The 108,794-nt window shown below is 34.7% G+C and overlaps 9 protein-coding genes, 1 long non-coding RNA gene and 6 pseudogenes across 17 annotated transcripts; 6 read left to right on the plus strand and 10 right to left on the minus strand.

Moving 5' to 3' along the window:
* Nucleotides 1–4,075: 4,075 nt before the first annotated feature.
* LOC120172529 (transcription factor MYB83-like) lies at nucleotides 4,076–8,860 on the plus strand. The gene is made up of 5 exons (XM_039179972.1): nucleotides 4,076–4,347; nucleotides 5,463–5,877; nucleotides 8,121–8,178; nucleotides 8,239–8,315; nucleotides 8,705–8,860. The coding sequence occupies exons 1-5, from the start codon at nucleotides 4,076–4,078 to the stop codon at nucleotides 8,858–8,860; spliced, it is 978 nt and encodes a 325-aa protein (XP_039035903.1).
* A 1,115-nt stretch (nucleotides 8,861–9,975) lies between these two features.
* Nucleotides 9,976–13,300, minus strand: LOC120172495 (zinc finger CCCH domain-containing protein 30-like). 4 transcript variants are annotated; one of them, XR_005520973.1, is made up of 4 exons: nucleotides 12,897–13,000; nucleotides 10,379–12,645; nucleotides 10,236–10,316; nucleotides 9,976–10,103 (listed from the first exon to the last, which is right to left on the minus strand). XR_005520973.1 is itself a non-coding variant. In XM_039179947.1 (2 exons), the coding sequence occupies exon 2, from the start codon at nucleotides 12,632–12,634 to the stop codon at nucleotides 10,445–10,447; it is 2,190 nt and encodes a 729-aa protein (XP_039035878.1). In that variant the 5' UTR covers nucleotides 12,635–12,645; nucleotides 13,171–13,300; the 3' UTR covers nucleotides 10,323–10,444. The 4 variants fall into 4 exon arrangements, 2 of the variants coding, with proteins under 2 accessions (XP_039035878.1, XP_039035877.1); XR_005520972.1 differs by having other exon boundaries at nucleotides 9,976–10,316; XM_039179947.1 differs by lacking the exons at nucleotides 9,976–10,103; nucleotides 10,236–10,316; nucleotides 12,897–13,000 and adding an exon at nucleotides 13,171–13,300 and having other exon boundaries at nucleotides 10,323–12,645.
* Nucleotides 13,301–15,707: 2,407 nt separating this feature from the next.
* Nucleotides 15,708–18,720, minus strand: LOC120172530 (cation/H(+) antiporter 28-like). Its single transcript, XM_039179973.1, has 4 exons — nucleotides 18,517–18,720; nucleotides 17,435–18,433; nucleotides 16,718–17,308; nucleotides 15,708–16,316 (listed from the first exon to the last, which is right to left on the minus strand). The coding sequence occupies exons 1-4, from the start codon at nucleotides 18,718–18,720 to the stop codon at nucleotides 15,708–15,710; spliced, it is 2,403 nt and encodes an 800-aa protein (XP_039035904.1).
* Nucleotides 18,721–22,495: 3,775 nt separating this feature from the next.
* LOC120172422 (ras-related protein RABH1b-like) lies at nucleotides 22,496–25,355 on the minus strand. The gene is made up of 6 exons (XM_039179878.1): nucleotides 25,089–25,355; nucleotides 24,826–24,896; nucleotides 23,951–24,039; nucleotides 23,665–23,776; nucleotides 23,416–23,506; nucleotides 22,496–22,947 (listed from the first exon to the last, which is right to left on the minus strand). The coding sequence occupies exons 1-6, from the start codon at nucleotides 25,203–25,205 to the stop codon at nucleotides 22,801–22,803; spliced, it is 627 nt and encodes a 208-aa protein (XP_039035809.1). The 5' UTR covers nucleotides 25,206–25,355; the 3' UTR covers nucleotides 22,496–22,800.
* Nucleotides 25,356–26,364: 1,009 nt separating this feature from the next.
* Nucleotides 26,365–29,713, minus strand: LOC120172427 (annotated as a pseudogene).
* Nucleotides 29,714–37,804: 8,091 nt separating this feature from the next.
* On the plus strand, nucleotides 37,805–45,332 carry LOC120172467 (annotated as a pseudogene).
* A 3,550-nt stretch (nucleotides 45,333–48,882) lies between these two features.
* Nucleotides 48,883–50,958, minus strand: LOC120172531 (annotated as a pseudogene).
* A 1,183-nt stretch (nucleotides 50,959–52,141) lies between these two features.
* LOC120172406 (COP9 signalosome complex subunit 7-like) lies at nucleotides 52,142–56,835 on the plus strand. 3 transcript variants are annotated; one of them, XR_005520968.1, is made up of 10 exons: nucleotides 52,142–52,504; nucleotides 52,948–53,023; nucleotides 53,657–53,745; nucleotides 54,098–54,187; nucleotides 54,925–54,969; nucleotides 55,065–55,135; nucleotides 55,345–55,483; nucleotides 55,872–55,976; nucleotides 56,136–56,269; nucleotides 56,586–56,834. XR_005520968.1 is itself a non-coding variant. In XM_039179862.1 (8 exons), the coding sequence occupies exons 1-8, from the start codon at nucleotides 52,346–52,348 to the stop codon at nucleotides 55,691–55,693; spliced, it is 678 nt and encodes a 225-aa protein (XP_039035793.1). In that variant the 5' UTR covers nucleotides 52,143–52,345; the 3' UTR covers nucleotides 55,694–55,955. The 3 variants fall into 3 exon arrangements, 1 of the variants encoding a protein (XP_039035793.1); XR_005520967.1 differs by having other exon boundaries at nucleotides 56,136–56,835; XM_039179862.1 differs by lacking the exons at nucleotides 56,136–56,269; nucleotides 56,586–56,834 and having other exon boundaries at nucleotides 52,143–52,504; nucleotides 55,685–55,955.
* Nucleotides 56,836–58,046: 1,211 nt separating this feature from the next.
* Nucleotides 58,047–66,317, minus strand: LOC120172532 (annotated as a pseudogene).
* Nucleotides 66,318–66,380: 63 nt separating this feature from the next.
* On the minus strand, nucleotides 66,381–66,755 carry LOC120172533 (uncharacterized mitochondrial protein AtMg00820-like). Its single transcript, XM_039179974.1, has one exon. It carries the CDS (start codon nucleotides 66,753–66,755, stop codon nucleotides 66,381–66,383), a length of 375 nt encoding a protein of 124 aa, XP_039035905.1.
* A 68-nt stretch (nucleotides 66,756–66,823) lies between these two features.
* On the plus strand, nucleotides 66,824–68,191 carry LOC120172535 (annotated as a pseudogene).
* Nucleotides 68,192–69,307: 1,116 nt separating this feature from the next.
* On the plus strand, nucleotides 69,308–70,799 carry LOC120172466. 2 transcript variants are annotated; one of them, XM_039179920.1, is made up of 3 exons: nucleotides 69,308–69,605; nucleotides 69,694–69,764; nucleotides 70,657–70,799. In XM_039179920.1, the coding sequence occupies exons 1-3, from the start codon at nucleotides 69,363–69,365 to the stop codon at nucleotides 70,727–70,729; spliced, it is 387 nt and encodes a 128-aa protein (XP_039035851.1). In that variant the 5' UTR covers nucleotides 69,308–69,362; the 3' UTR covers nucleotides 70,730–70,799. The 2 variants fall into 2 exon arrangements, with proteins under 2 accessions (XP_039035851.1, XP_039035852.1); XM_039179921.1 differs by having other exon boundaries at nucleotides 69,308–69,590.
* Nucleotides 70,800–71,630: 831 nt separating this feature from the next.
* Nucleotides 71,631–79,429, minus strand: LOC120172492 (E3 ubiquitin-protein ligase BRE1-like 1). Its single transcript, XM_039179943.1, has 19 exons — nucleotides 78,978–79,429; nucleotides 77,952–78,113; nucleotides 77,727–77,808; nucleotides 77,253–77,483; nucleotides 77,008–77,163; nucleotides 76,426–76,619; nucleotides 76,261–76,344; nucleotides 76,040–76,159; nucleotides 75,752–75,938; nucleotides 75,514–75,674; nucleotides 75,323–75,394; nucleotides 75,142–75,218; nucleotides 74,627–74,821; nucleotides 74,000–74,072; nucleotides 73,838–73,924; nucleotides 72,976–73,113; nucleotides 72,697–72,899; nucleotides 72,438–72,603; nucleotides 71,631–72,102 (listed from the first exon to the last, which is right to left on the minus strand). Exons 1-19 carry the CDS (start codon nucleotides 79,086–79,088, stop codon nucleotides 71,971–71,973), a joined length of 2,631 nt encoding a protein of 876 aa, XP_039035874.1. The 5' UTR covers nucleotides 79,089–79,429; the 3' UTR covers nucleotides 71,631–71,970.
* A 12,470-nt stretch (nucleotides 79,430–91,899) lies between these two features.
* LOC120172443 lies at nucleotides 91,900–99,318 on the minus strand. 2 transcript variants are annotated; one of them, XM_039179895.1, is made up of 6 exons: nucleotides 99,234–99,318; nucleotides 98,819–98,945; nucleotides 98,694–98,741; nucleotides 98,099–98,195; nucleotides 92,855–93,142; nucleotides 91,900–92,442 (listed from the first exon to the last, which is right to left on the minus strand). In XM_039179895.1, exons 4-6 carry the CDS (start codon nucleotides 98,135–98,137, stop codon nucleotides 91,966–91,968), a joined length of 804 nt encoding a protein of 267 aa, XP_039035826.1. In that variant the 5' UTR covers nucleotides 98,138–98,195; nucleotides 98,694–98,741; nucleotides 98,819–98,945; nucleotides 99,234–99,318; the 3' UTR covers nucleotides 91,900–91,965. The 2 variants fall into 2 exon arrangements, with proteins under 2 accessions (XP_039035826.1, XP_039035827.1); XM_039179896.1 differs by lacking the exon at nucleotides 98,694–98,741.
* Nucleotides 99,319–99,888: 570 nt separating this feature from the next.
* On the minus strand, nucleotides 99,889–101,141 carry LOC120172444. Its single transcript, XR_005520969.1, has 3 exons — nucleotides 101,044–101,141; nucleotides 100,674–100,731; nucleotides 99,889–100,125 (listed from the first exon to the last, which is right to left on the minus strand). It is a non-coding gene; the product is annotated as an uncharacterized LOC120172444 (long non-coding RNA).
* A 1,749-nt stretch (nucleotides 101,142–102,890) lies between these two features.
* LOC120172497 lies at nucleotides 102,891–107,042 on the plus strand (annotated as a pseudogene).
* Nucleotides 107,043–108,794: the final 1,752 nt, after the last annotated feature.

Below are 108,794 nucleotides of genomic sequence, written 5' to 3' on the forward strand. Positions count from 1 at the left end.
ATCATAAGTTAGCAAAATTTTTCTTTATGCTTGAAATTGGTCTATGTTACTTTTCTTTTCTTTCATTTTTAACCCTTAAGGATACGTCTTATAGTGTAAATAGGAACCAAAGTCATTGACAACTAAACAACATACACATATGCAATATCTTTGTTCATTTTAAAAATAGAATGGACTAAAATGAAATTTGCGCTATGATGCAGGGGCCTATACAGTAATTTTACCGTGGAGGGAATAATGTATTGATTGTCTTTCGATTAATATTAGTTCGACGATAATAGTTGTTAGAGAAACAGAAAACAATGAATGAGCAATGTAGTTTGTCTCTAGCAGAATGATGGCTTTAAGGAAAAGAATGCTTTTTTTTTTTGGGGGGGGGGGGGGGTACTGTAATGTACTTTCACTCTGCTTGAATTAGCAATAATTTCTTAAACTGAAAAATCTTTTAATTTAAGTATTGGGACGTTTTTTTTAAAGATATGTTGAGTCTGATGAAAAATATTCAATCGAAAAAAATATAATTTTACTTTATATATTTAGGGATAATTATAATAATATCATTATATATATTATTTTCCTTTAATTAAATTTCTATTTTTATTGGATAAAAATAATATTTTTTAATAAATATATTATTTTGGGTACGGTCTGGTTTGGATTTTATCTCAAAAATTAGGTAGGGTTTTGGTTGGGTGAAAAGCGTGTATTTTTCAGGTGAGTTTGAGTCGGGTGGACAGTTTAAAATTTTTGAGTTGGATAGGATGAACTGAAAATTCGACCCGACTCATACTTATCCCTATCGTATGCAGTAATGGAATTGACATATATTATTTTATTATTTTTAATTTATTTGAGATATATAAAATGTTAAAATTACATTATTTATGTTCGAGTTCAAAGGTTAAAATTACATTATTTATGTTGTGAAATTAAAGATTAGTTTTATCATTTAATCCGAGGGTTGAAGTTATTTTGTATCTTTGAATTTATAATTACTGAGGGGTGAGTATTCGATCAATGGATCGAGTTGAGTCAAAATATTTTAAGTTATTTGAGTTAACGAGTCATATTCTATAACTCAAAATTTATTTTGATTTTTTACGAGTTGATTTGTTCGAGTTTTTATTTAAATTTAATTGTAAATATTTATAATGTTATGGTATTATTTTATTTCAAATTAAGCAATTTTCTATAATTATATATATGTGTGATATACATATGGTGTTCAACCAGTTAGTTCGATCGGTTAACCGATCGAACCGAACTGACCAAAAATTATTAATTGATTTTTTTACCTTTAATCATCAATCGAATCAAAAATTTTTGAATTTTTTTTAACCGAACGGAACAAAGTTTGGTTAATTTGGTTGGTTAATCGAATTAACCAAAATTTTAAATGATATATATTATATATTAAATATTTTTAGTTAATTTGATTAATTCAATCTATTAATTTAGTTAAAACTTAAGTTTTAACACTCCTAAAGCTACATAAAAAATAAACAATATAAATAACATATTAAATATTTAAAAAAATGTTAGTTCGGTTAATTAAAGATTTCAAACCGAATAAATCAATAATCTAACTTTAAAAAAATCATTAACTGTTAACAGATCAAACTTTAAATTAAACGATCGATTAACCAAATTTTTTTTGGTTCAATTGGTTTAATCGGTTTCAACCGATTAATGAACACCCTTTTACATAAATCATGCAGAGTTGTATGACTCAACTCAAACTTGAAAATAATCCACTAACTATTAAAACTTTTAAGTTATTTGAGTTTCATTTTATAACTCAAATCAAATTTCAAATTTTTTGAATAGAATCAAATTTATAAAATTATAAAACAATTTATAAAATCACGAGTCGAATCAAATTAAATTAAATCATGATTTTTATCACAAAATCATAAGAATTTTTTTGAATTAATTCGAGTTTTATTTATCCGTTATCCAAATTCGGAAAATTTCGAATAAAAAAATTATAACTTAATTAATTATTTAATTTTTTTTGCGAATTAATTAAACCATGCAAAGCATGCATGGGGCCGCATGCCGCATATGCATATGCTGCCGCCTACAATTACTAAATATTATTCACGTTTCTCCTCTACGTTTTGTCTAATTCTGTTTTAGTCCCTCTACCCTATTAAAATTTAATTTTTATTTTTTATAATTTAGTTTCACATAATTTATTTTATATTTTTATAATATTATTAGAATCCAAGTTTATAACTATTATTCACTAACAAATTCGAGAGATTATTGAAAAAAAGGAAGGGACTAATCCAAAATTTAAAACAGTGGAGGGACTAGAATCATGATTATACCTTTATTTCTTGACTGATTCTTATCTCAAGGCCTTGTTGGGGACATATATTATATAATATAGTGTAAGGCTTATACTTGAACTACACGTGTGGAGTTACGTGAAGCGGAAGCAAACAAGTTAATCTGTGTCCCCGACACATAGGATTATTACCTTGTGAGTGAAGAAAAATGTGCCAAAAAAAGAAGACATTATTAATTGAGTCAAACTCAAGAGACCACCCCATTGGTTGTGTCCATGGCCTACAGGTCCCCTCCAATCCCTTCCAACAAACACCCCCATAATATGTACACATATAAAATTATGTTACAAGTTTATTATTTAGGATTTTAGATGTTTGTACAACTATAAATATGTCTATATTATTTCTAGGTTTAAGTGAGTGTGTTTTGTATTTGATGGCAGATGAGTACAATTTCGTGGATTTCGTACCGTATCTATTCTAATTGGGACATAGATGGATATAAGTTTAGTGGGTAATGGACGGGTGTGGATGTAAAAAGTTATACTCGTCGTGGGTAGTGGGTAGGTGATAGATTTGAAACCTTACTCACCTCGCTTCCACCCGCCCACTAACTATCCACCATATAAAATTTGGACCATTATGAATTTAGATATAATTTTAGAGATTATTCTATAAATATTAAGATTTTATAGGACATAACATTTAATTTAACAAAATGTTATGGTATAAACATTTTTAGAACTGAAGATCGTCGGTTCTTCTATTTCAAATTTGCGTGACGGGTACAAACGAGTACGGGATAAGTAGTAGGTATCTAGTTAGGTAGTGAGTGTGGGGATGGATTTGAGAAAACACTCGCGTGGGTAGGCGTGGATTTAAAAATGTTACCCGTTATGGGTGGTGGATAGAAAAATATTAGGTATGTATAGGGATGTGGGAAGAGATATCCGCACCGGACTTACCCGTTTAACATCCTTAGTTTTGTACCTATAAATATGTAACAAGATATTCAAAACACATGGGTCAAACTGTAAATATATGTGTGCCTATTTCATGATCAATTTTGACCCAACATGTTAAAAAAGAAAAAGGAAAAGAAATAATACTCTTGAATTCTATTGACATGCAATAGGTGAGATGGACATAGGTCTGAATTTTGATTAATTCAACTTTATCCGGGGAAAAAATCCCCTTTAATCAAAATTTGATTCGGTTCAAGTATAGAAAGACTCTATACGATCTACTTTTTCGAATAAAACTCACACCGGAACTAACATACATATATTTTTTAATTATAATTATCTCTAAATTTATATGGGTAATCACACTATTATATCGAGTCGTATAACTTTCATCATAAACTCGACCTAATCTTATCCTCTAAAAATCCCTAATCCAACTCTATTCAAACCTGAATTTTCATAAATAAAAAAAAATCAATTCTATAAGATCAGATTGAGTTAGAACTCATCGGGTCCGAGTCCAATGTTCATCCCTACACGTGTCTAACGATTTGATCACGCATTTTAATATGATTTATACAATATTGATGCCGTGAGGACCTAATCAGAAATACCAATATAAAATTAACCCATCTATATGTAAACACATAGAGATTGCATTATATTATACAAATTCAATGTTTAAAGCAAACTCCAAAGCATCACTATCATCATCACCATTACCACACCATGAAGCCTTCTCTCCTTCTAAAACCATCATTCCATTGCCCTCATATCATATATATCTCAACCTCCCCACTCAGATCATCATCAGAAATGAGGAAACCAGAAGACAAATTCAATAACAACAAGGTGAAGCTGAGGAAAGGGTTGTGGCCGCGGGAAGAAGACGAGAAGCTGATCAAGTACATGCTGAGCGACGGCCAAGGGTGTAGGACTGACATTGCTCGGAATGCCGGTCTGCAGCGGTGCGGCAAGAGTTGTCGTCTTCGTTGGATTAACTACCTCAGGCCTGACCTCCGGCGGGGTGCCTTTTGTCCTCAGGAAGAACTCCTCATCCTTCACTTGCATTCCATCCTTGGCAACAGGTAAACGTATGTCTGCATGTAAATGATCTTGTTTATTGCTCTTAGTGTTGTGTACATGTTTGCGGATTCATGCATTTCCCTGGCATTCGAATTTTCTTTTGGTTATTTATCTATTTTACTAATCGTATTCATTTTCAAAATTTAATGCTATTTACTCCATACAAAAATTTTATGTTATTAATATATATGTGCGTGCTCTAAAAAATATTTATAGATCTATCACTAAGAAACAAATAATAACTTAATTTTCGAACATGAATGGTAAAACAAACATGAAAGATGCCAAAAAAGGAATTATGACTATCATATTGAAACGTTAAATATGAATAAACTTTTGTTGGATCGAGCGATAAAAAACTTAATGTTCTTTAAATAATTTTAAGTTCGAATTTTATAAATGGAATAATTTATATATGTTTAGGGTTCTGAACTCGTAGAGTAGATAATAAATATTGAGAAGTCAAGTGATACTAAATTCGACGTCGTTTGCGTAAGATTTTTAAGTCCAAATTTTGTTAACGGGGAGAACGAAGGTGATGTAACTTTGTCTCCATTTAGGGTTTCAAATGTGTAATGTAGTCGTTGAAATGTGATCTCTAATATATTTAAATTTATAAATATTAAGAGATGTAACCATCTATTAAATATTTAAATTTATAAATTTTAAAAATACAAATTTTATTTAACTAATATATAAATTAACAAGAATCTATAATATTATTCTACCATAATATTTTGGGGTCAATCTTCTGTCCACTCAACAAATAGATATATATATATATATATATATATATATATATAATTTTAAGATCGTTCGATGAGTGAAATAAATGGCTGAGATTAACAAGTTCATATATATATAATTTTAAGATCGTTCGATGAGTGAAATAAATGGCTGAGATTAACTACTTGTTTTTTTAGTGAATATCTTATCATTTCCTACTGTTAATCTCAGCCATTTATTTTCACTCATTTAACGGTCTTAAATCTTTATAAAATTAAAAGAGTTTTAAATTGTGTAAGATGATTCTATCCCGTATATATATATATATATTTATGTATGTATATGATGATTGTATAGTGTTGTTTTCATTGATTTTTCAAGATATTTACAGGTGGTCTCAAATAGGAGCTAGTCTTACAGGAAGAACAAATAACGAAATAAAGAATTTTTGGAACTCAACACTGAAGAAAAGATTGAAAAACACCACGACCATCACCACCTCCACATCTTCATCACTGAACAACACTGATTCAACATCAAATCCGATCAGAGGAGGAACCATTTTCCCTGTACTGCATGAACAACATGTCGACATTGCTACCACCTACTTATGCGCCGACATATCGTCGTCGTCTTCACCACCATCGACATCCATGTTGTGCCCGTCGACGCTCGCCGTAAACCGATTCGACCAGTCTCCTCGCCAACACATCAACGACCCTTATGACATGAGTGGTGGTGCACAGTTTCCATTCAATGGTGGTATAGGTGAGGGACTTTATGGTGAGGATCAAAGTGACATATGGGTTAGAGGATAATAATATTCATTATTGGAATGGAGATAGCATAAGAATTGGAGACTGGGATTTTGAGGGTTTGATGTATTCCTTCCCTAATTTCCTTGATTTCCAAGTCCAATAGCTTCCTTCTGCCTTTGTTCTTTTGGTCAAATGATGGTAGAAGTCCCTCCATTATGCAAATTTGGGGTTCACTTTCCTATATTTTAATTTAACATACTCTGGTCCTCTATTTTTATAATATTATTAGTTAGTTCAGATAGTTGACACTGTTTACTATTTCAGCTATAATGTTAACGTGAATTTTTCTTAAAAACACCCTTTCTAATTTGTGTTTTAAGAAAAAATCAAGTAAGCATTTTAAGTGAAATAGTTAGTCGTGTTAATATTTTGACTAACTAATAGTATTATAAAATTATAGGTACCAAATTATGCAAAATTAAAGTATAGTGATTCGATTTTGAATTTGAATATAGTAGAAGGATCAAAACCATAATTTGACCGTCCTAGCTTCCATAATTTTGAGCGTCTGGAAATTACACGTATAAATCGATCTTGTACGTATGTATTTCGGTATATTTGTACTTATAGACAAAAAAAAGGTCTATAGTTTTAAAATTTATGTACAAATTAGGGAATAATTTGAACAATATTTGCATGTAAACAAAAGGTAATTAAAAGGTAATAAACCATATTAAAAACGTATTTTTTGATTAATGATCATATTAGGTATGGTAGTTGTCGTCGCATTCTTTACGATATCATCAACATCAACCGCTCGGCTCGGTTCATCGCCGATGGCTGCATTTAAGATCTGCTTGCTTACAGGTCTTCGCTGATGGTTTAGCAGTTGCTGGACGTATATGTTGTTTTTATTCTTAATTTTTCTTTCAATACAAGTGTGAAACTCTCTTAAAGCCAAGTTGATACAAGTGTGAAACTCTCTTAAACCCAAATTGAGCTGGGTCAGGGTGGAGGAGTTTAATTTTCAGATCAGGTTAAGATGAAACAAAAACTCGACCTGAACCATGACCATGCCTGTAAGCACCTAAGAGTGACAACATCAAGGGAGACTTGTACGGATACTCAGATTAACCACCATAATAATTTCAGACCTCAAAGCCCCAAGGTCTTCAATTTTCTTTGTCCCCTTTGTTATTTAATTTGGTCGGGGAATTAGTAAACTTGATGCTGTCCAAGGCGGTAAGTTTGGAGTTATTTTATGGTTTTGAAATCGGGAAGACAGAGAATTCTTTCATGCTATCACATCTACAGTTCGCGGATTATTTGTTAATTTCATGTAATGCTTCTTTGGGTCAGCTGAAGAACGCAAGTAGAGTGTTACGTACTTTTAAGTTGATGTCGGGCCTGCAGTTGAATTTGGTGAAAAGCAAAATTGTTGGAATTAATATGGACGGGAGCATTACTAAGGAATGAGCGGACGAACTTGGTTGTTCAGTGGGGGAGTTTTCGACTGAGTATCTTGGACTTCTCCTTGGTGCGAAAAAGAATTCAACAATGCTTCAGGAGCCGATTATCCAAAGATTCTGCAAAAAATTAGTCTGGTGGAAAGCATCATCTCTATCTTTAGCTAGGAGAGTGGTTTTAATCAAATCAGTGCTCAATTCCTTACCCATTTATTTCCTGTCCATTTTCAGACTACAAGCCCATGTTTTTGAAGAAACTTAATTCTATTATGGCTAAGTTTCTTTGGGGAGGTTCAGAAGATAAAAAGAAGATCCATTGGATGAATTGGTTAACCGCGTGCCAACCTAAACATTTGGGAGGTCTAGGTATTTTAGATTTAATTCTTATTAATCGAGCACTCCTTGGGAAATGGTCTTGGAAATTTGCGACAGAAAAAACACTTGGTGGAAAAGATTGGTGTATAACAAGTATAATGTAGATCCGAGAGCTTTACGGATTGAATTTACAGCATCTCATAGAGCATCCTAAAAACAATACTGAAAAATAGTGAGAAGAATGATGAGTTTGGGCAGTGGTTCCAAAATCACATAAAATTTCAGGTTGGCATGGATGAATCTCTAAGGTTCTGGCATGATACTTGGCTAGGTGGTTATCCTTTAAAGGTGTAATTTCCAAGAATGTTTGTTTTATCAGTCAAAAAAGAGAGGACAATTGCTCAATTCAGCTGTCGGAATCAATCGGGTTGGTGTTAGAACATTCCATTGAGAATGAACCTCGCTGATTGGGAGGTAAAGCAATGGTTAAATCTAATTTCTTTGTTGCAGAATATTCCTTGTGAAGAGGAGAAGAATGATGGTTGCATATGGTTAGGGAATGAGGAAGGTACTTATTCAGTAAGGTCATGTGTTAGGTTAATATATGAGCGGTAGCCTATAAATTCAGTTTGGATGAAGCAATGTGTGGCTCGGAGTGGCACCCTTGAGAGTGGAAACCTTTGTATGGCAAGTAATCCATCTGAAGTTGGTGAAATCGAAGCTTTCTAAACGAGGTGTTGATGGCTTGGAAGATGTTTTGTGCCCTCTTTGTCGACACGAACCCAAAATTGTTTCACAGATTATGGTATCTTGTAAGTTTGTGTGGGATGTTTGGTGTATTTTTTCTGCATTTTTGGAAAGTTACAACGGTGCTGCCATGAAATCCTGCTGATTTAGTAGTGGCTTGGATGGACTTGGTTCAAAACTCTCACATTTGGACGTTCATACCAGGTATGATTATGTGGCCTGTGTGGAAGTGTAGGAATGAAATCGTTTTTAAGAAGGGTTCATTTGATTCAATTCAACTATCATTCATCATCAGATTTAGATTGGTTTGATGGTTTGTTGCAAAATTTCCTAGTACTAATTTGCAGTTTGATTGCTTGCTGAGTGATCCATCGCTAGCATATATTCATTGGAATGCCAAGAAGGTGATACCCTCTTCACCTGGTTGGTCCCCTCCTCCCTTAGGTTTTTTGAAGATAAATCTTGATGGGCAGTGGAGAATGAGTGGCATAAAGGTGGAATAGGTTGTCTTGTTCATGACTCAAATGGTAAGTTGTTGGGATCTTTCTCAGAAAAGGTGGGGTTTCACCTCCCTATTTTGGTAGAATTGCTTGCAATTAAAACATGATTACATTTCTTCTTTGAGAAGGAGTGGGAACATAAAGGGAGTTTGATATTGAAATCGGATTGTTTGAAGGCTTTGAAGTGGATCAAAAATCCTGGTTCATGTCCAACTTTGTTCGAATCTTTGGTCAAGAAAATTTGTGCTATGGTGGTGAATAAAAGTGTAATTGTATGGTATGTTTAGAGAGGTTGTAATTGGAAGGCTGATGAGCTTGCAAGTTGGTAATTGGGTATTAGTTTGTAGTGCAGCCTATTGTTCTGATGTGTATAGGATGTCTAGGTTATTTTGTAAGGAGGGGCAAGTATTGTAAAGTTAGGGATAGGTTTTTGTTGTGTTGTCTATAGATTGTTATAGTCGTTTTGTAGATATATTCTGGTTGTTTTTGGTTGTAATGTACTCTTGATGTACTTGGTATTTAAGTAATAAAATTTTGATGCACTCTTTTCCTCCTTCCAATGTTTGTTAAGTTATTTTCGTAACTTTGACGATTATGAAGGGGTTTTTAACGAGTCCTCCCATTGTCATAAAAAAAATATTGGGATCCTGGGTCATGCATGAACATGATAAAGATACATTTGATGATTCTTTGAACCAAAGCATTGAACCTTAATTCCCAACCGACCAATAAAGGCCCTGGCCCTACAAATCACTGTCAATGCCATTTCATTTATGGGGTGAGTGGTTGCCATCATACATCAAATAGGTACACCATCCCACTTCCCCTAAAAAAGAGACCACCACCACCACCACCATCATCAACATCTTTAGGGTGTTGGATCCACATTACTTCCTTTTCCATCAAGGACTATACCCTAAATTCAGTCTATTCATGCAATTTCTTCCAATGCATATGAAATACAAATTTAACATATGCAGACATGGACCGAGGCGGTATTGGGGTGCGGTGGCACAAATCATGAATGAGAAATCAAATGAATCAAAATCATCATACATCAAGGAGAACAAGGGAAAAAAGACAACAAAAATTGAAGAGAAGGACATCAACCATGCATATAGGACAAAAAATAAAGATATTGAAATAATAACTTAAACTTGGTTTTTACATCATCAGAAGGAAATGCATTATTACTAGTATTATCCCATAAAATGCATAACATCTAAATCATATGAAAAACAAATACCTTAAACAGCAGGCGCTTGAGTGCTTAGTATTTGCCCCGTCTGAGGCTTCCTACACCATTTTTGCAGGAAATCTGCTGCAACTGTAACAAATAAATATGGAAGTATTATGAGAACTCAAAATGGTACAAAACCTTAAACAGCAGGCGCTTGAGTGCTTAGTATTTGCCCCGTCTGAGGCTTCCTACACCATTTTTGCAGGAAATCTGCTGCAACTGTAACAAATAAATGGTTAAAAAGAATTTCGAAATAAAGTACACGGAAAATTTCCACCTACTCTTTAAGCCACGCTTAGTTTATCCTCACAACATCTCGACTTCCTGGTGTTATCATTTTTTTTTCTCTACACTACAAGCTGATCAAGCTGCATTTGCTCAATCCATGCTCCTATAATAGAATCAATCTGGGAATTAGAATCATTTGAAACCTCGCCAGATGATGCGCCGTGTGGGACAGGAACTACCAGCTTTTCTTTCATCACCTCGGGTTGGGGTTCCTTTACAAGAGACTGGACCCATGATAAGTCAGGCTCCTCAGAAACTTTACCAAGCTCAAGCGATGATGATCTTCTTAATTGACCCATTTCATCTGCACTAACTGACCAGTTCAACTTTCCATTAAGTGAACCCCACTTGGACAAAGAAGAATTCACAGGGGATCCAACAATAGTAGCAGGATTGTTAGAACCAAGTTCTCTGGAGCTAAGGCAACCTAGCTGCTGTCGATGCTTCTCGTACTGAGCATGTGCAGAAAGGCGAGCAGCTATGGGGGAAATTGGCTCAGTACATCTTGGTGACATTCTTCCAGGAGACCCAACACCGAAAGAAGCCTGTAACAGTGGATGCTCGACGTTTTTGTGTGCAAAAATACCAGTATTGATAGGAGAGAGCTTGCTCTGTTGCTGTTGAAATTGATTAAGGAGAGCCGAATTATGAGTTGGAGAAAATATAGCAGAAGCAACTTGCCGATCAGCATATCTAGGAGATGATGAGATTTCTGCAGAAAATAGCTCTTTAAGGTCTGAAGGAGTTAATGTTCTAGACCGACCAGAACGACTCAGAGACATTGGACTGTTAAGAGACTGGGAAAAGCAGGGTAAATCATTGAGATTCTGTTCTTGAGCATCAAAATCTGACCACATATCAAAGTCCTCAAGTGGGATGTCTCGGGCACTAAGGGAGGATCTCAGGCGACTTGATTGAAAGTTGCTTCCAGGGAGATGAAGTGTTGGAACATTTGGTTGAGGCCACGCTGGAGATGAGTGCGAAAGGCCATTTGCAGATGGAGACATGTATTGATTAAATGGTGAAGGGGATACGACAGATACTGATGAGGGTGAACCAGGTAAAAGGCTCATAACAGCAGCCATGTCCATGGCACTAGCTGCAGATGCAGCTGCACGCGGAGAGGCAACAGCCGAGCCAGTTGACACATACAGTGGGCGGAGTTCTTCAGCTGTGTGGGCAAAAAAGCACACCCGCCTATCGCAACTTGTGCCATCCTTGCAGATCCGAGTGCGGTATTGTGTTGGATGTAGCCAACATTCAAAAACTCCATGGGCATATTCACACATATCCCCACGTCTACAAGACCCTTTTCTGAAATCAGAGCAAGGGACACAGCTGTAGTGGTACTTACGAGGGTCCCTTCTCCGTGCATTCTCTCCTGGATGAACAAATGGACACTCTGTCCAGTCATGGGAGTATGCTCTCGAGCAAGGACGGATCTTGAATGAAAACATGCGGAACTCATCAGTTGCATAAATGCTGTTCTTAATATCAGGGAGAGAGGGGTCTACAGGGTACTCTTTCCTCTCTGTTGCAGAGTTAACAGGTATATCAATGAACTTTGAAGCCATTGGTGAAGATGCCAGATTCGAAGCAGAGGGTGATGATCCATTTTCCAGTGATGAAGAAAGGGTCAGTGAGCCAGAAGCAGAGTTATCAATGGATATCCATAAATTGTGCTTGCCAAAGGGGTCATCAGAAACACATCCTGAAAGAAGTTCTTCCAGAACACCTCTCATGCCTTGGAGCTTTGGATGTACTACAAGAACATCAGCAGGTCGACGTCTGAAGGCATCTGAGCAATTTGGATCAGCACCAGCCGAAAAAAGTAGATTAACAACATCAATTGCATGAAGAGATCCGCCAGAGGCAGCACAGTGAAGGGCAGTACTTTTGTCTGCACCACACGATTGGTTGACAGCCGCAGAGTGAGTCACTATAAGCTTAACAACATCAACGCTACCATAGGTAGCAGCAACCATTAATGGGGTTCTATGCTTTGCTACTATTTGTTTTGAACCCTTTTCACGACAATACCAAAGTCCGACCTCCTCTATCGAAGAAGCATCTTGATCTATAAATCCTTTAATAACCTCAACATCATTGTTAGAAGCAAGCTCAAGTAAGCTAGAAAAGCAGTACTCAGTTTTCACAGTTAAGTGATCCATATTGATGATGTTGGTCGCCGCTTCTCCGGTGGACGTAGAACTCGGTTCAGATTTTGAATGCTCCCGACGGCCGCACATGCTTCGATTACCTGGAAATTTGTAAACAAAGATCAAAGACTGAAACTTTTTGCTCACACTCACATCAGTAGCTACAACAATCTTAAATCTTCTGTGTCAGATGACAGAACTGGTGATAACTTGGAATAATCTAGAAAAATACTCGACAGAAAATCAAGAAAGCCAACGATTCTTATTCTCAAGATAAAAAAGAACACTTCTTATCATGAATAAAATGCAGACAAATAAAAAATAAGATCTTTTCTAGTGATTACAAACTCACCCACAATTTAAATCATAATCCTTAAGCTTTTACGGTAGTGATGAACTTGTATCAACGGTACTTATCCAAGATTTAAGCCACCAACGTTTTTTTCTCATAAAGTATCAAAAAAGAAATTTGTCAAACAGAAAACCCATTTCTCAGGAGCTTTTTTGTTGTTGTTGCGGTTTTTAGCAGAAAAAAGCAGCGAAAACAAAGCGGCAGCAACAACAAAAAAGGAACCAATCGAAATTTAAATCAGATTATAAAAAAATTAATCTAAAAACAAGCTTACCCAGCAAGAAAATCCAAGCTGAAACTCAAAACCTGTGAGCTGAAGCAGATCTAAGGGGATAAGAGAGAGATGGGTGAGGAAATAAGATGTAGAAAGCAATGGGGAGTCGTATTTTTAAGGATCCAAAGAGATTAAATAAATTGATGTGAAAAATCATCTACCATCCATCGATGATACCAAGAAAAAGAGCTATTTGAAAGGTTTGTTTTTCCTTTATTGGAGAGAGTGAGTAATGAGAGGGAAAGAAAATTCTGAGAGGAAGTAACGTCTACAAGTAGAAATTATTAATTAATATGAAAATGAGAAGAAAATGGGAATTTAGTTATGGGTAAACTATGCAAATAGTCCCCTCTGTTTTTGGTATGACCAACATTGGTCACCAATTTAAAAATTAAAAGATAAATGGTCCCTAACGTTATCGGTTCATCCAGTTTAAATCCCTATCATTATCGATCTGTCTAGTTTAAATCCCTATCATTATTGATCTGTCTAGTTTAAATCCCTATGCCGTTAACTTCCATTAACCTCTTAACGAAAGTACAAAGTGGTAATTAAAAAATATAAAAAAAAATACAAAATCCACGTGTATTCTTCTTCTTCTTCTTCTTCTTCTTCTTACTTTCGTAATACTTCTGTTAAAGCGTAAACATGACTTAACGGCTGAGGACTAAAATCGAACGGATCGTTAATATTAGGGACCATTTACCCTTAATTTTGAAATTAATGACCAAAATCAATCATACCGAAAACAAAGGGGACTGTTCACATAGTTTACCCTTTAATTATTTATATGAAAATTATAAATTTATTGATAAAAAGAAATGAGTTTGCACATAGTTGCAATCAAATGACCAGGTTGAATAAAATATAAACTTAAGGAATTAAATTATGAAAAGAAAATTTTTATTGTCTAAAATATAAATTGAAGTTGCATAAATATTTTACATTGGGGTGTATGTACTTTAAATTTGGTGAAAATGATAGACTTAAAACGAACGAGGAATTGAAGAAACAAGAAAATTATATAAAATTAATGGACTAAAACATAAAAAAGGAAAAATATTATCAAAAATAATAATTAAATTTAGATAGGTATTTTAAAGTATTTGAAAAACGTTTGCTTTAAATTTGGTCAAAAATGACTTGAAAAGAATGAGAGATTAAGAAATAAGAAAACAGGGGCTAAATCATTAAATACTTGAATCACTTAGCTAAATACTAAATGAAGTCTTTTTAATTTTCAGTTTTTTTACTTACAAAATTCGGATTAGACTCGAACTTAAAATCCGAGCTAAAAATTCAAATTAACTTGATTAACTCGATTAAAAAATGATTTTTCGAGTCAAATTGAGTTTTGTTCGCCGCCATATCTTTAAGAATTAATTTTTAAGGGTGTGTTTGGAAAACCATCTCGTAATTGGGAGTTGAAAGTAATTATGCAATTATATCATGATGAATTATGATTCAATTCTAAATATATCCAACATAATTCAATCAAGTTTGACGATCAATTTTAATGTTTGAATTAATTTAAGATGATGACCGATTAATTCATATCAAATTTTATAAAAATATATTATAGAGATTGTTCTTTCTGTCCAATTTGCTTTAAGCTTAAAAATGTAGTCTTGATAAGTGCTTTTCAACAACCTTGGACTTGTGCAGTCAGTGATGAAGATCAGCAAACAAAAACCAAAAAGGGGTGTGGGGTTTGGTCTCGTAGTTATACCGTACGGTAGTCTAATTTAAGATTAAGAAACGACAAAAAATATGTGCGACCGAAAATATTATAAAAATCATAATATTTTATGTTTGACGTAACCTAAAATGTCAAATTTTTAACATTTTCGGTTCAACTAAAAATATTATAAAGAAGATTTTCTATCGAAAAATATTAAAACAAAATTAACATTTTAAGTTGCATCTAATCGAGAATATTGCATTTTACAGCATTTTCAGTCACATCTTTCCTCAACCTTAAATTAAATTATCTTTCCTTAAATTCTCCATATTTAATCCTCAATCCGTAGTAAAAAACTTCGCTTTTTGCTTGAAAAAATCTCACCCACATGCATTAATTCCAATGTCATTTCTATGAATTATTTTCTTAGTGGTGGGTGTGATATATATACATGATCGAACTTAATCTAATTTGATTGGATTAAACGAGTCGGATTAATGTCAACTTTTATTATAATAGTGTCGGATCATGTTCGAGTTGATCGAAAACTTATCCTAACCTATCTTGTTATAATCTTTAGTTTTAATTTCATTTTATTCCTACTTAAGGGAATGTATTGATATTAAATTGGTTTTTAACCGAAACTCTTAGATCGGACCCATTCGAACTCACACTCTTCAAAATATATCGATGGAACTAAAATTGAATTACAAACATTTTATAATTGCATTGTTTAAACTATGTATCATACACATGAGTTGAATATCCTACAAATCAATAAGCTACATTTTTTACAAGAAATCTGCCTTGTTTTTCATCATCCTAAAGTTTTTAAATCTATGGATTTTAGGCCATTTTACATAATGGAGAAGTCATCATTTAAGCCATCTATTTGCCCTTTCAATCTATGTTGTTGGATGATCAAGACCGAGGACTCGCACTCGAAACCCGACCCCGAAAGTACATCCCCAATCGAACCTAATTCTGGACATTCCTGCCAATCATTAAGTCCGAGTGTTAATATCGAATTCACCCGTCCACCTTGTCCCACGATGATGAGCATATACTGCCCTTTCAACGACCTAAGGGTTGTGTATGTTTCGGAAGAGTTCGCTAGATGTTTCTCCATGTAAGCCACTGTCCCACCCGCTACGTATTTCTCGTAGAACTCCGTGAAGCTCTCATCGTCGAGCTTCATCTCCGCTTCTTCCTCCGCTATGTTTGTGAGATTGATCAATCTCCTCGGCATGTTTTCCGAGTTCTTGTCGAGGAGGAATCGTATGACCGTGAGCTCTACTCCCGGATGCCATGCGACTTGGCCCGCGAACGATAGTGCTTCTCGATCGTCTTTGCCTCCGATGAAAATGATTGCCACCTTACATTGGGATGATTTTGTTATTTTTTCTGCAAATCCGGATCCTTTTTCTACCAAAATTCCAATAGAACATGGAGCTCGTCTAAGCAACTGTAAAAAAACCATGAAACAATAGTTAACTGAATTGCTATGTTGGATATGTTCATAGAGGTATATGTCCAACTTCCATCTTTTTTTTAGTGTTTTAATCTTGTATTCGAACTTGAAACGACCGGAACTTGAAATGACTCGAACTCGATTATCAAATCCAAATTAAAATATTTTGAAATGATAAAACACAAATTTAATCGGCAAGTTTCGAATAACCCTAATCAGAACTAATGTAAACTTAGAATGACATCGATCTTAATCAACTTTTACTTTAAATTACCCGAGCCCAAAACGATTTAAACCTAAACCTTAAATTAATTCAACTCGACTTCTACTTGACTCGTATTCGAATGAACACAGACATGATAAAAGCTAGGAAAGGAAGGTGTTTAATTAGTTACCTTACTATTAACGTATCTAAAACCAGGACTGCCTGAATCATGGGAACCATCCTCACTCAACCTCTTATGATACGGCAGCAAGATGATGGAGACCATCAAGTCCTCCGCCAAAGAAGACAGATCCTTGGCCATGCCGTTGAATGTCGAGAGCACATGCGACCGGCTAAGCGTGATCCCGGCGCCGTTCTCGTCGACGTAAGATTGAAAAGCTCGAGTGATGTGCTCCCTCATGCTGATCACCGACTCGTCAGTCACGACCATGTTGTCGGTCCCTTGGTCTTGCTTCAGCGTCGCCGCCAGTTTCTCGGTGAGCTCGACCATGTCGGTGACGAAAACGTGGAGTCCGGGGTTAGGTTTGCCCCTGGAGATGTCCATTAGGTTTATGGTGGAAGGCAGATTGTGAGGTTCATGAACGCAGAGCATGATTCTGAGTTCGGTTGTCGGGTCCAGGCACTGGAGAGTCATCCTTTGAACCGGGACAAGCTGCCTCGCTCGTTCAATTATATGATTCACAACGAAGGGAGCGTGCACAATAGACAGGAAGCTCACAAGCACCATTGAAATGCAAGTTGTCATCTCTATATCACCATGCTGCAAATATATTTAGACATGAATATTTATGAATTATATATGGTATTTCTTGTTTTAAATGCAACTCCTATGTATAGAGTTAATTCACCATTAGCCATTGGATTAATAAGAAGCAATGCAACTAACCCTGAGGGCGTGAACGGCGAAGTATACGTTAAAATGACCCTTAACCATCAAAAGCAATCCTATGGCTGCCAATTCGGGCCACCGGAAACCCACCATGATCCCACCGATGACAGTTCCGGTGATTTTCCCGACCGATAGTATGATTAAAAGCGCAAAAAACCTTTCCCATGTTTCCGGCTGGCCTCCTTCAAACTCCGTGAAATCAATCTTAAGCCCCACCCAGAAGAAGAGAAGAGGGTAAAAAAGCAGGTTCAAGAAGTAGTTGAGCTTGCTGATCGCCCATTTCGATATCCGCCCCTCCGTCGGCAAGAAAAGCCCCGCCATGAACGAGCTCAGATAAGGGTTGTAGCCGAACCAAGCGCCGCAGCTGCATATGACCGCCATGAAAGCCATGGATAGCACCAGGTGTGGCCCCTTGAGCGCTTTCCCCTCGGGGTTCTCGTTGTTAACCCAGTCCAAGAAGAGTGGCGAGATCTTCGCCGCCACCGACGTCTGTATCACCAGCGCCGACACCATCTTGACGACGTGCTTGACCATTTCCCTCGCGGTCGAAATCCTCATCAAGGGGAAGAATATGAAGCTGACGCAAAGGAAGACCATGGCTATCATGTCGGAGTGAACGCCCGCGACGATGGCTATCTTACCGATGTCGGACTTGCCGATCTTGAGATTCGTTATGAGTCGGGTCAATATGTGAGAGCCGGTGCCGGCGAGAGTGACGGAAAGGGTGATAGTTATGACGACCATGTTGGTCTCCTTGGTACCATAATGCAGCCATGGGGTCAGGACGGAGGTCAATAGAAACGTGGATAACAAGCTAGCGTACGCGACCACCGTATGGCGTGCCGGTGACTTGAAGATCACGTAAGGGTCCATTTCTAAACCTAGAACGAACGTGTACAGAATCATCCCGAAATCAACAATGTTGTCCATGTTTACAGCAGATTGATCCCCAAATGAATCACGTATGGCCTGTATCGAAGCAAGAAATATCCCTACCTGCATGTACATGAAGATTACGCGCGTCACAAGGATTAAATGTAATTATAATGCATACAGATAGAGCAAAATGAGAGACATACAAGAATATCAGAAATGATTTGGGGTTGAGATAAAGGCTTCAAGAGTTGGTGAAGAATCTTGCTCAGAATAAAAGTGGCGACGATAGCTACTAACTTCCACGATCCGCTCATCATGCTGTTGGCTACATATTTTAGGCATTGCCGTTGCCCGGTGCTGTTTGTTGGCGGCGGCGGTGGTGCTATCGGCCGAGATTTCGACGACATTGTATATTCGTATCTTGTTTGTCTGTTTATTCGTTTGTTCCTCGTAATATAATATATTTTTTCTCCTTTTTTTTGTTTGTGTGTGTTTTTAAATCTAAATGGATAGTTAACTAGAAATTAACTATCGGGAATTTTCTGATTTGAATGACAATGTCGTCTCCTCGTGATTTTTTAAAAATATTTTATGAAAGTAAAAATATATGTAAATCGAGAACATTTGATTTCATGAGTGGATGTAAATTGTTGCCTTGTATACAGGAGTAAATTGAGGAACTTCAGACATTTGAGTGATCTAGGACAACGTTAATCCAATGTTATCCAAGACAGAAGACTAGGGTCTCATCAACAGATTAAGGCTTGTGTCCAAATATTTTACAAACTCGTGAAGGCATGCATGTACATGGCAAATGATATTTTACACTGGACTTGATCTTACACGTTGATCCCTAAATTTAAATTTTTTAAACTTAATACTCGAGTTTTTATTGGAATGTTTTGATATTTAAATTTGAGGACAATTTTCAAATTGATGTTGATGTGATATTTTTTAAAAAAGTAAAAGTGTATCTGAGACTCCTATACATGTCCAAAAAAATCAATGAGGCCCTCGATATTTTTTTCATTCATTGTGGCTTTTGAACTTATAAAAAGAATCCATTGTGGCCCTTTGATTAACGGTTTTCGTTGTTGACCATTATGATGCTGACATGGCACTTCACGATGTTGATGTGGCGATTCACAGTGCTGATGTGGCAGTCCACAATGGCTGGTGACGTGGTAGATGGGTTGAATTGGTTTTTTTCAAGTTCAAGGACCAAATTGATTTTTTTAAGTTTAAGGGCTTATTTGATTTTTTTTAAATAAAATATTTTAAATTCAAAATATAAAATTATTCGAAAACTTAAATATAATAATACCAAAAATAAAAATTAAATTATTCAAAAATTAAAATATATATATTTTTACTTTTTTACCTCAAATTTAACTCGACTTTTATTTATATAAATCTAAATTCGTTAACAAACAATTAAAATTCATAAAATCAAACTAAATCAGATTTTAAAAAACAATTTTTATGTTATTTGATTTTATTTAAAAAACATGTAATACAATTCAATTAATATTTTATAAAAGACGAAATTGACTAGGGGTGTAAATGAGCTGATTCGAGTTGGAGTATTGTTGAGTTCTACTCGAACTCAAAAAGTCAAAATTGGCCTCAACTCGAGTCGAAAGCTCGTGAGTTAAAAAATATCAAACTCAACTCGAACTCGAAATTAAAATTTAAAGCTCGACTCAAAATTGAAAAAACTCAAACTCTAAACAATTTTAGGAGCTCTATTGAAGCTCGAGATCGATTTAAGCTCAAACACGGACTCGTGTACTTAAAAATACAGAAAAATAAACACGTGTACTTAAATGAAATTACGGATGCTTGAATTCTGCTTTAATTCACCTGCAGACAAAGTTGTTTAAGCCTTTACTCTCCTGATGACATATAGATTATGGCTCTTGACGTTTTAAACTATCAATGGCTACCAGAAATTCGTTTAAACATTATATTGATTCGAAATACACCCGGTCGGTTGGAATGGAGTAGGTTCCGGTCTGAGTCAGATTTGAAAGACCAGAAGTTGAAACGGCCACAACTACTTCACAAACGTTACCTCTTACTTCCCTCGCTACTCACCATTTTTGATTCCCCAACTTACTCTCCTGTGTGGTTCACCATGAACTCAGCTATCCTCGAGCGACTCGAACTCGCCGAACTCTATCGCTCTCACGACTAGTTCAATGCAATACGAATTCTAGACTTGCTCCTCTCTAAGTCTCGCACAATCCAAGACATTTAGTACTTTAAAACTCTTTCTCCATTTTTTTTTATTGTTGGTCTTCGAATTTTTTCCGCTTCTTTACACTCTTTAATTCGCTGATCGATTCTTGTTATTACAGCAATGGAACCTTTTGTCATAGTCAATTGCAACTTCACGAACACATGGTTAAAGATTGTGATCAGGCTCTTTAGCTTGACTATACACTTCTTCAAACTTATATTCTTAAAGGCATCTTTTTATTTTCCTCCGTCCTCCTATATCTAAGTGTTCTATTTTATTTGGCTTGTTAATTACATTTCTTGGAACTCAATTTTATGTATTTATATTAATAGTGGATTCAGAAATATTTTTTAAGGTAGACACATACATATATTAATCACATAAAATTTTGATACAAAATGGGCACCACTAAAATTTCAGTGGACAAAGCTATTAAAATATACTAGTGAACTAATAACTTAAAACAAATTAAGGTTTAAACAAGAACCTGATAATTACAATAGAATATCACACTTTTATTAATATGCAATACAATTGCAATATAACACACTTCTTTATTTATTTTTATCTATCTATAAGTTCTCTTACTCTAACACACTTTTTACGCTATTCACTACTCTAGTAATAATGATAAATCTCATTTCATATTTATAGATTTTAGAGTTTATTGGATTGTTGATACATGTTAACATTTTAACCATTAATCTTATAAATATTGAGAATCTTTTATAGATAATTTTTTGATGTAATATCAAATATTACAAATATCTTGATTATTTTATGAATATTTTTATATACATATTATTTTAGAATATTCTTAAGATATATCTCGTAAATGATAATTATATATTTATATAGTGAGTTTCTAACATTGGAATTTTTTTAATGATTAAAAAGGAAATTCATTAATTTTAAAATAATTAAATAATTAATTAATTTGGACAAATTACTTTTAATTTGATACTATTAATTCTTCTCCATTGTTGCATACAATTGGATGCTGCTTTTGTTTTTGTATTTGTTAGATATTGGATGTGACTTGATAGTATATCCTGATATAATCCCTCTATCTTAACTTGAGTTTATTCTCATGCTTTCCCAACTAGGCAACAATGTCGACCATGTATTACATTCAGAAATGGCTTGAGATGCCCCGTACAAAACAAATTGCCTATAATGGAAAGTTACTGTGAGGTGCCTAAAATAAAGCTAATAAACCGCGTGATAGGCAAAATAATGTAATAGGTTAAAAGCAGAGCACAGAGTTATAAATCAGAACCGAAAATGAGATTAATATATATTAATTTGGGAACTTTTTTTAATTCAAATATCAAACCGAGGGCCTATAAACAAGATTGAACTATATCGAGCCGTAATCGTTAACATATTATTAATATTTATATATATTCTATCCATTTGATCATATTTTTAAATAAATTAATGAATTTAAACTATTCGTATTTACAACATCTATCAATTTTATCCTACACCTGAAAACTTTAAAAATTATAATTATATTAGAAATTAACCAATCCATGGATGACCCTCTCGGGACAAAAGTGAAATAATTGATTTGTGCTGAATCATAATCAATCCAAGCTACCAACAGATTACCAACAAATAGGTTAATACCAACACCGTTATTAGTAATATCACCAAACTCCAAATCTTTCAGTATCGAACAATATTGCACATGTAAAAACGAACGCATAAGTTTATGTTAGAAAAGTTCGAAAAGTGAGTAACAATCGCACACCCAAATACGCCTTCGATTCATACCTGTATATGATAGCTTGAGTTCCCTTTGAAAGCAAGGCCAAGTTATTAAGCATGTATCGAATAAAATTTTCGCAAATAATGTTCAGATAATGCTACTTAAAACACTACTGCTGAAATTAATTTTTTTCTACCAACAGTATCGAATAATAAGCCTACAAGCAAAAACAAAAACCCACAACACTTGATATATGAGTAAACAGCAAAGTTGGTATAATTGAATGAGATAACAAGAACCGTACACATATAGGATAGGTTAGGACAAGCCCTAAATACCATGATGAAATTGAAGATCTCCTCTCTCATTAACACTCCATCAAACCCAAATGTCAATGGCTACAAAAAGGAGGGGAGAAGATTTTTTTTCTTCCTTTTGTACAGACACTTTTGGAAGCACGAAATAAATGTCTAGAGCATACATACCTCGGATCAATGACATGTGTTTTGTGTGTATGGTATGTATGTATCATCAGCAGGCACATCCTCCAGCCGGTTGCTGCGACTGGGATGAATTTGGGTTTGAAGACTTAAGATTGACGTCGACCATGTCTTCTTGTTTTGTTGAAGAAAGTGTTTCCATTCCAGGTAAAGCAGCCGCAATCTTCCTAAATAGAGCCTGTCAAGAGATCAAACAGGGAGTGTGAGAAGACATGGTTCATAAAGCTGGGGGAGGGGGAGGACTTGCTAGCAACTATAGACATGGTCCATGTTTAAGCAATACATAGAAACGATAGGTATGACCCTCCAAATACACGGACAAACTTTGAAAATTGCCCGACTTTCACACCCATGTCCAAATAACTTGAGCAATGCTTGCAATAATTGTCATGCAATTGAAGAACAAATGTTGCTTCCAGCCTTCCACTAAATATAGTGAAGATGATGCAGAAGTGAGAAACAAAAAAGACTGAGCAAACCTTCAGTGAATAGAAGATTGGTCTCACATCATAATATCATGGAAAAATGAAAAGGCAGCCAACGCCATATGACATTGACCTAAGCCTAACCACAATAATTGCCGATCCACATCGAGAATGCAGTCAAATTATAGGAATAATCATATGATAGGTTAAACATGGTTTACCTTGATATTGAAGCCAGCCTTGGCACTAGTTTCGATGAACATAACATTGAGTTCACGAGCCTTGGCTTCAGCTTCCTCAACTGAGACCTGCCTGTCAAATCAACCACAAAATGCACAATGATCCAACACAAATCAGGCAGTCACATTCAGGATCTGGGGAAATTGTTTATGCATAAATTAAAGTAATGAAAATTAATTGTCTACCTAGTTTCACTAGAAAGTACAACCATAATAACAAATTAATATTACCTTTTGTCCACAAGATCGGTTTTGTTCCCAACAAGCACAATTATAACGTCACTACCACGTTCAGTCCTCACCTCTTCAATCCACTTTGAAGTATTTTGGAAGGATTGCCTATCTACACCATCAAAATTAAGTTAGCAACTTCAAGCACTTAATTGAGCAGATGAACATCAATCTGTGAGAGTGTATCCCACAAGATGGACACATGCGTAAACATAACAACTGGACAAGCAAATACATGATACAAGAAGATTCCAAATCAGGACAACAAAGTGAAATGACAACATACTTGCAACATCATAGACAATGACTGCCACGGAGGAATCCCTAATATAACTTGGAATAAGACTCCTGAATCTTTCCTGTCCTGCAGTATCCCTGTAAAAAGATTTAACTAGATACAGATTAAGATATCAATCTTAACAAACAGCAGAGAGAAAGTATCCTGTATACAATCCTTGGTAACAATGTTACTAAATACTTCATATTACGGCTTCAACATCAAGCATTCCAACTAATAAATTAAACCAAAATGGAAAATCAGCACCTAAATAAGAATCCACCCTTTGGCTTTGCTTGGTAAGGTGGAAAGAAAATAAAAAATATGAAAAATTGAAGGCAGTGATGTATAGAAAGATGATATATATATATACACATATTTGTTATTTCCATTAGTGTGCTTGGCAAGAAAAAAATGGAAAGAAAATTTCTTTCTGTTATATGCTTAGAATTGGAAAAAAAGAAAGAAAGGAAATGATTTGTTTTCATGCAGACCATCTTTGCTATTTTCTTTCCTCTTACATTTCCTTCTAACCATGCATACTCAATTTATTTTCTTTCAATTTTTTCCAGTCTCCGCTGTTCGCCTTCCTCTTTTCCACTCAACCACGAGACAAACAAATATCCAAGGAATACAGCAATATAGTTTCACACTGAATATGATAAAGGAATACAGCAAAACGCATTCTCGAGTAAAGCGTCCCACCAACAATAAACATATGAATGTATATATATTAAAGGGAGCAAGAGTTTGGAGAGAAATGTAAACATACGCCGAAAGAGAAGAATCTAAATTGTGTGCAACATCGTAACCACAGTTTAGATATAAACCAATAAAAATCCATAATACAGTATATAAATTTAAAAATAAAATCGATGTCTTACCAGAGCTGCAGTCGAACTGTCCGATCTTCGAGGTACATTGTTTTTGACAGAAAGTCAATACCGATGGTAGCCTGGTTAACAAATTCGAGACACGGACAACCTTAGAATCTAAAAGAACAAAAGGAACTCAGGAAAAACTATAAGAAATCTGAACCTAATCAATACCCAAAAAAATCAAAGGAATGATCAGATTCAAGCTAATAAGAAAGCTCGCAATCAAAACCCAAAGAAACGCGGAGAGTCGTAAAAATTGAGAGAAATACCTGGTAAGTGTTATCGAATTTATCGTACATGAAGCGAGTGATGATACTGGTCTTGCCGACGGACTGATCCCCCAAGAAAACAAGCTTGTATTTGGCCAGAGCCGAAACTGGAGCCATGGTGATTCGGATCTAGGTTAAACAGACACTACATCCCAAACTCGAGATCTCACGGAAACAATTGCAAAGGTATCACCGGAGAGAACGAGATCGGTGATCGAGATCCCTAGCGTCTTTTATTATTATTATTTTTATAATATTTTTGGTGGTTCTTTTATTGTTCGCAGTCGGTATTTATATTCGGGGAGTGAGGCAGGCGAAAATGATGGTGAATAGGTTTCATTCAAAGAAAAATGTTGTGAGCCGGGCCGACTCAAATTGGACCTTTTCTAGTTGAGTTTATACATAAAAATAATTAAACTTTTTAGAGTTAATTTTTTAGATTTAACTGTCACATTTGTTAGTAGATTCAATTTATATTTTCGTCCTTATCATATTTTTGTATTAATTTATTCTTAAAATTATTTAATTGTATCATTCTATATCTTACTCTGACTTAAAACTCCAATTTATAAACCTTAAGTCAAGGGTAGAGTATAGAATAACATAATTGAGTAACTTCGAGGGCTAAAAATTGATGCAAAAATACGATAAGGACTAAAGTGATAAATCAGGTCTACTAAAGAGCAAAAGTTACCCTTTTATCTTTTTTTACTAATTACGAATATCCAATCTATTAATTAATTTAAATGAGATATTATATAAATTTATTATACGAATTATTTTTTAAAATTTAACTTTTTTAAATATTAGTATTCAAATATTTGGTCTTATTTAAGGGGTATAATATTTTATCCACTAAATCAATTAATTGTTAATAAAACTAAAAATATTTTGTGTTATAGGTAATGTTAGACGAAAAATGATTTAATACAGTTATTTATTTTGATGTAGAATTAAGAATTAAAGCATATTTTCAAAAATATATTAATTTCTTTTAGAAGAATATAGGTTCAATTTTTACGATCTTCAAAGAGTCATAGTATTAACGACAACGACAAGTTAACAATATGATCAAAATAGAATGATACTTCTAAATTGAGGAGTGATATAAAATGTTTTAAACTTTAAGGATCAATTTAGATTGGGAGATTGATAAAATATTTAAAAATTCAAAAAATAATTTAAAATAACAATAGTTTAGGGACTTCTTGCGGAATTAACTCAATAAATGTTTATATACAATATTCATTACATCTTCGTCGCAGGTGTGATCAAATTTTATTTTACTCCCTATTTATTTGTTTTTCATATACGGTTGACGGCTATAGTTAACATTAGACTAGTCTGCTATCAGAAAACGAAGTTGAGGCACTTTGGCCTTCTGCAACATCATCAATCTCCTTCTGTTTGCGCCTTCTCCATGTTCACCGAGTTTCGCAAGGTGCGCCATTCGCCTTTTCCATGATTCGGAAACGCCCAATTGATACGAATTATGTTCCGATTCAGTTTCAGATGCCTCAGGGCTCTCAATCTCCTCGTCGTTCGCTCTGTTTGAAACCTGGATTATGTGCTTCAATCTTTCCACCACCTGGCTCATCTTCGGCCGGTCCTTGGGACTTTTCGATAAACAATTGTCTGCTAACTTGGCAATGTCTCTAGCGGCACCGATTGAAAACGGTTTTCGAGTCGCGGATCTATTATAGACCTGAACTTCTTACCATCTGCTGGGAAGAGTTTCACCCAGTCCAACAGTATCTGCTCTGGTTTTGCACGGCCTCGTTCCAAAGACCGCCTGCCCGTAAGAATCTCGTATAGTACCACGCCAAAGCTCCATACATCGCTCTTATCCGTAAGGTGTCCGGTGTCGATTTAATCAGGAGCAGCATAGCCAAAAGTCCCGACAGCCTGACAAGAAATAGAAACAAGTACAGCTTCATCGTCTTACTGAATAGCCCCAAAAGGGAATGAACATTTAATACTAACGGCTGTCGAAACATGCGTATGCCCAGCCATTGGCCCCTCCCTTGCGAGCCCGAAATCCGAGAGCTTCGGATTAAGCTTCTCATCCAGTAACACATTGGAGGCTTTGAAATCTCTATATATCACCTAGCATCATCGTGAAACAAAGGATCGAGAACAACAATCAGAGAAAGGTGACCGGCAAAACAAAGAGCACGGTTTACATATGTTCCGAGCATTACGGTTTTAGTACATGTAAGGAAACGAAATGCATAGTTGGTGGTTTAGATAGGAACCTGAACTTCTAAACCCTCATGCAGATAAGCTAATCCTTCGGCTGCTCCGAGTATTATATGCAATCTTGTTTCCCAAGAAAGAGGCGGGAACGCCGGACCAAAAAGATGATCTTCTAAGCTCTTGTTTTGCATAAACTCGTATACCAGAAGACGCTGAATCACTCTTTCACCATTGACAGCACAGTATCCTATGAGTTTGACAAGGTTCGGATGCTCGACGATTCCGAGAAATTGAACTTCCGTCACCCATTGTTTATGCCCCTATATGGATTAACAGCACCATGAAACATCAGTCACAGCAAATGATTCTCTCTAGTACCAAATAAGAAGGTTGACATAAAGAAGTCTTGCAATGAACAATCTGTTTTCTGTTTTTCTCTTTTCGACATCTCACGCCATAATCGACTTCCGAGAACAATCGATGAATTTTCAATCCATTGCATTCCGAAATCGGTGTTGGAATTATGAAAGATGGAAGAGCAAGTGAAAGAGAAAGAAATCAACAGTCATGAAATTGAGTCATCTGATTTGTATGGAAGCTTTATGCATTCATGGTTCCAGGAAGGTAAATCAGATCAAACACAAATAAAGTCTGAAGGAAAGCAATTTTCTCTTCCTTTTTTTCCTCTTAACCAAACAGAACCTTGAGGGTTCAAAATGCTTGACAACTCAGAAGCTTGGCAAATTGCATCACATGATCATTGCGGTTGAATCAGAGTTCAATAAATTGTTGTAACATGAAAGTCAACCCCTTTAATTGCTTCCCAAGTAATATTTAGACTGATTCTGATTGAATCTTTTGCAACTCTCTGCAAACATGAACTTCATATTTAAACTGATTCTGGAGATTTAGTAATGAACAGCAAAGGCAACTGTTACAAAGTAGTAATTGTTCTAAATACTCTCGATCATTTGACAACAAACCTTTAATCACTCTTGTTGCAACTGTGGGTACTCAAATCTGAGACGGAATAACAATTATTCCTTTAAACACTGAATTAGTTTGGTTCATGCTGTGTAAACACATTTAAATACACAAAAAAGACTTAAAAATATTCAAATCCCATAACATAGTAATTATAACATAAGATGTCGTACCCGGAGACAAGGACAAATGTAGAATTTCATGTAGAATTGGAAACTTAATAAATTATATTAAAAACTTAGAGTACAAAATTACAACATTCAAGATATAGGAAATCAAATCATCGACAAAAAAAATACATAAACTATATAAAAATTTAAAATTTCTAAAGGTCACCCATTACTCCTCGGTTCATGCCTAATTAGAGGGACAAAGTTATTAATTGGAATCATAGACCAAATTTCTAAAGAACACATACGTCGGGCCGGATTCGGGCCGGTATTGTCCCTGTTCCCGTTTAAAAAATTTGTATCCGTCCCCGTTTAAAAAATTACGGGAATTTAAACGGGAATCTCCATCGGATAATCGGGAAAAATCGCGGGAAAACAGATATTCCGTTTAGCATAAACGGTTATTTAAACGAATATCGGTTATCGCCGATATATATATTAAATTAAATAATATATATATATATATATATATATATTCAATTTAAATTAAATTTATTAATATTATATATATATATATATAATAATTATTTATAATATTTATCGGGTCGAATATCGGGCCGGTAATCGGATAATCGAAGCGAGGATTATTAAACCCGTCCCCGTTTAACATAAACGGATTTTTTTCGTCTCCGTTCCCGTTTAGCATAAACGGTTTTTTCCCGTAACCGTTTAATTCGATTTTCAATTTTCCTCGTGTTTGGGATTTTGACATGTTAAGCAAACACAAGAGGAAACTAAAATCATATTTTCTAGCCTTCCAAACAGAGAAAGGAAAAAAGAAAAGAGAAAATTACTACCTGCAAGCCATTCTCGTTAAGCTTTTTAATAGCAACCACGGCAGGCTCGCCTTTTCCACCAACAGGCTTGATTGAGCCTTTATAAACACTCCCGAACCCGCCTTCACCGATCTTAAGCAACAAATTGAAATCATGAGTGGCTTGTCTAAGCTCCGAGAAAGAAAAGACCCTCATATTATGAGCTCTCTCTCTCTTCGTACAACTCCGGTAAGTTGCGCGGAGAAGCAGCCGAGCAAGAGGATTTTGTGATCATCGATCAGCACCGGAGTGCCCTTTCAACTCGGGGGCTGATCTTTGTCGTCCCTTGCTCCGAGACTTGTCCTTGAAGTAGAGAAAACACTTCATTGCATGGAATTTCATAAGCAAAAAAACGTGGATTCTTGCTGAATCACACCAGGAAGATGGAAAAAGAAGAAGAAAAAAGAAATTAAGAAAAACCCAGTTGGGGAAACGAGTTGCCAGTGGTGAAAACCGAAAGGAAAAAATCGAACTGCGTATAGAAATCAAAGTGAATTTAGTAATGGAAGTTGGGGGGAAGAGAAGAAGTATAAAAGGTAACAATGGTTTTATTACCAAGTTGATCATTTGTCCTTTTTTAAGTATCTATATTACATTTTCGTCCTATTTTATCCAAAAATAATCGTTCGATGACCGATAAAAATATGTCATGTCACATTCTTATTGGTAGTTTTATTGTGGGAAAACTTGGATGGAAATAATAGTTTATGTGCTAAAGTAAAATAAAAAAAATAGGTATTAAAGTAGAAAAAAATAGATAATTTAAGAAATCAAAATGTGAATGTATATTGTTTTCCATTAAGCTTAATACTTGATTTAATTCTTGAATTATATTTGTATTTCACTTTGGTATCTATTTTTCTGTCTATCTCAATACTTAAACTATCATTTTTCCAAAGAAAATGATATCTAAGTACTAAAATGAAAAATATGTATCCAGGGACTATGCTGAATATTAAGCCGTTTTTAATATTTGACTGATGATTTGGTTTGGGAAGCATCAATGAAATTGAAGATATTCAGTTGTTTTTTTTTCTATTGGTCCTTTGAAAATAAGGAAAATAATTATATAAAATGTAAAGATTTTTTTTACTAACAAATAGAAACTGTTTATATTAGTTTAATATTAGGGTAAATTACACTAATTATCACTGAACTTTACTCTCTCTACTCACTGAATTTAAATTCGTTCAATTTCTCACTTAACTTAATACATTTGATTTTTTTGTCACTCCGTCGATAATTAATTAACGGCGTTAAAACGATTTCGTTTTAGAAAAACTAAATTTTCACCCAAATGACGTCGTTTTGCATCTATATAACCAATTTATAACATCGTTAGTGAAAAGACGACAAAGTGACCAAAAAATTGAATCTATTAAGTTTAGTGAATAAATTGAACGGATTTAAAGTACAGTGAGTGAAAATAAGAGAGAGTAGGGGTGAGCATTCGATCGAGTCGAGTTGAGTCAAAATTTTGAGTTATTGAGATGACGAATCCTATTTTATAATCGAGTTGACTTGAAAATTTTTTGAGTCGAGTCGAGCCGAGTCAAATTTTTTATTTTCAATTTAAATTTGATTGTAAATATTTACAATATTATGACATCATTTAATTTAATTTAAATGGTATTTTATAGCCATATACAATAAGTATATTTTTATATGTGATTTACATATACGATACAAAGTCGAGGGACTCGCTCAAACTTGAAAAATCAATCTACTGATTATTAAAAATTTCAAGTTATTCAAGTTGTATTTTATAACTCAATTTGAACTTAAATTTTTCGAGTCGGAGTTTATGAAATTACAATTAAAAGTCAATTCGTGTCGAGTCTTTCCAAATCGAGAAAATCAATTTTTGAGTCGAGTTATGCTCACTCTTAAAACATAAGTAAAGTTCAGTGACGATTGGTATAATTTACCGTAATATTATTTTTCTCTTAGAGAATAATTCAAAATTTGAAATTCAAATGAGTCAATTTTCTGAGCTCACAAGAAAGCTACGTGCTTTTCTTACCAGACAAATGAAATTAAAATTATTCAACATTGAATTATCTGTCAGTTTCAACAATAAAAATCGTGTTTTAAAGTCAATCATTTATATTTTAAATTTAGAGGTAATATTATTACAGATAATTTTTTAAAGAAAAAATAATGTGGACTATAAAAAATAAAACTCTTGTAGGGATGCCATTATTATCGAATATATATAGAAAAATACTATATATCTTAAATCGCAAAAGGACAGTTTTTGTCATGTAGTATATTCAATTTATAATTTTCGTATTATCGTATTTTTACATCAATTTAGTCATCGAAATTATTAATTGCATCATTTATACTTATATCTAACTTAAAATCTTAAATTAAAAACCTTAAACCATAATCCGTAACCTATAAACCATAAACCATAAACTTTAACTTAAAGTTTATTTAAGATTTAAGTTAGTAAATATATAATGGTGTAATTAGATAACATTGAATATTAAATTGAATAAAAATACGATAAGGACAAAAATAATAAATTGAGTCTACAAAGGCAAATGTAACATTTAAGTCAAATAAATTAATTGCTGAAGATGATATATTTTATTGAACATACGTACAATATACAATAAAAACGTACATTTTTTATTTTATGGTTGATATTTAGTCTTTACTTCAACACTTGTTCATAATACTTATTTTTTTTAACAGAATAAATTAATTTTATTTTAAAAATAAAATATCTCAAACTACAATAAAAATTTACGATTAGAATTATAAATTAAACACATAATTAAAACAATTTCTATAATCATTCAAACAAAACTAACAACTTAAAATCATAAGGACCATACGAGGAAAGATTAAAAATCAAACCAAGAGACTCGAACAAATATATACAAATATATCTGATCCTATCGGTAAACGGAACCACAAAAGATGATTAAGCTATTGAAAGACCACCGATAAAATTACAAATCAGACTCGAGTAACGGGAAAAACTATCCACGAATGTAAAACAGTATCCAAATCCACTATAAGGGTCCAAAGCAGAAAAAACAACAAGATATTATATAAGCAACATCTTGATCAATATTTGTGATATTAAATCAATATAAAAAAAATAAATGAAAAAAAAGCCAAATCACCTAAAAATATGAAAAAAGACAAAAGAAAACGTGACACAAATTCAGATGAAAACATGTTATACATATATTTTATTGTAAAAAAAAATAAGAAAATAGAGATAAGATATAAAGGCATATACAATAAAGAAATATCGACAGTCAGGCATCAACTTTAAAATTTGTGTACTTGTCGATCAAAAAATACGAAAAAATAAATGAACGATACACCAATGAGATAAAATTAATACTGATTTTAAAAAAATATATTTAGATAAATAAACCTAAAGATTAACATAAATAACACTAAAAATGATAACAAAACAAGTGGAACTCTTCATTGGTGTATTAATGAAGATTAATGATATATATATATAAATATCAATGAATTGAATTGCGCTTGCCAACTGTTAGTTAGGTCTACGTATAGAGTCTCTAGAGTTGACTTTTATGTGATTTATCGACAGCGTTTATAACCACAAAACAAAAAAGGGGGTCCCTTGTTATCTGCCCTTTCCTTTTCCCCATCATTTTCACTCTCTGCTCTTTCTCCAAATTTGTCAAATTCTTTCACCTCCCTAAATATTCCAAAGTTGTAAATTTAATCTACGATCTTTTCACATTTCAAATTAACAAATCATTTTACACACTAAATTAAAATTCTTATATAAACACATGTAATTAATCATTTGTGGAGATAATCATGGACCAATTTTTCTGTTAACTTAAATTTGGTTCGAATATTATATTTTTCTATCCGACACTCGATCCAATTCAGGTTTAGAAAAATTTAACCTTTTCCCCCATCATTTTCACTCTCTGCTCTTTCTCCAAATTTGTCAAATTCTTTCACTACTCCCTAAATATTCCAAAGTTGTAAATTTAATCTATGATCTTTTCACATTTTAAGTTAACAAATCATTTTACACACTAAATTAAAATTCTTATATAAATACCTGTAATTAATCATTTCTGGAGATAATCATGGACCGATTTTTCTGTTAACTCAAATTTGGTTCGATTATTATATTTTTCTATATGACACTCGATCCAATTCAGGTTTAGAAAAATTTAACCTTTTCCCGAACTTGATCTATTTTTTTAGATGAAAATTTATTTTTAATTCGACCCAATATAAATAAAGGTTTTTATTCGACAAAATAGAGACATGGTTAAAAAAAGAGAACAAAACTTTAATAATTATATCAAAATATATAGAAGTGAATTTTTCAACTTAAATCAGAACTTATTTTTATATGTCATAGAATATTATCTAATTTAAATTTAAAAGTCAAAATTAATATTAAAAAATTAAATTAAATTCCATTAAACTCATATAGTTTGATATCTTGAATCATTTATGAGTGCCTTAATTAAAAAAAAGTAAGTAAACCTGCATATCCTTCGAAATTATATCATTTTTTTGTAACAAAAGAGGAGCTATGCTATCAGTGGTTAACACTATTCCATAAAAAATAGCTTAAAACGGACGAGCCTCCGAATTTGACCATTTCAAAGATCTATCTAAAAATACTTATTTTAATTATTTTTTATAATTTTATTTACAATTTTTAATAAAACTTGTTAATTTTATTAAAAGATAGAATATTTAAAATTATAAATGTAAAGTAAATATATAATTAAGATTTTTTTATAATTATTAAAACAAATATATAATTAAGATTTTTTTATAATTATTAAAACAAACATTAGTCACTTCATATCGCATAAGGATATAGGAAAAGGTTGTGATATAGGAAAAGGTTAAAAATAAAAAAATTGAATAAAAAAATATACGGAAAGATCTGACTGCATCCTCAAATGAATTATAAAGAGGATAAAGTTACTGAAAGACCATTGATAAATCGTAAATCAAAGTCGAGTGACATTAAAAAAATACGCTAACATAGATTACATATCTAAATTCAATCTGATAGCCTAAAACATTGGAATAACAATAAGATAACAAATATACGTCATCTTAATTAGTCGTGACGATTTTAAATTCAACAATGAGAAAAAATATATTAAAACAACGATCAAACATATTTTTAAATGTTTTTTAATATTTAATAATGATTACAATATATTTTCTAAATAATCGATAATAAACAAATATCTATTGGCGCAACTGCTTAAAACTATGACCTTCAAATAAAATAATGTTCCTTTAATCAGTGAGATCATTTGATGGGTTTAATATATTTTATATATTATTAAATGCATAAGTTCAATTATTATTTTATATATATTATAATTAACATATAATATAATGTTATATTATTGTGTTATTAAAATTTAATATAGTTAATACAAAATATATGTAGTAAATTAAAAAATGATGCATGACTTATGAAAATGTACCTAATCCAAGTATTTTTTCACTTTTCTTTATTTGACCCACAGATAATTCAATTACCTACAATTTTATTTTATTTATTTATAATTTTTTTTGTTTAAATATATCTTTTTTATTTCTTACTAAAATAATAAGTTTTCAATTTATTTTCGTACAAAATTTGATATTATTTTGATAAGTTAAAAAATAGATTTCTTATATAGAGTTGTTTTAGTTCGAATTTTAATTACGTGAATTCACGAGTCATAAAATAAAAATGATTGTTCAGCTGGATTTAGATTTTTTATTTTAAGTAACCAAGGTGACACGTGTTGAAAACAGGTACAAGACGTTGACGGGAGTGATTTCGATTGGAGCCCACTTTTGTTCAAGGATGTTGCGATTGACACGCTTTTTTCAAATGAAATATATAATTATTTACTGAATTAAACTCATTCTATAATAACTAAAGCATCCGTGAGAGTCTACGGAAAGAAAGTTTAATTTAAGGCAAAAAAAAATGCCATTGAAAATATTATAAAATTTATAATATTTTTGATTTGGTGTAATTTAAAATATTAATTTATTTTAACATTCTTTAGTTGAAAACTTTTTTTATAATATTTTTGATTTGGTGTAATTTAAAATATTAATTTATTTTTAACATTCTTTAGTTGATTTTTTTATAATATTTTTTGGTTGATAATAAAAAATATTGCAGTTTGTATAATATTTTTGGTTCAATAAAAAATATTAAAAAATTAATATTTTAAATTACGTCTAACAGAAAATATTGTGATTTTTATAACATGTTCGATCGTGTCTATTTTCTATCGTTCCTTAACTTTAAATCAAAATGTCGTACGACAAAACTACTCATAATATTATTTTTGATAGATGTGTGATATTCATAATGTGTTTTTCTAGAGAAAACATTTATATTTATGTAATATAAAATTGATTAAAATATTTAAAATTTAGATTAAAATAAAAAATAAAATTATGGATATATATATATATATATATATATATATATATATATTATCTAAAAATACGTGTCACATAAGTTAATCACATACATTGTTTTGAAAACCGAACCGGACGGTTCAATCGGTTCAACCGGGAACTGTTGCCTAGTCTGGTTTAATCTAGAAGGTTGAACAACTATTAGTGAACCGGTCAGAATCGCTGAACCGTTCAAACCGGACCGGCTGAAAACCGGGAAAAACCGGAAAAACCGTCAATTTTATTTTATTTTTTTAAAAATTAAACCAAACGACGTCGTTTGTTAAACGAGCCAAGTCGAACTCGAGTATTGCTGAGCTCGACTCGAACTTGAAAAATTTAAAAGCAAGCTCAACTCGATTCAAACTCACGAGCTAAAAATTATGAAGTTTAAATCGAACTCGAAATATAATATTGAAACTTGAATTCGAAAAGGCTTGAACTCAAAAAAAAAATTAGAAGCTCGATTGAAGCCTAAAATTCGAGCTTGATTGAAGTGAAAGAATAGTTTCACTCAATGCTTACCAGAAGGCTACATGATTTTGAATGTCAAATTACCTCTATTATTTATGGAAGTTAGTTGGGATGATTTTCCATGTTTCTTAGTCATGTGGGATTGCTTAAAAAAATTAAACCAAACAATATCATTTTGTTATGATTTTTTTAGCCCCAAATTTATTTTTTAATTATAGTTATATAATTATATTTATTATTTAATATGTTTTACCTTAAATATTATGTTGTAGTTAATTTGAATCATTTTGTTTCACTTGTTTTTATAGTTTTTAACTTATATATGTTATGACCTGCTTTGAATATAAATTGTGATATAAAAAATTATTTTTTATTAAATATTTTTTGTATTTTTATTTAATTTTTTAAATAATTATGACGTCGTCCGATTGAACCAGTAAACCGATAGCATGACCGGTTCGCTAACCGGTCCGATTCTAAAAACCATGATCACATATAATTGTATGAGCCCAAATAAAATAATACCTACGACATGTATATGTATTGTCTTCATTTTTTAAAACAAGTGTATATTTAATAAATTGACCTATAATTAATCAAAAGTATTTTAAGTTTCTCTTAAATTTTAAATTTAATTAGCTAGTCCTTTAAAAATGAGTAATTTAATTATACCAGTTTTGGAAATCAGTAACTAAGGACAGTTGATCACATCATTATTGTTTTCCTTCGATGTTATATAGTTTTGACCGTAAAAGAATCTCTTATATACCTCTCAATTTTGAATTTTAGTGAACCGACCCCTTTAGAAAGTGAACAATTTACTCCTATCAATTTTGAAAATCATCAACTAAGGACAATTGATCGTAATGTTAATGTTTTCTTCAATGTTACATAGCTTTGATTGGTAAAAGGACCTTTTAGACCCTTCCAATTTTGAATTTGGCTAAATTGATCCTTTTGAAAAGAAAACAACTCAAGTCCTATCAATTTTGAAAATCATCAATCAAGGACAATTGATCATAGTGCTAACGTTTTCTTCAGTGTTACATAACTTTGATTGGTAAAAGGACCTTTTAGACCCTTCCAGTTTTGAATTTGGCTAAAATTGGTCCTTTTAAAAAGAAAACAACTTAGTCCTATCGATTTATAAGATCAGCAATTAAGGACAATCAATAACAACGTCAATGTTTTACTTTTATGTTACATAATTTTGATTGGTTTAGTAATAATTTTATCTCTAAATATGTACTTATTATTTAAATTCGGCAATGATTATAAAAAATATATACTTAAGTCATAATATTTAAATATTTTATTGATTTTAAAAATTCAAAAAAAATTATTTATTTGTTTTTAAAATAAATAAAAATAATTTATATAATTTCCAAACGATGAACCAATACCTAATTTGATGGGATTTAAGTGTATCCTACTTATATCATAGCTCAAACTAGTCGTCCGATGGTTTAGTCTCCTAAAAAACCGGCCTTTGATCACCTTGCTCCGCGACAGTTTGTTACCAATTATTTATTCTCCCATTAAAAATAAATAAATGAAAATTCAATATATATATTATAGAAAAAGAATTAATTATTATTTTTGTTGTTGCCTTCCTGCTGCTGTGTGTATCGGCGAATCCTCACTTTCTTTCTCTACCAAAAAAAATCAAGAAAGCCTAAGCTTTGTTCTTACTTTCTCTGCACATTCATTTGAGTTCACAGGTACACGCACTCGTCTGCTGATCGAACCCTAATTCTTCATTCCTCATTGTCTTCTTACTATAATGTCGTGATTGTATGATTGTTTTTTCGTTGAATTTGTTGTTTGGATGCAGAGGTTTCAAAAAAGAAAAGGAAAGAGGGAAATAGGAGGAATCAAGAGTGGGATATATGTCCTTCATTCAATCAAAATCGGATAAAAGTGAGCAGCAGTACCGAAAATCAGGACGATCCGCCAGCTCTAATCAGAAGCGGAACTCCTCAGGCGGTTACGGTAAGGGCGCCGGCGGTGGATCCGCCCCTTCACCGTATATTTCTTCGTCTTCCGCTTCCAGTCGGAGGTAACGAGAACTCATCATCATGTTTTAGGCTTCAGGGGTTGGTTCATTGTTTATTTTATTTTTTTAATTTTCCGTTTCATTGTCAGTTTAGGGTTTTGTGATTTCGTGGATTAATCATTCGCTTTCTGTTGGTTGATCCTGATTTGGTAGTTTTAAGAAGTCTAACAATGCACAAGGAGGTCAATCTAGGGTGGATTCTCTGGCTGTAAATCCTACCGAGTCTAGCAATGCTTCTGCCACCCGTAACATACAAAATGGCGCACATGTACAGCCTCAGTTGCAAGGTATTATTCAAAATTATTAAGTCCTTTTTTAGATTCGTAACCGAATAAAATAGAATTATGTTGATGTTATTCACATTCATGTTTATTTTTTCTGATAAAGGCACCTGATACTCTGGTTACAGGCAGTTCTGCCAAACCCGTTGAATCACCTGCTAAGACAAGCACCCGAGCTGTTCCGAAGGCTCCTACTTCTCAATCTGCCATATTGAGTTCTGACAATAGTAGTCCTGCAACTCCCACAAAGGGTATGTTTCTATTGTGCTTGGTGTTCTAATTATATAGAATTGAGTTCCATTATGTGAAAACTTGGGATTCTTGAATTTATTTCTGGAGTAGCATTTTGTATTTTGGCCGTTCATTTATCATGGCATCATTTCTAGCTTTAAGCTGATGTTACTAATTATATGCTTTCAACTGTTTTTATGGATTAATTCCAGGAGATGCATCCCAAGCATTCTCTTTACAGTTTGGGTCCATAACTCCTGGTTTCATGAATGGAATGCAGGTAGCTTACTGTTCATGTTGGTGTTCCATCTTTCTGGAAATTCAAAACCTTGTTTCTAACATCAGGTCTTATATTCTAATTTGTATCAGGTTCCGGCTCGAACTAGCTCAGCACCCCCAAATTTGGATGAGCAGAAACATGATCGGGTTTGTCTCTTTACATAAAAAATGCAGTTTAGTCTTCAAGAATGATGAAATGTTACACTGCAGGATACTAAAAAATGCATCGTCACCCACTCGGGTTACTTCTTATAATATTATCGGATAGAATACCCTGTAGAAACTTAAGTATCACATGAATACAAGATGTTTGGGGCTTTGGGCCCATCATAATTGTTGGTCTTTCATGTCCATAATCTCGATGCTTTTTAACTTATTGTTTTGGAGTCTTACGAGTTCAATTATATATTTAAATCAACGTATTTTACCAGCAGGCAGGTCATGACTCTTCTTTTAAACCCGTGTCAAATTCGCCCGCCCCTGTTCCTAAACAGAGGCTACCAAGAAAGGATTCAGTTGCCACTGACCAATCTAATTCTGGGGAGGCTCACCCAGTGCCCAAGGTCAAAAAAGATGTACAACCCTCTTCTGGAGCCCCTGTGAAACAGACACAGAAGCTGGCACTTCTTAGTATGCCCATGGCTTCAATGCAAATGCCATTTCATCACCCACCCCAGGTTTCCATGCAATTTGGTGGGTCTAATCCACATATTCGGTCTCAGAGTGCAAGTGCTACTTCAGTGCGGATGCCCATGCATATGCCATTACCAATGGGAAATGGCCCTCAGGTGGTGCAGCAGCCAGTTTTTGTTCCAGGTCTTCAGCCTCATCCATTGCCACCTCAGGGAATGATGCATCAAGTTCAGGGCTTGAGTTTCACACAACCTTTGGGTGGCCAGATTGCAACCCAATTGGGCAACTTGGGAATGGGTATTGCCCCTCAGTATTCTCAACAGCAAGGAGGGAAGTTTGGTGTTCCTCATAAAACTACTCCTGTCAAGATTACACACCCTGAGACTCATGAAGAATTAAGGCTGAATAAACGAACTGATACATTTTTAGATGGTGGGTCATCAGGTCCAAGGTCTCATCCTAATGTGCCTCAATCCCAGCCAGTTCCATCATTTACACCTCATTCAGTCAATTATTATTCTAATTCTTACAATACAAATTCCATGTTTTATCCGCCACCAATTTCTTTGACGCTTACTAGTAGCCAAATAGCAGTAGCAACCAATAGCCAAGGGCCGAGATTTAATTTTCCTGCTGGCCAGAGTCATCAAAACATTTCTTATGTGAACTCAGCAACAGCCCATGGTTCACTTCATGTTAATAAATCTGTAAATCTTAGATTTGGTACTTCAGAACCACCAAGTGTGGAATTGGCACGTGATTGTCCAAATGTAGCATCTTCTGCTTCCTCAGGCGTAACAAAAGCTTCAGTCAAGCCAGTAACTGTTTCTGTTGGAGAAAAGTTGGCTGATTCATCGTTATCAATTAGCTTGCCTCCTGTTGAAAAGGTTGGATCACTGAAACCTTCGGTGACATCTAGCGAGGGTAGCTCTAAGCCTCAAAGAGACTTGGAAACTTGTCAAGAGATCTCTATACAGCTGCCAAAACCTGAAAGGGAATCTTTAGCATACAAGGCCTTACCAGCTGCTGCAGGGTTGGAGCAGCTAACATGGATGAATCAGTATCTTCTGCTCCTGATACTACGTCTGAGGAGTCTGTTCGGACTGTTGCCAGTACTGAAGGAAAGGGAGACAGTTTGGCCTACTCTAACTCTATGAAAGATGATCAGAAGAAATCAGCTAAAAAAGGACATATTCAGCCACCAAATCAGGTATTTTCCTTGTTTTATTTTTGTTGCATGTGTGGTTTTGATTTACATGTATTTATTTGTTTTTCCACACATCGTTGGGCATTCTATGTCAACATCCAACTTCGTTTCCCAGACTGCAGAACATGGTATTTCTTCAGACAGGGCCAGAAAAGCTTTAGCATCATCATCAACTGCTGATGATTTGTCACATCCTACCCAGGAGTTATCATCAATAAATGATGCTTCAACTTCTCCTGTAGAACAGAGAACGGACATCAAGAGGGAAGGCTTAACCTCTGTTTCATCTGAAGTTTCTGGTACTGGCATTAATGTTGAATGCTTGGACATGGTTCAGCATGCTAAGATGCATTGTTCTTCAAATCTGGATGAGCAACTGAAACCTGAAATTAATGGAAGCAAAGATCCCCTGAAATCTGTGGAACTTGTATCTGATCAGGAATCTGCTTTGAAGGAAACAACTACAAGCGATGTCGTTCCAACCTCGGTAACTGCATTTTCGGTTCTTGATGAAGATGTGTGGGCTAGCATTGAAAATGAGGGAGTCGCTAATACGAATATCTTTACCACTAAAATATCTGATTCGGCATTTCATGAAAGTTCACATGTCGATATCACCTTTGGTTCCAATGCACCTTCAAGTGCCATTCATAGCAATGAAATCACTGTTACGAATTCTGGTGCATCTGACCAGCATTCTGCTTCGGTCACAACTCCTGACCTCTCTGACTCAATAACAAAATATGAAGGAGAATGTGTTCATGTACCCAGTACAAAGGAAAAATCTGCACCAGAATTCAATAGACGAAGAATACATCAACTAGAGGAAGGAATAAAAGAAAAGAAATTCTCCAGAGGGCAGATGCTTCTGGGACAACTTCTGATCTCTATATGGCATTTAAAGGTCCTGAGGAAAAGAAAGGGACAATCATACCTTCAGCTAGTGCAGGCAGAAATTGCAATGGTGTTAATTTGAAGCTGGTATCTCATGAGTCTCCTCAAGGGTGTTCCACAAAAAGTGAGAAAATTGCAAAAGATAAAGTTGAATTGGATGATTGGGAAGATGCTGCTGATGCACCAAAATTAGACCCTTCTGACAATTTCAAAAAGGATCATGAATGGTTAAAGGAAGATGGAAGTGGGAATATATCAAAGAAATATTCCAGAGATTTTCTTCTTAAGTTCACCGAGCAGTGTACTGGTCTTCCACAAGATTTTGAGATTGCTTCCGATATTGTCGAGGTCTTGATGGTTGCCAATGTCAATACCTCTCACCTTGTTGATCGTGAATCATATCCTATTCCTGGAAGGAGAATAGATCGGCAATCTAGTGGATCGCGATTAGATCGCCGAGCTAGTGGAATGGTTGATGATGACAGATGGATGAAACTTCATGGTTCTTTTGTGCCTGGAAGGGATGCGCGCATTGATCTTGCTTATGGTGCAGCTGCCGCCGGTTTTCAGCCTGTCCAGGGAGGTAACTTTGGTGTTCTAAGGCACCCTCGAGTTTCAACATCTGTGCCACTTGTTGTAGGGGTCTTTCCTGGACAAATGCACCCTATGGGTCCGCAAGGATGGGTGCCACGTAGTCCTGTTACTGACAGGTGGCAACGTGTTCCTAACTATCAGCAAAAGGGGTTGATTTCTTCGCCGCAAACACCATTACCAATGATGCATAGAGCTGAAAGGAAGTATGAAGTGGGTAAAGAAACTGATGAGGAAGCCTTAAAGCAAAGGCAACTGAAGGCCATTTTGAACAAGCTAACTCCCCAAAACTTCGAGAAGCTATTTGAGCAAGTTAAAGCGGTAAACATTGACAATGCAGTTACACTCACTGGTGTCATCTCACAAATCTTTGACAAAGCTTTGATGGAGCCAACTTTCTGTGAAATGTATGCAAACTTCTGTTATGATCTAGCAGGAGAGTTGCCTGATTTTAGTGAAAACAACGAAAAGATAACTTTCAAGAGATTACTGCTGAACAAGTGCCAGGAGGAATTTGAAAGAGGGGAGAGAGAACAAGAAGAAGCAAATAAAGTTGAGGAAGAGGGTGAGGCTAAACAGTCAGAGGAGGGAAGAGAGGAGAAGAGAATCAAGGCACGGAGACGAATGTTGGGTAACATTAGACTTATTGGGGAGTTGTACAAGAAGAAAATGTTAACTGAGAGAATTATGCATGAATGCATCAAGGAATTGCTCGGTGAGTATGAGAATCCTGATGAGGAAGATGTTGAGGCTTTATGCAAATTAATGAGTACGATTGGAGAAATGATTGACCATCCCAGAGCAAAGGTGTATATGGATGCTTATTTTGAGAGGATGACTAAGCTGTCAAACAATATGAAATTATCATCTAGGGTTAGGTTCATGTTGAAAGATGCTATTGATCTGAGAAAGAACAAGTGGCAGCAGAGGAGAAAAGTTGACGGGCCGAAAAAGATCGAGGAAGTGCACAGAGATGCTGCTCAAGAGCGACAAGCACAAACCAGTAGGCTTGCTCGTGGTCCGGGCATCAATCCTGGTGCAAGAAGAGCACCCATAGATTTTGGTCCACGAGCGTCTATGTTATCTTCTCCTGGGGCTCAAGTGGGTAGTTCTCGTGGGTCTCCCATCCAGCACCGTGGTCTTGTGGCTCAGGATGTTCGCATGGATGACCGACAGTGTTTTGAAAGCAGGAATTTCTCAGTTCCCTTGCCTCAAAGAACAGTCGGTGATGATTCTATTACTTTGGTCCCCCAAGGTGGTCTAGCTAGAGGGATGGCTTTTAGAGGACCACCAGCAATGTCAGGTACTCCCTTGACTGATATTTCTCCAATTTCAGGAGATGTAAGAAAAACGGCTGCTGGTTGGAATGGTTTTAGTTCTCCTGCTGCTTCTCCTGCACAAGGCCAACCATCAGGTTTCACTCAAAATATTCCTCCAGAAAAGGGCTTGCCTGAGGAACGCCTGATGGAAATGTCTATGGCTGCTATTAAAGAATTTTACAGGTAACCTTTGGCTCTACTCCGATTTTTTTGTCCCTATACTAGTCTTTCTGTTTCCTTTTAACATTATATGTAAATGCCAACACATTCATCTGTACATATGCACTGTACCTTTTAGTCATTGGTAGAAATTTAAAATGTAACACTGCACCTGAAACATCTCTCTTTAGGATCTCAAATATCAAATTTACAGTTAGGCGGTCGAATAATATCGACTGCAATTAAATTCCTCAAATGAGGTCTTTTCACTTAATCAGATTTAGAAGATTTTTTTTGAGAGTTTTAGTTGTATCTAAAACTTGAAAGGATATTGAGATTTGGATGCTTTACTCGGTATGTGGTTAACATGCTTCTTACATGATTTTGATAGTATTACTGATGTCTTGATTCAAATTGAAAAGAGCTGCTGGTGATTATAGCAAGTTTTTAAATTTCTGATTATATGATATTGATATTTAAAGGGTTTTTTTTATCAAAGTATATTGTTTAAGCATACATATATTATATAATTTTGATATTGATACGAATGGCTTGATTTAAGGTAAGTAGTGCAGTAGTTGACGATAAACTTAAGAATTCTATTACATGTACTGTTGTCCTTATTTTATATACAACCTTTGATGATAACATACGGTTACTTCTATCAAGTAATGAGCATTTTTTGCTTCTACTTCTTTCAGTGCTAGAGATGAGAAAGAAGTTGCTTTATGCATCAAAGATTTGCACTCTCAAAGCTTCCATCCGACAATGATTGCCCTTTGGGTAAACGACTCTTTTGAGAGAAAAGACATGGAACGAGATCTTTTGGTGAACCTACTTGTCAATCTGACAAGGTCCCATGATGGTGTGTTGAGTCATGTTCAACTCGTTAAAGGGTACGATAATCATTTAACAATATCTTCTTGTGTTTTCTGGACTTCAGAGTACCCAAATATATGTTGGACACATGTGCATTTAACTTGGATATTTATCAGTTGATTGCAACCTTCCGTAGTCATTATTTCATGAGTTTTCTTTCTTCTTTTAGGTTTGAGTCTGTTCTCAGAACATTGGAGGATGCAGTAAATGATGCTCCAAGAGCTGCGGAATTTCTCGGTCGCATCTTTGCCAAAACCATAGTAGAAAATGTGATTACCCTGACTGAGATTGGGCGTCTAATACATGATGGCGGAGAGGAGCCGGGTTGTCTACTAGAAACAGGGCTTGCTGCCGATGCTCTTGGAAGCACGTTGGAGGCGATTAACACGGATAAAGGAGAAGCTTTCTTAAATGGAATTCTAGCGAGTTCGAGTTTGCGATTGGACGACTTTCGACCTCGACATCCTAACAAATCAAGTGTTTTAGACAAGTTCATTTATTAGCATAGATTAGTGAGTGATGCTCCCTATATTTTGTTAAAAGAAATTCATGTATAGCGCTCTAGTCTAGTCGCTAAAACTCTTTTTACCACAGGTGGGGTTATAAATATGTCTTTCTTCTTCTCCAAGTTCTGACGCTAATTATGTTTCTGGTAAATATTATTTGTAAATACGAAATCTCAGAATTTAGCATCAAGAGTTGCTAGTCTCTCTCTCCGGCAACATACTTTCTAGGTCATCAGTTTTGATCTTTTCTCACAAGAAATTGTGAAATATAATATTATTCTCTTAGATATTCTGAGTTTGAGCAGGTGTGTTTGTAGGACGTGTATTTTATTAATAGATTAAAAAAGTTATAAACGAATATTATCTTATAATCACTCGATATCGTTTATAATTTTTTTAACTAAATGTAAAAAATCAAAATAAATTAATAAAATATAAATGTTAATATCAAATATCCTTAATATATTTCTTTTTAGATAAAGTTAGTGTAAAGTTTATTTTTTTTATTAAGCTAAGGTGATTATAAAGTAATATCTGTTTTACTAATACTTTCAATCATTTGATAATAAACGCTAAATCATCTTACTGTAATTACTGATGCTCGAACTTATGACCTCTAGAAACAATATCAATTTCTTTAACCACTGAGGTAAGTTGATTCATACAAGTTAGTGTAAAGTTAACAAATATATTTTAATTTTTTTCATGGTACAAAGTGATCGACAGTTATACACATTGATTGTAAAAAAGTTTTATTTATGAAGTATAACTCTTAAATACAAAGATAATATCTGATTAAAGACAACTCTTAATCATTAACATTGAATGCTCACAATCTTGATACTTCTAATGTTCGAATCCAAGACATGAAAGAATAATAATAATTCATTTGTCATTGAGGTCACTTGATTTATGTGATACTAAATGAAGTTGATATTACTTTATTATACCATAACTTATTTTTCTAAATATTTTTTAATATTCCTATTTTCTAATTTTATTTATTTTAAAAAATAGAAACAATAACAATCTACTTATACGTTTTAAAATTAAACTCACATAATTTATATTTTTAAAACTACCCACAGACTTGATGAAATAAATAATTTAAATAAAATTAGAAATTTAATGTTATAAAATAAAATAAATTAAAAATAATTATATAATAATATTTCACAATTATCGGCATGATCAACAATTCATATACGATGATTAATCCAAAAACCGTCGCATTTCCCGCTACAAACATTTCTCCCCGGTTAGATGCAATTACAATATTCTCCTTACAAAACGGGGAAGAAATCAATATCGATAATTAAGTATTTTAGAGGGACACGTTACGTAATTAACCCCTCCCAACTTTTTCGTAATTCTGATTTCTTCTCTCAAAAAATTCGAGAACGCACAGTGAGAGAAAAACGAGGGAGAGAGAGACCACCGTGCCTTGGAATGGATTCTTTTATCTTTGTTTTCTTTCCAAGAATATATAGTCAGCTACTGATCGAAGAAGCTCCACTTACTAATCTTCATCGGCGTGATTTGTTTTTGTGTGGCTTAAATTTTGATTTGTTCCGACGACGGAATCAAATTTTCTGTCCTATTTGGTTCCATTATGGCATGTTTCCATTCTGATTTTGCTTGGCTTTGACTTTCCAGTTCATCGCGAGGCTTTGCTATTTTATTTCGGTACTGTTCGGCTTTGATTCTCTCGCTTTCTCTTTCATTTTTTTTGAATGATTGGAGTTTGATTCGGTTTCTTTCTCTTTAGCTTATTCATTACAGTCGTTAATTATTGGAGAATATATTTGCTACGGATTTCGGGATAAAAAAATATAGAGAGAGATCGGAACTGATGAAGTTCATGTGAAAGGAGAGAAGAGAGAGGTGATGATGGACAATAGAGGAGGTTCCTTTGTAGCCGTTAGGAGGATTTCTCAAGGTCTCGAGCAAGGCAATACATAATGGAACTCAAATTCTAGCCTAAATCCGTTTTTTGAATTTATTTTCCGTGTTTCACTCAAAGACAAAAAATATAAAAGAAATAGTATTTTAATGACTTTTCTTTAGTCTCTGAACTTACTCTCTCTGTGCCTCTGAAGCTAGAAAACGTCTTTTACTTTACCTTTTCTTTTCCGGCGAGTAAATTCAATCTGCAATTTAAACTGCGAGGTATAGTGAGCTTTGAGTGTTTCCAAAAACGATCCCTGACATAACGTGTGATGATGCTCAAATTTGTTTTGGTTTTTCCCCATTTTGGTGTTCTGTTTGTTGTTTAACTTTTCCTGAGCTTTTCTCTTCTTTGCTCTTTTGAAAAAATTAATTGTATTAATGAATAGGATGGCAACGGGTCGGATTCGGGTCGGGTATTGGTTTTCTCATTTCCGTTTTCGTTTAAAAAATCGGTATCCGTCCCCGTTTAAAAAATTACGGGGATTTAAACGGGGATCCTCATCGGGTAATCGGGGAAAACCGCGGGGAAACGAGTATCCCGTTTAGCATAAACGTTTATTTAAACGGGTATCGGTAGGGTTGTTCATTCGATTAATTCGGTGACCGAACCGACCGAACTACCATTAACCGAACTAATTTTTTTTTCGAAAATATTAATCGAACCGAATAAATTTCGATTATTTCGGTTAATTTTTTAATTAACCGAAATTTTTTAGAATTTTTGAATTTAATACTAGAGAGCAGTTATTGTTCCATTTGCTAGGGAAGAACGTGATGTTGGTATAGGTCCCGAGGTTGATTTTAATACGGCTAATTCACATGCTTCGCTTTGTCAGAGGAACGTTAAAGCTTGTGCAATAGAGACAACTTGTATGGGGTTATTGGAATGCGAGGTGAAAATGAGGGTTACTGTCGAAGAGACGAAGATAATATGCAAGTTGCATTGATTTTAAATTCTGCTGGACATAATTTCCAGCTTGCCCATGCTTGTGCTAATTTTGTTCCTAGTTCAAAAGTTGTTTAGCATATCAGTTTTTAGGTGGGGTGTGGATCATTGAATGAATTTATTTTGCTTTAACCGCTAATCGAATCAAAAAAATTTCAAAGATAATTAACCGAACTAAACAAAGGCCGGTTAATCGACCGAAATTTTAAATGATATATATTATATATTAAATATTTAATAATTTTAGCTAATTCGGTTGAAACTGAAATTTAAACACTCTTAAACCTATTAATATATAAATAATATATTAAACTTTTAAATATTTCAGTTAAAACTTATCCGTTCAGCATTCAACGCGTTTGTTTCGCACATCTGAATGATTCAGTACTGACTGATTTAGCAAAACAGTGTTGAATTATTCAGCACAGAAGTACATTCTGAATGATTCAGAGCCATTATCAAACAACATGTCACATTCAGAGCTAATTCATACAGAGCCTCTGAATCATTCATCATTTGAATCATTCAGTGTTTAATCATTCTGAAGTAAACAAACAACCCTTGAGTTAACCGATAACCAAACTTTAAAAAACCATTAACAATTAACTGATCGAACTTAAAACCGACCAATTAACTAAAAAATTTCAGTTCGATTGGTCTAATCGATTAACCGAAATTTTGAACACCATGTTTGTGATAGTCGTAGGCTATGACTATATTCAAAGTGAAGTTAGATACAGAAAACAACTTTTTCAACGATATTTTTTACATCACAAGATTCAAATCCGAAAACGAGAACATTGGGTTCTTTATCACTCGTCCATACAAGCGGTTTTGGCCCTTTTCCAATGCTAATAAGTTGCATAAACAAATACAGGGAGAATCACAAGACGAGCATCGTAATGGAGACGATAGGTCATTTGGAATGCTTAGCCGGAAGAACGACGATATATCCCGAAAGAACTCGCCGATAAATTCAACGGATAAGGCATTAAATTTGGAAAGAGTAAGATCGATGATATTGTCAATGAAAAATTGTTTAAATATTGATTGTACAAAACCGAGCATTTTCGTGTTAAAAGAGAGAGGGAGAGAGGATGGGGAGGGCAGTGAGAAACTACTGAAGATCATAGCAGAACAACAGTGGGGTACCGAGCGTATACATTTCAAAACATAAGACTCAGAGATCCTTTGGAAGAAGGAAACCATATTATTTGAGTTCATTTCCTGGCCAAAATATAAAGAACCGGATAATCCAAAGCCCAAAAAAAGAAACAAAAAAAAATTAAGCATTGGAAAATAAAAGTGAATAATAGAGAAATCATCGAGGCTTACCAATTTGATGAAGATATCATCACCACTCTTCTTGTTTGAAAGTTGCTGTATAGACTCAAACTCCTAGGCATCCACTTTTCTTCCCTCGGTTTTCAGTGCCTGAAGAGCCTTCCTCTTCTCTTCCGACAGCTTCTCGTACTCCTCAAGTGTCATCTCCTATTAATTTTACAATATCAAAGGTTGCATGCAGAAATAGGCGTAGTTAACATATTACATTTAAAATTAGAAAATATTGCATATATCCATGTTACTCCAACTCATCACTTTCACTAAAAGTACAAACACATGACATATATAGAGACATGGTTAGGGGTATGATCCTCCAAATGTATGGAAATTTGTATCTGACGCTCGTCCCAGGTTTGAGCAACAAAGGTAGACATCAATGACAATCTAAAATGATATATTATCAGGTGAAACTACCTTATCCTCGGGTTCTTTTTCTACAAGTTCATTTGTAGAGCTCACCCTTGTTAGCATCTCCAGCATCCTCATCTCTTGCTGGCTTGTCACCTTCATTGACAACTTCTTCAGTAACCCTAAAAGGTGCATAATGAGGAGAGAATAACAAAACCAAGTGATGATTTCATTTAGCTTTACAATCCAATTGAAGGTTGGAATTGTTGACACTTTTAAACACTAAAGATAGCTCACTCAGCAAGTTCGTCAGTCTGAGTTCCCCAATTCCCATGACCTGAGACTTCACGTTTGAGTTCATTTCTACAGAAGGGAAGCGCAAACAAAAAGCATCAGTTCCGAGATTTGGATAGAATAATGAAATGGAGAATATCAAGCTAAAGTTAAAAAAAATTCTTTTAAGTTCTACCCGCATCCAGTCACACTACGATGTTTGTACAACCTGTGAGGTTGTTCTCCATCTCCAACTTCCCCATCACCAGAACCACCATGGCGACCACCACGATAAGGTCGAGGACCACCATAGCCACCACGCCTTTCTGAGAGATTTCTACTCTCCCCATAGTCAGGCACACCTTGACCAGCAAGTTCAGCACTGCTGCTGAATGAGTTCTCATCATTGCCAAAATCTGGTCTGTATCCGCCACTAACACCACGTGCCTGTCCATACCCACGTCCACCACAGCCTCTGCCACGAGCACCTTCAGTCCTTCACTCCCTCACTTAAATGAAAATGGATGCACAAACATAATAAGCTAAAAGTATCAATTTGAGCACAGCTCAAGAAACATAACACATTAGATCCAGAAAATCACAACTTTTCAACTTAACATGATCCATACTCCGAAGTATAAAACTAGTAGAGCTAGGCTGACGACCAGCAGCAAATAAGCCAACAAGGCTATCTAATCTGGAAAAAACCAAAAACATCTATTCATCTTAGAAGCAGAATTCTACTCCATATAAATGAGTAAACGGAAAGAGCAGCGATAGTTTGATATGGAACCATGTATAAGATAACAAATTTGGACTGTCACCAGTATCAATCAAACATGATCAGGGAAACAAGTGAGCATTGGATTCAGGCATATTGGCCTTTCAAGGACAACTGTTTTTTTGGGTAAGATTAAGGCATATTGCATTTAGTCCTTTCATCTCTATGCTATGTAGTGCGTTTAATGTGTGAAAAATATATTGACGTTCTAGGCAGTAGGGTAAGGTGCAGTGATTTTAAGCTCTTTTCATTCCCATGAAATTTAGAAAGAGGAAACTTAAAATCAAGGAACTTATATATTTTACAAAGGTCAAAAGCTACACTTTCTTTAATAGGTGCAACAGGATTGACTTAGTCATAAGAGCAGCCACTTGACTATTTTTCTCAAGTTCATTAATTTGTTATAGGCTAAATATTAGGGTTGATATTTATTGTATTTAATGTATGATATTACGTGGTTAATGCAGGACATTACTTTACATATTATAGGAACTTTGTACTTGTATATATACCTATAATGTTGATGAATAAAATACAAGAACGCATTCACTTCATAATATTTTACACCTTGAATATTCCAACTTCCATGGAAAAAGAAAGGACCACGGGAAGGAGTAAGGACATCAGTTAGGTTATAGTTTTACTCAACGAATAAGCAAAATACCATATATATATATATATATACACACACAAATTGGTTAGGTTTATATAAGATAAAATTTGTGTAGGATGAACGAGTTCAAGTTTATATAAATGAAATTAGGTTAAATTCTAAGTACAAAAAAATTATATATATTATTTTTAGTAATTTGTTTTTTTATTTTTGGTAATTTTATATTTAAAATTTTGAATATTTTTATATTTTAAAATTAAAAGATTTTTATTTTTAAAAGAAACCAAATAAGTTGTTAAATTTTTAAAGAATTAATTTAACCCTCGAATTAAAAAAATCAATTTAACTAATTTATCGTCACTAGCTACTTTAAATTGTCACCAGCATAATATCATGTTATCTCAACATCCCGAAATACAACGTCAATATTATAATAACAACGAAAATTATTAGTCAAAAAATTACATAAAATTTATTTCTTTCTAAACTTTAAGGGTTACCGTGTAAAAATAATTCAAACCTACCTTAATTTAACCTTTGTTCCCTTCTAAAATTAATGGAAAATGACTGTTAATTTAAAAATTAAATTTTCTAATGGTTGTTTTCCTTAGACTTTAGTGACCAAAACCAAAACTTGATTTAAGAACTGTTTTTACGCCGGTCTCCAAGTGCGGCGGGGCCATTTTACCAGTTCTCACGGGAACTCTCAAATCCCACAATCCCCACCATTTTGTTTATTTATTTAATATCCAGATTTTCTTTCGCTTGATCCACCTTCTTCGGCGCCAAATCCAAACACTAATTTCCAACAATATTCTTCAAAATTATTTCATTTTTTTCCTGGTTGTGATCTGTGAGTATTTTTGAAGATGGAAATCGAGGAAAAGCAAGCAGAGTTAATTGATCAGTTCGTGAAGCAAGCATCGGCTCAGAAGGGTTCAGCTCTTGGCCCTATAATCGATGAAGCGACGTCGCATCCTTCACTTTTCGCCTTCTCTGAGATTCTTGCAGTGCCCACTGTCGCTGAGGTTACAAGCTGTTCCATTCTCGATTCCTTTACTTTTTTTTACATAGTTTGTTACATGATTCTGGAGTAGCATCAGTGCATCACACTGTTTGGTTAGTGAGGAAATGAGCTGGAAATTAAGGACAAATTTAGTTATCGTGTTTGGATTTAGATTGATATATTTGTACGTAAACTAAGTTGATCATTCTTGCTGTTACCTCGCATGGGAATTGGGATTGCCATCAGTGAAATAAGGTTTGAATATTTTAGGATTTTTGGTTTTCTAATTGAATTTTGTGGTTTGTTTCATTAGTTTCATATGCATATCATTTAGGATTTTTGGTTTGATCATATTTTTTCCGAGCCATTCAATGGTTACAACGTTATTAGGTGGTTGTCTTTGTTGAGTTCTTGTTTAGAGGCATTAGTTTACATGTAATTTACGTGAAATCAATGTATTTGCAGCTTGAAGGAACTGACAACTCAGTGCACCTTGAGGTGCTTCGATTGTTTGCTCATGGCACGTGGAGTGATTACAAGAGTAAGCTGGCAAACCTGTGTTTTGTTGTTTGTTAATTGTTACAAATTTGTGATGCCTTCTATGTCTTATTGTTTGGTTAGAAGTTTGTAATGCCTTCGATGCACTTGTTTCCTGCCCTCATTTGACATTTTTAGTGGTAACTATGTGTTGCTACTGCCTAAGTTAAGACTTCAATACTGAAAACTGGTCATTAAGAGACATCAGTTTTGCCTTTTGTAAATGTTAAGTATGTTCTAGCTTTCTATTGAAATATATGATAACATAGAGATTAGAAAAATGGAAATGAACTGTATATGTGAAGTTGCAAACTATCATTCCACTAAACTTTCTGAAAGAAAATATGGCACTGAGTTAATTATCTAAATGGAAATTCAAGGTCTAGTGATTGAAAAGGCATCAAATTTGGATATTAAATTTTCAAGCTTAATGATTTGGCTTTTCCCCGAAACTCGTTCTTGTCCTTGCTTCTATTGTCTTAATCTCAGTGGTGTTTGTCAGTAATGTATATTGTTCCAGGCACAAGAGGCAGCAGAATGCCCTTTCAGCTTTACCCAATTAAATATTTCTGTCTTGATCGTTTGTGTTTCTCTTCCGCATATCGTAATCCGATCAACTTTGCAACTATTTAATTAGGGAATAGCGGTAGGCTTCCTCAACTGGTTCCGGATCAAGTCCTCAAGTTAAAGCAACTTACTGTCCTTGCACTTGCGGAGACAAACAAGGTATTCTCTTTGGGTTATAACTTATGAGGCGTTTGAACATCTAAATATGCCATTTGTTGCTCTAGTTCTTCTGTTGTGGTTACAGCGTATTTTGATATTCAACAAGCATGCCACTTTTAATTCTTTGTTGTCTAAATAACTGACTTCATGATATGATTGAATGAATTGCTCAGAATCTCTTGAAAATATTTAAACCTTTTTCAGAATTCTTGTATCCCTCTTTGTAATGTAGAGGGATCAATGTAATATTTGTGGGGAATCTTTGTATGCTGATTATTCCATAGGTTTTCATGTTGATCGCGTCAAGTTCATTTTTCTTTATTAAATAATAATTTTTAAATATCTTCTCTAGGTACTATCATATGGTAAGCTAATGCTGGAGTTAGATGTCACAAATATTCGTCAACTTGAAGATTTTCTGATCAATGACTGCATGTATGCGGTAAGTAGCTTCCTATCTGATTCTCAGTAAAAGAACCACACCAGTCCCTGTCCTAGGTGGGGGATTGCATTTTGGTCCCTCTACTGAAAAAATGTGCAAATTAAACTCTACACACTTTGGAATGAGCTAATTGGTCCCTCTGTTTGAATTTCCATCCATCATGCTTAAGCTACTGGAACAGCCTTATAAGAACTTGGGATGTAATCTTTTGTTTTCTTTTTCTTTTAAGGATGATTTTTGTTCAGCACATGGACTATGAAGGAATTATCCTATTTGCGCATCACGCCTGTTTTTCTGGAGGGTTAAGTTTTAAGGTGGTTATGCATCAAACACATAGCATGCTGAACAAGTATCTTTGATATCATATCACAGTTCATATGTTTTGCTTTTTCAAACATGTACTTATAACCATCTGAAGTCCTTTGGCTGCACCTGAAACTTGAGATCAAACTTTATTTTACTGAGAGTTGGTGTGTGTTCTTGGTGGCTATACCTACACTAGAGGAGAGACCCCCCCCCAAAAAAAAAAAAAGTTGCTTATGTATATGATAAGTGCTTATTGCGCCTTCTAGTTTTTCCTCTCTTTTTTCAATCTATTTGTGTCCTAAGCATCTGACTACTCATGGGGTGTTTCTTCCCAAGAGGGAAGGGTTGTTAGACTTTTAAGGGATGCAAGTTGTGGCACAGTTGAACTGAAAGTTTGCCGATTATTCATTTTTTCGCAACCATTTTGTCAGGGTCTAGTTAGAGGAAAGCTGGATCAGCTGCGAAGATACTTTGAGGTATCAGTTTGTGGTCTGCATGTTCAAGTTTTTGTACTTTTTTCTTTTTCATTTCTTTTCTCAGGTTATTAAATATCTCATATTTTTTATGGAAGGTTCAATTCGCTGCTGGTAGGGATTTGAGGCCAGGACAACTTGGAAGTATGATACAAACACTATCAAACTGGTAACATCCTTGTTCTAATGAAGTATATGATTAAGGTCTCAGTCCATGCGGCGTCAATAGTTGCTACCGTCTGATACCATATTAGCTTTTGGCTTTGTTCATTAGAGCTAGCTAGTTCAAGTAGGTTTGATAGAATTGCAAATTTAAATTTGCTCAATATCGGCTTATGCATCTCCCATCTATCTATGAATGCAATTATGCAAACCTAGGTTGGCTACGTCAGAAAACTTACTTATCACAATTCAAGAAAAGATAAAATGGGTTGATAATATGAGTGAATTGGACAAGAAACATCGAAAGGAGCTTGAAGATAGGGTGATGGAAGTAAAGAAATCCGTTGCCATCAAGGTCAGTTGAATCCAGGTTTCCCTTTAAAATCTGATTGACTGGACCATTGGAAAAGTATGAGAAGCAAAATGCTGGTGAAAGTGTTTCATTATTTTTGTTGTGTTTTTAGTTTTTAAACTAATTCTATATAAGTATTGAAGATAGCAAAAGTAGTTTGATTTTCATAATGCACCTCTTTATATATTGAAATTGTTTTGGTAGGAGGGGTGATGATGGGAAAGTGAGTCCTTTATTTTTTTTCTTCTTCCAAAAAAGCTTATACCGAAAAAGTTTGGAGCTTAAAGCTGCAATTTGCTTTTTAAGATGCAAAATAGTGAATTTAATTGTATCTAGGATTAGCATGCCATGACTTGACTCATTCAATATTGAGGTATGTTGGTCGATGTAGCTTCCTTACATTATCACAGAAGTAACACTGCAATTATTCTGATGAAATCTACTCTGAACCCGGTGGACTGATGGACCGCGAGGAAGGCCAAAACCTACCCAAGAGGTTAATCTCTCTTTCTAATCCTTAAATATTATTTTTATTGAAGAGTCGTTACGAGTTGTAGAGCTATATTTATTTATTGAATTCAGGAAACATCTGATTGTAGTTTATCATTTGAACTGACTGCATTTGTTGAGGACTGATGGTGTGGAGAAAATGCAGGAGAAGGCTCTGATGTCCTGAAGATATAACATACAATTTATTGGATGGGTGTTTAGAGGACCAGCCGGATTATTTTGTTCACGACATTCCCAGCAACCAATGATTCTGCTTTTCAGACTGATACTGCTGCTTTGGTAGTGAATTTGTCATTATGGCGTTAGAATCCGAGAATCAGTAGCATATCTTAAACCCATCGATATTCGGATTGATTAGAGAAGACTAGGACTAGATATGGACTGGAAAATTTAAACTACTTAGATATCCAAGATTTACAAATTCAAGTTATTGCACTTTTCGATATTGAACTCCATGCTGCCTTCCGAATATCGTATCTTGCTTATTGCTCTGTGTGGCTAATGGTTCCATTATGTTGGAAAAGCTTTATTCAAGCGTTCTTGTTTCCGGTACATTGTTTGTCTGCCAGACTGATCTGAACTTTGAATGCAACAGTGCAGTATGAATCAACCATTCTAGGGTGGAACTGACCGGAAGCCGCTTTGGACATACATCGTATGATGGTGGAATTTTGCTCACTCTTGCAGCCACTTCGGTTTTGTAGGCGCGGGATTTGTGGCGTTTCTCGTTTTTATCATTTGGTTCGTTTTGTTCTTATGTGCCTTGCTTATTCAACGGTGGTTGAGAATATCATTGAGAAAAAGAAAACGTTTATGGGTTCGTGAATCCATCGGTGGCGTCTTTGTTTTCAAATAGAATTGAGGTTCACACCTCTAACATCTATGATACCTGAACTCGGGTCCTCAATTAATAACAATTTATTTACACATATGCCACGATTCGTATGCTTGCGTGTATATATATATAAAACTTTTATTTCTTTTCTACGAATATCTCCATAAATGTATACAAAAATGAATATCCCCAATACAGAGCCTAGGTTTAGTATTATGTCTATGTTTTTCAAAGAGTACTAACTTTGTATGTGGTTGTCATGCTTCACTTTCTTGATAAACAAGAAAAATTATATATATTTTTAATAAAATAAAATAAATATATGATTAATTTTTAATATTTATATATTTATAATTAAATTTTCCATTAATATTTTTTTTAGATAAATTCAAAATAAAGTATTGTGAAAAAGTATCCGTAGATTGCTATACAAATCCTTATATCAAACATCATTAAAAATTTAACACTTCAATCACCATTTCTGTTAAAAAATAATAATAATTCGACTCTTTCTGAAGAATTTATATCGACATTATTGTCACATTCTTAATAAAAGTTCCGAATGACCCAACAAATATAATTCATAAAAGACAATAGGTAAACTACATATTTAGTACCTAAACTATCAATTTTGACTTGTTTTAGTACCTAAACTTTCAAAATTTCCAAAACCATATCTATCATTTAATTTTTGTTTTATTTTAATACCTCACCATTAAAAACTTAACGCGTTTAATACGCAAACTATTAATTTTGGTCCATTTTAGCACCCAAACTTTCAAAAAAAAAAGTTCAAAATTTAACGTTAAGTTTATAATAGGGTACAAAAATAAAATGAAAATTAAACTTTAGATATGATTTTGAAAATTAAAATAAAAGTTAAGAAACTACGACGGACCAAAACTGATATTTTAGATGTTAAATGTGTAATTGCGTAATTTACCCAAGATAATATAATACTAGAATTTTCCATAGTAAAAGAGAAAAAGTTGTCATTAACTCACCAAGTTAAGCAAATACATACACAACATGGCGTTTATACAGTTTTAAGTCCCCAAATGACATAATATGTTCAAATGTATATATATATATATATATATATATAAAGAAGATAAAGTAGCAATGGATACAGACACACACAAAAATGATGAACTACAAAAAAACATGAACTTTGTTCTGATAGTTCTAATATCTAAAGGATTATATGCAGAGAGAGAGACCTTAGATTTTAGCCTCGATAGGTGAGGTTGCTGCCGCAGCTGCTGCATGGCTCCAACACCCTGCATAAGGCTAGCATGGTGCACGGTGTGTCGACCACCGGGAATAGTGAACTGCAAATATTTCAATGAGTTATAAAGATGGAACGTGTGAATATCCCTTAGCAATACGTATCGTAATTCAGAATGAAATTCTCCGAACAGGATTTTTGTTGGAACCCAGAAGAAATCGGTAGCCATATATTTTACCTGGAGTAGAGCAAATGCTGCGCATGCCTTATTGGAGAAGAGTTTCTGAGCATCGAGATGAATCTTCCGATTTCAGCCCCACTAAGGAATATAAAAGTTGTGTTAATTCCGAGAGACCAACAACAAACACGAGTGCAGATGCATGCAATGGCACGATAAGGAAGAGGGAAGGCAAGCATCGAAAGATGATAAAACACTACCTGACATGATTAATCAATTACAAACATTGCGAGACGGCTAAACAAGAATTTTTAATAACATGTAGAACAAAGGAAGACATATACCGTATCGTAAACTATCTTTGAATAACTTTACTAAAACCATAAAAGAATTTCTATTAGTTTACAATTGCATTTCTTCATTGACATCTTTCGCAGCCGTTTTCTTTATTAACAGCATGCCATTTTCCTTGTGCGACTTAATATTGAAGTAGAGACAATAATTATCTTAAAGCTGCAAATGAATCCGGAATACAACCAGGAGGGAAAAGGACGAGGAAAGGAAACCTGCATCTCAGATGCCCTGCTTCCTGAATACGAGCCTTTTCAGTTACTTGTGCCAAGGCTGCTTGAGCTGAAGAAGCAGCAGCTGCGGCAAATGCTTGGGGATTGGAGAATGTGCGAATGAAAGCTTCAATATGCTTCAAAGCCATCTTGGATAATGATGGAGAACAAAGATGAACAAGTGCAGGAACCCCACCTTCTTCCACTATCCGCAAAGCATTACTATGGTTAAAAGCAAGGTTCCAAAGAGCCCCAGCGGCTGTTTCATGAACATCCTGAAAGCAAAAGTATAAGTTCAATTCAACTGAGATGCCACCTGAAGAAAAGCTAGATCATACACTAACTGCAAGGGTTGGGCTCATGAAATGCTTACTTCAGCATCAGAGCGTGCGAGTGCAATCAGGGGCGCAACACCTCCTTCTCGTCCAATAGCAATGCTAACAAAGACCAAAAATAAATAGAGTGAACATTATGCTTATTAGAGTTACATGGCATGGTCAATTTAGAAAAATTTTCTAGGAAAAATCATGAACAAGAAGAAAATTCTGGTTGGCCATTAACACGGAGAAATTATTTTATCCAGGATAATGTTGATTAGGTTGTATTACCTATTGGCTTCTGACACTGACAATCCCCAATGAGCACCAGCTGCTCTCTCTTGAAGACCTGGGGAAGCATTCGAACAGGATTGGGCAAGAGCAACCTATAAAAAATAAAATAAATAAATAACTTTTGTGATGTCGTGAACTCTTTACCAACAAAAGTTCTCTTCGCATGAGCTCTTCCAAAGAACTGTTGTGAAGCCAAGAGCACAATTCTACTAATCTTAAACATTACTCAATTTTTGAAGCACTTCACAGTAGTGCTAATATTTCAGGATTCAGAATTTTGCATCATGACGTCACAATGGAAAGGAAATGGCAAATGAAACACCAACGCTATCTGTAGGAATCCATGGGATACGAGGAAGCATCAGATGACTGTGACACATCCACTCTACGTCTAAACATATTATGGTAGATCTGCAATTTAGTTCTGGAAACAAACTAAATGATTTAAAAGTATACAGAAATCGAATATGTCCAGGCAAAAATTATATAACATGTCCACTTAAAGTTACGGATATTTGGGAGGTTTTTTATAGACATACAGTTATCCGCTTTTTGCTGCACCTAAAGGTAACCAAGGGTACCCCTGCTTAGACAGAGAAAACAATAGAGGCTGAAAAAAATAAATGTAGTACCAATGCCTCAACGCCACCAGCAGCAGCAATTGCCTCTCGATTTCTGTCATCAAATGACAAATTCCACAATGCACCAGCAGCTTCTTGCCTGTTTCAATCAGTAGAAATCATCATAAACGTTAGAACAAACCCAATTTATTTTTTTTCCTAGAGGAAAAAATGTCATAGTCTCTGAGTTATGGTTATTTTGGGACCAACAGGAAAATGAAGTGAACTAAAACAAGTCGCGTGGGATCAGTAGATGAGCATTGAACCCATTTACACGAAAACGTATATAATAGGTGTTACCAAGAGCCAGCTTAAATACATGATTGTATTTACGAGCACCAGCCTCTTGTCCTACAGCAGCATTGTTGCTGTTGCTATCACCATGTGAAGCCAAATTTGCTAAGGCACGAGCAGCCTAGCATATTTGCACAAGTTGAAACAAACAAGTTGTATACGATGACTGAGTAAACATTTATGGGTAGGGGACTGGATTCCAACACAAATCTAAAGACAAGCAAGTTGACGGCTGAAGCCATCAATATTGTATTTGCAAATGACAGCACACTTCTGCGTATTTAAGCATTTGCACATGACTGCACACTTGGCATCAGAAGAATGCAAGACGACGATAAGGGTCCTTAGAAAATGTAAAAGATCTAGAACAATGTGACCAAATGTCATAGACTGCATTATCAGTTTGCTTAGTCGTTGCGATCGGGTATAATAACATAGCCACAATTAGATAATTGAAAAAGGCGGCTAATCATTTCAAGTTAAATAATTCAAAGAAACTGTATTGATTATATCATTCACAGTGGAAGGTTCCCACTTAATTGTGAAAGTAACGGAACCTGTTCTTGCACTCCTTCAAACTTGCAATTACGGGCAAGCATCACTAGTGCATTCACGCCACCTGCACTGGCAACTTCTATACTACATTTATCATCAGCTGCCAAATTCGCCAAGGCACCAGCAGCACGTTCCTGAAAATGCACAAAGGAAATCATGATCCTTCTAGCAAACTCTAGCCTGACAGCAACTTAAATCATGAGAGAGCTGGATGCCACACAATATTTAAGATAGTAAACAAGTAAAATGCATCACATAAAGAGAAGCATACAAGAACTCCATCACCGCCAGAGGACCATTTGAATATAAGGTCAACCAAAGCTTGGACACCACCAGCCTCAGCAATTGCAGCCTAATATGTTTTAGAAGAAAATGCGATTAGGACTTCAAAATGAAAGCTTATGATCTCAGGCATGAGAAAAAACACTGAATAGTCAAAAACCTTGTGCTCTTCCCCCACAGAAAGGTTCCATAGCCCTTCAGCTGCCTCCTCAGCAACCAGCTTGTTCATGGAACTCGCCAATCCAGCAAGGATATTAATTCCTCCTTCTTTTCCACAGCTTTAGCAACATTGGCATTGACAGACAAGTTTGCTAGAGCCTATGCCATTAAAAAGTACAAATCAACTTAAGTCTCATATAATAAACTAGTAACATTGGAATTTAAGGTAATACATGGAAAGCACACACAAAAGTGTTGTGAATAGCAAATTCTTCACCTAAATAGAAAACATCAAACCATCCTATGGTCACTAGAATAAACTGAACAAACTTAAAAAGAAGATTGTTACTTTTTATTAATTAATTTATAGCCTTTATAAGGAGAACTAAGTACAAATAAGGAAACAATCCCTTAGAGATTATGATTAGATCCTACCATACAAGGTAACTCCTAGGACTAAGGTAAGTATTATGTCCTTAATCTTAGGAATTCTAACACTCCCCCTCAAGTTGGAGTATAGATATTTATCAAACCCAGCTTGCCGATGAGCTCCTCGAATATGTTTCTGCCCAAGCTTTTAGTTAGCAAGTCTGCAACTTGCTGTCTGGTAGGTAGGTGATGTACAGTTCTCCTGAGTTAATTCTTTCCTTGATGAAGTGGCGATCTATTTCTACATGTTTGGTGTGATCGTGGTGAAGAGGGTTATGAGTTATGCTGACAACTGCTTGGTTGTCACAATACATCTTTATAGGTCTAGTGTAGAGCACTTTTAGTTCTCCCATTAGTAGTTGTATCCAGATTCCTTCGCATATGCCATGGGATAGTGCTCGATACTCTACCTCTGCACTGCTGCGTGCTAATACAGACTGTTTATTGCTTCTCCACGTCACAAGATTGCACCACACATAGCTACAATAACTACTTGTAGAACGTTTGTCATTAACAGACCCTGCCCAGTCTACGTCAGTGTAAATTTCCACACTTTGGTCCCCTTCAGATATTTTAAAATTATGTAAGCAGCTTCCAGGTGCTTCTCTCTTGGGGCATGCATGTACTGGTTGATAACACTCACACCAAAGGCCATGTCTAAACGGCTGTAAGATAATTAGATGAGTCTTCTTACCAGTCGTTGATATCTCCCTCTGTCGACTTCTTCTCCATCTCTATCAGTTCCCAATTTAAGATTAAATTCCATAGGAGTTTCGGTTGGTTTACACCCCAACAACCCAACTTCAGACAATAGATCAAGAATATACTTTTTTTGGGAGATGAAAATATTTGTTTTAGACCTTGCTACTTTCGTTCCAAATAAGTACTTAAGGTTCCCAAGTCCTTAAGTTCGAATTCAGTTGTAACACCCCAACCCGTACCCAACCCGAATACGAGTCTGAGGTGTCACATAGACTTTTCAAACTTTGACTCTTGACAAAAATTCAAAGAAAATTTAAAACTTTAATTAAAGTAAAAACAGTTTATTTACTTAACTTGACCACAATAACTAAAATTTGATTAGAGCATATTAACTCAATCCTTTAGTACATGCCAACTATATTCAAAATAACCAAAATCATTTAAATCATCTATTTTCTGATCTGAAATTTGTAAGGGAGATGCTGACTTGACTTGCTCCTCTTAACTTTTCTTCTAGTTTTCCGAAACCTACGTGTGAAACACTTACACGCTAAGTCGATGACTTAGTGAGGTATAAAAACATAAAACCACTACTAATGCATTCATAATCTATACTATTATATCATACAAAACCATACATTCTGTCATGCAACCACTATCCCCTTGTACACACACATCATTCACATATTCTTATCATATATCATTATAAGTAATCCAATTTAACACTTGATCTGGTACCTATTATATTAGTTTTGTCATATAACACGCATATCATTTCTCAAGGAAGCACACATCTCATCATATAATTCTTATAACAGGTTTCATAGCACAAAACATGTAAATCATATATAAGGGATTTATTATTATCTCTTTATTAGTCTTATTTTCGTTCTTTATCTTTTTGTCATATGTTCTTGTATCTATTCTTCTTACCCAAGCTATATGCACATCATCATATCACATATATCACTTCACACACCAAAAAGATTACAAACAAAGCACATACTATCATGCAAGTTTCTTTTATATCATTTCCTTTATTAGCCCATGTATACATGTGAGAACCATAGATATGTGAGTTTATAGAGGCTGTGCACTAATGCTGTCACCACAACTCATATAAATTGCACCGAAGTGTCGCGTAGAATTTTGCACCAAAGTGCGGTATAGAATTTTGTCCCGAAGGACCACATAGAAATTCCTTAAGAATCATATACATATGCCAAGGATCAAACATGTGTCTCAAAAGACCTCACAAATGTTCCAAAGAATATATATATATCCCGAAGGACCGCGTAGACCCTCGACTCTTGGCATGTCAACTATACCCCTAGCTCTCAAGACACATAACATGGGCATATTCTTTTATACTTATCATTTCACATAACACATAGTTCACTTTCACATATCACGTAGCTTATATTAACTTTTCGTATCATTTTACTTTTCTTGTCACCTTGCTTACATTCTATTATTATGACTTCTCATAATTACATATACACACAATCTTATAGTTCATTCACATAGCTCATCATAAATTTTCATAAGATTACATCCATTCACGTAGTTCATTTCTATATAATTCACATGTACCTATTTTGTTTCTCATATAATCACATAGTCTTATACTATTTCATATTACCTCGTATATCACATCACATAGATACATACTCAAATACTCATAATTATATAGTACTTAAATTATTCCTATTTACATAATTCATGGTCATATAGATTCCATCACAAAGTCACTTATTTTATCTCTTATTCTCATATGTTCATATTTATCATTTAACACATAACCTATGTCATATTTATAAACATGTATCTTGTATTCTATGTGCATATCATCACTTTATATCCAAATCTCCTAAGTGATATATTATTCTCAATTCCTTTTATAGTTTAATCTTATCTAGTTTTCTTCCATTCTCCATAAATCTTATAACTCTACTGCACAACTTCCCATAATTGATCATATAATTACTTACTTGTCTCATTCATGTTTCTATTATTTATATAATCTTTACACATGTTTACCTAATTCAGTTTCCCATACTTATCACATATGCAAATCTTCTAATAAATTATCATCAAAAGCTCCTATAACATCTTCCTATGGCTTCATAGATCTTTACCATATAATTTATCTTAAATATCCCTATAACCAGTTCTATCAATATCTCCTAATATATATATATATCTATTATTGTTCTATAGGTCAATGCTATTTAACTTATCTCACTTTTTTTAATCCCTTAAGTTGATTCTACCAATTCCCTTATATCTAACTCAGGTAATTTATATCTTGTTCCATATGTTATGTCACTTTCTCTTGTTAACACATAAGTCGTGGGTACTTTACATAACTCGTGATCCTATAACTTATATCTCATGTTCATATAGCTCATATAACATTTTTCATATAATATATAAATCATTGTCATATAACACATATCATAAAAATTCATACCATATAACATATAATACAAACAAAACATATTCACACAATATCAAACATAGTTATACTTCTACTCATACAATCATATAGGAAACAGACTTGTCGCAAGTCCAATTTCCATATACAATACGTATATTCTAATAATACGCACTCACCTGGCCTCACTAGTCAATATCGATCTCTTATATTTCCCTCGATTGATCTTACTTGCCAAATATTCCGGAATTGCTTTACGCTTAGAATCTACATAAATGTACATTTTAAGGCAATTATTAGATACCTACACCTTGTAATTGGATACTAGCAACTTAACCGAACTCATTAAACCAATAATCATTTTTTTCCTTTAGGGGGAATCGGTTCCCCCATGACATTCTGGAATTCCTGGTTCGGTTGAGGGGGTATCGATTCCCATTGAATGGGTACCGATTCCCCTAGCCCAGAAATCATGTTTTGAGCTCGAAAATCACTTCATTTTCAGCTCCACACTTCCTATTTCACTTGCTTTAATATTCTTAACTCATATATACATACTTAAACTAATTTATACCCATTTATTTCATCTTAAACCTCAAAATTCTATTCTCCATATAGAAATCAATAATCACACCAAAATTTCCATGTTACTCAAACTTAATTCTAACACTTCTAGCTTCTTATTCTCATAGATGACAAGTCAAATTCATCCTCTAAATTCATTTAAACCTTCTTATTCAAAATTTTACTTAAAAACTCCAATCTTTGATCCATATTATCTTTTTCATCTTATAGTTTTAAGATAACTTAAGTTTTCCTTAAGCTTAAGTATCATCTCATGATTAAAACCTAAGCTTAATTCAACTGAAAACCAACTAATAAGAAATCTCACCTTTGCTCTTGGCTTCCACACGTGAAGAAGAAAGGAGAAGAAGAGAACTCTGGAAACTGGAACCTTTCTCCCTTCATTTCCATGTATTATATCCTATATAAAGGAGGAAGAAAAAATATTTCTTGTGAAATTACTATTATACCCGTCATCTAATCCAATAAGGAATTATTCATATCTAAATCATTGAACTTTCAATTATCCTACTTTTATCCCCAAATTCTGAAATTTTACCATTTAATCACTAACCCGGTATTGAGGATGTTACATCACACTAAGAAATTCTTTTAGACTTTCAATTTCGCTTGAATCATCCGCTGTTAATATTATATCATTCACATAAACAATGAGGATGCAACATTTCCCACCTTCCGAATGCTTGAAAGCATGGTATGGTCTGCCTGCCCTTGGGTATAGCTCCTACTGATCATAGCTTTGGAAAATCGGCTGAACCACGCCCTTGGAGACTGCTTCAACCCATATAAGGACTTCTTCAACTTGCATACTTGGCCCTTGCTTTCTTCAAACCCGGGTGGGAAATCCATGTATACTTCATCATTTAACTCTCCATTGAGGAATGCATTTTTTACATCCAGTTGAGTCAAAGGTCAGTCCATGTTGACAGCTAGGGATAGAAGAACTCGAATGGTGTTTAGCTTGGCAACCAGTGTGAATGTTTCGTCGTAGTCTAGGCCATAGGTTTGGGTGAAACCCTTAGCAACGAGCCGAGCCTTGTGTCGGTCAATAATGTCATCAGGTTTAAACTTTGTAGTGAAGATCCATTTGCATCCTACTGTCTTCTTCCCACTAGGTAGATTCGAGACTTCCCAAGTTTCATTTGCCTTGAAAGCCCTCATTTCTTCCATCACAACTTTCCTCCACTCAGCAAATTCAAGAGTTTCTTCTATATTTTTTGGTGTTTCTACATAATCAACATTAGACACAAAAGCTTTATAAGACTTAGATAAGTTTTCATAGGGCATAAACCGTAAAATAGAGTGTTGATTGTAGCTTCCTTTGCCCTTTTGAACTGCAATTGGATGGTAGATGGATGGCAATAGAGGTGAGACTTCTGTTTCAGAATAGTCCTCGGTTGGGGATGAAATTGGCATTGTTGTCTCAGTTTCATGAGAATGCCGTCGTCGATAATAAGTCCGTAGTTCTGGAGCTTGTTCTCGCTATCTCTTTGAACCGAGTGACTATTGCTCATTGATCGTCCTTATTTCTTGTTGCATGGGGGAACCAGTGTCTAAATCTGAAAAGGGTTTTTGTGGATTTTGATTTGGGGAGTCATGTTGAAGCAAATGTAGATTCTTGGCATGAAATTTGTAGGAAAACGAGGTTGTTTTATGATCTAGGTTGTGAGAAAGGGAAAATAGGGGACCTGATGGGTATAAATAAGAGCCTTTTTCTTCAGCATCCGGAGGAGGTTCTGGTTTGAAAAATTGGGTATTTTTGTCGGTTTTTGGTTAGAAAGGAAGATGTTGGCTTGTTGATTCTTCAAAGCCCCGAGATTTTAGATTTAGATTTGGAAACTCTAGTGATTTCGGTTATGAGAATATTGAAACATTTTGGATTGAGTGCTGAGAAAAGGAATGCCATTGCTAAAGAATACCCTTATGTATTGGAGAGGAATAAGATGGCTAATTTACCTAATGTGATGAGAACTTTGAATCTACATGAGTGGTTTTTTGATAGGATTAATGATGGAAATCACCTGTTGCTTTCTGAGATCGTTTCGAGAGAATCCAGTTTTCAAGAATCCCTGTCCATACAATGGAGAAGTTGATTTTCTTGCATAGGATTGGGTTTGGAGAGAATTCTTTGACCATGAAGGTTTTAGCTCATGTTCATGGCACTAGCACCGAATTGTAAGAAATATTCGATAGTCTTCTCGATTTGGGGATTACATTCTCGAAACTATGTAAGATGGTGCAAACGACACCGAAAGTTCTAAACCAGAGTCCCGAAACTATAGAGCGGAATGTGAATTTCCTTCGCTATGAAATGGGTGTTTCTTTGGACTACCTTGATATATTCCCTGCATTTCTATGTTTCCACTTAGAGAAGAGGATTAAGCCTAGGTACAGATGCCACAAATGGCTTATGGAGAATGGTTTGTGCACTCGAAGCTACTCCATTGCAAGCATAGTTGCAACTGGTGAAAAGAGTTTCGTTGCTCGTCTTTCTCATATTCATCCCGATGCTCCAAAATACTGGTTAGAGAGTTTCTCCTACCAGGAACCTGGTGATAGTACTAGCTAAGACCAGTAAGATTGTCTAGATTTGGTTTTCTCAAATATGATTTTTGGACTGATATCCATTCTTCAATTGAGGTGGATGTCTTCTTCTCGGTTAGTATCTTGCAACTATTAAGATGGTATATAACTACATTGCTTCGACTCTTCATTTTTCTATCGATATCCGTCACTCGAGTATCCATCATTGCATGAAAATTTTGGGGGAAAACAAAGATATTCGTGTTCGACACTCACACCGAAGACTGAGTCTATGTATCATAGCAAGTCTGTTATATTTATGGTTGAGCTCTTCTAGGAATCACTATGTATCTTGAAATGGTTGAGTTTCCAGATCAATTTGACTCATAATTTTCTTACAAGAATTATACTGATTTGTTCTCTGTTTTAGTTGAAAGTAGATTTGGGTTTTTATAGTGTACCCAGGGACAAATTAGTAATTTTATGTTGCTATCAAATATTAGCACGAAATTTTGATTTTAGAATTTGGATATATCTATATGATATATGAATCTATTGTCCTCTTCTCAAAAGACATCGTAAAGACATCTACAATTGAAGATATAATAATATTATTGCTTTTACATTATTTTAAACAAAATAGTAATGTAAATTCAGTGAACATTTTTGTAATGGACAAAATGTAATGAGTTATGTTAGTAAATTTCACGTCAATAAATTCAGAGATCAAAATATAATGAGTTGATAATATAAGCAGTTAGAACACAATTTTCCAAAAAGTGGTGACTAAAATAAGATAAATCTAAAACAAAAGGGAAAACTAGTGTAGTTTACCCTTATTTATATATATATTTTGGGTAAATTACACGACATCATTGAACTTTATACTCTCCTATTTCACTTACTATATTTTAAATCCATTTAATCTTCTCATTGAATTTAACACAATTAATATTTTTGATCACTCAACCGTTTTCTCACTAAACGACATTATAAATGAATTGTTGTATAGATGAAAAACAACGTAATTTTGGTGAAAATTTTATTTTTCTAAAACGGCATCGTTTTATCGTTGTTAAATATTTAATGACTAAGTGACCAAAACTGCTCATCGTATTAAATTCAAAGAGAAAATTAAATAAATTTAAAGTAAAGTGAGTAAAATAAGAAAGATAGTAAACTTTAGTGATGACTGGTGTAATTTACCCTAAATATTATTTATCATACCCTGTCTATATTTAAAACCATAAGAAGAAAAAACAAACAATAAATCAAGGCATTTTTGTGCAAACTTTCTGTTTTATAGTATTCCCCAATCAAGCAAGCAACTGGAGTAACTCAAAAGCGGGTCTAGAGGAAGAGACACAACTAATGGAGGCGGAGAGCGGCGGCGATACTGGTAAAACCCGCATCGCCACCTACTGGTATTGGGCCGTAACAAGCGCAACCCAGTTCGGATGGGCAGTTTCTTCATGTCGAGAAGGTTATTCCGGCGACCACCGCTTGATGCCCGTCAAAGCCTTCGGCGTCGCTTCTCTGTTCCTCGGCGCCTCCGCCACTGTATCCATCGCTTTCCTGAAAGCCTCCGGAATTCACAACGTAATAATATATTTGGTATCCAATGTGCTCAAAATTTCACTCTCAACCTTCATTATAGTACTTCAATTTTTGTTTGCGTTTTGAGATATCACTCTTTGAACAGGTCGAAGATCTGATGGATGTGGGTGCGAGTATCAGAACTGGACTTGGAATTCGTCCTAGGGCAGGGGATAAGTAAGTCCTTCTTTCCCATTTCTTCATGAAGAGCTCTCCGGGTTTTTCATTTTTATTCCCTTTTAGTGCCTTGAATTTACCTAGATTACAATTTTGTTTCCTAACCAATTTAAAGTCTCCATGTTCATCATAATAACCGAGCAATTAGCTTTACAGTATCAATCTCTGTTGTTCATTCTCGATATCTAGATTGTTAAGAGATAAAATGTAACCCATGCTGCACTTAGAATTGCAATGGTAACCCTAACAGGTTGCTTTGGAATCATATGCAATATGGCTCTCTGTTAAACTGTCTCAAGTCTTGGTAACAAACGGAACATCCTAGTAAAAAAGAAACATACCTGTTATAATATATCTAGCTAGTGTGTTAAAAATAACATAATGTCTATGTTACTTCAATTTGTAAGTAAATGTTAAGAATGACCTCAATAGTAAAAAGGAATAGGAGAATGTTATTCTCCCTAGAGGATCCGGATCACTGCCTTTGCGTCTGCATGGTGTGTGTTATTAATTAACTAAAGAAAATTCCAAATGAGACTTCGGGAACTTTGAATTATTAGATTCGAGTCCCACCATAGCTTATTTATATGTTAGTTTCTCGTCATATTTTGCTCTTCTTTAACTCTAAACTTATGTGGGTTTTGTTCAAATTTATTATAGTCTAAATGTGGATATGTTTCAGACTTTTCAGTTTCAATTCAATTATGCTTTGCAATGATCAATTATGGTGATAGTTATTCGGATATGTATTATTAACACTTACAATCATACTTATAACTTAAGAAAAAGCTGGCATCAACAATGCCATGCCACAGAGGCTTCTTATCACTAGATCAAAATGTTGGCAAATTCAATTCTTGATGTCCTTACCAAATTCAATTCTTCTAAATAGGGGCTCAACAAGTTTTCAAACACTCGAGGATCGTATGCATAGTAGCAGCATATGCTTGTATCCTGCCCCATGATTTAAAAAGAGAGGTAGGATACATTTATCCTACATGGGCAAGAAAAGTAAAGGTATTAAGACTGTATAAACAAAAGCATAACTCATTATATCGAACATATCTTTTGAAAACAAAATAATAATCTCGTAACACTTCCAGAGTTAGCATTAATAATACATGTTGCACTGTTTAACTTTTTGGTTATCTTTTGAGAATAGAATAGATCAGTAATCTCTGACATTCTTTCTGAATTTTTTCTTATACCTATAGAGCCATTGTGTTTGAATTAGTGTGTATGCAACATAGGGAGAAGATATTAAATTGTCATTAAGATCGGCATTGGAGAATAAGCCATAAAAAGAAACTGTGGTACTTAGCATAGAATCAGTTATTTGAAGACAGCACATTGCACAGCAGCTACCACCAAGCCCAACAATGATCATTGTATACAGGTTTGTCCAATTCTATATAATAAATATTGCAAGGTTTGGTCCAAATATATCATAGATAGTCTCATATTAGCACAGTCCGAGCAATACCAATCGGGTCTTGAATAAGATTTACAAATTCGTACAAATCTAAATTGACCCAAATTGGTATTTTGATAATAACAATTTAACTTCATCGACTAGCCTTTGTAAATGGTAATGTATTTGGCATATATGGTGCAGTCCCTACCTCCATAGCAAGAACACAAACACACGACGACGAATATACACAACAACGAATGGATAAATATCTCGAATACTTGTGTAATATAATATTGATCACCAAAATATCAAAATTTAAATAAATATTAGATAGCTTAAAAACAATTATGGCACAAATGATATACACAAACATAACATGTATAATACTAACATATCACTGATTCTGTGCAGACCAAAAACTCAAGTCATGCTCCGAAATTATTTCAGCAGAATACATAATTTGATAAAAAAAATGAATAATCTGCAAAAAGTAACTTGAAAGAGCCCAGTGGGATTCAATCAGTTGCAAACATCATAAAACACTCTAGAATTAAGTCCAATCAACTTGGAACCAAACAAGCAAATGTTGTGAGGATTAGCACCCGACTAAATGGATAGGGATGGGGAACCTCTAGTTCCTGTCTTAATTCTTTTCTAACAACTCTAATATAACAATACATGGAACCTGTGACTGAGTGTTCATAGGTCTGGTGGTGGTGCAAGCACTTGAAGATGCAGGCTGAGTCCCATGGATAAGCAGGCAGCCTTGATGAGAGCTCCAGTATCAGTCTATCAGATGTAAACAGATTTAACATCATTGGCACCGAAGCTTGCAGAACACACCGGACACTTGCGGTGACGACTTCCGGTGATTTTCTGTACACAAGGGTTGCAGAAGAGATGGTAGCATTTTGTAATAACAACCTGGAACATGGACAAAAAATCTATAAGCAAATCTGAAAATAGATGGGGAAATTTGGAATGGTAAGGAACAAGCTATAAGCTATGTTACTAAAACTCGGGGTAGGTGCCAGACATGGGCATGTGTAGTTTTTGCATATATTTGGTGAATCATACCCCATACCCATGCCTGAATATGTGTTGTAAAGGGTACTTAATGAAGAGTCCAATGTAGTTAAATGACAGAAGCATCATATCCAATTGTCAGCACCAATGAGAATAAAAGCTGAAACTAAAAGGGTCTAGGCCTAGCTGAAAAACTGTGACCTTGATATGCTAATTCAGAATCACACGTTTACCTCTTTCGGTCTGTCAAGACAGATGCTGCACTTCAGTATTTCTCTATACTCTCTAAGTTCTTTTTGAAGCCTTTCGACCATTGAGTTTCCTTCTGTTTTTGCTCGAAGATGTACTACCTTTCTTCTCGCCGCTTCCAATTCTTCCTCGATTCTTTTCTTGTTAAACCTAATACACAAATGACAAGAGGAAAGACAGACATGAACACACCCAATGCATTAAAACAAAATGGAAACATAAAGGACTAATAAATTCTATTACCTTTCTCCCTCTACTTCAATCTGCAACTCCACTAACGCTGCTCTACTTTTCTCAATCTTCAATTGTGAGTCCTCCAGTGACTCCCTTGCTTGATGAGATGATCTTCTTACATCTGACAATCGCTTTTGTGTATTTTCCAAGAACACTGATTTCTGAAACCTTTCTGCTCCAAGTTTCTGAACCTGGTCTGAGCAGAACCTCAGCTGCAAAAGGAATTACTCAAGACTTGAATGCCTTTAGAAGTTTATTTCATACAACATAACTTATTCATAATCAAACCTGATCATCGATTCTCGCAGCTTTCGTATTATAAAAATCAAGGGATGCGCTGGCTTGCTGAATCTCCTCCTCCATGGCATGTTTCTCCGATAGTAGTGTGTCTTGAAGCTGTTTTGCCCTCAAACCTTCCAAAACAAGCTGTAAAAGAACATTAAAGCAAAATCAAGTTCTACGAGAGCAAATTTCTAAGTCTATACAGCACACCATGGTTGCTCCTCAAGTACAAGTTCAATGTCAAGAAATTGAATAAAGAACATAGATGCCAAATTCCTTCACAAGAATAGATTAACAAAACCACAGATATTAACCTCTCCTAGTTTCATGATAAGAAATTTCATTGATCTTTAAATTAAATGTCAAGTTTAATATCACCCTTCTAGCAAATTTCATTAATGTTTACATCGATAACACCCTTGGCCCTGTTATATTTGGAGGGTTAGGCTATTGAAAAATCTCAATAAAATTCTACATAAATGAATGAGCAGATTACTGGCAAATGAAAATATCTACGGATCTTCATATCAACAACAAACAGACAAATGAAGACCAAGCACTGAACAAAACTTCCCATGTTCTATCTCCTTATATGCACAAGGGAAATGATGCACCTTCTAATTGTCAGTTTTCTGTGCCAGTTTGCAAGTGAAAATTTCTATCCCATGATCAAACATTATTTGATTGTTATGTAAGCATACATGATCATATGAAGAACTGTTCACTTCAGAGTCTGAACTTAAGATTTGTAAAAGGCATTAAAATCAATTATAACTCAACAAAAAAAATTATAAAGAGACATAAAATCGATTATAACTCGTGCAGAAACTTGGGATCTCCGAATATAATATACCAAACAATTGATTACCTTGATGTTATAGTCATCTCTTTCTGTAATTTGCTGCAATAGCTGCTGATTTTGTGTTTGCATGTCATCATATGCCTGTCCAATTGACTGAGGGAAAACCAAACTAACAGCCTTATGAAAAATTCAAGACACCGAAGGGCAGAACCAAGATTAAAAGCTAACCTCTATTTCAGATAAGTAAGCCTCATTTTCTTCATTTTTTGATTTTAAACCATCAGAAAGGCTAACTTTTTCCCTGAAATAACAATATAATTAACACTTCTCACTCGCTTCTCATAAATCCATTGTTTGATAATGAAGGTAGCAACAACACAAACACCACATACATGATTCCCAGTAAGCATACATTATGGTTCAGGAGAATTTCAACAGAACTCTTAATGTGGAATTGTCTAGACACAACAGAAAAACATTTGCCTAATGCCAGATATAACATTCGTTGATTTGCAGAAAAGATCTTAGATTACGTCTGCCTCCAAAAATAAAGGCATGTTAAAAAAAGAAATTTGAATTGGTTACATCAAATAGTGGCATTAATAGGGTCTGGTAGTATAATCAGGGATGAACGCAAAGGGAGGCTAGTGGGGGCAGTTGCCCCCCTAAAAAATTCAAAATCTCATATATTTTAGATAATTTCTTTGTATTTTCTATTGATAATCTGTTTTCACCCCCCTAAAATTTTTATAAGTTCACCCCACTGAAAATTTTATATGTTCGCCCCCAACATAAAATTATTTGTTCGTCCCCGAGTATAAATATAAATAAAAAGAAAATGAGGTAAACTTTAACCTCTTAGAAGCCTCCAGTTTGTGTCGCAATTCAGCAATTTCAGCTTCCGCAGTGGCCAACCTTTGTTGGGACATTGCTTCAGCTTCATTAGCTGTCTTAACACGCAATTCCAAATTATGCTCATCAAGGCAAGATTTCAAACTTTGAACATGAGCCCATGCCTTGTATTCTGAATCTCTCGCTTCCAAAATATCTCTGCAATCACGGAAAAGAGATGTAAGAATCTGGGACTAAGCATCAAGAAGAAACATGTCAAGGGTAGCAAGATCAGAATTTCAATTATAGCACAATATAACCAGAGGCAGCACATCATATTCATAACCAATAATAACATAAGATATCCTGACATTCTCCGGTACGTTAGCTGCTAAAAATTTCCAGTAAAGAAGAAAGTTACACTAAAGAAACAAAGCTTAGTCCAACTCCAAGCAGCACTGAAGGAAGGAATTCTGTGATAGGTTTCTCAAAGATAGCAGAAGTTACAAAAGGATGCATCTTGTATTAGATAATCTGACCTCGAATCAGTAAACTCACGTCTATACATCTCCAATATCAATTTCATCTCCACATCACTGTCCTTCAAATCCTGGACCTGTAATAAATGAAAATCAAAACAATATCCAAATAATTGATTTTCTTTCTCAGAGAAGGGCACAAAATCTTGGAGACGGAAAGGGGCAAATTAACCAATCATACCATGGCTTGCAACTTACGAATATCAGCAACTTGTTCAGCAGATCTCACGGATAAATTCTCACATTCTTTAGCCTGTTCCATAAATAACTATTTGAGAATTCTTTACAAGTTCGTCTAGCAAAATGAAAAGAGTATTTTTAAGGCCTTCAAGCAATAAAGGGGATAACCAGACAACTTGGAAAAGTACAAACCTTCCTATCAAGAATGTTGGAAAGAGATTGCACGTCAGCCCGGAGAGAATGAATATCCGCAGCAGCTTCTTTGTACTTGCCTAATTGACTCTGCATTGAGCTCATTGCCTCAGGAAATGAAGAAAGCAAGCTTTGAAAGTCTGCAATTATTTCCTTTCTTCCTGAAATTTGAATGTATTTTAAACTGGTTTTCAGTAAAAGAATAGTGATATGATGAAAAAAACATTTATGTACCTACCCGGTTCTCTAGATGCCTCTTCCAACTTAGCTTCAATCCTCTTTCTTTCATCAATTTGTCGATCTATCTCTGCCCCAAGATAAGAAGCTCGAGAATTAGAGACTGCCAAAGATCTCTGAAAAACATCAGCTATATCATTCTTTATTTTCAACTCCTTTTCTCTCCAAGCCAGGTTATCTTTCTCAACCTAAAAGTTTTAAGAGGGATGTTATAGTTAGCATAGGAATTGGAAGTCCTCCACAAATTACAGAAAAAAAAGCATAACTGAAACTACCGACCAGTAACAACCTGAAGTTTCTCAAATAAATCTTGATAGTGGGAGACTTCTGACTTTGACTTTTCTAGTTGATCTTTCACCAAAAGGAATGCTGGAGAAGAAGAAATACATTTTACGCTCTTCAACGTGTTCTGTCAACCAGAAACCCCATTTAAAAAATACAACTGAAGTAGAACGGCAAGTCGGAAATATAGGAAAATGAAAAATAAAATAATGACTTAAAAAAGCAGACCTGCAAATTCGATAACTGCTGCAATATTTTTATTCTTTCTTCATGAAGACTTTTTAACTCTGTCAGTCGAGAAGACGCTTGTTCCTGTGCAGCTCAAATAAATCATTGCATCAACTTTCAGATTTAGAAATTTCACAAGACAACTAGAAGGGGAAAAGGATTTACCAACAGTTCTTTAAGGGCAGATTCCATTTCATGCAGATCTCTATGCTTATCTTTGACTTTATCACCACAAACATGCTTACTGCCTAGTTTCAAGACAGGAAAAAATGCCCCATTTGTTGCATCTCTTTCTGCTTTAAGAGCTGCCAATTTGCAGTTACTTTCCTGCAGTTCTGCAACTGCACTCTCCAATTCACCTTCAAAAAAGTAAAAGGAAGCAAACAGACCAGTCAAACTTGCAGATACCTTGATGACATTTCCTAGCTTGATAAATAACTGGCATTTGAACCACAGCTAAAGGGTTAGCACCCATTGATTAGCCTATCCACAGCATTGGAGGGAGAGAGCAATTTCTCTAAGGTGAAAGAATTGTGTGGATTACATGAATTTGCATGCATCCGTACTGATTTTTGTTTGCTACCACATACATGCAAGAGTATAGTATCATAAAGGAATTATGAACATATATGCCGGCGAAATCTGCTTAGGTGGTAACTTATAAATGTGACATCTAGGAAACTGATAATGTAGTCACCACTTATTCATCCAGGCAAAACAACGAGTCTGATCACATATAGAAATTACATTTCAGCCGTTTAACCACAGCTTTATTTTTTGCATCAGCATCTCTATAGCTCTGCAGTTGTCTTGCCAAAGATCTGTGTTTCAAATGAATATCGGATATTGCAATTCTCAAATTTTTAATTTCTGATTCCAGCTCTGCCATCTGCCTGCGTGAGCCTAGCATAAATAGACATGCATACAGTTAACTGATCAATACCTACGGTAAAAAGTAAAAGAAAAGGGGGGTGGAGTTATGTTGTACATACCATCATCCTGAAGCTCTTTCCGAACCGCAGCACATAACCCATCCTTTAGGCACCACAAGTCATCAATGGCAACTATTATATTGTGTAAAATGTTCCTAGTCTTTTCAGAAGCAGTGTGTTCTCTATCTTCTTTAATCTGTTCGGGGAAATTATTAGAAGAAGAGCTTTCAGTTGCACCTGTCTCCATAAGTCGGCTAAGAAAAGCATCCTCAGTAAAGCATGGAGGCACGTCTACATAGAAATGAAAAGGCCTTCTTAGCAAGCATACTCAAAAAGCAATTAAAAACTAAGGACAGTCAATGGAAGAACTACATCAAACTCCTAGAGATCAGAACTCCTAAATTTAGCTCAACCTTAGAAGTTATAACAAGAAAGAAAGTATTGGCCTTGGAATTATATTAACAGTTCATTAAAAGAGGCCACGACAATAATAAATAAATAAACAAATAAAAAAACATGGCAAAACGTTCTCACCTTTCGCAACTGGTGTACATCCAGCATCCTGTCCACTAGACTTTCTTATGTGGGTGGAACTTAATTCCAAGTCAGTAATCAGCTATTGGAAAAGAAATAAAGTCAATTTCCCATCAAACTGTTAATTAAACTAAACAAAACCTGGAAGGTATAAAATATGATTCTAGTTTTTTCTTAATCGGCATAAAATGCATAAAATTGTCTAACAGTTCAGCAGGGACTTACAGAATCCCAAGATTTATTCACCACTTTCAATATAGAATCATATTGCTTTTGTTTCTCGTTGAGTTGAATGAACTTGTTCTCGAGAGTGGAATGCTCGACCTTCTGAGCCTCTAGCTTTTGTACAAGCTTTTGATTCTGATATTGTAAAACTGCAGTATCAAGCTGCATCATATCCCCAAAAAAACAAATGGATGGAAGCATTAGGAGAAGGTTCAAAAAACAACTATAAAAAGAAAGAACTTCATCCTGGCAACCTACTCATACACAGATGAATAATTCTCCCAAAAAAATCGTAATATAGCATTTAACAGCCCAGAATAGAAGTATAAAAAGCAAAATGACATCACTATTCAAAAGCACAAACATATACTGGCACGGTAAAAAAAACTTTATATAACAATAACTATTGCCAACAAACAATAATGTGTCCCGTAACTAACAATGCTAAGGCATAAATTAGAGCTTGAGGTTTAGGGTCCTAGAGGAAGATATTTCACTATATATTTATACGGTATAACTTCAATGTTTTCACAGAAAAAAACAACGTACCCATACCCCAATCAAAATCTTCTACCAGAAAACATAATATCTTCCACATTCAAGAGAACATCAAAGGAATTTGAAACAATGTAAAGCACACTACTAAAGTGAGGTAAAGGAGAACAGCAGGAAGAGAGGGGGATGGGGGTAAGTAGCAATAGCAGCAAACAAATCTGCAAAATCCATAATCAAATTAAATAATAAAAACCCCTCAGAATCCTGCCAATCATTAAGTTCCAACACTTATACCGACATACATCAATTTGACTCCATGAAAGAATATGCAAAAAGAAAAAAATATATAATAAAAATGGCAATTCCAATTTTGATACATAAGAGGAACCAAAGTCAGGAATTAAGTAATTTTTATTTAATTTTTTCAAATTGAAATTTATGAAAATAACAAGAAACCGCACAAGTATAAATATCCCACCAAATACTTCAAATCAGAAGCCAAAAAAAAATAAGGAGCAATGAAGACCTTACCTTCTTCTCCTCAGAAATTGGCGAGAATGGTTGCTTCTTTGAGGAAACAGCAGTGGGCGATATGGAGCTAAAGTGACGCCGTTTTCGGTCAGCCTCACCAGTGCTCCCCATTGAACGAACCCTCAAAACTCACAAGCCCTACAAACCCACCCAATCCAACCTTTCTTCACATCAAATTCCAGGCAAAAACACCCACCCCGGTTATCATAATTGGCACCTGCTAAATAAAACAAGAAGAAATGGTCTTTTAACAAAACCCTAGACCAGCCAATCCGTTCGAAAACCCTAATTCCTCAATTTGAAAGCTCTAAAACCAATTAGTTTTATCGAAACTATAATCGAAAACAACGAGATTACAGTGTTTCTGATCAAAATAATACTAATAAGAGTTGTCGTTGCACTTTCTTTTTTTCTCCCCTTTCTTTTCACTCTCTCAAAATACAGCAAGAAATATTACTCATAAGTATTTACGGAGGCCGGAGGGGTATTCGATAAACGAGTTTGAAATTACGTGAATGTTAGAAGGGTGGTATCGGAAATAAAAAAATGAAATCCTTTTTCTTCTTTGATTTTATAAATTCTTGATTAAAATATTATCGATTCAATTTGGATAAACTATGCAAATGGTCACTAATTAGTGATTCTTTTTTCTAGTTAAATTTTAAATAGGGTTAACTACATGGAAAGGCACTTATGTTTATGTTTTATCCACTTTTGGTCACTGATTTCAAAAAAACATAAGATATGGTCACTTTCGTTTTTATTTAATTAAGATGTAGTCACCACGAGTTAATTGTCGTTAACAGTAGTTAAATATTTTGATATAATCATATATTTGGTCCCTTTTATTTACATATTCTTTCAATTTAGTCCTACTTTTAATAAATTAAAATAAATTTAATCTTATTTTACAACTCGGAGTTGACTTAAAAAAAATTTTGTAACACCCTTAACTCATATCCAACCCGAATACAAGTATGAGGTGTCACATTGACTCTTCAAACTTTGACTCTTATAGAAAATCCCGAGAATTTTTAAAACTTTCATTAAAACGAAATACATTAATTTTCATAAGACCATAAAATACAAAATCGATCAGAGTATTCGTAATTAACACTTATTACATGCCAACATTCTATACATAACAAAGTACATACTTTGTCAATTACTTCTGATCTGATCTCTTAGTAGTATTGTTGTCCGTGCTACTTCTATTTCCACTTTTCCTGATTTTTGGTACCTACGTGTAAATCACTTACACGCTAAGTCATAGACTTAGTGAGGCAATAAATGAATATGCAACAATAAACTTATGAATGTTCATACTTACCATTGGATCATGACATTTCAATATGCAAGTATCTATCGCACGATAACATATAATGCACATACGAAACTTACCTTCTTGTATCACTTTCATTGTAAATCGGTATTTCAATTGCATAGCCCATGTATATTATTGAGAATAAAGGTATGTGAGTACATTGAGGTTGTGCACTAATGCTGTCACCACAGCTCGTATCAATTCCCTCATGGGGCACCGAACCTTAGTTCGGTATTCGTCCCGTAGGACTATTATCTATGTTCCGTAGGACCCCTACATCCCGAAGGACTACATCCCGAAGGACTATTATACCCTCGACTCTTGGCATGCCAATTACACCTATAGTTCTCATATCGTATACTATGGGCATTATTGTTATATTTCATATGTTCATGTACTCATATCATTTCTCTTGTGATCATGTATCTCATATCACTTCATATCATGTTCTCATATCACATGTCATATCACATATCATATCACATGAACATATATATGTCTTATGCATGTATCACAATAATTATCATGTATGCATGTTCATAACTACTATATTATAAAAATCAACTTAGGGATTAGACTTATCACAAGTCTTATTCCATTATAATATACATATAGTATGCACTTAGCTTAGCTTTGCTTTGATTCGATTCTAATCCTTTGATCGTTCCGAAATAAGCTTACTTTTAGTATCTACATAATCACACATGGATTTATATCAGTATTATAACTAATATACTCTAATGGTTCACTCTTTAGACTAAGAGAAAAGTCAATTTCATCTTTTAATGAAGGTATGCATCAATGCACTACTGATGCATCGGTGCATAAAAGGTATTCGATGTATTATTATTGCTGGGATGCATCGATGCACTCCTTATGCATCGATGCACCAATTGCATTCGATGTTTCATTATTAATGGGATGCATCGATGCATGAATTGCATTCGATGTTTTTATTTTAAAAGAGTGCATCGATACACCTTCAAACAATTTATGGGTTTTAACCTTGATGCATCGATGCACTATGAATGTGCATCGATGCACACTGCCCATAATCCTCTTTTTGAACCCGAAAATTCATTCATTTTGGATTAAATCCTTCATGTTTAATCCTCTTTTTCATTCTTAACTATAGTACACATCCTTAAACCAATTTATACTTATTTATTTCATCTTAAACCTTCAAATCCTATCCTTCATATGTAATTCAATAATTATATTAATAAATCAACATGTTTGAATTCTGCTTTTAACACTTTGTATATCTTAACTAGATTAATGACAAGTCAAATATAACTTTCAATTCTAGTTATGAACTCTATTCCAATATTTCATTCAAGATCCTCTAATCTTTAATCTTCTCTATCTCCTTTATCTTTTGATCTTAAGATAACTTAAGCTTTCCTTAAGCTTAGTTATCATCTAATGATCAAAACCCAATCTTAAACTTAACAAATAATTAACTAAGTAGAAGACTCACCTTTGAGCTTTGAGATACGGGAGGAGAGGAAGAAGAAGGAGAAGAAGTTCTGGAGAAATATATCCCTACATGCTTATCTCTTAATAAAGAGATAAGATAATTATCTTTTAGATAAAAAACCATTTTGCCCTTTAATTCCTTTAATAATTACTAACAACTTTTAGGATTTATTTCCAGATAAATCATTGAACTAATATATTCTTCTACTTTAATCACCAAATTCTGAAACTTTACAATTAAGTCATTAACCCATAGTTTGGGATGTTACAACTCTCCCCCTTAAGAAAATTCGTCCTCGAATTTTCATTATGCAAAGAGGTAGGGGTACTTAATCCTCATGTCCTCTTCACGTTCCCATGTTGTTTCCTCTACTTTGTGATTCCTCCACAAGACCTTAACCAATGGAATAGTCTTGTTACTTAGTTGTTTGACTTCGTGAGCTAATATTTGAACAGGTTCTTCCTCATAAGTTAAATCTGGTCGGACTTCAATTTCTTCAGGAGTCACAATGTGAGATAGATCAGATCTATATTTTCTAAGCATTGAGACATGAAAAACATTGTGTATCTTTTCCATTTCAGGTGGCAAAACTAACTGATATGCTACTGATCCTACCCTCTTAGTAATCTCATAAGGTCCAATGAACTGAGGACTCAACTTTCCTTTACGTCCAAACCTCAATATTTATTTCACGGAGACACTTTCAAGAACACTTTATCTCCGACTTGAAATTCAATTTCTTTCCTTTTTAAATCAGCATACGATTTATGTCTATCAGCTGCAGCTTTCAGATTATTCTGAATTACTTGAACTTTCTCTTCCGTATTCTGAATCAACTCAGGACCAATAACTTCTCGATCCTTAAGTTCATACCAGTTCAAGGGCGTACAACATCTTCTTCCGTATAGAGCTTCATAGGGAGCCATTTTGATGCTTGACTGATAACTATTGTTGTATGCAAATTCAGCAAGTGGTAAATACCTTTCCCACGATCCTTTGAATTCAATAACACAAGCTCTTAGCATATCCTCCAGAATTTGAATAGTTCGCTCGGATTGACCATCGATTTGAGGATAAAACGTTGTACTGAAGCTTAACCGAGTTCCCAATGCTCTATGTAATGACTTCCAAAACCGTGATGTGAATCTAGGATCCCGATCAGAAACTATGGAAATAGGTACATCATGCAACCGTATAATCTCTCTAATATACAACTCAGCATACCTATCCATGGAGAAATCAATTCGTACTGGAATAAAATGGGCTGACTTAGTCAATCTATCCACGATTACCCAGATTGAATCCTTTTTGTTCGGAGTTAAAGGCAAACCCGTCACAAAATCCATCGTTATGTTTTCCCATTTCCATTGAGGAATTGAAATCGGTTGTAATAATCCTGACGGAACTTGATGTTCAGCTTTGACTTGTTGACAAGTCAAACACTTTGATACAAATTCTGTAATGTCTTTCTTCATTCCCGGCCACCAATATCGACTCTTGAGATCTATAAACATTTTGTTCCCTCCCGGATGTATTGTCAATGGACTACAATGAGCTTCCGTTAACAAATCATTCTTTAATTCATCATCATCTGGAATTACTAATCTTTCTTGATAATACAAGTTCTCATCAGACTTAATCTCATAATCCGTACCCTCTCTATTCTTTATCTATTGTATCCTCTTTAAACACTTTTCATCTTTAACTTGCAATTCTTTAATTCGATTTAGCCATACGGGCTTGACCATCAGTTCTGCACAAATTGCACAATCTTCTCTTAACGATAATCTAGCATCAAGAGTTTGCAAAACTGCAAACATCTTTCGACTCAAGGCATCAACTATCACATTTGCCTTTCCAGGATGGAAATCAATCACCACATCATAATCCTTGAGAAATTCCACCCATCTTCTTTGTCTTAAATTCAACTCTTTCTGAGTCATCAAGTATTTTAAGCTCTTATGATCCGTATACAAGTAGCAATTTTCACCATACAAGTAGTGACGCCAGATCTTTAAAGCAAACACTACTGCCGCCATCTCTAGGTCGTGTGTTGGATAATTTTTCTCGTGCAATTTTAGTTGTCTCGAAGCATAGGCTACCACTTTGCCTTCTTGCATTAATACGCATCCCAAACCACTATGAGACGCATCACTATACACTATAAAGTTCTTTCCAGACTCGGGTTGAACTAACACTGGAGCTTCTGTAAGAATCTTCTTTAACTTTTCAAAACTCTCTTGACATTCTTGAGTCCAAACAAATTTTAATTCCTTTTTCAACAGTTTAGTCAGGGGTAATACTATAATCGAAAAGTTTTTAACAAACCTTCGATAATAACCAGCTAACCCCAGAAAACTTCTAACTTCCGATACATTCTTTGGAACTTCCCACTCCAGAATAGCTTTAATCTTTTGGGGATCCACTCGAACTCCTTCTTTAGAAATTACATGCCCAAGGAATGTCACTTCATTCAACCAGAAATCACATTTAGAAAATTTAGCATAAAGCTTCTTGTCTCGTAAATCTGTAAAACAATCTGTAAGTGTGAACTATGCTCTTTTTCTGACTTTGAATATATTAAAATATCATCAATAAACACCATAGCAAACTGATCTAAATAAGGTTGGAAAATTCTGTTCATTAAATCCATAAAAGCATATGGTGCATTCGTAACTCCAAACGACATCACGATAAATTCATAGTGACCATATCTTGTTCTAAACGCCGTTTTCGAAATATCCTTTTCTTGAATCTTTAATTGATGATAACACGAACGTAGATCAATTTTTGAGAACACTGAAGCTTCCTTTAATTGATCAAATAAATCGTCGATTCGGGGAAGTGGATCATTGTTCTTGATGGTCACTTTATTGAGTTGTCTGTAATCGATACAAAGACGCATTGATCCATCTTTCTTCTTAACAAATAGAACTGGAGCTCCCCAAGGTGATACACTTGGTCTAATAAACCCTTTGTCCAATAACTCTTTTAATTGAATCTTTAATTCTTGCAATTCCTTTGGAGCCATTCTGTATGGTGCCATTACAATAGGCGTTGTTCCTGGTATTATCTCAATCTGGAATTCTACCTCTCTGTCAGGAGGTAAACCTGGCAACTCTGCAGGAAATACATTGAGAAACTCTCTGACTATAGGAATCTATTCAATCCCTTTCTCCTTGGTTCTAACATCCAGTACATTAGCAATAAACCCTTGACATCCCTATAGCAGTAACTTCTTTGCAGTCATCACTGAAATCACATTTGCTAATGGATTACATCTTTCACCAAATACAATAACTTATATTCCGTCGGAACTTCTCAATGTCACTCTTTTCAATCTACAATCAACATCAGCGTAATAACGATATAACCAATCCATCCCCAGTATCACTTCGAATTCATCAAAAGGTAATTCCATCAGATTAGCGGGAAATTCAATTCCCTGAATCCGTATGGGACACCCTCGGCTCACCATATTTACCTGAGCACTGTGCCCTAGTGGATTCGTCACTATTACTTCATTACTAGTAGTTTCTAAAGGAATGTTCAATTCTCTTTCTAACGTACTAGTAATATATGAATATGTAGACCCCGGATCAATCAATACAATAACACCTTTGTCAAACAATAGAAAGGTACCTGTTATAATATATGGGTCATCACAATCCTCATTGGTCTTGAGATTGTACACTCGAGCAGTGGAGTGTATCTCCTATTGAGCAGAGGACTCTGACTGACTTCTTCCTCTGCCTCTACCTCTTCCCCTCTGGGCTACAGAAACAGACCTCTCTGGCTGTATAGATTCACTGGTTGACATTGGACAATCTCGAACGAAATGTCTGGCGTCTCCACATCTAAATCAGACTTTAGAAATCATCCGGCATACCCCTAAATGATTCTTTCCACAATGCGGGCATTGTCTGGCTTGACTCTGATTAGTTCTCCCAGCTCTAGATTCCACTGACTGAGTTTGTCTACCTCTCATTTGATTTGATCCTCTAGCGGAGGATACCACTGATTCCGATCTAACTGTCGAAAACCAGCATCTCTGCCCCTTTTTGATGGTGTGGAACTCGAAGAAACACCCGTTCTTTTGACTGTCTGAGCTCTTGAATTTTCAAACCTCTCGTTCTGAGCTCTTTCCAGAGCCTTGGCACGGTTAACTACTTCTTGAAATGATGATAAATTCAAGACAATCAACATTTCCTTTAACCAAGGACGTAAACCCTCTACGAACCACTCACAAGCATCCTTTTTAGTAGGAACTAGCTCGGCAGCAAAGCGGCTCAACTTATTGAATTCACATTCGTACTCATATACAGTGTGATTCCATTGCTTCAAATTCTTGAACTCTTGCTTCATTTGACGAACAAATTGATCTCCAATGTACTTATGCTTGAATTCTTCTAAAAATAATGACCAAGTTACTTGGGCATTAGATATCCTCAATGTAACATTGGTCCACCAGATCCTTGCTTGTCCTCTCAACAAGGAAATTACTCCATCCAGCTTCTCAGCATCGGAACAATGAAGTCTCGTAAGCATGACTTTCATGTCATTAAGCCAAAGGTCTGTAATACCAGGATCTTCATTGGCTTCCCCTTTAAACTCTGGAGCTCCTAATCCCTTCAACTCTTTCGCAACATTCATTTTTGGAGTTGAAGTAACAGGAGGTTGGAAACACGTCAATACCGCGTCTAACGTTCTAAAGAATATATCTTGATCATTGACAGGCATTCCAGAGGATGTCTGTTCTTCACTCTTCCCGGCCAGGGCAGGTGAATTACTGCTTTCAGCGGGTCTATCGTCTCCCGCTTCATTTCTAGATCTACTTTGTCCGGACATCTATAAAAATACAACCATATAGTTCTATTAGCAAAACAACATACTTACTATTCCATCAGATCAGAAGTTTCCACTATTTTGTTGGCATGTATACCTTATAAGACACTCTAGACTTCGGGTTATGCCGATAATCGACTAAACCGTAGCTCTGATACCATTAAATATAACACCCTTAACTCATATCCAACCCAAATACAAGTCTGAGGTGTCACATTGACTTTTCAAACTTTGACTCTTATAGAAAATCCCGGGAATTTTTAAAACTTTCATTAAAACGAAATACATTATTTTACATAAGACCATAATATACAAAATCGATCAGAGTATTCGTAATTAACACTTATTACATGCCAACATTCTATACATAACCAAGTACATACTTTGTCAATTACTTTTGATATGATCTCTTAGTAGTATTAATGTCCGTGCTACTTCTATTTCCACTTTTCCTGATTCTTGGTACCTACGTGTAAATCACTTACACGCTAAGTCATAGACTTAGTGAGGCAATAAATGAATATGCAACAATAAACTTATGAATGTTCATACTTACCATTGGATCATGACATTTCAATATGCAGGTATCTATCGCACGATAACATATAATGCACATATGAAACTTACCTTCTTGTATCACTTTCACTGTAAATCGGTATTTCAATTGCATAACCCATGTATATTATTGAGAATATAGGTATGTGAGTATATTGAGGTTGTTCACTAATGTTGTCACCACAGCTCGTATCAATTCCCTCATGGGGCACCGAACCTTAGATCGATATTCGTCCCATAGGACTATTATCTATGTCCCGTAGGACCCCTACATCCTGAAGGACTATTATACTCTCGACTCTTGGCATGCCAATTACACCTATAGTTCTCATATCGTATACTATGGGCATTATTGTTATATTTCATATGTTCATGTACTCATATCATTTCTCTTGTGATCATGTATCTCATATCACTTCATATCATGTTCTCATATCACATGTCATATCACATATCATATCACATGAACATATATATGTCTTATGCATGTATCACAATAATTATCATGTATGCATGTTCACAACTATTATATTATAAAAATCAACTTAGGGATTAGGCTTATCGCAAGTCTTATTCCATTATAATATACATATAGTATGCACTCACCTTAGCTTTGCTTTGATTTGATTCTAATCCTTTGATCGTTCCGGAATAAGCTTACTTTTAGTATCTACATAATCACACATGGATTTATATCAGTATTATAACTAATATACTCTAATGGTTCACTCTTTAGACTAAGAGAAAAGTCAATTTCATCTTTTAATGAAGGTATGCATCGATGCACTACTGATGCATCGGTGCATAAAAGGTATTCGATGTATTATTATTGATGGGATGCATCGATGCACTCTTTATGCATCGATGCACCAATTGCATTCGATGTTTCATTATTAATGGGATGCATCGATGCACTACTTATGCATCGATGCACTACTTATGCATCGATGCATGAATTGCATTCGATGTTTTTGTTTTAAAAGAGTGCATCGATACGCCTTCAAACAATTTCTGGGTTTTAACCTTGATGCATCGATGCACTATGAATGTGCATCGATGCACTCTGCCCAGAATCCTCTTTTTGAACCCGAAAATTCATTCATTTTGGATTAAATCCTTCATGTTTAATCCTCTTTTTCATTCTTAACTATAGTACACATCCTTAAACCAATTTATACTCATTTATTTCATCTTAAACCTTCAAATCCTATCCTTCATATATAATTCAATAATTATATTAATAAATCAACATGTTTGAATTATGCTTTTAACACTTCGTATATCTTAACTATATTGATGACAAGTCAGATATAACTTTCAATTCTAGTTATGAACTCTATTCCAAGATTTCATTCAAGAACCTCTAATCTTTAATCTTCTCTATCTCCTTTATCTTTTGATCTTAAGATAACTTAAGCTTTCCTTAAGCTTAGTTATCATCTAATGATCAAAACCCAATCTTAAACTTAACAAATAATTAACTAAGTAGAAGACTCACCTTTGAGCTTGGAGATACGGGAGGAGAGGAAGAAGAAGGAGAAGAAGTTATGGAGAAATATCTCCCTACATGCTTATCTCTTAATAAAGAGATAAGATAATTATCTTTTAGATAAAAAGACCATTTTGCCCTTTAATTCCTTTAATAATTACTAACAACTTTTAGGATTTATTTCCAGATAAATCATTGAACTAATCCATTCTTCTACTTTAATCACCAAATTCTGAAACTTTACAATTAAGTCACTAACCCATAGTTTGGGATGTTACAATTTTAGTCGAGTCGAGTCAAATTTTTGAGTTTTTGTTTAAATTTAATTATAAATATTTATAATATTATGATATTATTTTATTCCAATTTAAATGATCTTTTATAACCATATATAATACATGTGCATTTCTTCATTTTTTCCCCATATGTGATATACATTTATGATACAAAATCGAGAGACTCAACTCAAACTTGAAAATCAATCAACTAATTACTAAAATTTTCAAGTTATTCAAGTTGTATTTTCCAACTCGATTTGAACTTAGAATTTTTTCGAGTCGAGTTGAAAAAAGGTTCTTCGAGTTGAGTTGAATTTCGCTCACCCCTAATGTCACGTGTCACCGTTTGGTCAGAGGATTAACTTTCATAAACCCGACTTGACTCAAAAATTTTTAAGTTTAAACCGAGTTGTAAAATACAACTCGAATGACTTGAAAATTTTAGTAATTAGTGGATTGATTTTCAAGTTTGAGTTGAGTCTTTTGACTTTTTATCATAAAATGCATATCACATATGAAAAAAATATGAAGAAGTACACATGTATTGTATATGGTTATAAAAGATCATTTAAATTGGAATCAAATAATATCATAATATTATAAATACTCATAATTAAATTTAAACATAAACTCAAAAATTTGATTCGACTTGACTCGAAATTTTTTTAAGTCAACTTCGAGTTATAAAATAGGACTCATCAACTTGAATAACTTAAATTTTTTTTACTCGACTCTGCTTGATCGAACGCTCACCACTACGTGGCATGACACGTGACATCATTCGATTGAAGGATTAAATTTATTTTAATTTATTAAAAGTATGACTAAATTAAGAGAATATGTAAAATAACAGGGACCAAATATGATTCTACCAAAATATTTAATTGATGTTACCGAAAGTTAACTCGGAGTGACCACATCTTAATTAAACAAAAAAGAAAGTGACCACATCTTAGTTAAATAAAAAATAAAATGGTCGTATCTTATGTTTTTTTAAATCAGTGACCAAAAGTATACAAACCATAAAAGTAAGTGATATTTCATGTAGTTAACCCTTTTAAATATTATAAAATGACCACTAATTTTTTGGGTAAACTACACATTTTGTATCTAAACTATCAATTTTTATTCGTTTTAGTATTTAAACTTTCAATTGTTTTAAAATCATACATATTGTTTAGTTTTCATTTCATTTTAGTACCCGTCGTTAAAAATTAACACATTTATTACCTAAATTATCAGTTTTGGTCCGTTTTAGTGCATAAACTTTCATTTTTTTCCAAAACTTAACGTTAAATTTTGAACATTGTACTAAAATGAAACAAAAACTATAATTTTTAATGACAGGGTACCAAAATGAAACAAAAACTAAATTTTAGATATTATTTTGAAAAAATAATAAATTTTAGGTAATAAAATAGACCAAAATTAACAGTTTACTTACTAAACACGTAATTTATCCTAAAATTTTCAAATAGTTATAAAGCGATTATTAAATTTTATCATACTGTTATAAATGTTAAATAAACTTAATAAGCTGTTACGCAATGATTATTACCAAAAAGATTGTTTTAATATAATTTAGCGTTCACTTGTGTATTTTACCTTTTAAATTTTTTGATACAATGCCCAAAGTACTCGTATCCCCAATTCATATATAGGAGGATATTGAATGCCAAAGTAGGTTCAATCTCACGTAAAAAAAAATTAGCTAACCATTATTCTCATATGTAATGGGATAAGGGGATGTAGAATAGTAGACTGCCCTAAATGCCAAGTTGAGAACAGTTTTCGTAGGAGACCTCCGAATTATGAAATGCCGTCCATGGAATTCGTCCCACGACCCCAAAGTTAAGAGCCTTGTACTCTACAAACTGAGCTGGATGGTCATTTCATTCAATCTAACGTACCATTATATATTATATCGACAATGATACTAAATTAAATTATTTTTTGAAGTTTAATCAAATAATGTGACATTGATTTAAAATACGTTGTTTTTTTATGAATTTTAAATATAATCCTACTTAGATGAGAATGAAAAGAGAGAATTTAAAAAATAAAAAAAAAGATATTATTAATAGGTCTAGAATACATAATCTAAATAATTGTATTAAACCCGACCTAATTTCATAGGTTATCCACCTCAATCAAATGAATTCCAAACGGTGAAATATCATTTGTTTGACGTCGCAGCTTGTTAATCACGAGTTAAGAATCATACTCCACCGCAACACGCTGCCAACCATAGTCCCCAACCGATCTCCTGCAATTACTGCATGAGTCTCCGCTAAGCTGGCTTCCATGGAAAATACACTATATACTGAAATCCGACACGTATCTTATATACGCCCGTTCCCGACACTCAAATTTGCGTCGAGATAACTTAAGAGGTTAACTATGTACAACAATGACGTATACGCTTTCATCATCGTAACAATTCAGGCTTCAATGGAGCTACCGATGCCCTGTTCGTAAGGGGAAGCAAAACTCAAATCGACTAAAAAGATTTGATTTAAATTAATTTCAAGTTATAATTTAATAAACTCGATTTAATTCAAAAAAAAAAGAGTAAATTCAAGTTGAGTTATAAAATAGAATTCGAATAACTCAAAATTTATATAATTAATGAATTGATTTTCAAGCTATTTTGTACAATAAAATATATCACATATGAAAAAATATAAAGATATATATATAGTTATAAAAATCATTTATTGAAATCAATAATACATAATATTATAATATTTACAATTAAATTTAAATATAAACTTTAACAACCCGACTCGATTTAATTTGACTTGAATTTTATTAACTCGACTCAATTCAAAAAAAAATCAAATCAAATATGAGTTATAAAATAGGACTCATCAACTTAAATAACTCGATTCTATCCGATCAAACGTTCACCCTTACCTGTTGGCCAAATAGAATTTAGAAGAACCTCAGCTTCTCAGTTGACATTCATTACAACCAAGTGTGGCAATGACACAAGCCACCTTTACCTCATTCATCTCTCACCGATAGTGGTGTCTTTTTTTCTGTCCAACTTCTACGAGCAGTGTTAAAAGACCCTCGCACACTTGCGTTGCATCTGGTTCGGAAGGGTCGTCATTCAATGATGAATAAACCATCCAGGCATGGTCTAATTTACGTTGTGTCCGGACCGCAATGGATCCCGGGGCTTCTGCATCACAGCACGCCACAACCCCATCGCTCTTTTCACCATATCTGACCTGCAGCAACTGCGCGCATGCGGCCATAGCAGCACTGAGGGGCATGACCACGGGCAACCTTGCTGGCTGGCCATCAGAGAGGGTAGCCATCAATGGTAGTTCCGCATGAGCAATATGAGATAATGTAGCCAGACCGGCAGGAGTGATGCCGGCTTCGGTATGAAAAGAAACAACAGGAAGCTCCTTAGGTAAACAGTGTTTCTTCAAAAATTCCTTCCTCTTCGCGTAAGTCAAGTCTTCCAAAGCTTGCATGTCCCCCTTTACAGTCGGAATTATTCATGCACATATTGTTAGATAAATGAAATGTGAAGAGAAGCAAATTATTTATGTTACTCAAAAAAGGGTTTCAACATCGGATATAACTTATAAGCGGAGGATCATATTCTCGTAACCTTAAAGATGGTATGGCCGTCGGTCACGAGTAGTTCAAGAAAAACGAAGCATCAAAACAACATAGCAATTACTAAAATAGATTACTACACTAGAAAGTGGACTCATCTATAAAGCAACCCTTCTTCCGTATAAAGAGGAAAAAATCACTCAAATACCAAAGCAAGTGTCAAGTTTCTCCCATGGAAACTCAGAAGTTGGCAAGTTGCAGCAGACATAATTGCATATAATGATACAACCAATTATTTGTACACGCTTGAGAGGAAAGAAAATATCATACCTTAATGACTTTGCAAATCAGAATCTCCAAAAGTTTCCGTACATTCACATAATCACCAAGTTGTCCTTCTCTCAAGATATCCGAAGCTACAGGGCTTCCACCATATGGACTCTGTGCTATTGCCAACCCAGCAACCTTATCCTTCAGGTCAGACCAATAGATAGATAAAGCAGCCGCGGCATCTACTCCACCTTTGCTATGCCCCAGAAGCAAAACACGTTTGTTGGAACCCCAATACATTTCCTCAATGCAATCTTTTATTTCTTTGGCATTTTTCTCAACTGAGGCCTGATCAGTAATTGTCAACGTTCAGTATAGACTAAAAAGCACAGAGCAGTGGAATTGAAGACTGTTGAAATGTCAAAGCTTGGAAAATTAGTTCAAGTTAGGCACCTAATATTGCAATGTTAAAATTAGGTGCAACAATGTCAAAATTAGGTGCAATAATGTTTGAAAATTAAATGGATAAATTATAAACTTTAGTCACTAAACTTTAGGGTATTTATAAGATTAGTCCTTAAGTTTCAACTATAAATACCCTAGCTCATTTAGCTTCAAAACCATCCCAAAGCATTATAGCTTTCTTCCAATACTAGAGAGAATTTAGAGAGTTTCTTGAGAGTTGTTTTCTCATTTTTATCAAGAGAGAATAATCACTGTTTTCTCCTTGGTAGATTGAGAGAGGTTGTAATTCCTATTTTCTCATAGTGAAATTCTTCTACCGTTGCCCGTTGTTTTTTACCCTATATAATTTAGGGGTTTTCCACATAAATTTTGTATCTCTTTTTATCTTCATTTTTATTTTCTCAAATTATCAGTTGCTATTTTGCTCTATCCGATAGCCGTCTTCCGCAACAATTGGTATCCGAGCTAGATTAGAGTGTGTAATATATGCTTATTGTCTTTGTGGTTGCCACCAAAAGGTGGATCCTCCAGCATAAGAAAATAAGAAGTTATTACCCATTCTTTGAAGGTTCCAGAGAACTATTCACGATAGTGAAATAGTGGGAGCTATCCGTAAAAGAAGCTATGGCAACGAAATTTGATATTGAAAAATTCAATGGGAGAAATTTCTCATTGTGGAAATTGAAGATGAAGGCCATCCTAAGGAAAGAAGGGTGTCTAGCGGCTATCAATGAAAGACCGGTGGATTTCACAGATGACATCAAATGGAACCAGATGGACGGGAATGCTATGACAAACTTTCATCTAGCATTAGCAGATGAAGTATTGTCAAGCATCGAGGAGAAGAAGACAGCTAAGGAGATATGTGATCATCTTACCAAATTGTACGAGGCCACATCGTTGCACAATAAAATTTTCCTTAAGAGGAAATTGTACACTCTCCGTATGTCAGAATCTACTTCAGTGACGGAGCATTTAAATACACTGAACACCTTATTTTCTCAGCTTACATCCTTAAGCTGTAAAATAGGAGAACAAGAACGTGCTGAACTTCTACTTCAAAGTCTACCGGATTCATATGATCAACTCATCATCAACTTGGCAAACAGTAATGTCACCAGTCTAGTCTTCGATGACGTTGCAGCTGCTATTATACAAGAAGAAAATCGGCGCAAGAACAAGGAAGACAGACAAGTAAATCTGTAACAAGCATAAGCGATGACAACGATGACAACGATGAGAGGGAGATCAACAGAACGTGGCCAAAGCAACAGTCATAAACATGGTAGATCGAAGTTGAGGAGCAAGAAGAATTTAAAGTGCTACCACTGTGGAAAGAAGGGTCACTTGAAGAAGAATTGTTGGAGTCTAAATAAAAACTCTAATCCACAAGGCAATACTGCAAACACTTCAGATGATGGAGATGCTCTATGCTGTGAAGCGTGAACCACTGTGGAAGGCAGAAAAAGATTTGCAGATATATGGCTCATTGATTCGAGAGCGACATATCACATGACCTCAAGAAGAGAATGGTTCCATCATTATGAACCTGTCTCAGGAGGATCTGTGTATAGTTGCAATGATCATGTCTTAGAAATCGTTGGTGTGAGAACCATCAAATTGAAGATATATGATGAAACAATTAAAGTTGTTCGAGATGTGCGGCATGTGAAAGGCCTGAAGAAAAATTTATTATCCTACGGATTGTTGGATAATAATGCAAGCAAGATTAAAACACGGAAAGAAATCATGAAGGTGTTCCGTGGAGCGCTTGTGGTGCTGAAAGGCGAAAAAATAGCTGCAAACTTGTACATGCTGAAGGGAGAGACTTTGGTAGAAGCAGAAGCCTCTGTTGCCTCATGTAGTTCAGATTCGGCAATGCTATGGCATCAGAAACTTGGACACATGTCAGAACAAGGAATGAAGGTCCTTTTGGAGCAAAAGCTACTTCCAGGCTTAACAAAGGTATCACTTCCTTTGTGTGAGCATTGCATAACAAGTAAGCAGCACCGGTTGAAATTCAACACATCAAATTCTAGAGGCAAAAGTGTTCTAGAATTGGTTCACTCTGACGTATGGCAAGCACCAATAATGTCCCTAGGTGGAGCAAAATACTTTGTCTCATTTATTGATGACTACTCCAAGAGATGTTGGGTGCACCCTATTAAGAAGAAGTCAGACGTGTTTTCAACTTTCAAAAACTTCAAAGCGCGGGTGGAACTTGATTCTGGAAATAAGATCAAGTGTTTCAGAACAGATAATGGAGGAGAATACACAAGCGAAGAATTTGATGACTTTTGCAGGAAATAAGGCATCAAAAGACAGTTCACAGTGGCGAACACTCCTCAACAAAATGGAGTGGCATAGCGGATGAACAGAAACTTGTTAGAAATAACAAGAGCAATGTTGAGGGATGTAGGCCTAGAAAAATCATTCTGGGCTGAAGCAGTCAATACCGCCTGTTATTTGATGAATCGAGCTCCATCAACTGCAGTAGAGCTGAAGACACCAATGGAGATGTGGACTGGAAAACCAGCTGACTATTCAAACCTCCATATATTTGGAAGTATAGTGTATGTGATATACAAATCTCAAGAAATTTCAAAGTTGGATCCAAAATCTAGGAAATGCAAATTCTTGGGGTATGCTGATGGAGTAAAGGGGTATCGCTTATGGGATCTCACTGCCCGCAAAGTGATCATTAGTAGAGATGTTATCTTTGTAGAAGATAACTACAAGAAAAGAAGATGATAGCGCTGAAAAGTCAGAGACTACTTAGATACATGTGGAAAAGAGTTTGAAGAGGAGATTATTCTGAAGCAGAACCAGCACATGATGAACAAGAACCAGAGAGTTCTGAAGCTCCAACAACTCGTCAATCAGATCGTGTGAGAAGACGTCCCAATTGGCACTCAGATTATGTTATAGAAGGTAATATTGCATACTGCCTTTTAACAGAGGACGGTGAGCCATCACATACCAGGAGGCAATAAACAACTCAGATGCTTCACTGTGGATGATGGCGATGCAAGAAGAATCGAAGCCCTTCATAAAAATAATACATGGGACCTTGTGCCACTACCACAAGGAAGGAAGCCAATTGGTACAAATGGGTCTTCAAAATCAAGCGAAATGGTGACGATCAAGTTGAGAGGTATCGTGCAAGACTGGTGGTCAAGGATATGCTCAAAAAGAAGGTATTGATTTCAATGAAATATTTTCTCCTGTGGTTCGACTAACAACAGTTCGAGTAGTTTTGGCAATCTCACTTAATGCAGACCCTTGTGTTTATTTCAAGAGGTCTGGTGATAACGATTTTGTTATTTTGCTGTGTATGTGGATGCCATATTGGTTGCAGGACCCAACAAGATCATATTGAGAATTGAAGGCACAACTGGCTAGGGAATTTGAAATGAAGGACTTGGGATCACAAACAATTCTAGGGATGCAAATTCACCGAGACAGAAGTATAGGAAGATTTGGCTTTCACAAAAGAATTACTTGAAGAAGATCTTGTCATGATTCCAACATGCAAGATTGTAAGCCAATTTCTACCCCTCTTCCTATTACTTCAAATTATCCTCCAGTATGAGTCCTAGCAGTGAAGAGGAGGATGGATGTCTCGAGTACTATATGCATCAGCAGTGGGAAGTTTAATGTTCGCTATGATGCACAAGACCAGACATTGCACAAGCAGTGGGAGTGGTTAGTCGTACAATGGCGATCCAGGCAAGAGCATTGGAATACAGTAAAGAGGATCCTAAGATACATCAAAGGGACCTCAAATGTTGCATTATGTTACGGAGGATCAAACTTACTAATTATGGGTATGTAGATTCTGACTATGCAGGGGATTTGGATAAAAGCAAATCTACTACATGATATTGTTCAAAGTTGCTGGTGGAGCTGTAAGCTGGGTTTCAAAATTGTAGTCAGTTGTGGCTACGTTCACAACAGAGGCAGAATATGTAGCAGCTACACAAGCCAGTAAAGAGCAATTTGGTTGAAGATGCTATTGGAGGAGCTTGGGCACAATCAAGAGTATGTCTCTCTGTTTGTGACAGTCAAAGCGCCTTGCATTTAGCAAGGAATCCAGCATTTCATTCAGGACTAAGCACATACGAGTTCAGTACCATTCATTCGTGAAAAAGTGGAAAAAGGAACGATAGATATACAGAATCCAACCAAAGACAACATAGCAGATTTCAAGACGAAGGCGATCAACTCTGATAAATTTACCTGGTGTCGATCCTCTTGTGGCCTGTCAGAGACGTAAGCAACATGATGGTACAAGTAGAAGAATGGTGTGAAGATATGATTGTTCCAATCAAATCTTTAAGTGGAGATTGTTGAAATTTCAAAACTTGGAAATTGGTTCAGTTAGGCACCTAATTGCAATGTCAAAATTAGGTGCAATAATGTTTGAAAATTAAATGGTAATTATAAACTTTAGTCACTAAACTTTAGGTATTTATAAGATTAGTCCTTACGTTTCAACTATAAATACCCTAGCTCATTTAGCTTCAAAACCATCCTAAAGCATTCTAGCTTTCTTCCAATACTAGAGAGAATTTAGAGAGTTTCTTTAGAGTTGTTTCTCCTTTTTATCAGATAATTATCACTGTTTTCTCCTTGGTAGATCGAGAGAGGTTGTAATTCCTATTTTCTCATAGTGAAATTCTTCTACCGTTGCCCGTGGTTTTTTACCCTAATAATTTAGGGGTTTTCCACGTAAATTTGTGTCTCTTTTTATCTTCATTTTATTTTCTCAATTATTAGTTGCGATTTTGCTCTATCCGATAGCCGTCTTCCGCAACAAAGACTAATTAAATAATATACCTCACTATGAATTTTGGCAATATGACAAGTTAGACCCATCTTTGTAAAACTTGTTTTTGTACTGACAAAATAGAGAGGCCATGGTTGCTGAAAAGACCTGCCAAAAATGCCAGAACCAAAATGAACTGATATGGAAATATTGCATCTAAAGTTACAAAAGGGGGAAATTATCGCGATATAATTCAAAGATCCCTCACTGCATCTACTTTTTCTGTCATGCCAACCCAATGGCATCAAATTTGAACTCAAGTTAGGTTAGATTTTCAATTTGAATTCAAGTCATTTCAGCCTTGGTTCATTTTGGCATATTCTTAGTTCCAAATTTCCATATGACTGATTTTAGCTGGTTGAAATCCCAAGTAGAATCCCCATAACTGATTTTAATCGGTTGAAATCCCATGTAGAATCTTAATCACTATATATGCAGAGGCAATTCATGAATTTACATTCTTGATAACAGTTGCAAAGGGTATACAATATGTTTCTTTGCTGATACAAAATAGATTATTCAGCCCTGTTAGTTTCTAAATTTGTTCTCTTGCAATGCACACGCACGAAGATTGTTGCTTTCAGGTGGAAAAATTGCTAAACATACCTGGTACCAATAAAAACAATCGAGTTTGGTAGTTTGTGCAGACCGTGCCTAACAAAATGAGACAACTAATCAAGAATGTACAACTGCCAAGTTAATAGACGCAAAAATGCAAAAGCCCTGTTTACCTAATATTGTCTAAATTTCTGTAAACTGCTCAGTTCCATCTTCAACCGGAGGCATCTCAGGATCACGCTTCAACCATCCTATATCGTCTGCAGATCCACGAACAGTCCTCTGTGCTCTTTCATAAGCCTGAGTTATTTTTGAAAGATTGAATACCATAATTAAAACTGTTTATTCACTAAGAACACGAAATAGAGATCAAAAGAAAAGGGGAAGATTATTAACCATAAAAACTCTATGATTTTAATTGAAAAGTAGCTTCATTGAGAGCATATGTGGAACTTAAAAACTGCAATGCTTTGACCTTTTAGCATTGTAACTACAACTATTTAAATATGGGAGGCATTTTCGAATCACATTCATTTTCACAACTTTCCTCATAGAAGACATTCAAATTTAGCATACAGGAATACGTACCCTTGAAAAATGGAAATCCCATTTTTCCCATTCTGACTTTGTAGTTGAACCAGTTATTTCAGATGGATCTCCCGCAGAGGCAGTGCTGCTCTCACTTGAAATTGGATGATTAATAATCACAGAACCATTCTCAGTCGGTACAGAAAAATGTTTTATTTCTTTGAATTTACAACGGAATCTCTAGCAGAAGAGCCCTGCAACATTGCCAAAAGAGTTTCAACGAAAACATCCATAGTTCAAGGGTAAAATAAATGAGAAGAAAAATAAAAGCCAAAAGAAATGAAGAAACCATTTGTTTGATTTATCAGCAAGTTTCACATGAAAATATCAAAGGCAAATGATTAAATCTCAGAAGAAGAAGGGAAAAAAGAACAAATGAGACTTGTGTACAACAAAAATATTGCAGACGGAAAAGGGAGAGCAGAAATACAAGATGAAGAGAAACAACTTACCGCAAATCAGAAAAAAGCCCAGTAAAGTATTAGTTGTGTTGTGCAAGAGAAGAAACAGCTTCATTTAGAGCTGGTAGTGAGGTAAATAACTGAGGAATAAGCCCGTTAAATCCATGATCATCATTTTGTGCCTGACAGAAGGATGATGTTACTTGAAGTTTAGGATAAAGGGAAGATGCAGTCTTAATGAATTGATTAAATCTCAGAAAAGAAGAAGGGAAAAAAGAACAAAAATGAGACTTGTGTACAACAAAAATATTGCAGACGGAAAAGGGAGAGCAGAAATACAAGATGAAGAGAAACAACTTACCGCAATATCAGAAAAAGCCCAGTAAAGTAATTAGTTGTTTGTGCAAGAGAAAAACAGCTTCATTTAGAGCTGGTAGTGAGGTAAATAACTGAGGAATAAGCCCGTTAAATCCATGATCATCATTTTGTGCCTGACAGAAGGGATGATGTTACTTGAAGTTTATGATAAAGGGAAGATGCAGTCTTAATGAAATTAACCAAAGAACTATGACAACAATTTTACCCGGTGCAGAGAGCGAGAGCGAGAGAAAGCTATAATTCCAAGTTATGAAAATAAAATGTTATTGCTAACAAAGAACTGATATCAAAGATAAAAGGCTGAAGAGAAAGCAGCTTATGTAAGACTAAATTCAAAGATATCAATTCCAACTTCGAATTATAAATGAAACTTATGTTACTCAGATTTTGATGCGAGTGTCGGATACAACTTTCTCCAACACAAGTACATGTTCAACATTTTCTAAGTTCTTCCATGAATTTGAAGGGCCTTCAGTGCGTTATATCCCCCATAGACATAGTCATATACAAATAGACACGGATATTCGAAACAGAGTAAAGAGCTAAACATCTTAATTAAAGAACCTCTCAAATCTCAATAAAATCTTGAAACAGCATACATATTCGAATAAAGCATCTTCAAACAAAATTAACCTCCGACTTTGAAGGCTCAAATACTTACCACCAACGGTGCCCCTTCACCATTTCTGCATCTTTCAGCACCCGCCATTAGGATCAACCTATAACAACCAATAAAGGGGGAAATAACAAGTTATCTTCTAAAAAGAAACTCAAATATGAATAATATGGAACTGATGGGGAAAACTTGTCTTGATGAAGAGCAATCTAACCCTCATTTCATTTAACAGGTTCTTAAAGCCTAGATCATCCACATTGAAAGATTCAACGGATATTCTTATTAACTCTAACAGTAAATGAGTAAATAAGGCAAAAGAAAAATGATTGAGAAAAGGAAGCCAAAATCCAACATGAAGCAATTAACAATATACAACATTTTTAATCTTTTAGAAGTAGATTCAAGAAACACTGACTTGAATTCTTCGCTCCTCGAATTACTAATTCGATTACCCATGAAACCTTTTGCGGATGATTCAGAAAATTTCGACGCGCAACGAATTAACAGATTCGAATTGGCGCCGAAGAAATGGCAGCGAAACTTGATTGGTATTGGGCCGTGAAGGGTACGGATCAACCGGGGAAAGGTATGTCCTTTATTTCGAAAAACAAACATTGTACCTAACTTAACTAACCTCCCAACTGGATTCCTTTTTTTCCCCTTTAATAACTAAACTTTGTTTTGATCTATTTATATATTTAAAGCATAACTAAAATGACAACGTTAATGGGATCATTTTGCGAAGATCCGATTACAAAACAGTCACTTGACTATTCATTATTTTCCAAACTCATCATTTTTCGTTAAAATATATAATTTTTTTAGAAGAACGTTAACTTTTTGAATGTGATATGATAAAAGTTGATCCCAAAATCTCAAACAACTATAATATCCTAATTAAGAGTTATCATGTTAACGTCCAACTTAAACAACCACTAATTTTTAACGAAAAAATGTGAGTCTGGAACATACTCAATAGTCGGGGTGAACATTTTGTAGCTTGTAATAGTTGATGACCTTAATAAAATAATACCCTACAATCGGGGACCATTTACGTTCTTACCCTATTTCATAGGTAATGAGACGAGAATATGGACAAAAATTAAATCTACAAGAGGTATAATTTTGTATCTATCCGTTCTCATTTATCCTATTGTTATTTTGTATTTATATATATTATATAGATTTTTTTATTTTCTGAATTTTTAAATTTATGTTAATTTTGTAGTTTAATTTATCAATTCAAGAGTTACGATGACTTATTAATTTAAAAAAAATAAAAAAATTATGTCACATTCGGAGAATAAATATTTTTTCATAAAATTTTAATATGTATTTTATTTAACCGATACCTATAAATATATTATATAAAATATATCACAGGATGAGTATAGTTAGGATTAATGGTCTCAAAATATATCACATCCTTGAATATATGTACGTTTTAAATATAAATTATTTAATAGAATTAAATTTATATTTTTAATTTATCACAACTAGAATGTGATGTTGGAGTTAACAATGAATTTTCGTACTTTAGAGATATCGTTCTTGTGATTGAAACATCTATAAACAGAAATAATTTTTTAATTGAAAATAAAATTTTACTTAAACTAAATTTTACACTTTTAATCAACATAAAAAATGCTTCATATTTTCAACAAAATTAGAGTTTATATAAAATTTTAATTATTGTTTAATTTATTATCTTTATTAAGTCGGTTTCAAATCGAAATCTAATGAGATTATAAAAATATTTAGGTAAGAAAATATCATAAGTTTCTCGACTTTGAAAAAAAAATCAATGCGACCGTATTATTTTTTCTTTTAATGTGGTTCTTTGACCAACGTTTTTGCGTAATTATCATTATGGTATACGTGCGACAGTTTACGGTGTTGACATGTCGATTCACGGTGATGACATGACAGTCCATCTACCATATTTGAGTTACTAATTTGACTCATATGTCATGTCATCCGCTACATAAACCTCCATGGACTGCCACGTCAACATCGTGGATTACTATGTCAGTACAGTGAACTGCCACATCAGTACTGTAACGATCAACGACGAAAAATGTTAGTCAAAAGTACACACTAGTTTATCTTCGGAGTTGGAGGTCCACCTTGAGAGAAAAATAATACAAGAGTCACTTTTTTTTTTTCAAAAGTACAGGGACCTATAGTGCATTTTTGCCAAATATTTATATTATTTTTTGTGGTGACGACTGACGTGATATATTGTGAATGTATATAAATACTAATGATAGTATTTTTTTCCCTGGAAACCTAACCGTCTTGAAGGTAAATTTTCTATTATTTTTCCGATTTGAAGGCTTAGATCGAAACTCGAAACCACAATATATTCTCCTCTTCAGGTAAGTCATCCATCTCTTCTGGGCTTTTTCTTAGTTTCTCTCGGTTGTTCCGCAGCCGGTATTACCCCCTCTTTTTACCTTTTTCCCCTGTTTTTAAGTTTCTGTTATTCCGATCGGTCAGCCGTCGGGTTTGCGTTCCGATCGAATCTGATGCTGGTGGTTCTTCATAGATCTGATTCTTTGCTGTTATTTGTCATCTAATTACGTTGATTTTATCAATTCAGGGTTGTGTATTATGTTTTTGAAAAAAACCCTAAAATAGGTTAGGAGAATCCAATTGATCAGCTGATGGCTGTTATCGGTCCTGGAGAATCCAATGATCAGCTGATGGCTGTTATCGTCCTGTTTTGACGTCGTAATTAATTTGTGTGGGTTACACCTATTTTATTATCGTTTATCTTTCTCGTTTAACTGCTGAGCTTATCTTGGTTTTTTTTTTCTTGTGTGTGATATAGTAGAACTATGTGTTATAATAATCATACCTTAAGACCCACTGCAACATCTAAATATCTTGGAAGCTTTCCTTGTCCAGCAGAGACTTCTTCCTGTCAATAGCTTTTAAAGTGCAGGCTTCTCTTTGTCAATGGAGAAAGGAGTGCCATCTAGCCTTTTTGTTAATGATGGTTCCTTCATGGAGAGGTTTAAACAGCTTCAACAACAGAAGGATGAGAAAGACAAGGCTACAGTTTTAGAGGAATCTAAACCACCCAAAGTTGTAAAAGGGTCTTCAGCTCCCAAGCCTTCATTTGCCTTTAATAAAGTAGCCATGGAACGCAAGACCGCCCAAACTCCTTCAGGAGGCAAACTTGCCTTCAGCTTGAAACAGAAATCAAAGCTCATCGCACCTCCTGTTAAGTTGGGTGCAGATGAGGATGAAGAGGACCAGGATGCAGGGAAGTTGGTAGATGACAAACCAATTAAAAAGCAAAAATTGGATCGATCCGATGCCTCTGAACATGCTTCAAAACAAGTGGATGTTGGTAATTACTCCTTTTTTTATATTGTGTTGCTGTTTGTGATGGATGGTACTCAAGGATTTTACTTGCTTAGGTTGCATGTCAGATACATCTCCAACTAGATTGGGCATTTGAATGTTTCAACTACTAGTTTATTTTGCTCGCGTTTATGTTCTCATTGACTTAAATAGAGGTCTAGATAAAAATTCTTCGTTTTCTCTTCTTGTAAAGATACAATTAATGGGTGTCTAGGTTAAATAGTCCCCTTCATAAGCTGCTGTGATTATGAAGTCATCTGGCCATCTTTTCTGATCTTAAAGTAGATGAGAGTTAATTTGTGGCAGCATATCTCTTTGGTGGAAAGAGATGTTCAATGAAAGATTTGGATGTGGCCACCTGCTACAAGAGTTATTTGCATTCTCTCTTCATGCTCTTGGTATTAATCAGTTTATAAGTAATATGCAGCACACCTTCCCCAAGCGATCTTACTGTGAAGAATGTTGCTGACAAACTAGCTAGTTTTGTTGCAAAAAATGGAAGGCAATTGAACATATTACTCGTCAAAAAAACCCTGGAGACACACTTTCATGTATGTTCGTTTTGCATCAATATTTTTACGTTAAATATGCTCTGTGTCCATGAGTGCATTTATTTTCCTATTGGACATGTTTTGTGTACTTGATATTCTAATTTGTTCAGATTCCTTTTTGATGAGAGTTGCTCCGATTACAATACTATGCATATCGGCTTGCTGAGGAGGAAAAAGCTCTTTCACAGAACAAGGAACAACAAACTCCTCAAAGTGGTGAGCAACTTTTCCCCCCTTTATCATTATGTTAGATAGGAACTCCTTGGATCTGTATGCTCTAACTGCATTTTTTATTGGCAGTTTTATCTAATTTAAAATGTATTGCCCTTGTGTAATGACATATTTAATTCTTTATCTATGCGGTACTGGTATTTCAGCTTCTAAGTCCACAAGCAGCTCTATCAGGGAAATTCCACAGCAATCAAGTTATCAAACACCTGCCTCTGCTTTATATGACAATGAGGAGCCTAGATCTTCAGTGAATTCGGTGGGAAGAGCAGGTGATGATTCATGAGATATTTGCTGTTAGTTGCTTTGTTGGATGAAATAATGAATACGACTGTGGCTTTCCTTGGCTTTCTATGATTAGAGTTATCAAGTTCTTTGAATGAAAATTTGTCATTCTTTCTTTTCTCTTGCAAATTCTTCAAATGTCTACTCTATGTCCATCTGTCTGTTTAAAGGTGGTTGATAATTTTTATTAAAATAATTTGAAAGTGTTATTGTACCACTATTGGGTTTTAATATCAACCATTCTTTTACTTTTTGGCTAATCTACACTTACAGCTGTTTATCAATGGTATACATCATTTTTCTTTTCTGTTAAATCATCCTTCTAGAGTGTAATTTGATATGAACAACCATTGATTATTATCAACTTGCAATTGTATATTGATATAAACAGACATACCAATGGACAATTTTGTTTGCCTGATGTTATATACATTTTTTCTAAGGTGCAGGCTCATCCAGTGCACCAGCAGGTTCCGATCCTATTGCAATGATGGAGTTTTACATGAAGAAAGCTGCTCAGGAAGAGAAGAGGAGAATGCCTAAGCAATCCAAAGATGAGATGCCACCACCTCCTTCCCTTCAAGGTGAATCTTTGTCCCGACTGAAATGGGTGTTTGTGCGTTCACATCGACATACTGTTTTCTTTCCCTTACTGCTAAAACATTTCCTTTTTGTTGCTTAGGTGCTCCTGCAAAGAAGGTCATCATATGGGTGATTATATTCCACAGGAAGAACTTGAAAAGTTCTTGGCTGCCTGCAATGATGCTGCGGCACAAAAAGCTGCAAAGGAAACTGCGCAGAAAGCAAAGATCCAGTCTGATAATGTTGGGCATAAACTCTTGTCAAAAATGGGTTGGAAAGAAGGTGTTTTATCTCTCTTTTTTAATTTTTTATGCTTGCACATCTCTGGCCTGACCTGTGTTAACCGAGTGTTTGAAGCTCAATATTAAATCCTGGGCCAAAAGGAATCATGAGAACTGAGAGTTTAGATAAATCATCTCGAAGGGTTTAAATGCTCGTTGCAATTATTCTTTTCTGTATCTTGCAATCAAGTGATGATGCAAATGCTGGCTTCTTTTTCCTGGAGTATTATTGAACTATTAATATTGCATTAAACTTAAAATGGTTTGTGAACCTGACCAGTTTTTTTATATTGCTTTTATACATGCTGTGAGCGTAATATAGATGTGACGATATTTTTCCACATTTCACTGAAGCATGCTTGATTTCTTTTATATATCATGTGCTCTTATGCCATTCTGATTGTTTTTCTGGAATGGTTTGATGAATCCTTGGAGCATCACTAGTATGCTGTTCATCCATTTCTCTCTAAGTGAGAAGTATAATACCTTGGCTTCATGGTTTGTAGGTGATGGTTTAGGGAGTTCCAGGAATGGTATTTCAAATCCAATCATGGCTGGTGATGTGAAGATGAACAATTTGGGGGTCGGCGCTCAGAATCCCGGAGAAGTGACTGCAGAGGATGATATATATGAGCAATACAAGAAGCGAATGATGCTTGGCTATCGACACAGACCAAATCCCCTGGTATTTAATGTTTTCCTTTACGAGCAATGGTGCAACTCTGAAGTAGATACTAATATTTAGGCCTTGAATTGATCTAAACATGACGCTGTATTTTCATGCAGAACAATCCTCGAAAGGCCTACTATTGAGGACACAGTTGGGGAAAAGATACCAACCTGTGTACGCTGGCTTGGGTTGGAGGAATAAGTAAGAAAACTTAAACGTGGTTATTGCATTATCCTATATGTACGACACATATATGTTCATGTAGATACTTGTTTTTTTTTTTAATGTCCGAGGTTTCTTTTCTATGGGGATTAGATCAACTTCATTTCGTTTATTCAGTGTTTAATGACAAGTTTCTGTTTTTGGGAAGGGGAAAAAAAACCCTAAGCCAAGATTGTGTTAACTGGCGATTTGAATCATATATGAGGAAGCTGTGCTTATCTATGACACACTAATTTTGCATCAATAAACTTGGATAGCAGCTTTTGGGCATTTAGTGGCATATTTTCAGTAGCAACTTTTTATGCGACTATTGGTATTTGATTTATTAGTTAACTAATCAGAACCGAGTATTACAGAAGTCTATTACGAGTGCGATCTTTCTAATCCAGATATGAAATTCATTAGTTGATCGATCCTCATTATGATTCAGAGATCAAATTAGGACGATTCTTGTAGTTGAAAAATGTGTCAAGGGGGTTCTAAGATATTGTACACGATTTAGGTTTGGGCATTTGTTCATATAATCTCACTAAAATGGAAGTCATTTTCGTTGTTACTGTTCCGGCTGTTAAAAGTAGGCTGTCGAATAATTTAGATTGGATAATAGAGATTAGGATCTTTTCAGAATAGAACAATTAGCCAAATTTAAACCGCAATACTTACTGAAAGACTTGTAAATTCTCAACTAAATCGTATCGACAATTCGAAGATGCTTTGGTTCCATATTCATTCTATTCTACCTATATAGGAGAGTCTAAGACAATTTAATTTAAGGCTAAGAAAAATTATAATATTACTCGACCAAAATTATAATATTTTCGGTTGAGTGTAAATCAAAACATTAACTTTTTCTTGACAATTCGAGATTGAATAAAAAATATTACATTTTTTCGGTTGCCAACAAAAATGTTACATTCTATATGACATTATAGGTTCAACTGAAAATGTTAAAAATATTATAAAAAAATAACATTTTAGATTGCGATCAATTAAACGTTATGGTCTTTTATAATATTTTCTATTGCGCTTATTATTTGTCGTTTTTTAACTTTAAATTAAGTTGTATAGAACTATTCTTTAGATGAGATCCGGATGACCTAATTGTATGAGATGAGATCCGGATGACCTAATTATAAAGATGCGTCAGAAATCACAGTATACTGATCGAAATGAACAACTCATCCCAAAAGGCAAAGGCAATGCAGCCAAGAATAAATTCGTTTCCTGAACCTCGGTGTTGGGTCTTTTCGTGGAATCGATTCTCTTGGTTTAATTCTCCTCCCACTCCTTTCACCTTTTCAACTTTCAAAATTTTGGCCTCTCTGTTTTCATTTCCTGGAATTTAATCCCTCCTTGTCTTATCTGAAAAATCGAAACCCTATTGGTAACATGTTAGCGTACTTCGGTTAAATCACACATAATTTGTATAGGGTGCCATTGGGTATTATTTTATCTGGCCTGATTTTACATGCTCAATTTTTATATAAAATATTCAGATTCAAGCCATGTCAAATCAATTTAGAGTAAAAAAAACTCTAACTTGATTTAATTTAAAATAAATACCCAAATTATACCCTTTTTTTTGAATAGGCTCTAAACTATTTTTTGATTCATCCAAGTGTCTAACGTTACAAACGTTATCATTTTAGGTACCAAGGCCGTCAACGACGTTGAAATCTCTATTAAAGAACACATGTCACATTAATGTAATTTTAAAAATTTTATTTAAATTAAAGAACAAAAATTATATATATAATAAAAAACACATTTTTTTGAAATTACAAAGTCCTAAAATTCTAAAATACCATATTGCAATCCCATTAACAACCATCACTGACTGTCATTATTGCCGTTCTCGCCTTCGAACCACCGAGCCATCACTACTGTCGTCAAATCGACAACCCCTCGCCGTCGTTTTCCCCTCTCCAAAAACAACTAAATAATCTAATAATTTGAGATTAGGGTAAGAGATTTA

Source organism: Hibiscus syriacus, unplaced genomic scaffold (assembly GCF_006381635.1).
Source record: "Hibiscus syriacus cultivar Baekdansim isolate YM2019G1 unplaced genomic scaffold, ASM638163v2 tig00111851_pilon, whole genome shotgun sequence".
NCBI classification, from domain to species: domain Eukaryota; kingdom Viridiplantae; phylum Streptophyta; class Magnoliopsida; order Malvales; family Malvaceae; genus Hibiscus; species Hibiscus syriacus.

Bases quoted from the DNA above. Each gene is read 5' to 3' on its own strand.
- LOC120172529 (XM_039179972.1), top strand. From the start codon at position 4,076: ATGAGGAAACCAGAAGACAAATTCAATAACAACAAGGTGAAGCTGAGG. The intron at 4,348-5,462 runs GTAAACGTATGT...AGATATTTACAG, and splicing joins CATTCCATCCTTGGCAACAG to GTGGTCTCAAATAGGAGCTA. The intron at 5,878-8,120 runs GTTAGAGGATAA...TCTTTGTTGCAG, and splicing joins AGGATCAAAGTGACATATGG to AATATTCCTTGTGAAGAGGA.
- LOC120172495 (XM_039179947.1), bottom strand. From the start codon at position 12,634: ATGTGCGGCCGTCGGGAGCATTCAAAATCTGAACCGAGTTCTACGTCC.
- LOC120172530 (XM_039179973.1), bottom strand. From the start codon at position 18,720: ATGTCGTCGAAATCTCGGCCGATAGCACCACCGCCGCCGCCAACAAAC. The intron at 18,434-18,516 runs GTATGTCTCTCA...ATGTACATGCAG, and splicing joins AAATCATTTCTGATATTCTT to GTAGGGATATTTCTTGCTTC. The intron at 16,317-16,717 runs GTAACTAATTAA...GTTTTTTTACAG, and splicing joins TTAGATACGTTAATAGTAAG to TTGCTTAGACGAGCTCCATG.
- LOC120172422 (XM_039179878.1), bottom strand. From the start codon at position 25,205: ATGGCTCCAGTTTCGGCTCTGGCCAAATACAAGCTTGTTTTCTTGGGG. The intron at 23,777-23,950 runs GTATGTTGTCAT...TTGATGGTGTAG, and splicing joins CATTGTCTATGATGTTGCAA to ATAGGCAATCCTTCCAAAAT. The intron at 23,507-23,664 runs GTAATATTAATT...TTGATTTGACAG, and splicing joins ACCGATCTTGTGGACAAAAG to GCAGGTCTCAGTTGAGGAAG.
- LOC120172406 (XM_039179862.1), top strand. From the start codon at position 52,346: ATGGAAATCGAGGAAAAGCAAGCAGAGTTAATTGATCAGTTCGTGAAG. The intron at 53,024-53,656 runs GTAAGCTGGCAA...CTATTTAATTAG, and splicing joins CACGTGGAGTGATTACAAGA to GGAATAGCGGTAGGCTTCCT. The intron at 54,188-54,924 runs GTAAGTAGCTTC...CCATTTTGTCAG, and splicing joins TCAATGACTGCATGTATGCG to GGTCTAGTTAGAGGAAAGCT.
- LOC120172533 (XM_039179974.1), bottom strand. From the start codon at position 66,755: ATGCCCTATGAAAACTTATCTAAGTCTTATAAAGCTTTTGTGTCTAAT.
- LOC120172466 (XM_039179920.1), top strand. From the start codon at position 69,363: ATGGAGGCGGAGAGCGGCGGCGATACTGGTAAAACCCGCATCGCCACC. The intron at 69,606-69,693 runs GTATCCAATGTG...CTCTTTGAACAG, and splicing joins ACAACGTAATAATATATTTG to GTCGAAGATCTGATGGATGT. The intron at 69,765-70,656 runs GTAAGTCCTTCT...TCTTCTAAATAG, and splicing joins CGTCCTAGGGCAGGGGATAA to GGGCTCAACAAGTTTTCAAA.
- LOC120172492 (XM_039179943.1), bottom strand. From the start codon at position 79,088: ATGGGGAGCACTGGTGAGGCTGACCGAAAACGGCGTCACTTTAGCTCC. The intron at 72,900-72,975 runs GTTTGATTATGA...TTCCTTTTGCAG, and splicing joins CTGCGAGAATCGATGATCAG to CTGAGGTTCTGCTCAGACCA. The intron at 72,103-72,437 runs GTAAACGTGTGA...TCCATGTTCCAG, and splicing joins GTCTTGACAGACCGAAAGAG to GTTGTTATTACAAAATGCTA.
- LOC120172443 (XM_039179896.1), bottom strand. From the start codon at position 98,137: ATGGGTCTAACTTGTCATATTGCCAAAATTCATAGTGAG. The intron at 93,143-98,098 runs GTATATTATTTA...ATTACTGATCAG, and splicing joins TTGCCAAAATTCATAGTGAG to GCCTCAGTTGAGAAAAATGC. The intron at 92,443-92,854 runs GTATGATATTTT...CCGACTGTAAAG, and splicing joins TGATTTGCAAAGTCATTAAG to GGGGACATGCAAGCTTTGGA.